The following is a 144,179-nucleotide window of genomic DNA, read 5'->3' as shown; positions in this document are numbered from 1 at the left end:
ATTGCATTTGGCACATGGTGACGATTATCTCGAGAGTGCAAAGTAGCCAAATGAAACTTTTACTGGATGTCCACTTATTTTATCAAATCTCATCTCCACCACACAGGACAAGGTTGCATCTGTTATAGTTTTGGAGAAAATTGTGGTCATTTTAGTTATGCGCGAAATGTTTTCAGATTGGTTTTATATTGCATTTGGCACATGGTGACGATTGTCTCGAGAGTGCAAAGTAGCGAAATGAAACTTTTACTGGATTTCCACTTATTTTATCAAATCTCATCTCCACCACACAGGACAAGTTAGTATCTTTTATAGTTTTGGAGAAAATTGTGGTCATTTCATTTATGCGCGAAATGTGTTCAGATTGGTTTTATATTGCATTTTTAACATGGTGACGATTATCTCGAGAGTGTAAAGGAGCCAAATGAAACTTTTACTGGATTTCCACTTATTTTATCAAATCTCATCTCCACCACACAGGACAAGTTTGCATCTGTTATAGTTTTGGAGAAAATTGTAGTCATTTCATTTTTGCGCGAAATGTGTTCAGATTGGTTTTATATTGCATTTGGCACATGGTGACGATTATCTCGAGAGTGAAAAGTAGCCAAATGAAACTTATGCTGGATTTCCACTTATTTTATCAAATCTCATCTCCACCACACAGGACAAGTTTGCATCTGTTATAGTTTTGGAGAAAATTGTGGTCATTTCATTTATGCACGAAATGTGTTCAGATTGGTTTTATATTGCATTTGGCACATGGTGACGATTATCTCAAGAGTGCAAAGTAGCCAAATGAAACTTTTACTGGATTTCCACTTATTTTATCAAATCTCATCTCCACCACACAGGACAAGTTTGCATCTGTTATAGTTTTGGAGAAAATTGTGGTCATTTCATTTATGCGCGAAATGTGTTCAGATTGGTTTTATATTGCATTTGGCACATGGTGACGAATTTCTCGAGAGTGCAAAGTAGCCAAATGAAACTTTTACTGGATTTTCACTTATTTTATCAAATCTCAACTCCACCACACAGGACAAGTTTGCATCTGTTATAGTTTTGGAGAACATTGTGGTCATTTCATTTATGCGCGAAATGTGTTCAGATTGGTTTTATATTGCATTTTTAACATGGTGACGATTATCTCGAGAGTGTAAAGGAGCCAAATGAAACTTTTACTGGATTTCCACTTATTTTATCAAATCTCATCTCCACCACACAGGACAAGTTTGCATCTGTTATAGTTTTGGAGAAAATTGTAGTTATTTGATTTATGCGCGAAATGTGTTCAGATTGGTTTTATATTGCATTTGGCACATGGTGACGATTATCTCGAGAGTGCAAAGTAGCCAAATGAAACTTTTACTGGATTTCCACTTATTTTATCAAATCTCATCTCCACCACACAGGACAAGTTTGCATCTGTTATAGTTTTGGAGAAAATTGTGGTCAATTCATTTATGCGCGAAATGTGTTCAGATTGGTTTTATATTGCATTTGGCACATGGTGACTATTATCTCGAGAGTGCAAAGTAGTGAAATGAAACTTTTACTGGATTTCCACTTATTTTATCAAATATCATCTCCACCACACAGGACAAGTTAGTATCTTTTATAGTTTTGGAGAAAATTGTGGTCTATTCATTTATACGCAAAATGTGTTCAGATTGGTTTTATATTGCATTTGGCACATGGTGACGATTATCTCGAGAGTGTAAAGGAGCCAAATGAAACTTTTACTGGATTTCCACTTATTTTATCAAATCTCATCTCCACCACACAGGACAAGTTTGCATCTGTTATAGTTTTGGAGAAAATTGTTGTCAATTCATTTATGCGCGAAATGTGTTCAGATTGGTTTTATATTGCATTTGGCACATGGTGAGGATTATCTCGAGAGTGCAAAGTAGAAAAATGAAACTTTTACTGGATTTCCACTTATTTTATGAAATCTCATCTCCACCACACAGGACAAGTTTGCATCTGTCATAGTTTTGGAGAAAATTGTTGCATTTCATTTATGCGCGAAATGTGTTCAGATTGGTTTTTTATTGCATTTGGCACATGGTGACGATTATCTCGAGAGTGCAAAGTAGCGAAATGAAACTTTTACTGGATTTCCACTTATTTTATCAAATCTCATCTCCACCACACAGGACAAGTTTGCATCTTTTATAGTTTTGGAGAAAATTGTGGTCATTTCATTTATGCGCGAAATGTGTTCAGATTGGTTTTATATTGCATTTGGCACATGGTGACGATTATCTCGAGAGTGCAAAGTAGCCAAATGAAACTTTTACTAGATTTCCACTTATTTTATCAAATCTCATCTCCACCACACAGGACAAGTTTGCATGTTATAGTTTTGGAGAAAATTGTGGTCAATTCATTTATGCGCGAAATGTGTTCAGATTGGTTTTATATTGCATTTGGCACATGGTGACGATTATCTCGAGAGTGCAAAGTAGTGAAATGAAACTTTTACTGCATTTCCACTTATTTTATCAAATATCATCTCCACCACACAGGACAAGTTAGTATCTTTTATAGTTTTGGAGAAAATTGTGGTCATTTCATTTATGCGCGAAATGTGTTCAGATTGGTTTTATATTGCATTTTTAACATGGTGACGATTATCTCGAGAGTGCAAAGTAGCCAAATGAAACTTTTACTGGATTTCCACTTTTTCTTATCAAATCCCATCTCCACCACACAGGACAAGTTTGCATCTGTTATAGTTTTGGAGAAAATTGTGGTCTATTCATTTATACGCAAAATGTGTTCAGATTGGTTTTATATTGCATTTGGCACATGGTGACGATTATCTCGAGAGTGTAAAGGAGCCAAATGAAACTTTTACTGGATTTTCACTTATTTTATCAAATATCATCTCCACCACACAGGACAAGTTTGCATCTGTTATAGTTTTGGAGAAAATTGTAGTTAATTGATTTATGCGCGAAATGTGTTCAGATTGGTTTTATATTGCATTTGGCACATGGTGACGATTATCTCGAGAGTGCAAAGTAGCTAAATGAAACTTTTACTGGATTTCCACTTATTTTATCAAATCTCATCTCCACCACACAGGACAAGTTTGCATCTGTTATAGTTTTGGAGAAAATTGTGGTCATTTTAGTTATGCGCGAAATGTTTTCAGATTGGTTTTATATTGCATTTGGCACATGGTGACGATTATCTCGAGAGTGCAAAGTAGCGAAATGAAACTTTTACTGGATTTCCACTTATTTTATCAAATCTCATCTCCACCACACAGGACAAGTTTGCATCTGTTATAGTTTTGGAGAAAATTGTGGTCATTTTAGTTATGCGCGAAATGTTTTCAGATTGGTTTTATATTGCATTTGGCACATGGTGACAATTATCTCGAGAGTGCAAAGTAGCCAAAGGAAACTTTTACTGGATTTCCACTTATTTTATCAAATTTCATCTCCGCCACACAGGACAAGTTTGCATCTGTTATAGTTTTTGGAGAAAATTGTGGTCATTTTATTTATGCGCGAAATGTGTTCAGATTGGTTTTATATTGCATTTGGCACATGGTGAGGATTATCTCGAGAGTGCAAAGTAGCCAAATGAAACTTTTACTGGATTTCCACTTATTTTATCAAATCTCATCTCCGCCACACAGGACAAGTTTGCATCTGTTATAGTTTTGGAGAAAATTGTGGTCATTTCATTTATGCGCGAAATGTGTTCAGATTGGTTTTATATTGCATTTGGCACATGGTGACGATTATCTCGAGAGTGCAAAGTAGCCAAAGGAAACTTTTACTGGATTTCCACTTATTTTATCAAATTTCATCTCCGCCACACAGGACAAGTTTGCATCTGTTATAGTTTTGGAGAAAATTGTGGTCATTTCATTTATGCGCGAAATGTGTTCAGATTGGTTTTATATTGCATTTGGCACATGGTGACGATTATCTCGAGAGTGCAAAGTAGCCAAATGAAACTTTTACTGGATTTCCACTTATTTTATCAAATCTCATCTCCGCCACACAGGACAAGTTTACATCTGTTATAGGTTTGGAGAAAATTGTGGTCATTTCATTTATGCGCGAAATGTGTTCAGATTGGTTTTATATTGCATTTGGCACATGGTGACGATTATCTCGAGAGTGAAAGGTAGCCAAATGAAACTTTTACGGGATTTCCACTTATTTTATCAAATCTCATCTCCACCACACAGGACAAGTTTGCATCTGTTATAGTTTTGGAGAAAATTGTTGTCATTTCATTTATGCGCGAAATGTGTTCAGATTGGTTTTATATTGCATTTGGCACATGGTGACGATTATCTCGAGAGTGCAAAGTAGCGAAATGAAACTTTTACTGGATTTCCACTTATTTTATCAAATCTCATCTCCACCACACAGGACAAGTTTGCATCTTTTATAGTTTTGGAGAAAATTGTGGTCATTTCATTTATGCGCGAAATGTGTTCAGATTGGTTTTATATTGCATTTGGCACATGGTGACGATTATCTCGAGAGTGCAAAGTAGCCAAATGAAACTTTTACTGGATTTCCACTTATTTTATCAAATCTCATCTCCACCACACAGGACAAGTTTGCATCTGTTATAGTTTTGGAGAAAATTGTGATCAATTCATTTATGCGCGAAATGTGTTCAGATTGGTTTTATATTGCATTTGGCACATGGTGACTATTATCTCGAGAGTGCAAAGTAGTGAAATGAAACTTTTACTGGATTTCCACTTATTTTATCAAATATCATCTCCACCACACAGGACAAGTTAGTATCTTTTATAGTTTTGGAGAAAATTGTGGTCATTTCATTTATGCGCGAAATGTGTTCAGATTGGTTTTATATTGCATTTTTAACATGGTGACGATTATCTCGAGAGTGCAAAGTAGCCAAATGAAACTTTTACTGGATTTCCACTTTTTCTTATCAAATCCCATCTCCACCACACAGGACAAGTTTGCATCTGTTATAGTTTTGGAGAAAATTGTGGTCTATTCATTTATACGCAAAATGTGTTCAGATTGGTTTTATATTGCATTTGGCACATGGTGACGATTATCTCGAGAGTGTAAAGGAGCCAAATGAAACTTTTACTGGATTTCCACTTATTTTATCAAATCTCATCTCCACCACACAGGACAAGTTTGCATCTGTTATAGTTTTGGAGAAAATTGTAGTTAATTTATTTATGCGCGAAATGTAATCAGATTGGTTTTATATTGCATTTGGCACATGGTGACGATTATCTCGAGAGTGCAAAGTAGCGAAATGAAACTTTTACTGGATTTCCACTTATTTTATCAAATCTCATCTCCACCACACAGGACAAGTTTGCATCTTTTATAGTTTTGGAGAAAATTGTGGTCATTTCATTTATGCGCGAAATGTGTTCAGATTGGTTTTATATTGCATTTGGCACATGGTGACGATTATCTCGAGAGTGCAAAGTAGCGAAATGAAACTTTTACTGGATTTCCACTTATTTTATCAAATCTCATCTCCACCACACAGGACAAGTTTGCATCTGTTATAGTTTTGGAGAAAATTGTGATCAATTCATTTATGCGCGAAATGTGTTCAGATTGGTTTTATATTGCATTTGGCACATGGTGACTATTATCTCGAGAGTGCAAAGTAGTGAAATGAAACTTTTACTGGATTTCCACTTATTTTATCAAATATCATCTCCACCACACAGGACAAGTTAGTATCTTTTATAGTTTTGGAGAAAATTGTGGTCATTTCATTTATGCGCGAAATGTGTTCAGATTGGTTTTATATTGCATTTTTAACATGGTGACGATTATCTCGAGAGTGCAAAGTAGCCAAATGAAACTTTTACTGGATTTCCACTTTTTCTTATCAAATCCCATCTCCACCACACAGGACAAGTTTGCATCTGTTATAGTTTTGGAGAAAATTGTGGTCTATTCATTTATACGCAAAATGTGTTCAGATTGGTTTTATATTGCATTTGGCACATGGTGACGATTATCTCGAGAGTGTAAAGGAGCCAAATGAAACTTTTACTGGATTTCCACTTATTTTATCAAATCTCATCTCCACCACACAGGACAAGTTTGCATCTGTTATAGTTTTGGAGAAAATTGTAGTTAATTTATTTATGCGCGAAATGTGTTCAGATTGGTTTTATATTGCATTTGGCACATGGTGACGATTATCTCGAGAGTGCAAAGTAGCCAAATGAAACTTTTACTGGATTTCGACTTATTTTATCAAATCTCATCTCCACCACACAGGACAAGTTTGCATCTGTTATAGTTTTGGAGAAAATTGTGGTCATTTTAGTTATGCGCGAAATGTTTTCAGATTGGTTTTATATTGCATTTGGCACATGGTGACGATTATCTCGAGAGTGCAAAGTAGCGAAATGAAACTTTTACTGGATTTCGACTTATTTTATCAAATCTCATCTCCACCACACAGGACAAGTTTGCATCTGTTATAGTTTTGGAGAAAATTGTGGTCATTTTAGTTATGCGCGAAATGTTTTCAGATTGGTTTTATATTGCATTTGGCACATGGTGACGATTATCTCGAGAGTGCAAAGTAGCGAAATGAAACTTTTACTGGATTTCCACTTATTTTATCAAATCTCATCTCCACCACACAGGACAAGTTTAAATCTGTTATAGTTTTGGAGAAAATTGTGGTCATTTCATTTATGCGCGAAATGTGTTCAGATTTGTTTTATATTGCATTTGGCACATGGTGACGAATATGTCGAGAGTGCAAAGTAGCCAAATGAAACTTTTTTTGGATTTCCATTTATTTTATCAAATTTTATCTCCACCACACAGGACAAGTTTGCATCTGTTATAGTTTTGGAGAAAATTGTGGTCATTTCATTTATGCGCGAAATGTGTTCAGATTGGTTTTATATTGCATTTGGCACATGGTGACAATTATCTCGAGAGTGCAAAGTAGCCAAAGGAAACTTTTACTAGATTTCCACTTATTTTATCAAATTTCATCTCCGCCACACAGGACAAGTTTGCATCTGTTATAGTTTTTGGAGAAAATTGTGGTCATTTCATTTATGCGCGAAATGTGTTCAGATTGGTTTTATATTGCATTTGGCACATGGTGAGGATTATCTCGAGAGTGCAAAGTAGCCAAATGAAACTTTTACTGGATTTCCACTTATTTTATCAAATCTCATCTCCGCCACACAGGACAAGTTTACATCTGTTATAGGTTTAGAGAAAATTGTGGTCATTTCATTTATGCGCGAAATGTGTTCAGATTGGTTTTATATTGCATTTGGCACATGGTGACGATTATCTCGAGAGTGAAAGGTAGCCAAATGAAACTTTTACGGAATTTCCACTTATTTTATCAAATCTCATCTCCGCCACACAGGACAAGTTTGCATCTGTTATAGGTTTGGAGAAAATTGTGGTCATTTCATTTATGCGCGAAATGTGTTCAGATTGGTTTTATATTGCATTTGGCACATGGTGACGATTATCTCGAGAGTGCAAAGTAGCCAAATGAAACTTTTACTGGATTTCCACTTATTTTATCAAATCTCATCTCCACCACACAGGACAAGTTTGCATCTGTTATAGTTTTGGAGAAAATTGTGGTCATTTAATTTATGCGCGAAATGTGTTCAGATTGGTTTTATATTGCATTTGGCACATGGTGACGAATATCTCGAGAGTGCAAAGTAGCCAAATGAAACTTTTACTGGATTTTCACTTATTTTATCAAATCTCAACTCCACCACACAGGACAAGTTTGCATCTGTTATAGTTTTGGAGAAAATTGTGGTCATTTCATTTATGCACGAAATGTTTTCAGATTGGTTTTATATTGCATTTGGCACATGGTGACGATTATCTCGAGAGTGCAAAGGAGCCAAATGAAACTTTTACTGGATTTTCACTTATTTTATCAAATCTCATCTTCACCACACAGGACAAGTTTGCATCTGTTATAGTTTTGGAGAAAATTGTGGTCATTTCATTTATGCACGAAATGTGTTCAGATTGGTTTTATATTGCATTTGGCACATAGTGACGATTATCTCGAGAGTGCAAAGTAGCCAAATGAAACTTTTACTGGATTTCCACTTATTTTATCAAATCTCATCTCCACCACACAGGACAAGTTTGCATCTGTTATAGTTTTGGAGAAAATTGTGGTCATTTCATTTATGCGCGAAATGTGTTCAGATTGGTTTTATATTGCATTTGGCACATGGTGACGATTATCTCGATAGTGCAAAGTAGCGAAATGAAACTTTTACTGGATTTCCACTTATTTTATCAAATCTCATCTCCACCACACAGGACAAGTTTGCATCTTTTATAGTTTTGGAGAAAATTGTGGTCATTTCATTTATGCGCGAAATGTGTTCAGATTGGTTTTATATTGCATTTGGCACATGGTGACGATTATCTCAAGAGTGCAAAGTAGCCAAATGAAACTTTTACTGGATTTCCACTTATTTTATCAAATCTCATCTCCACCACACAGGACAAGTTTGCATCTGTTATAGTTTTGGAGAAAATTGTGGTCAATTCATTTATGCGCGAAATGTGTTCAGATTGGTTTTATATTGCATTTGGCACATGGTGACTATTATCTCGAGAGTGCAAAGTAGTGAAATGAAACTTTTACTGGATTTCCACTTATTTTATCAAATATCATCTCCACCACACAGGACAAGTTAGTATCTTTTATAGTTTTGGAGAAAATTGTGGTCATTTCATTTATGCGCGAAATGTGTTCAGATTGGTTTTATATTGCATTTTTAACATGGTGACGATTATCTCGAGAGTGCAAAGTAGCCAAATGAAACTTTTACTGGATTTCCACTTTTTTTTATCAAATCCCATCTCCACCACACAGGACAAGTTTGCATCTGTTATAGTTTTGGAGAAAATTGTGGTCTATTCATTTATACGCAAAATGTGTTCAGATTGGTTTTATATTGCATTTGGCACATGGTGACGATTATCTCGAGAGTGTAAAGGAGCCAAATGAAACTTTTACTGGATTTCCACTTATTTTATCAAATCTCATCTCCACCACACAGGACAAGTTTGCATCTGTTATAGTTTTGGAGAAAATTGTAGTTATTTCATTTATGCGCGAAATGTGTTCAGATTGGTTTTATATTGCATTTGGCACATGGTGACGATTATCTCGAGAGTGCAAAGTAGCCAAATGAAACTTTTACTGGATTTCCACTTATTTTATCAAATCTCATCTCCACCACACAGGACAAGTTTGCATCTGTTATAGTTTTGGAAAAAATTGTGGTCATTTCATTTATGCGTGAAATGTTTTCAGATTGGTTTTATATTGCATTTGGCACATGGTGACGATTATCTCGAGAGTGCAAAGTAGCCAAATAAAACTTTTACTGGATTTACACTTATTTTATCAAATTTCATCTCTGCCACACAGGACAAGTTTGCATCTGTTATAGTTTTGGAGAAAATTGTGGTCATTTCATTTATGCGCGAACTGTTTTCAGATTGGTTTTATATTGCATTTGACACATGGTGACGATTATCTCGAGAGTGCAAAGTAGCCAAATGAAACTTTTACTGGATTTCCACTTATTTTATCAAATCTCATCTCCACCACACATGACAAGTTTGCATCTGTTATAGTTTTGGAGAAAATTGTGGTCATTTCATTTATGCGCGAAATGTGTTCAGATTGGTTTTATATTGCAATTGGCACATGGTGAGGATTATCTCGAGAGTGCAAAGTAGAAAAATGAAACTTTTGAAAATTCCACCTCAGTAACTCCACCTCGACGCGTTTCCCCACACAGAGAGTGTGGTTCATCAGGAGGCCAGAATGATATGAAAATCAGGTGTGCAGGTCCATGGTTAATACTGTGCAGATGACCACCACAGTCCAAGTGATCGCCATGGCGATCACTTGGACTGTGGTGGTCATCTGCACAGTATTAACTGCACCACGCTGATCCTGCTTCTGACGCCATGGACCTGCACACCTGATTTTCATATCGTTCTGGCCTCCTGATGAACCACACTCTCTGTGTGGGGAAACGCGTCGAGGTGGAGTTACTGAGGTGGAATTTTATGAAGGCTGATGGTTTACTCCTATTATAAGGACACCTGAAGAGCAATAGCATATTATTACCTGGACTGTATGGACTGCCATGACTCAAATCTGTGGTGAACAAAGAACCAATCACAGCCCACAAGTTAAGTCCTATGCTCTAAAGTGATAACTGTGAACCACTGCCGCTTTTCTATGTGTATTTGTCACTGACATTTTATTTGTATATGACCCCAAGGTCATAGTTTTGATTTACACTGTGGTGTGGATTTTATTGTAATAAAAATTGTTTAATATTGGGAATATTTTGTTTATCTTGTCAAACTACAATATTCCCGGGACTGTTTTGATCCAATTTCTGTATACTAATATATTCCAGAGTATGGCAGGATTTTTATCAGGGCCTGTTAATACGGCACCTTGGGCTGAGGAAGCAAACCAAGTATTCTCAACTAGTGAATTTTCTGTGGGGAATACAGGTTCAAATCTTAAAGATTCTTTTAAAGAATTATTAGCTAATTATAAAAATAATATACGATCTTGGTGGGAAATAAAGGGTTTGGAGAATGACCTTAAGCACCAGATTGTCCCTAGGGGATTAAGGATTAACATCCATCCTTCCCCGAGGACTGCTTCTGAAAATTTCTTAACCCTGTGGCGAAAGGAATCTATAGCCTCCTCCCTAAGATTAATGAACCTCCTTTTAGAGGAGGAGAAAAAATTATTTGCTGAATCTACTATTATTCTCAATACAGGCATTGATAACATCTTACGCCTTAAAAACGATCCTGACTTCATTAGAAGGGAAGGACTACTACAAACTTCTATAGAAAGATTCCAAAATAATTTGAAAGAGAGGAAACACTCTCAATTTATTAGGGATTTAGCGGAATTTAGGGAAGACAAGGTGTTTCAACCTCCCACTAGACAACCATCGTCAGTATCATCCTCTGACCTTGAGGCGTCTGACTCGGAAAGATCAAGGACGAGTACTAACCCCCCGGAGACAGTGAGTCGACCCTTAAATCTATGGCCAGTTCCAAGAAAATCAAAAAAGAGCAGGGATGGACATTTTGGTTACCATGGGTCATCTCATGGGCCTTCTGGTTCATCTGGCTCTTTTTTGGAGCAGAGACATCTGGGAGGTTACTACCCACGTACAAGAGCGCATCAGGCCAGGGGAGGATTATAAATCTTTCAGACGTCCCCCTCTCCAATAATGATTATGCGGTTCTTTCTAAGGGTTTGGGATTTATTCCCTCAAACCGTTATGACTGCTTCAGCTGGGTTAAAGACCTGGAGTTATTTGGGAGAAAGCTGAAGTGGAAGCTTTTCTTTGAACATAACACTCCCCTAAGAGGTAAGGATACGGACAGCAGCCGAAGCTGTAAGGTATAAGAACGCTACCCTGCCGGTAGCGCTCACCTAGCATAGACAGAGGAATGCCTAGAGGAACGCGCACAGAGCGTCTACTCTTATGCATGAACCAAGAGGACTGAGCGCCATGCGGCGTCTGTCAGGGTCTTATATAGACTCTGTGCCTCATCCAAGATGGAGGACACCAGAGCCAATCCGCTGCCAGAACGACAGGAGTGACGTCATGCTGGCCTATCATCGAGCAAGGCATCAGAAGCACATGACCAGCGACCAATCGGCATAGAAGGTGTCAGAGACATGTGACCTCGTGTCAGCGATGATGTCACCCGCACATGTGCAATGGCTCCAAGATAGGACTTAGTCTCCAGCGCTCGCAAATGTGCAGTAGCAAAAATCTGGACTTAGTCTCCAGCGCTCGCACATGTGCAGTAGCAAGAAATCTGGACATAGTCTCCAGTGCTCGCAGCAACCGTAACAGTTTGCATCTGTTACAGTTTTAAAGAAAATTGTGGTCATTTCATTTATGCGCGAAATGTGTTCAGATTGGTTTTATATTGCATTTGGCACATGGTGACGATTATCTCGAGAGTGCAAAGTAGCCAAATGAAACTTTTACTGGATTTCCACTTATTTTATCAAATCTCATCTCCACCACACAGGACAAGTTTGCATCTGTTATAGTTTTGGAGAAAATTGTGGTCATTTAATTTATGCGCGAAATGTGTTCAGATTGGTTTTATATTGCATTTGGCACATGGTGACGAATATCTCGAGAGTGCAAAGTAGCCAAATGAAACTTTTACTGGATTTTCACTTATTTTATCAAATCTCAACTCCACCACACAGGACAAGTTTGCATCTGTTATAGTTTTGGAGAAAATTGTGGTCATTTCATTTATGCGCGAAATGTTTTCAGATTGGTTTTATATTGCATTTGGCACATGGTGACGATTATCTCGAGAGTGCAAAGGAGCCAAATGAAACTTTTACTGGATTTTCACTTATTTTATCAAATCTCATCTTCACCACACAGGACAAGTTTGCATCTGTTATAGTTTTGGAGAAAATTGTGGTCATTTCATTTATGCACGAAATGTGTTCAGATTGGTTTTATATTGCATTTGGCACATAGTGACGATTATCTCGAGAGTGCAAAGTAGCCAAATGAAACTTTTACTGGATTTCCACTTATTTTATCAAATCTCATCTCCACCACACAGGACAAGTTTGCATCTGTTATAGTTTTGGAGAAAATTGTGGTCATTTCATTTATGCGCGAAATGTGTTCAGATTGGTTTTATATTGCATTTGGCACATGGTGACGATTATCTCGAGAGTGCAAAGTAGCGAAATGAAACTTTTACTGGATTTCCACTTATTTTATCAAATCTCATCTCCACCACACAGGACAAGTTTGCATCTTTTATAGTTTTGGAGAAAATTGTGGTCATTTCATTTATGCGCGAAATGTGTTCAGATTGGTTTTATATTGCATTTGGCACATGGTGACGATTATCTCAAGAGTGCAAAGTAGCCAAATCAAACTTTTACTGGATTTCCACTTATTTTATCAAATCTCATCTCCACCACACAGGACAAGTTTGCATCTGTTATAGTTTTGGAGAAAATTGTGGTCAATTCATTTATGCGCGAAATGTGTTCAGATTGGTTTTATATTGCATTTGGCACATGGTGACTATTATCTCGAGAGTGCAAAGTAGTGAAATGAAACTTTTACTGGATTTCCACTTATTTTATCAAATATCATCTCCACCACACAGGACAAGTTAGTATCTTTTATAGTTTTGGAGAAAATTGTGGTCATTTCATTTATGCGCGAAATGTGTTCAGATTGGTTTTATATTGCATTTTTAACATGGTGACGATTATCTCGAGAGTGCAAAGTAGCCAAATGAAACTTTTACTGGATTTCCACTTATTTTATCAAATCTCATCTCCACCACACAGGACAAGTTTGCATCTGTTATAGTTTTGGAAAAAATTGTGGTCATTTCATTTATGCGTGAAATGTTTTCAGATTGGTTTTATATTGCATTTGGCACATGGTGACGATTATCTCGAGAGTGCAAAGTAGCCAAATAAAACTTTTACTGGATTTACACTTATTTTATCAAATTTCATCTCTGCCACACAGGACAAGTTTGCATCTGTTATAGTTTTGGAGAAAATTGTGGTCATTTCATTTATGCGCGAAATGTGTTCAGATTGATTTTATATTGCATTTGGCACATGGTGACGATTATCTCGAGAGTGCAAAGTAGCCAAATGAAACTTTTACTGGATTTCCACTTATTTTATCAAATCTCATCTCCACCACACAGGACAAGTTTGCATCTGTTATAGTTTTGGAGAAAATTGTGGTCATTTCATTTATGCGCGAACTGTTTTCAGATTGGTTTTATATTGCATTTGGCACATGGTGACGATTATCTCGAGAGTGCAAAGTAGCCAAATGAAACTTTTACTGGATTTCCACTTATTTTATCAAATCTCATCTCCACCACACATGACAAGTTTGCATCTGTTATAGTTTTGGAGAAAATTGTGGTCATTTCATTTATGCGCGAAATGTGTTCAGATTGGTTTTATATTGCAATTGGCACATGGTGAGGATTATCTCGAGAGTGCAAAGTAGAAAAATGAAACTTTTGAAAATTCCACCTCAGTAACTCCACCTCGACGCGTTTCCCCACACAGAGAGTGTGGTTCATCAGGAGGCCAGAATGATATGAAAATCAGGTGTGCAGGTCCATGGTTAATACTGTGCAGATGACCACCACAGTCCAAGTGATCGCCATGGCGATCACTTGGACTGTGGTGGTCATCTGCACAGTATTAACTGCACCACGCTGATCCTGCTTCTGACGCCATGGACCTGCACACCTGATTTTCATATCGTTCTGGCCTCCTGATGAACCACACTCTCTGTGTGGGGAAACGCGTCGAGGTGGAGTTACTGAGGTGGAATTTTATGAAGGCTGATGGTTTACTCCTATTATAAGGACACCTGAAGAGCAATAGCATATTATTACCTGGACTGTATGGACTGCCATGACTCAAATCTGTGGTGAACAAAGAACCAATCACAGCCCACAAGTTAAGTCCTATGCTCTAAAGTGATGACTGTGAACCACTGCCGCTTTTCTATGTGTATTTGTCACTGACATTTTATTTGTATATGACCCCAAGGTCATAGTTTTGATTTACACTGTGGTGTGGATTTTATTGTAATAAAAATTGTTTAATATTGGGAATATTTTGTTTATCTTGTCAAACTACAATATTCCCGGGACTGTTTTGATCCAATTTCTGTATACTAATATATTCCAGAGTATGGCAGGATTTTTATCAGGGCCTGTTAATACGGCACCTTGGGCTGAGGAAGCAAACCAAGTATTCTCAACTAGTGAATTTTCTGTGGGGAATACAGGTTCAAATCTTAAAGATTCTTTTAAAGAATTATTAGCTAATTATAAAAATAATATACGATCTTGGTGGGAAATAAAGGGTTTGGAGAATGACCTTAAGCACCAGATTGTCCCTAGGGGATTAAGGATTAACATCCATCCTTCCCCGAGGACTGCTTCTGAAAATTTCTTAACCCTGTGGCGAAAGGAATCTATAGCCTCCTCCCTAAGATTAATGAACCTCCTTTTAGAGGAGGAGAAAAAATTATTTGCTGAATCTACTATTATTCTCAATACAGGCATTGATAACATCTTACGCCTTAAAAACGATCCTGACTTCATTAGAAGGGAAGGACTACTACAAACTTCTATAGAAAGATTCCAAAATAATTTGAAAGAGAGGAAACACTCTCAATTTATTAGGGATTTAGCGGAATTTAGGGAAGACAAGGTGTTTCAACCTCCCACTAGACAACCATCGTCAGTATCATCCTCTGACCTTGAGGCGTCTGACTCGGAAAGATCAAGGACGAGTACTAACCCCCCGGAGACAGTGAGTCGACCCTTAAATCTATGGCCAGTTCCAAGAAAATCAAAAAAGAGCAGGGATGGACATTTTGGTTACCATGGGTCATCTCATGGGCCTTCTGGTTCATCTGGCTCTTTTTTGGAGCAGAGACATCTGGGAGGTTACTACCCACGTACAAGAGCGCATCAGGCCAGGGGAGGATTATAAATCTTTCAGACGTCCCCCTCTCCAATAATGATTATGCGGTTCTTTCTAAGGGTTTGGGATTTATTCCCTCAAACCGTTATGACTGCTTCAGCTGGGTTAAAGACCTGGAGTTATTTGGGAGAAAGCTGAAGTGGAAGCTTTTCTTTGAACATAACACACGGGATCAGTGTAGGACTTTGGGCATTCAAGAGGAGGACTTTGAGTGTTTTCAGTCCCTCACTGATCTCCTCAAGGATAACGCTAAGGGAACGGGAGACGGTCCCTTCACCTGTTTGAAGTGGCCGAGCAAGAAATCTCCACCGGTCAATAACTGCACTAGTGTTGACATTTTTCTTAAACTTGTGCAGGATGACTTGTTGAAAATCCCTCAATCATCCCCTGGTCTCCATTCTAATCTTACAGAAGGGGAATCTTTGGCACTTGATCGGCTATCAAAGAATGATGGTTTGATTATAAAAAAGTCCGACAAGGGTGGGAATCTTGTTGTCTTAAGTCATTCTAAATATCTTGACATGTGTTACTCTCTGTTGAAGGATAGGGGGACATATGAGAGGTTACCCAGTGACCCAACAAGGACCTATGTTGATATCCTCCTTCCAATCCTGGAAAAAGCTAGGGTTTCTGGCTTGATTTCAGATAACGAATATGAGTTTCTAGTACCACAGTGTCCAGTGATCCCTGTATTTTACGCACTCCCTAAGGTGCATAAGGGCCTAGAGCCACTTAGGGGCAGGCCTATTGTGGCAGGGATAAGTTCCTTATCCCAAAATGTTGGCATCTATGTGGACAAAGTCTTACGTCCATTTGTTACCTCCCTCCCGTCCTATGTTCGGGATACCCCCCATCTACTACAAATCCTGGAGGATGTGAGTGTTAGCCCAGATACCATCTTGGCCTCCATCGATGTTGAGGCACTTTATAGCTCGATCCCCCATGGATTAGGTATACAGGCAGTGAATTTTTTTCTAAGGACCAGAGCCGTTGAATGAGTAAGGCACAGTGATTTCATTGAAGAATTACTGTCCTTCACATTACATCATAATTATTTTTTATTTGACACCAAGTACTTCCACCAACTCAGGGGTACAGCTATGGGGAGCCCTTGTGCCCCCAGTTATGCTAATCTATTCCTGGGTTGGTGAGAGGAAACGGTAGTTTTTGGGGGGGAGGATGGGGCATCTCATCAATGTATCGGACTCTGGGTCCGATACATTGATGACATCCTCATCCTCTGGTCAGGGTCCACCTTTGAGTTTGAGCAATTTGTTCGGGATCTTAATAACAACTCCCTAGGGCTTAGATTCACCTACACGTGTGATCTTAATTCTATTACCTTTCTGGATTTAGTAATAGTAAAAGATGGGAAGGGCAAGATCCAGACCCTTACACATCGCAAGCCCACGGCAACTAATTCTCTCTTAAAATGGGACAGCCATCATCCTCTTCCTCTTAGAAGAGGGATCCCGAAGGGGCAATTCCTGCGAATTCGCAGGAATTGCTCCAGAGAGGATGATTTTGAAAAACAGGCAGCAGATCTTTTTGATCGGTTTTTAGAGCGTGGTTACCCTAGACGCATCCTACAGCAGTCTTATGCATATGCCCAAAGTACCAATAGACACTCGCTTATGACACCGAGGATACGTGATAACAACCCGAATATCACACGTATTATTGGCACTTTTGACACCCAATCAGAGTATTTTCGGTAATTAAAAAACATTGGGGGATTCTGAGGGCTGACCCCGACCTGTCTAAACATATTTCTAAATCACCATGTATTACATATAGGCGGGGACATTCCTTGGGTGATAGACTGTCTCACAGCATGTACCAGGCACCGAGACCAGAAGGAACTTGGTTGGATAGAAAAATTATTGGCATGTTCTAATGTGGTAACTGTAAGTATTGTGGGTCAATGGAACAATGCAAAGGGTTTAAGAGTGCGGCCACCGGTAAAACCTTTTATCTGCGCGATTTCAGTAATTGTAAGACCTCCGGAGTTGTCTATAGGGCGTCTTGCACGTGTCCTATGGACTACGTTGGCAAGACGCTGAGAGAACTCCGGAGGAGGGTGGGGGAACATCTTTCTGATATTCGGAACAAACGCGATACACCAATTTCTCGCCATATTAATACGATCCACTGTGGCGATGTTGCTCATATTCGTTTTTCTGTGATAGAGCTGGTAAAGCCTAGCCCTAGGGGTGGAGATTTTGACAGGCTTCTTCTGCAGAAGGAGTCAGCATGGATATTCAGATTGGGCTCCCTTACACCAAGGGGGCTTAATGAACAGCTTTCTTTCAACTGCTTCCTCCCTACTTAGCATAGACAGGGTTCATACTGTTTTAAAAATTCCACTATGCCCTACTCTGGAAGAATACCCCCTTATTTTTAGGGGGATGTATCTATATTGATGGATATGATTATCACTAAAATTATTTTTGTAATGTACTTGCCCTTGGGATTCCTGTGGTGAATATGGAATGTATATAGTGGGTATTTATGCTGCGCTTTCTGTCTTAATACTGTATGATATCTAACCTAATCAAAAACTGCACTATCTATATTGTATCATGCGCTATAAGTTACATAATAAGCCATGGCGATCACTTGGACTGTGGTGGTCATCTGCACAGTATTACCTGCACCACGCTGATCCTGCTTCTGACGCCATGGACCTGCACACCTGATTTTCATATCATTCTGGCCTCCTGATGAACCACACTCTCTGTGTGGGGAAACGCGTCGAGGTGGAGTTACTGAGGTGGAATTTTATGAAGGCTGATGGTTTACTCCTATTATAAGGACACCTGAAGAGCAATAGCATCATATTACCTGGACTGTATGGACTGTCATGACTCAAATCTGTGGTGAACAAATAACCAATCACAGCCCACAAGTTAAGTCCAATGCTCTAAAGTGATGACTGTGAACCACTGCCGCTTTTCTATGTGTATTTGTCACTGACATTTTATTTGTATATGACCCCAAGGTCATAGTTTTGATTTACACTGTGGTGTGGATTTTATTGTAATAAAAATTGTTTAATATTGGGAATATTTTGTTTATCTTGTCAGATTGGTTTTATATTGCATTTGGCACATGGTGACGATTATCTCGAGAGTGCAAAGTAGCCAAATGAAACTTTTACTGGATTTCCACTTATTTTATCAAATCTCATCTCCACCACACAGGACAAGTTTGCATCTGTTATAGTTTTGGAGAAAATTGTGGTCATTTCATTTATGCGCGAAATGTGTTCAGATTGGTTTTATATTGCATTTGGCACATGGTGACGATTATCTCGAGAGTGCAAAGTAGCCAAATGAAACTTTTACTGGATTTCCACTTATTTTATCAAATCTCATCTCCGCCACACAGGACAAGTTTACATCTGTTATAGGTTTGGAGAAAATTGTGGTCATTTCATTTATGCGCGAAATGTGTTCAGATTGGTTTTATATTGCATTTGGCACATGGTGACGATTATCTCGAGAGTGAAAGGTAGCCAAATGAAACTTTTACTGGATTTCCACTTATTTTATCAAATCTCATCTCCGCCACACAGGACAAGTTTGCATCTGTTATAGGTTTGGAGAAAATTGTGGTCATTTCATTTATGCGCGAAATGTGTTCAGATTGGTTTTATATTGCATTTGGCACATGGTGACGATTATCTCGAGAGTGCAAAGTAGCCAAATGAAACTTTTACTGGATTTCCACTTATTTTATCAAATCTCATTTCCACCACACAGGACAAGTTTGCATCTGTTATAGTTTTGGAGAAAATTGTGGTCATTTAATTTATGCGCGAAATGTGTTCAGATTGGTTTTATATTGCATTTGGCACATGGTGACGAATATCTCGAGAGTGCAAAGTAGCCAAATGAAACTTTTACTGGATTTTCACTTATTTTATCAAATCTCAACTCCACCACACAGGACAAGTTTGCATCTGTTATAGTTTTGGAGAAAATTGTGGTCATTTCATTTATGCGCGAAATGTTTTCAGATTGGTTTTATATTGCATTTGGCACATGGTGACGATTATCTCGAGAGTGCAAAGGAGCCAAATGAAACTTTTACTGGATTTTCACTTATTTTATCAAATCTCATCTTCACCACACAGGACAAGTTTGCATCTGTTATAGTTTTGGAGAAAATTGTGGTCATTTCATTTATGCACGAAATGTGTTCAGATTGGTTTTATATTGCATTTGGCACATAGTGACGATTATCTCGAGAGTGCAAAGTAGCCAAATGAAACTTTTACTGGATTTCCACTTATTTTATCAAATCTCATCTCCACCACACAGGACAAGTTTGCATCTGTTATAGTTTTGGAGAAAATTGTGGTCATTTCATTTATGCGCGAAATGTGTTCAGATTGGTTTTATATTGCATTTGGCACATGGTGACGATTATCTCGAGAGTGCAAAGTAGCGAAATGAAACTTTTACTGAATTTCCACTTATTTTATCAAATCTCATCTCCACCACACAGGACAAGTTTGCATCTTTTATAGTTTTGGAGAAAATTGTGGTCATTTCATTTATGCGCGAAATGTGTTCAGATTGGTTTTATATTGCATTTGGCACATGGTGACGATTATCTCAAGAGTGCAAAGTAGCCAAATGAAACTTTTACTGGATTTCCACTTATTTTATCAAATCTCATCTCCACCACACAGGACAAGTTTTCATCTGTTATAGTTTTGGAGAAAATTGTGGTCAATTCATTTATGCGCGAAATGTGTTCAGATTGGTTTTATATTGCATTTGGCACATGGTGACTATTATTTCGAGAGTGCAAAGTAGTGAAATGAAACTTTTACTGGATTTCCACTTATTTTATCAAATATCATCTCCACCACACAGGACAAGTTAGTATCTTTTATAGTTTTGGAGAAAATTGTGGTCATTTCATTGATGCGCGAAATGTGTTCAGATTGGTTTTATATTGCATTTTTAACATGGTGACGATTATCTCGAGAGTGCAAAGTAGCCAAATGAAACTTTTACTGGATTTCCACTTTTTTTTATCAAATCCCATCTCCACCACACAGGACAAGTTTGCATCTGTTATAGTTTTGGAGAAAATTGTGCTCTATTCATTTATACGCAAAATGTGTTCAGATTGGTTTTATATTGCATTTGGCACATGGTGACAATTATCTCGAGAGTGTAAAGGAGCCAAATGAAACTTTTACTGGATTTCCACTTATTTTATCAAATCTCATCTCCACCACACAGGACAAGTTTGCATCTGTTATAGTTTTGGAGAAAATTGTAGTTATTTCATTTATGCGCGAAATGTGTTCAGATTGGTTTTATATTGCATTTGGCACATGGTGACGATTATCTCGAGAGTGCAAAGTAGCCAAATGAAACTTTTACTGGATTTCCACTTATTTTATCAAATCTCATCTCCACCACACAGGACAAGTTTGCATCTGTTATAGTTTTGGAAAAAATTGTGGTCATTTCATTTATGCGTGAAATGTTTTCAGATTGGTTTTATATTGCATTTGGCACATGGTGACGATTATCTCGAGAGTGCAAAGTAGCCAAATGAAACTTTTACTGGATTTACACTTATTTTATCAAATTTCATCTCTGCCACACAGGACAAGTTTGCATCTGTTATAGTTTTGGAGAAAATTGTGGTCATTTCATTTATGCGCGAAATGTGTTCAGATTGATTTTATATTGCATTTGGCACATGGTGACGATTATCTCGAGAGTGCAAAGTAGCCAAATGAAACTTTTACTGGATTTCCACTTATTTTATCAAATCTCATCTCCACCACACAGGACAAGTTTGCATCTGTTATAGTTTTGGAGAAAATTGTGGTCATTTCATTTATGCGCGAAATGTGTTCAGATTGGTTTTATATTGCATTTGGCACATGGTGACGAATTTCTCGAGAGTGCAAAGTAGCCAAATGACACTTTTACTGGATTTCCACTTATTTTATCAAATCTCATCTCCACCACACAGGACAAGTTTGCATCTGTTATAGTTTTGGAGAAAATTGTGGTCATTTCATTTATGCGCGAAATGTTTTCAGATTGGTTTTATATTGCATTTGGCACATGGTGACTATTATTTCGAGAGTGCAAAGTAGTGAAATGAAACTTTTACTGGATTTCCACTTATTTTATCAAATATCATCTCCACCACACAGGACAAGTTAGTATCTTTTATAGTTTTGGAGAAAATTGTGGTCATTTCATTTATGCGCGAAATGTGTTCAGATTGGTTTTATATTGCATTTTTAACATGGTGACGATTATCTCGAGAGTGCAAAGTAGCCAAATGAAACTTTTACTGGATTTCCACTTTTTTTATCAAATCCCATCTCCACCACACAGGACAAGTTTGCATCTGTTATAGTTTTGGAGAAAATTGTGCTCTATTCATTTATACGCAAAATGTGTTCAGATTGGTTTTATATTGCATTTGGCACATGGTGACAATTATCTCGAGAGTGTAAAGGAGCCAAATGAAACTTTTACTGGATTTCCACTTATTTTATCAAATCTCATCTCCACCACACAGGACAAGTTTGCATCTGTTATAGTTTTGGAGAAAATTGTAGTTATTTCATTTATGCGCGAAATGTGTTCAGATTGGTTTTATATTGCATTTGGCACATGGTGACGATTATCTCGAGAGTGCAAAGTAGCCAAATGAAACTTTTACTGGATTTACACTTATTTTATCAAATTTCATCTCTGCCACACAGGACAAGTTTGCATCTGTTATAGTTTTGGAGAAAATTGAGGTCATTTCATTTATGCGCGAAATGTGTTCAGATTGATTTTATATTGCATTTGGCACATGGTGACGATTATCTCGAGAGTGCAAAGTAGCCAAATGAAACTTTTACTGGATTTCCACTTATTTTATCAAATCTCATCTCCACCACACAGGACAAGTTTGCATCTGTTATAGTTTTGGAAAAAATTGTGGTCATTTCATTTATGCGTGAAATGTTTTCAGATTGGTTTTATATTGCATTTGGCACATGGTGACGATTATCTCGAGAGTGCAAAGTAGCCAAATGAAACTTTTACTGGATTTACACTTATTTTATCAAATTTCATCTCTGCCACACAGGACAAGTTTGCATCTGTTATAGTTTTGGAGAAAATTGTGGTCATTTCATTTATGCGCGAAATGTGTTCAGATTGATTTTATATTGCATTTGGCACATGGTGACGATTATCTCGAGAATGCAAAGTAGCCAAATGAAACTTTTACTGGATTTCCACTTATTTTATCAAATCTCATCTCCACCACACAGGACAAGTTTGCATCTGTTATAGTTTTGGAGAAAATTGTGGTCATTTCATTTATGCGCGAAATGTGTTCAGATTGGTTTTATATTGCATTTGGCACATGGTGACGAATTTCTCGAGAGTGCAAAGTAGCCAAATGACACTTTTACTGGATTTCCACTTATTTTATCAAATCTCATCTCCACCACACAGGACAAGTTTGCATCTGTTATAGTTTTGGAGAAAATTGTGGTCATTTCATTTATGCGCGAAATGTTTTCAGATTGGTTTTATATTGCATTTGGCACATGGTGACTATTATTTCGAGAGTGCAAAGTAGTGAAATGAAACTTTTACTGGATTTCCACTTATTTTATCAAATATCATCTCCACCACACAGGACAAGTTAGTATCTTTTATAGTTTTGGAGAAAATTGTGGTCATTTCATTTATGCGCGAAATGTGTTCAGATTGGTTTTATATTGCATTTTTAACATGGTGACGATTATCTCGAGAGTGCAAAGTAGCCAAATGAAACTTTTACTGGATTTCCACTTTTTTTTATCAAATCCCATCTCCACCACACAGGACAAGTTTGCATCTGTTATAGTTTTGGAGAAAATTGTGCTCTATTCATTTATACGCAAAATGTGTTCAGATTGGTTTTATATTGCATTTGGCACATGGTGACAATTATCTCGAGAGTGTAAAGGAGCCAAATGAAACTTTTACTGGATTTCCACTTATTTTATCAAATCTCATCTCCACCACACAGGACAAGTTTGCATCTGTTATAGTTTTGGAGAAAATTGTAGTTATTTCATTTATGCGCGAAATGTGTTCAGATTGGTTTTATATTGCATTTGGCACATGGTGACGATTATCTCGAGAGTGCAAAGTAGCCAAATGAAACTTTTACTGGATTTACACTTATTTTATCAAATTTCATCTCTGCCACACAGGACAAGTTTGCATCTGTTATAGTTTTGGAGAAAATTGTGGTCATTTCATTTATGCGCGAAATGTGTTCAGATTGATTTTATATTGCATTTGGCACATGGTGACGATTATCTCGAGAGTGCAAAGTAGCCAAATGAAACTTTTACTGGATTTCCACTTATTTTATCAAATCTCATCTCCACCACACAGGACAAGTTTGCATCTGTTATAGTTTTGGAGAAAATTGTGGTCTATTCATTTATACGCAAAATGTGTTCAGATTGGTTTTATATTGCATTTGGCACATGGTGACGATTATCTCGAGAGTGTAAAGGAGCCAAATGAAACTTTTACTGGATTTCCACTTATTTTATCAAATCTCATCTCCACCACACAGGACAAGTTTGCATCTGTTATAGTTTTGGAGAAAATTGTAGTTATTTCATTTATGCGCGAAATGTGTTCAGATTGGTTTTATATTGCATTTGGCACATGGTGACGATTATCTCGAGAGTGCAAAGTAGCCAAATGAAACTTTTACTGGATTTCCACTTATTTTATCAAATCTCATCTCCACCACACAGGACAAGTTTGCATCTGTTATAGTTTTGGAAAAAATTGTGGTCATTTCATTTATGCGTGAAATGTTTTCAGATTGGTTTTATATTGCATTTGGCAAATGGTGACGATTATCTCGAGAGTGCAAAGTAGCCAAATGAAACTTTTACTGGATTTACACTTATTTTATCAAATTTCATCTCTGCCACACAGGACAAGTTTGCATCTGTTATAGTTTTGGAGAAAATTGTGGTCATTTCATTTATGCGCGAAATGTGTTCAGATTGATTTTATATTGCATTTGGCACATGGTGACGATTATCTCGAGAGTGCAAAGTAGCCAAATGACACTTTTACTGGATTTCCACTTATTTTATCAAATCTCATCTCCACCACACAGGACAAGTTTGCATCTGTTATAGTTTTGGAGAAAATTGTGGTCATTTCATTTATGCGCGAAATGTTTTCAGATTGGTTTTATATTGCATTTGGCACATGGTGACGATTATCTCGAGAGTGCAAAGTAGCCAAATGAAACTTTTACTGGATTTCCACTTATTTTATCAAATCTCATCTCCACCACACATGACAAGTTTGCATCTGTTATAGTTTTGGAGAAAATTGTGGTCATTTCATTTATGCGCGAAATGTGTTCAGATTGGTTTTATATTGCAATTGGCACATGGTGAGGATTATCTCGAGAGTGCAAAGTAGAAAAATGAAACTTTTGAAAATTCCACCTCAGTAACTCCACCTCGACGCGTTTCCCCACACAGAGAGTGTGGTTCATCAGGAGGCCAGAATGATATGAAAATCAGGTGTGCAGGTCCATGGTTAATACTGTGCAGATGACCACCACAGTCCAAGTGATCGCCATGGCGATCACTTGGACTGTGGTGGTCATCTGCACAGTATTAACTGCACCACGCTGATCCTGCTTCTGACGCCATGGACCTGCACACCTGATTTTCATATCATTCTGGCCTCCTGATGAACCACACTCTCTGTGTGGGGAAACGCGTCGAGGTGGAGTTACTGAGGTGGAATTTTATGAAGGCTGATGGTTTACTCCTATTATAAGGACACCTGAAGAGCAATAGCATATTATTACCAGGTCTGTATGGACTGTCATGACTCAAATCTGTGGTGAACAAATAACCAATCACAGCCCACAAGTTAAGTCCTATGCTCTAAAGTGATGACTGTGAACCACTGCCGCTTTTCTATGTGTATTTGTCACTGACATTTTATTTGTATATGACCCCAAGGTCATAGTTTTGATTTACACTGTGGTGTGGATTTTATTGTAATAAAAATTGTTTAATATTGGGAATATTTTATCTTGTCAAACTACAATATTCCCGGGACTGTTTTGATCCAATTTCTGTATACTAATATATTCCAGAGTATGGCAGGATTTTTATCAGGGCCTGTTAATACGGCACCTTGGGCTGAGGAAGCAAACCAAGTATTCTCAACTAGTGAATTTTCTGTGGGGAATACAGGTTCAAATCTTAAAGATTCTTTTAAAGAATTATTAGCTAATTATAAAAATAATATACGATCTTGGTGGGAAATAAAGGGTTTGGAGAATTACCTTAAGCACCAGATTGTCCCTAGGGGATTAAGGATTAACATCCATCCTTCCCCGAGGACTGCTTCTGAAAATTTCTTAACCCTGTGGCGAAAGGAATCTATAGCCTCCTCCCTAAGATTAATGAACCTCCTTTTAGAGAAGGAGAAAAAATTATTTGCTGAATCTACTATTATTCTCAATACAGGCATTGATAACATCTTATGCCTTAAAAACGATCCCGACTTCATTAGAAGGGAAGGACTACTACAAACTTCTATAGAAATATTCCAAAATAATTTGAAAGAGAGGAAACACTCTCAATTTATTAGGGATTTAGCGGAATTTAGGGAAGACAAGGTGTTTCAACCTCCCACTAGACAACCATCGTCAGTATCATCCTCTGACCTTGAGGCGTCTGACTCGGAAAGATCAAGGACGAGTACTAACCCCCGGAGACAGTGAGTCGACCCTTAAATCTATGGCCAGTTCCAAGAAAATCAAAAAAGAGCAGGGATGGACATTTTGGTTACCATGGGTCATCTCATGGGCCTTCTGGTTCATCTGGCTCTTTTTTGGAGCAGAGACATCTGGGAGGTTACTACCCACGTACAAGAGCGCATCAGGCCAGGGGAGGATTATAAATCTTTCAGACGTCCCCCTCTCCAATAATGATTATGCGGTTCTTTCTAAGGGTTTGGGATTTATTCCCTCAAACCGTTATGACTGCTTCAGCTGGGTTAAAGACCTGGAGTTATTTGGGAGAAAGCTGAAGTGGAAGCTTTTCTTTGAACATAACACACGGGATCAGTGTAGGACTTTGGGCATTCAAGAGGAGGACTTTGAGTGTTTTCAGTCCCTCACTGATCTCCTCAAGGATAACGCTAAGTTGTTTGAAGTGGCCGAGCAAGAAATCTCCACCGGTCAATAACTGCACTAGTGTTGACATTTTTCTTAAACTTGTGCAGGATGACTTGTTGAAAATCCCTCAATCATCCCCTGGTCTCCATTCTAATCTTACAGAAGGGGAATCTTTGGCACTTGATCGGCTATCAAAGAATGATGGTTTGATTATAAAAAAGTCCGACAAGTGTGGGAATCTTGTTGTCTTAAGTCATTCTAAATATCTTGACATGTGTTACTCTCTGTTGAAGGATAGGGGGACATATGAGAGGTTACCCAGTGACCCAACAAGGACCTATGTTGATATCCTCCTTCCAATCCTGGAAAAAGCTAGGGTTTCTGGCTTGATTTCAGATAACGAATATGAGTTTCTAGTACCACAGTGTCCAGTGATCCCTGTATTTTACGCACTCCCTAAGGTGCATAAGGGCCTAGAGCCACTTAGGGGCAGGCCTATTGTGGCAGGGATAAGTTCCTTATCCCAAAATGTTGGCATCTATGTGGACAAAGTCTTACGTCCATTTGTTACCTCCCTCCCGTCCTATGTTCGGGATACCCCCCATCTACTACAAATCCTGGAGGATGTGAGTGTTAGCCCAGATACCATCTTGGCCTCCATCGATGTTGAGGCACTTTATAGCTCGATCCCCCATGGATTAGGTATACAGGCAGTGAATTTTTTTCTAAGGACCAGAGCCGTTGAATGAGTAAGGCACAGTGATTTCATTGAAGAATTACTGTCCTTCACATTACATCATAATTATTTTTTATTTGACACCAAGTACTTCCACCAACTCAGGGGTACAGCTATGGGGAGCCCTTGTGCCCCCAGTTATGCTAATCTATTCCTGGGTTGGTGAGAGGAAACGGTAGTTTTTGGGGGGGAGGATGGGGCATCTCATCAATGTATCGGACTCTGGGTCCGATACATTGATGACATCCTCATCCTCTGGTCAGGGTCCACCTTTGAGTTTGAGCAATTTGTTCGGGATCTTAATAACAACTCCCTAGGGCTTAGATTCACCTACACGTGTGATCTTAATTCTATTACCTTTCTGGATTTAGTAATAGTAAAAGATGGGAAGGGCAAGATCCAGACCCTTACACATCGCAAGCCCACGGCAACTAATTCTCTCTTAAAATGGGACAGCCATCATCCTCTTCCTCTTAGAAGAGGGATCCCGAAGGGGCAATTCCTGCGAATTCGCAGGAATTGCTCCAGAGAGGATGATTTTGAAAAACAGGCAGCAGATCTTTTTGATCGGTTTTTAGAGCGTGGTTACCCTAGACGCATCCTACAGCAGTCTTATGCATATGCCCAAAGTACCAATAGACACTCGCTTATGACACCGAGGATACGTGATAACAACCCGAATATCACACGTATTATTGGCACTTTTGACACCCAATCAGATAGAGTATTTTCGGTAATTAAAAAACATTGGGGGATTCTGAGGGCTGACCCCGACCTGTCTAAACATATTTCTAAATCACCATGTATTACATATAGGCGGGGACATTCCTTGGGTGATAGACTGTCTCACAGCATGTACCAGGCACCGAGACCAGAAGGAACTTGGTTGGATAGAAAAATTATTGGCATGTTCTGCTGTGGTAACTGTAAGTATTGTGGGTCAATGGAACAATGCAAAGGGTTTAAGAGTGCGGCCACCGGTAAAACCTTTTATCTGCGCGATTTCAGTAATTGTAAGACCTCCGGAGTTGTCTATAGGGCGTCTTGCACGTGTCATATGGACTACGTTGGCAAGACGCTGAGAGAACTCCGGAGGAGGGTGGGGGAACATCTTTCTGATATTCGGAACAAACGCGATACACCAATTTCTCGCCATATTAATACGATCCACTGTGGCGATGTTGCTCATATTCGTTTTTCTGTGATAGAGCTGGTAAAGCCTAGCCCTAGGGGTGGAGATTTTGACAGGCTTCTTCTGCAGAAGGAGTCAGCATGGATATTCAGATTGGGCTCCCTTACACCAAGGGGGCTTAATGAACAGCTTTCTTTCAACTGCTTCCTCCCCACTTAGCATAGACAGGGTTCATACTGTTTTAAAAATTCCACTATGCCCTACTCTGGAAGAATACCCCCTTATTTTTAGGGGGATGTATCTATATTGATGGATATGATTATCACTAAAATTATTTTTGTAATGTACTTGCCCTTGGGATTCCTGTGGTGAATATGGAATGTATATAGTGGGTATTTATGCTGCGCTTTCTGTCTTAATACTGTATGATATCTAACCTAATCAAAAACTGCACTATCTATATTGTATCATGCGCTATAAGTTACATAATAAGCCATGGCGATCCCTTGGACTGTGGTGGTCATCTGCACAGTATTACCTGCACCACGCTGATCCTGCTTCTGACGCCATGGACCTGCACACCTGATTTTCATATCATTCTGGCCTCCTGATGAACCACACTCTCTGTGTGGGGAAACGCGTCGAGGTGGAGTTACTGAGGTGGAATTTTATGAAGGCTGATGGTTTACTCCTATTATAAGGACACCTGAAGAGCAATAGCATCATATTACCTGGACTGTATGGACTGTCATGACTCAAATCTGTGGTGAACAAATAACCAATCACAGCCCACAAGTTAAGTCCTATGCTCTAAAGTGATGACTGTGAACCACTGCCGCTTTTCTATGTGTATTTGTCACTGACATTTTATTTGTATATGACCCCAAGGTCATAGTTTTGATTTACACTGTGGTGTGGATTTTATTGTAATAAAAATTGTTTAATATTGGGAATATTTTGTTTATCTTGTCAGATTGGTTTTATATTGCATTTGGCACATGGTGACGATTATCTCGAGAGTGCAAAGTAGCCAAATGAAACTTTTACTGGATTTCCACTTATTTTATCAAATCTCATCTCCACCACACAGGACAAGTTTGCATCTGTTATAGTTTTGGAGAAAATTGTGGTCATTTCATTTATGCGCGAAATGTGTTCAGATTGCTTTTATATTGCATTTGGCACATGGTGACGATTATCTCGAGAGTGCAAAGTAGCCAAATTAAACTTTTACTGGATTTCCACTTATTTTATCAAATCTCATCTCCACCACACAGGACAAGTTTGCATCTGTTATAGTTTTGGAGAAAATTGTGGTCATTTCATTTATGCGCGAAATGTGTTCAGATTGGTTTTATATTGCATTTGGCACATGGTGACGATTATCTCGAGAGTGCAAAGTAGCCAAATGAAACTTTTACTGGATTTCTACTTATTTTATCAAATCTCATCTCCACCACACAGGACAAGTTTGCATCTGTTATAGTTTTGGAGAAAATTGTGGTCATTTCATTTATGCGTGAAATGTGTTCAGATTGGTTTTATATTGCATTTGGCACATGGTGACGATTATCTCGAGAGTGCAAAGTAGCCAAATGAAACTTTTACTATATTTCCACTTATTTTATCAAATCTCATCTCCACCACACAGGACAAGTTTAAATCTGTTATAGTTTTGGAGAAAATTGTGGTCATTTCATTTATGCGCGAAATGTGTTCAGATTGGTTTTATATTGCATTTGGCACATGGTGACGATTATCTCGAGAGTGCAAAGTAGCCAAATAAAAATTTTACTGGATTTGCACTTATTTTATCAAATCTCATCTCCACCACACAGGACAAGTTTGCATCTGTTATAGTTTTAGAGAAAATTGTGGTCATTTCATTTATGCGCGAAATGTGTTCAGATTGGTTTTATATTGAATTTGGCACATGGTGACGATTATCTTGAGAGTGCAAAGTAGCCAAATGAAACTTTTACTGGATTTCGACTTATTTTATCAAATCTCATCTCCACCACACAGGACAAGTTTGCATCTGTTATAGTTTTTGGAGAAAATTGTGGTCATTTTATTTATGCGCGAAATATGTTCAGATTGGTTTTATATTGCATTTGGCACATGGTGATGATTATCTCGAGAGTGCAAAGTAGCCAAATTAAACTTTTACTGGATTTCAACTTATTTTATCAAATCTCATCTCCACTACACAGGACAAGTTTGCATCTGTTATAGTTTTGGAGAAAATTGTGGTCATTTCATTTATGCGCGAAATGTGTTCAGATTGGTTTTATATTGCATTTGGCCCATGGTGACGATTATCTCGAGAGTGTAAAGTAGCCAAATGAAACTTTTACAGGATTTCCACTTATTTTATCAAATCTCATCTCCACCACACAGGACAAGTTTGCATCTGTTATAGTTTTGGAGAAAATTGTGGTCATTTCATTTATGCGCGAAATGTGTTCAGATTGGTTTTATATTGCATTTGGCACATGGTGACGATTATCTCGAGAGTGCAAAGTAGCCAAATGAAACTTTTACTGGATTTCTACTTATTTTATCAAATCTCATCTCCACCACACAGGACAAGTTTGCATCTGTTATAGTTTTGGAGAAAATTGTGGTCATTTCATTTATGCGCGAAATGTGTTCAGATTGGTTTTATATTGCATTTGACACATGGTGACGAATATCTTGAGAGTGCAAAGTAGCCAAATGAAACTTTTACTGGATTTCCACTTATTTTATCAAATCTCATCTCCACCACACAGGACAAGTTTGCATCTGTTATAGTTTTGGAGAAAATTGTGGTCATTTCATTTATGCGCGAAATGTGTTCAGATTGGTTGTATATTGCATTTGGCACATGGTGACGATTATCTCGAGAGTGCAAAGTAGCCAAATGAAACTTTTACTGGATTTCCACTTATTTTATCAAATCTCATCTCCACCACAGAGGACAAGTTTGCATCTGTTATAGTTTTGGAGAAAATTGTGGGCTATTCATTTATACGCGAAATGTGTTCAGATTGGTTTTATATTGCATTTGGCGCATGGTGACGATTATCTCGAGAGTGCAAAGGAGCCAATGAAACTTTTACTGGATTTCCACTTATTTTATCAAATCTCATCACCACACAGGACAAGTTTGCATCTGTTATAGTTTTGGAGAAAATTGTGGTCTTTTCATTTATGCGCGAAATGTGTTCAGATTGGTTTTATATTGCATTTGGCACATGGAGAGGAATATCTCGAGAGTGCAAAGTAGCGAAATGAAACTTTTACTGGATTTCCACTTATTTTATCAAATCTCATCTCCACCACACAGGACAAGTTTGCATCTGTTATAGTTTTGGAGAAAATTGTGGTCATTTCATTTATGCGCGAAATGTGTTCAGATTGGTTTTATATTGCATTTGGCACATGGTGACGATTATCTCGAGAGTGCAAAGTAGCCAAATGAAACTTTTACTGGATTTCCACTTATTTTATCAAATCTCATCTCCACCACACAGGACTGGTTTGCATCTGTTATAGTTTTGGAGAAAATTGTTGTCATTTCATTTATGCACGAAATGTGTTCAGATTGGTTTTATATTGCTTTTGGCACATGGTGACGAATATGTCAAGAGTGCAAAGTAGCCAAATTAAACTTTTACTGGCTTTCCACTTATTTTATCAAATCTCACCTCCACCACACAGGACAAGTTTGCATCTGTTATAGTTTTGGAGAAAATTGTGGTCATTTCATTTATGCGCGAAATGTGTTCAGATTGGTTGTATATTGCATTTGGCACATGGTGACGATTATCTTGAGATTGCAAAGTAGCCAAATGAAACTTTTACTGGATTTTAATTTATTTTGTCAAATCTCACCTCCACCACACAGGACAAGTTTGCATCTGTTATAGTTTTGGAGAAAATTGTGGTCATTTCATTTATGCGCGAAATGTGTTCAGATTGGTTGTATATTGCATTTGGCACATAGTGACGATTATCTCGAGAGTGCAAAGTAGCCAAATTAAACTTTTACTGGATTTCCACTTATTTTATCAAATCTCACCTCCACCACACAGGACAAGTTTGCATCTGTTATAGTTTTGGAGAAAATTGTGGTCATTTCATTTATGCACGAAATGTGTTCAGATTGGTTTTATATTGCATTTGGCACATGGTGACGATTATCTCGAGAGTGCAAAGTAGCCAAATGAAACTTTTACTGGATTTCCACTTAATTTATCAAATCTCATCTCCACCACACAGGACAAGTTTGCATCTGTTATAGTTTTGGAGAAAATTGTGGTCATTTCATTTATGCGCGAAATGTGTTCAGATTGGTTTTATATTGCATTTGGCACATGGTGACGATTATCTCGAGAGTGCAAAATAGCCAAGTGAAACTTTTACTGGATTTCCACTTATTTTATCAAATTTCATCTCTGCCACACAGGACAAGTTTGCATCTGTTATAGTTTTGGAGAAAATTGTGGGCTATTCATTTATACGCGAAATGTGTTCAGATTGGTTTTATATTGCATTTGGCACATGGTGAGGAATATCTCGAGAGTGCAAAGTAGCGAAATGAAACTTTTACTGGATTTCCACTTATTTTATCAAATCTCATCTCCACCACACAGGACTGGTTTGCATCTGTTATAGTTTATGAGAAAATTGTTGTCATTTCATTTATGCACGAAATGTGTTCAGATTGGTTTTATATTGCTTTTGGCACATGGTGACTAATATGTCAAGAGTGCAAAGTAGCCAAATTAAACTTTTACTGGATTTCCACTTATTTTATCAAATCTCATCTCCACCACACAGGACAAGTTTGCATCTGTTATAGTTTTGGAGAAAATTGTGGTCATTTCATTTATGAACGAAATGTGTTCAGATTGGTTTTATATTGCATTTGGCACATGGTGACGATTATCTTGAGAGTGCAAAGTAGCCAAATGAAACTTTTACTGGATTTCTACTTATTTTATCAAATCTCATCTCCACCACACAGGACAAGTTTGCATCTGTTATAGTTTTGGAGAAAATTGTGGTCATTTCATTTATGAACGAAATGTGTTCAGATTGGTTTTATATTGCATTTGGCACATGGTGACGAATATCTTGAGAGTGCAAAGTAGCCAAATGAAACTTTTACTGGATTTCCACTTATTTTATCAAATCTCATCTCCACCACACAGGACAAGTTTGCATCTGTTATAGTTTTGGAGAAAATTGTGGTCATTTCATTTATGCGCGAAATGTGTTCACATTGGTTGTATATTGCATTTGGCACTTAGTGACGATTATCTCGAGAGTGCAAAGTAGCCAAATGAAACTTTTACTGGATTTCCACTTATTTTATCAAATCTCACCTCCACCACACAGGACAAGTTTGCATCTGTTATAGTTTTGGAGAAAATTGTGGTCATTTCATTTATGCGCGAAATGTGTTCAGATTGGTTTTATATTGCATTTGGCACATGGTGAGGATTATCTCGAGAGTGCAAAGTAGAAAAATGAAACTTTTACTGGATTTCCACTTATTTTATCAAATCTCATCTCCACCACACAGGACAAGTTTGCATCTGTTATAGTTTTGGAGAAAATTGTGGTCATTTCATTTATGCGCGAAATGTGTTCAGATTGCTTTTATATTGCATTTGGCACATAGTGACGATTATCTCGAGAGTGCAAAGTAGCCAAATGAAACTTTTACTGGATTTCCACTTATTTTATCAAATCTCATCTCCACCACACAGGACAAGTTTGCATCTGTTATAGTTTTGGAGAAAATTGTGGTCATTTCATTTATGCGCGAAATGTGTTCAGATTGGTTTTATATTGCATTTGGCACATGGTGACGATTATCTCGAGAGTGCAAAGTAGCCAAATGAAACATTTACGGGATTTCCACTTATTTTATCAAATCCAACTCCGCCACACAGTACAAGTTTGCATCTGTTATAGTTTTGGAGAAAATTTTGGTCATTTCATTTATGCGCGAAATGTGTTCAGATTGGTTTTATATTGCAATTGGCACACGGTGACAATTATCTCGAGAGTGCAAAGTAGCCACATGAAACTTTTACTGGATTTCCACTTATTTTATCAAATTTCATCTCCACCAAATAGGATAAGTTTGCATCTGTTATAGTTTTGGAGAAAATTGTGGTCATTTCATTTATGCGCGAAATGTGTTCAGGTTGGTTTTATATTGCATTTGGCACATGGTGACGATTATCTCGAGAGTGCAAAGTTGCCAAATGAAACTTTTACTGGATTTCCACTTATTTTATCAAATCTCATCTCCACCACACAGGACAAGTTTGCATCTGTTATAGTTTTGGAGAAAATTGTGGTCATTTCATTTATGAACGAAATGTGTTCAGATTGGTTTTATATTGCATTTGGCACATGGTGACGAATATCTTGAGAGTGCAAAGTAGCCAAATGAAACTTTTACTGGATTTCCACTTATTTTATCAAATCTCATCTCCACCACACAGGACAAGTTTGCATCTGTTATAGTTTTGGAGAAAATTGTGGTCATTTCATTTATGCGCGAAATGTGTTCACATTGGTTGTATATTGCATTTGGCACTTAGTGACGATTATCTCGAGAGTGCAAAGTAGCCAAATGAAACTTTTACTGGATTTCCACTTATTTTATCAAATCTCACCTCCACCACACAGGACAAGTTTGCATCTGTTATAGTTTTGGAGAAAATTGTGGTCATTTCATTTATGCGCGAAATGTGTTCAGATTGGTTTTATATTGCATTTGGCACATGGTGAGGATTATCTCGAGAGTGCAAAGTAGAAAAATGAAACTTTTACTGGATTTCCACTTATTTTATCAAATCTCATCTCCACCACACAGGACAAGTTTGCATCTGTTATAGTTTTGGAGAAAATTGTGGTCATTTCATTTATGCGCGAAATGTGTTCAGATTGCTTTTATATTGCATTTGGCACATAGTGACGATTATCTCGAGAGTGCAAAGTAGCCAAATGAAACTTTTACTGGATTTCCACTTATTTTATCAAATCTCATCTCCACCACACAGGACAAGTTTGCATCTGTTATAGTTTTGGAGAAAATTGTGGTCATTTCATTTATGCACGAAATGTGTTCAGATTGGTTTTATATTGCATTTGGCACATGGTGACGATTATCTCGAGAGTGCAAAGTAGCCAAATGAAACTTTTACTGGATTTCCACTTAATTTATCAAATCTCATCTCCACCACACAGGACAAGTTTGCATCTGTTATAGTTTTGGAGAAAATTGTGGTCATTTCATTTATGCGCGAAATGTGTTCAGATTGGTTTTATATTGCATTTGGCACATGGTGACGATTATCTCGAGAGTGCAAAATAGCCAAGTGAAACTTTTACTGGATTTCCACTTATTTTATCAAATTTCATCTCTGCCACACAGGACAAGTTTGCATCTGTTATAGTTTTGGAGAAAATTGTGGGCTATTCATTTATACGCGAAATGTGTTCAGATTGGTTTTATATTGCATTTGGCACATGGTGAGGAATATCTCGAGAGTGCAAAGTAGCGAAATGAAACTTTTACTGGATTTCCACTTATTTTATCAAATCTCATCTCCACCACACAGGACTGGTTTGCATCTGTTATATTTTTGGAGAAAATTGTTGTCATTTCATTTATGCACGAAATGTGTTCAGATTGGTTTTATATTGCTTTTGGCACATGGTGACTAATATGTCAAGAGTGCAAAGTAGCCAAATTAAACTTTTACTGGATTTCCACTTATTTTATCAAATCTCATCTCCACCACACAGGACAAGTTTGCATCTGTTATAGTTTTGGAGAAAATTGTGGTCATTTCATTTATGAACGAAATGTGTTCAGATTGGTTTTATATTGCATTTGGCACATGGTGACGATTATCTTGAGAGTGCAAAGTAGCCAAATGAAACTTTTACTGGATTTCTACTTATTTTATCAAATCTCATCTCCACCACACAGGACAAGTTTGCATCTGTTATAGTTTTGGAGAAAATTGTGGTCATTTCATTTATGAACGAAATGTGTTCAGATTGGTTTTATATTGCATTTGGCACATGGTGACGAATATCTTGAGAGTGCAAAGTAGCCAAATGAAACTTTTACTGGATTTCCACTTATTTTATCAAATCTCATCTCCACCACACAGGACAAGTTTGCATCTGTTATAGTTTTGGAGAAAATTGTGGTCATTTCATTTATGCGCGAAATGTGTTCACATTGGTTGTATATTGCATTTGGCACTTAGTGACGATTATCTCGAGAGTGCAAAGTAGCCAAATGAAACTTTTACTGGATTTCCACTTATTTTATCAAATCTCACCTCCACCACACAGGACAAGTTTGCATCTGTTATAGTTTTGGAGAAAATTGTGGTCATTTCATTTATGCGCGAAATGTGTTCAGATTGGTTTTATATTGCATTTGGCACATGGTGAGGATTATCTCGAGAGTGCAAAGTAGAAAAATGAAACTTTTACTGGATTTCCACTTATTTTATCAAATCTCATCTCCACCACACAGGACAAGTTTGCATCTGTTATAGTTTTGGAGAAAATTGTGGTCATTTCATTTATGCGCGAAATGTGTTCAGATTGCTTTTATATTGCATTTGGCACATAGTGACGATTATCTCGAGAGTGCAAAGTAGCCAAATGAAACTTTTACTGGATTTCCACTTATTTTATCAAATCTCATCTCCACCACACAGGACAAGTTTGCATCTGTTATAGTTTTGGAGAAAATTGTGGTCATTTCATTTATGCGCGAAATGTGTTCAGATTGGTTTTATATTGCATTTGGCACATGGTGACGATTATCTCGAGAGTGCAAAGTAGCCAAATGAAACATTTACGGGATTTCCACTTATTTTATCAAATCCAACTCCGCCACACAGTACAAGTTTGCATCTGTTATAGTTTTGGAGAAAATTTTGGTCATTTCATTTATGCGCGAAATGTGTTCAGATTGGTTTTATATTGCAATTGGCACACGGTGACAATTATCTCGAGAGTGCAAAGTAGCCACATGAAACTTTTACTGGATTTCCACTTATTTTATCAAATTTCATCTCCACCAAATAGGATAAGTTTGCATCTGTTATAGTTTTGGAGAAAATTGTGGTCATTTCATTTATGCGCGAAATGTGTTCAGGTTGGTTTTATATTGCATTTGGCACATGGTGACGATTATCTCGAGAGTGCAAAGTTGCCAAATGAAACTTTTACTGGATTTCCACTTATTTTATCAAATCTCATCTCCACCACACAGGACAAGTTTGCATCTGTTATAGTTTTGGAGAAAATTGTGGTCATTTCATTTATGAACGAAATGTGTTCAGATTGGTTTTATATTGCATTTGGCACATGGTGACGAATATCTTGAGAGTGCAAAGTAGCCAAATGAAACTTTTACTGGATTTCCACTTATTTTATCAAATCTCATCTCCACCACACAGGACAAGTTTGCATCTGTTATAGTTTTGGAGAAAATTGTGGTCATTTCATTTATGCGCGAAATGTGTTCACATTGGTTGTATATTGCATTTGGCACTTAGTGACGATTATCTCGAGAGTGCAAAGTAGCCAAATGAAACTTTTACTGGATTTCCACTTATTTTATCAAATCTCACCTCCACCACACAGGACAAGTTTGCATCTGTTATAGTTTTGGAGAAAATTGTGGTCATTTCATTTATGCGCGAAATGTGTTCAGATTGGTTTTATATTGCATTTGGCACATGGTGAGGATTATCTCGAGAGTGCAAAGTAGAAAAATGAAACTTTTACTGGATTTCCACTTATTTTATCAAATCTCATCTCCACCACACAGGACAAGTTTGCATCTGTTATAGTTTTGGAGAAAATTGTGGTCATTTCATTTATGCGCGAAATGTGTTCAGATTGCTTTTATATTGCATTTGGCACATAGTGACGATTATCTCGAGAGTGCAAAGTAGCCAAATGAAACTTTTACTGGATTTCCACTTATTTTATCAAATCTCATCTCCACCACACAGGACAAGTTTGCATCTGTTATAGTTTTGGAGAAAATTGTGGTCATTTCATTTATGCACGAAATGTGTTCAGATTGGTTTTATATTGCATTTGGCACATGGTGACGATTATCTCGAGAGTGCAAAGTAGCCAAATGAAACATTTACGGGATTTCCACTTATTTTATCAAATCCAACTCCGCCACACAGTACAAGTTTGCATCTGTTATAGTTTTGGAGAAAATTTTGGTCATTTCATTTATGCGCGAAATGTGTTCAGATTGGTTTTATATTGCAATTGGCACACGGTGACAATTATCTCGAGAGTGCAAAGTAGCCACATGAAACTTTTACTGGATTTTTACTTATTTTATCAAATTTCATCTCAGCCACAATGACAAGTTTGCATCTGCTATAGTTTTGGAGAAAATTGTGGTCATTTCATTTTTGCGCGAAATGTGTTCAGATTTATTTTATATTGCATTTGGCACATGGTGACGATTATCTCGAGCGTGCAAAGTAGCCAAATGAAACTTTACTGGATTTCCACTTATTTTATCAAATCTCATCTCCACCACACAGGAAAAGTTTGCATCTGTTATAGTTTTGGAGAAAATTGTGGTCATTTCATTTATGCGCGAAATGTGTTCAGATTGGTTTTATATTGCATTTGGCACATGGTGACGATTATCTCGAGAGTGCAAAGTAGCCAAATGAAACTTTACTGGATTTCCACTTATTTTATCAAATCTCATCTCCACCACACAGGACAAGTTTGCATCTGTTATAGTTTTGGAGAAAATTGTGGTCATTTCATTTATGCGCGAAATGTGTTCAGATTGGTTTTATATTGCATTTGGCACATAGTGACGATTATCTCGAGAGTGCAAAGTAGCCAAATGAAACTTTTACTGGATTTCCACTTATTTTATCAAATCTCATCTCCACCACACAGGACAGGTTTGCATCTGTTATAGTTTTGGAGAAAATTGTGGTCATTTCATTTATGCACGAAATGTGTTCAGATTGGTTTTATATTGCATTTGGCACATGGTGACGAATATGTCAAGAGTGCAAAGTAGCCAAATGAAACTTTTACTGGATTTCCACTTATTTTATCAAGTCTCATCTCCACCACACAGGACAAGTTTGCATCTGTTATAGTTTTGGAGAAAATTGTGGTCATTTCATTTATGAACGAAATGTGTTCAGATTGGTTTTATATTGCATTTGGTACATGGTGACGATTATCTCGAGAGTGCAAAGTAGCCAAATGAAACTTTTACTGGATTTCCACTTATTTTATCAAATCTCATCTCCACCACACAGGACAAGTTTGCATCTGTTATAGTTTTGGAGAAAATTGTGGTCATTTCATTTATGCGCGAAATGTGTTCACATTGGTTGTATATTGCATTTGGCACTTAGTGACGATTATCTCGAGAGTGCAAAGTAGCAAAATGAAACTTTTACTGGATTTCCACTTATTTTATCAAATCTCATCTCCACCACACAGGACAAGTTTGCATCTGTCATAGTTTTGGAGAAAATTGTTGTCATTTCATTTATGCGCGAAATGTGTTCAGATTGATTTTATATTGCATTTGGCACATGGTGACGATTATCTCGAGAGTGCAAAGTAGCCAAATGAAACTTTACTGGATTTCCACTTATTTTATCAAATCTCATCTCCACCACACAGGACAAGTTTGCATCTGTTATAGTTTTGGAGAAAATTGTGGTCATTTCATATATGCGCGAAATGTGTTCAGATTGGTTTTATATTGCATTTGGCACATGGTGACGATTATCTCGAGAGTGCAAAGTAGCCAAATGAAACTTTTACTGGATTTCCACTTATTTTATCAAATCTCATCTCCACCACACAGGACAAGTTTGCATCTGTTATAGTTTTGGAGAAAATTGTGGTCATTTCATTTATGCGCGAAATGTGTTCAGATTGGTTTTATATTGCATTTGGCACATGGTGACGATTATCTCGAGAGTGCAAAGTAGCCAAATGAAACTTTTACTGGATTTCCACTTATTTTCTCAAATCTCATCTCCACCACACAGGACAGGTTTGCATCTGTTATAGTTTTGGAGAAAATTGTGGTCATTTCATTTATGCACGAAATGTGTTCAGATTGGTTTTATATTGCATTTGGCACATGGTGACGAATATGTCAAGAGTGCAAAGTAGCCAAATGAAACTTTTACTGGATTTCCACTTATTTTATCAAATCTCATCTCCACCACACAGGACAAGTTTGCATCTGTTATAGTTTTGGAGAAAATTGTGGTCATTTAATTTATGAACGAAATGTGTTCAGATTGGTTTTATATTGCATTTGGCACATGGTGACGATTATCTCGAGAGTGCAAAGTAGCCAAATGAAACTTTTACTGGATTTCTACTTATTTTTTCAAATTTCATCTCCACCACACAGGACAAGTTTGCATCTGTTATAGTTTTGGAGAAAATTGTGGTCATTTCATTTATGCGCGAAATGTGTTCAGATTGGTTTTATATTGCATTTGGCACATGGTGACGAATATCTTGAGAGTGCAAAGTAGCCAAATGAAACTTTTACTGGATTTCCACTTATTTTATCAAATCTCATCTCCACCACACAGGACAAGTTTGCATCTGTTATAGTTTTGGAGAAAATTGTGGTCATTTCATTTATGCGCGAAATGTGTTCACATTGGTTGTATATTGCATTTGGCACTTAGTGACGATTATCTCGAGAGTGCAAAGTAGCCAAATGAAACTTTTACTGGATTTCCACTTATTTTATCAAATCTCACCTCCACCATACAGGACAAGTTTGCATCTGTTATAGTTTTGGAGAAAATTGTGGTCATTTCATTTATGCACGAAATGTGTTCAGATTGGTTTTATATTGCATTTGGCACATGGTGACGAATATGTCAAGAGTGCAAAGTAGCCAAATGAAACTTTTACTGGATTTCCACTTATTTTATCAAATCTCATCTCCACCACACAGGACAAGTTTGCATCTGTTATAGTTTTGGAGAAAATTGTGGTCATTTCATTTATGAACGAAATGTGTTCAGATTGGTTTTATATTGCATTTGGCACATGGTGACGATTATCTGGAGAGTGCAAAGTAGCCAAATGAAACTTTTACTGGATTTCTACTTATTTTTTCAAATTTCATCTCCACCACACAGGACAAGTTTGCATCTGTTATAGTTTTGGAGAAAATTGTGGTCATTTCATTTATGCGCGAAATGTGTTCAGATTGGTTTTATATTGCATTTGGCACATGGTGACGAATATCTTGAGAGTGCAAAGTAGCCAAATGAAACTTTTACTGGATTTCCACTTATTTTATCAAATCTCATCTCCACCACACAGGACAAGTTTGCATCTGTTATAGTTTTGGAGAAAATTGTGGTCATTTCATTTATGCGCGAAATGTGTTCACATTGGTTGTATATTGCATTTGGCACTTAGTGACGATTATCTCGAGAGTGCAAAGTAGCCAAATGAAACTTTTACTGGATTTCCACTTAATTTATCAAATCTCACCTCCACCACACAGGACAAGTTTGCATCTGTTATAGTTTTGGAGAAAATTGTGGTCATTTCATTTATGCGCGAAATGTGTTCAGATTGCTTTTATATTGCATTTGGCACATGGTGACGATTATCTCAAGAGTGCAAAGTAGCCAAATGAAACTTTTACTGGATTTCCACTTATTTTATCAAATCTCATCTCCACCACACAGGACAAGTTTGCATCTGTTATAGATTTGGAGAAAATTGTGGTCATTTCATTTATGCGCGAAATGTGTTCAGATTGGTTTTATATTGCATTTGGCACATGGTGACGATTATCTCGAGAGTGCAAAGTAGCCAAATGAAACTTTTACTGGATTTTTACTTATTTTATCAAATTTCATCTCAGCCACAATGACAAGTTTGCATCTGCTATAGTTTTGGAGAAAATTGTGGTCATTTCATTTATGCGCGAAATGTGTTCAGATTGGTTTTATATTGCTTTTGGCACATGGTGACGATTATCTCGAGAGTGCAAAGTAGCCAATGAAACTTTTACTGGATTTCCACTTATTTTATCAAATCTCATCTCCGCCACACAGGACAAGTTTGCATCTGTTATAGGTTTGGAGAAAATTGTGGTCATTTCATTTATGCGCGAAATGTGTTCAGATTGGTTTTATATTGCATTTGGCACATGGTGACGATTATCTCGAGAGTGCAAAGTAGCCAAATGAAACTTTTACTGGATTTTCACTTATTTTATCAAATCTCAACTCCACCACACAGGACAAGTTTGCATCTGTTATAGTTTTGGAGAAAATTGTGGTCATTTCATTTATGCGCGAAATGTGTTCAGATTGGTTTTATATTGCATTTGGCACATGGTGACGATTATCTCGAAAGTGCAAAGTAGCCAAATGAAACTTTTACTGGATTTCCACTTATTTTATCAAATCTCATCTCCACCACACAGGACAAGTTTGCATCTGTTATAGTTTTGGAGAAAATTGTGGTCATTTCATTTCTGCGCGAAATGTGTTCAGATTGGTTTTATATTGCATTTGGCACATGGTGACGATTATCTCGAGAGTGCAAAGTAGCCAAATGAAACTTTTACTGGATTTTTACTTATTTTATCAAATTTCATCTCAGCCACAATGACAAGTTTGCATCTGCTATAGTTTTGGAGAAAATTGTGGTCATTTCATTTATGCGCGAAATGTGTTCAGATTGGTTTTATATTGCTTTTGGCACATGGTGACGATTATCTCGAGAGTGCAAAGTAGCCAATGAAACTTTTACTGGATTTCCACTTATTTTATCAAATCTCATCTCCGCCACACAGGACAAGTTTGAATCTGTTATAGGTTTGGAGAAAATTGTGGTCATTTCATTTATGCGCGAAATGTGTTCAGATTGGTTTTATATTGCATTTGGCACATGGTGACGATTATCTCGAGAGTGCAAAGTAGCCAAATGAAACTTTTACTGGATTTTCACTTATTTTATCAAATCTCAACTCCACCACACAGGACAAGTTTGCATCTGTTATAGTTTTGGAGAAAATTGTGGTCATTTCATTTATGCGCGAAATGTGTTCAGATTGGTTTTATATTGCATTTGGCACATGGTGACGATTATCTCGAGAGTGCAAAGTAGCCAAATGAAACTTTTACTGGATTTCCACTTATTTTATCAAATCTCATCTCCACCACACAGGACAAGTTTGCATCTGTTATAGTTTTGGAGAAAATTGTGGTCATTTCATTTCTGCGCGAAATGTGTTCAGATTGGTTTTATATTGCATTTGGCACATGGTGACGATTATCTCGAGAGTGCAAAGTAGCCAAATGAAACTTTTACGGGATTTCCACTTATTTTATCAAATCTCATCTCCGCCATACAGGACAAGTTAGCATCTGTTATAGGTTTGGAGAAAATTGTGGTCATTTCATTTATGCGCGAAATGTATTCAGATTGGTTTTATATTGCATTTGGCACATGGTGACGATTATCTCGAGAGTGCAAAGTAGCAAAATGAAACTTTTACTGGATTTCCACTTATTTTATCAAATCTCATCTCCACCACACAGGACAAGTTTGCATCTGTCATAGTTTTGGAGAAAATTGTTGTCATTTCATTTATGCGCGAAATGTGTTCAGATTGATTTTATATTGCATTTGGCACATGGTGACGATTATCTCGAGAGTGCAAAGTAGCCAAATGAAACTTTACTGGATTTCCACTTATTTTATCAAATCTCATCTCCACCACACAGGACAAGTTTGCATCTGTTATAGTTTTGGAGAAAATTGTGGTCATTTCATTTATGCGCGAAATGTGTTCAGATTGGTTTTATATTGCATTTGGCACATGGTGACGATTATCTCGAGAGTGCAAAGTAGCCAAATGAAACTTTTACTGGATTTCCACTTATTTTATCAAATCTCATCTCCACCACACAGGACAAGTTTGCATCTGTTATAGTTTTGGAGAAAATTGTGGTCATTTCATTTATGCGCGAAATGTGTTCAGATTGCTTTTATATTGCATTTGGCACATGGTGACGATTATCTCAAGAGTGCAAAGTAGCCAAATGAAACTTTTACTGGATTTCCACTTATTTTTTCAAATCTCATCTCCACCACACAGGACAAGTTTGCATCTGTTATAGTTTTGGAGAAAATTGTGGTCATTTCATTTATGCGCGAAATGTGTTCAGATTGGTTTTATATTGCATTTGGCACATGGTGACGAATATCTTGAGAGTGCAAAGTAGCCAAATGAAACTTTTACTGGATTTCCACTTATTTTATCAAATCTCATCTCCACCACACAGGACAAGTTTGCATCTGTTATAGTTTTGGAGAAAATTGTGGTCATTTCATTTATGCGCGAAATGTGTTCACATTGGTTTTATATTGCATTTGGCACATGGTGAGGATTATCTCGAGAGTGCAAAGTAGAAAAATGAAACTTTTACTGGATTTCCACTTATTTTATCAAATCTCATCTCCACCACACAGGACAAGTTTGCATCTGTTATAGATTTGGAGAAAATTGTGGTCATTTCATTTATGCTCGAAATGTGTTCAGATTGGTTTTATATTGCATTTGGCACATGGTGACGATTATCTCGAGAGTGCAAAGTGGCCAAATGAAACTTTTACTGCATTTTTACTTATTTTATCAAATTTCATCTCAGCCACAATGACAAGTTTGCATCTGCTATAGTTTTGGAGAAAATTGTGGTCATTTCATTTATGCGCGAAATGTGTTCAGATTGGTTTTATATTGCTTTTGGCACATGGTGACGATTATCTCGAGAGTGCAAAGTAGCCAATGAAACTTTTACTGGATTTCCACTTATTTTATGAAATCTCATCTCCGCCACACAGGACAAGTTTGCATCTGTTATAGGTTTGGAGAAAATTGTGGTCATTTCATTTATGCGCGAAATGTGTTCAGATTGGTTTTATATTGCATTTGGCACATGGTGACGATTATCTCGAGAGTGCAAAGTAGCCAAATGAAACTTTTACTGGATTTCCACTTATTTTATCAAATCTCAACTCCACCACACAGGACAAGTTTGCATCTGTTATAGTTTTGGAGAAAATTGTGGTCATTTCATTTTTGCGCGAAATGTGTTCAGATTGATTTTATATTGCATTTGGCACATGGTGACGATTATCTCGAGCGTGCAAAGTAGCCAAATGAAACTTTACTGGATTTCCACTTATTTTATCAAATCTCATCTCCACCACACAGGACAGGTTTGCATCTGTTATAGTTTTGGAGAAAATTGTGGTCATTTCATTTATGCACGAAATGTGTTCAGATTGGTTTTATATTGCATTTGGCACATGGTGACGAATATGTCAAGAGTGCAAAGTAGCCAAATGAAACTTTTACTGGATTTCCACTTATTTTATCAAATCTCATCTCCACCACACAGGACAAGTTTGCATCTGTTATAGTTTTGGAGAAAATTGTGGTCATTTCATTTATGAACGAAATGTGTTCAGATTGGTTTTATATTGCATTTGGTACATGGTGACGATTATCTCGAGAGTGCAAAGTAGCCAAATGAAACTTTTACTGGATTTCCACTTATTTTATCAAATCTCATCTCCACCAAACAGGACAAGTTTGCATCTGTTATAGTTTTGGAGAAAATTGTGGTCATTTCATTTATGCGCGAAATGTGTTCACATTGGTTGTATATTGCATTTGGCACTTAGTGACGATTATCTCGAGAGTGCAAAGTAGCAAAATGAAACTTTTACTGGATTTCCACTTATTTTATCAAATCTCATCTCCACCACACAGGACAAGTTTGCATCTGTCATAGTTTTGGAGAAAATTGTTGTCATTTCATTTATGCGCGAAATGTGTTCAGATTGATTTTATATTGCATTTGGCACATGGTGACGATTATCTCGAGAGTGCAAAGTAGCCAAATGAAACTTTACTGGATTTCCACTTATTTTATCAAATCTCATCTCCACCACACAGGACAAGTTTGCATCTGTTATAGTTTTGGAGAAAATTGTGGTCATTTCATATATGCGCGAAATGTGTTCAGATTGGTTTTATATTGCATTTGGCACATGGTGACGATTATCTCGAGAGTGCAAAGTAGCCAAATGAAACTTTTACTGGATTTCCACTTATTTTATCAAATCTCATCTCCACCACACAGGACAAGTTTGCATCTGTTATAGTTTTGGAGAAAATTGTGGTCATTTCATTTATGCGCGAAATGTGTTCAGATTGGTTTTATATTGCATTTGGCACATGGTGACGATTATCTCGAGAGTGCAAAGTAGCCAAATGAAACTTTTACTGGATTTCCACTTATTTTATCAAATCTCATCTCCACCACACAGGACAGGTTTGCATCTGTTATAGTTTTGGAGAAAATTGTGGTCATTTCATTTATGCACGAAATGTGTTCAGATTGGTTTTATATTGCATTTGGCACATGGTGACGAATATGTCAAGAGTGCAAAGTAGCCAAATGAAACTTTTACTGGATTTCTACTTATTTTTTCAAATTTCATCTCCACCACACAGAACAAGTTTGCATCTGTTATAGTTTTGGAGAAAATTGTGGTCATTTCATTTATGCGCGAAATGTGTTCAGATTGGTTTTATATTGCATTTGGCACATGGTGACGAATATCTTGAGAGTGCAAAGTAGCCAAATGACACTTTTACTGGATTTCCACTTATTTTATCAAATCTCATCTCCACCACACAGGACAAGTTTGCATCTGTTATAGTTTTGGAGAAAATTGTGGTCATTTCATTTATGCGCGAAATGTGTTCACATTGGTTGTATATTGCATTTGGCACATGGTGACGATTATCTCGAGAGTGCAAAGTAGCCAAATGAAACTTTTACTGGATTTCCACTTATTTTATCAAATCTCATCTCCACCACACAGGACAGGTTTGCATCTGTTATAGTTTTGGAGAAAATTGTGGTCATTTCATTTATGCACGAAATGTGTTCAGATTGGTTTTATATTGCATTTGGCACATGGTGACGAATATGTCAAGAGTGCAAAGTAGCCAAATGAAACTTTTACTGGATTTCTACTTATTTTATCAAATCTCATCTCCACCACACAGGACAAGTTTGCATCTGTTATAGTTTTGGAGAAAATTGTGGTCATTTCATTTATGAACGAAATGTGTTCAGATTGGTTTTATATTGCATTTGGCACATGGTGACGATTATCTAGAGAGTGCAAAGTAGCCAAATGAAACTTTTACTGGATTTCTACTTATTTTTTCAAATTTCATCTCCACCACACAGGACAAGTTTGCATCTGTTATAGTTTTGGAGAAAATTGTGGTCATTTCATTTATGCGCGAAATGTGTTCAGATTGGTTTTATATTGCATTTGGCACATGGTGACGAATATCTTGAGAGTGCAAAGTAGCCAAATGAAACTTTTACTGGATTTCCACTTATTTTATCAAATCTCATCTCCACCACACAGGACAAGTTTGCATCTGTTATAGTTTTGGAGAAAATTGTGGTCATTTCATTTATGCGCGAAATGTGTTCACATTGGTTGTATATTGCATTTGGCACTTAGTGACGATTATCTCGAGAGTGCAAAGTAGCCAAATGAAACTTTTACTGGATTTCCACTTATTTTATCAAATCTCACCTCCACCACACAGGACAAGTTTGCATCTGTTATAGTTTTGGAGAAAATTGTGGTCATTTCATTTATGCGCGAAATGTGTTCAGATTGGTTTTATATTGCATTTGGCACATGGTGAGGATTATCTCGAGAGTGCAAAGTAGAAAAATGAAACTTTTACTGGATTTCCACTTATTTTATCAAATCTCATCTCCACCACACAGGACAAGTTTGCATCTGTTATAGTTTTGGAGAAAATTGTGGTCATTTCATTTATGCGCGAAATGTGTTCAGATTGCTTTTGTATTGCATTTGGCACATGGTGAGGATTATCTCAAGAGTGCAAAGTAGCCAAATGAAACTTTTACTGGATTTCCACTTATTTTATCAAATCTCATCTCCACCACACAGGACAAGTTTGCATCTGTTATAGATTTGGAGAAAATTGTGGTCATTTCATTTATGCGCGAAATGTGTTCAGATTGGTTTTATATTGCATTTGGCACATAGTGACGATTATCTCGAGAGTGCAAAGTAGCCAAATGAAAATTTTAATGGATTTTTACTTATTTTATCAAATTTCATCTCAGCCACAATGACAAGTTTGCATCTGCTATAGTTTTGGAGAAAATTGTGGTCATTTCATTTATGCGCGAAATGTGTTCAGATTGGTTTTATATTGCTTTTGGCACATGGTGACGATTATCTCGAGAGTGCAAAGTAGCCAATGAAACTTTTACTGGATTTCCACTTATTTTATCAAATCTCATCTCCGCCACACAGGACAAGTTTGCATCTGTTATAGGTTTGGAGAAAATTGTGGTAATTTCATTTATGCGCGAAATGTGTCCAGATTGGTTTTATATTGCATTTGGCACATGGTGACGATTATCTCGAGAGTGCAAAGTAGCCAAATGAAACTTTTACTGGATTTCCACTTATTTTATCAAATCTCATCTCCACCACACAGGACAAGTTTGCATCTGTTATGGTTTTGGAGAAAATTGTGGTCATTTCATTTCTGCGCGAAATGTGTTCAGATTGGTTTTATATTGCATTTGGCACATGGTGACGATTATCTCGAGAGTGCAAAGTAGCAAAATGAAACTTTTACTGGATTTCCACTTATTTTATCAAATCTCATCTCCACCACACAGGACAAGTTTGCATCTGTCATAGTTTTGGAGAAAATTGTTGTCATTTCATTTATGCGCGAAATGTGTTCAGATTGATTTTATATTGCATTTGGCACATGGTGACGATTATCTCGAGAGTGCAAAGTAGCCAAATGAAACTTTACTGGATTTCCACTTATTTTATCAAATCTCATCTCCACCACACAGGACAAGTTTGCATCTGTTATAGTTTTGGAGAAAATTGTGGTCATTTCATTTATGCGCGAAATGTGTTCAGATTGGTTTTATATTGCATTTGGCACATGGTAACGATTATCTCGAGAGTGCAAAGTAGCCAAATGAAACTTTTACTTGATTTCAACTTATTTTTTCAAATCTCATCTCCACCACACAGGACAAGTTTGCATCTGTTATAGTTTTGGAGAAAATTGTGGTCATTTCATTTATGCGCGAAATGTGTTCAGATTGGTTTTACATTGCATTTGGCACATGGTGACGATTATCTCGAGAGTGCAAAGTAGCCAAATGAAACTTTTACTGAATTTCCACTTACTTTATCAAATCTCATCTCCACCACACAGGACAAGTTTGCATCTGTTATAGTTTTGGAGAAAATTGTGGTCATTTCATTTATGCGCGAAATGTGTTCAGATTGCTTTTATATTGCATTTGGCACATGGTGACGATTATCTCAAGAGTGCAAAGTAGCCAAATGAAACTTTTACTGGATTTCCACTTATTTTATCAAATCTCATCTCCACCACACAGGACAAGTTTGCATCTGTCATAGTTTTGGAGAAAATTGTGGTCATTTCATTTATGCGCGAAATGTGTTCAGATTGGTTTTATATTGCATTTGGCACATGGTGACGAATATCTTGAGAGTGCAAAGTAGCCAAATTAAACTTTTACTGGATTTCCACTTATTTTATCAAATCTCATCTCCACCACACAGGACAAGTTTGCATCTGTTATAGTTTTGGAGAAAATTGTGGTCATTTCATTTATGCGCGAAATGTGTTCACATTGGTTGTATATTGCATTTGGCACTTAGTGACGATTATCTCGAGAGTGCAAAGTAGCCAAATGAAACTTTTACTGGATTTCCACTTATTTTATCAAATCTCACCTCCACCACACAGGACAAGTTTGCATCTGTTATAGTTTTGGAGAAAATTGTGGTCATTTCATTTATGCGCGAAATGTGTTCAGATTGGTTTTATATTGCATTTGGCACATGGTGAGGATTATCTCGAGAGTGCAAAGTAGAAAAATGAAACTTTTACTGGATTTCCACTTATTTTATCAAATCTCATCTCCACCACACAGGACAAGTTTGCATCTGTTATAGTTTTGGAGAAAATTGTGGTCATTTCATTTATGCGCGAAATGTGTTCAGATTGCTTTTATATTGCATTTGGCACATGGTGACGATTATCTCAAGAGTGCAAAGTAGCCAAATGAAACTTTTACTGGATTTCCACTTATTTTATCAAATCTCATCTCCACCACACAGGACAAGTTTGCATCTGTTATAGATTTGGAGAAAATTGTGGTCATTTCATTTATGCGCGAAATGTGTTCAGATTGGTTTTATATTGCTTTTGGCACATGGTGACGATTATCTCGAGAGTGCAAAGTAGCCAATGAAACTTTTACTGGATTTCCACCTATTTTATCAAATCTCATCTCCGCCACACAGGACAAGTTTGCATCTGTTATAGGTTTGGAGAAAATTGTGGTCATTTCATTTATGCGCGAAATGTGTTCAGATTGCTTTTATATTGCATTTGGCACATGGTGACGATTATCTCAAGAGTGCAAAGTAGCCAAATGAAACTTTTACTGGATTTCCACTTATTTTATCAAATCTCATCTCAGCCACAATGACAAGTTTGCATCTGCTATAGTTTTGGAGAAAATTGTGGTCATTTCATTTATGCGCGAAATGTGTTCAGATTGGTTTTATATTGCTTTTGGCACATGGTGACGATTATCTCGAGAGTGCAAAGTAGCCAATGAAACTTTTACTGGATTTCCACCTATTTTATCAAATCTCATCTCCGCCACACAGGACAAGTTTGCATTTGTTATAGGTTTGGAGAAAATTGTGGTCATTTCATTTATGCGCGAAATGTGTTCAGATTGGTTTTATATTGCATTTGGCACATGGTGACGATTATCTCGAGAGTGCAAAGTAGCCAAATGAAACTTTTACTGGATTTCCACTTATTTTATCAAATCTCAACTCCACCACACAGGACAAGTTTGCATCTGTTATAGTTTTGGAGAAAATTGTGGTCATTTCATTTATGCGCGAAATGTGTTCAGATTGGTTTTATATTGCATTTGGCACATGGTGACGATTATCTCGAGAGTGCAAAGTAGCCAAATGAAACTTTTACTGGATTTCCACCTATTTTATCAAATCTCATCTCCACCACACAGGACAAGTTTGCATCTGTTATAGTTTTGGAGAAAATTGTGGTCATTTCATTTATGCGCGAAATGTGTTCAGACTGCTTTTATATTGCATTTGGCACATGGTGACGATTATCTCAAGAGTGCAAAGTAGCCAAATGAAACTTTTACTGGATTTCCACTTATTTTATCAAATCTCATCTCCACCACACAGGACAAGTTTGCATCTGTCATAGTTTTGGAGAAAATTGTTGTCATTTCACTTATGCGCGAAATGTGTTCAGATTGGTTTTATATTGCATTTGGCACATGGTGACGATTATCTCGAGAGTGCAAAGTAGCCAAATGAAACTTTTACTGGATTTCCACTTATTTTTTCAAATCTCATCTCCACCACACAGGACAAGTTTGCATCTGTTATAGTTTTGGAGAAAATTGTGGTCATTTCATTTATGCGCGAAATGTGTTCACATTGGTTGTATATTGCATTTGGCACTTAGTGACGATTATATCGAGAGTGCAAAGTAGCCAAATGACACTTTTACTGGATTTCCACTTATTTTATCAAATCTCACCTCCACCACACAGGACAAGTTTGCATCTGTTATAGTTTTGGAGAAAATTGTGGTCATTTCATTTATGCGTGAAATGTGTTCAGATTGGTTTTAAATTGCATTTGGCACATGGTGAGGATTATCTCGAGAGTGCAAAGTAGAAAAATGAAACTTTTACTGGATTTCCACTTATTTTATCAAATCTCATCTCCACCACACAGGACAAGTTTGCATCTGTTATAGATTTGGAGAAAATTGTGGTCATTTCATTTATGCGCGAAATGTGTTCAGATTGGTTTTATATTGCATTTGGCACATGGTGACGATTATCTCGAGAGTGCAAAGTGGCCAAATGAAACTTTTACTGGATTTTTACTTATTTTATCAAATTTCATCTCAGCCACAATGACAAGTTTGCATCTGCTATAGTTTTGGAGAAAATTGTGGTCATTTCATTTTTGCGCGAAATGTGTTCAGATTTATTTTATATTGCATTTGGCACATGGTGACGATTATCTCGAGCGTGCAAAGTAGCCAAATGAAACTTTACTGGATTTCCACTTATTTTATCAAATCTCATCTCCACCACACAGGAAAAGTTTGCATCTGTTATAGTTTTGGAGAAAATTGTGGTCATTTCATTTATGCGCGAAATGTGTTCAGATTGGTTTTATATTGCATTTGGCACATGGTGACGATTATCTCGAGAGTGCAAAGTAGCCAAATGAAACTTTACTGGATTTCCACTTATTTTATCAAATCTCATCTCCACCACACAGGACAAGTTTGCATCTGTTATAGTTTTGGAGAAAATTGTGGTCATTTCATTTATGCGCGAAATGTGTTCAGATTGGTTTTATATTGCATTTGGCACATGGTGACGATTATCTCGAGAGTGCAAAGTAGCCAAATGAAACTTTTACTGGATTTCCACTTATTTTATCAAATCTCATCTCCACCACACAGGACAGGTTTGCATCTGTTATAGTTTTGGAGAAAATTGTGGTCATTTCATTTATGCACGAAATGTGTTCAGATTGGTTTTATATTGCATTTGGCACATGGTGACGAATATGTCAAGAGTGCAAAGTAGCCAAATGAAACTTTTACTGGATTTCCACTTATTTTATCAAGTCTCATCTCCACCACACAGGACAAGTTTGCATCTGTTTTAGTTTTGGAGAAAATTGTGGTCATTTCATTTATGAACGAAATGTGTTCAGATTGGTTTTATATTGCATTTGGTACATGGTGACGATTATCTCGAGAGTGCAAAGTAGCCAAATGAAACTTTTACTGGATTTCCACTTATTTTATCAAATCTCATCTCCACCAAACAGGACAAGTTTGCATCTGTTATAGTTTTGGAGAAAATTGTGGTCATTTCATTTATGCGCGAAATGTGTTCACATTGGTTGTATATTGCATTTGGCACTTAGTGACGATTATCTCGAGAGTGCAAAGTAGCAAAATGAAACTTTTACTGGATTTCCACTTATTTTATCAAATCTCATCTCCACCACACAGGACAAGTTTGCATCTGTTATAGTTTTGGAGAAAATTGTTGTCATTTCATTTATGCGCGAAATGTGTTCAGATTGGTTTTATATTGCATTTGGCACATGGTGACGATTATCTCGAGAGTGCAAAGTAGCCAAATGAAACTTTTACTGGATTTCCACTTATTTTATCAAATCTCATCTCCACCACACAGGACAAGTTTGCATCTGTTATAGTTTTGGAGAAAATTGTGGTCATTTCATTTATGCGCGAAATGTGTTCAGATTGGTTTTATATTGCATTTGGCACATGGTGACGATTATCTCGAGAGTGCAAAGTAGCCAAATTAAACTTTTACTGGATTTCCACTTATTTTCTCAAATCTCATCTCCACCACACAGGACAGGTTTGCATCTGTTATAGTTTTGGAGAAAATTGTGGTCATTTCATTTATGCACGAAATGTGTTCAGATTGGTTTTATATTGCATTTGGCACATGGTGACGAATATGTCAAGAGTGCAAAGTAGCCAAATGAAACTTTTACTGGATTTCCACTTATTTTATCAAATCTCATCTCCACCACACAGGACAAGTTTGCATCTGTTATAGTTTTGGAGAAAATTGTGGTCATTTAATTTATGAACGAAATGTGTTCAGATTGGTTTTATATTGCATTTGGCACATGGTGACGATTATCTCGAGAGTGCAAAGTAGCCAAATGAAACTTTTACTGGATTTCTACTTATTTTTTCAAATTTCATCTCCACCACACAGGACAAGTTTGCATCTGTTATAGTTTTGGAGAAAATTGTGGTCATTTCATTTATGCGCGAAATGTGTTCAGATTGGTTTTATATTGCATTTGGCACATGGTGACGAATATCTTGAGAGTGCAAAGTAGCCAAATGAAACTTTTACTGGATTTCCACTTATTTTATCAAATCTCATCTCCACCACACAGGACAAGTTTGCATCTGTTATAGTTTTGGAGAAAATTGTGGTCATTTCATTTATGCGCGAAATGTGTTCACATTGGTTGTATATTGCATTTGGCACTTAGTGACGATTATCTCGAGAGTGCAAAGTAGCCAAATGAAACTTTTACTGGATTTCCACTTATTTTATCAAATCTCACCTCCACCATACAGGACAAGTTTGCATCTGTTATAGTTTTGGAGAAAATTGTGGTCATTTCATTTATGCACGAAATGTGTTCAGATTGGTTTTATATTGCATTTGGCACATGGTGACGAATATGTCAAGAGTGCAAAGTAGCCAAATGAAACTTTTACTGGATTTCCACTTATTTTATCAAATCTCATCTCCACCACACAGGACAAGTTTGCATCTGTTATAGATTTGGAGAAAATTGTGGTCATTTCATTTATGCGCGAAATGTGTTCAGATTGGTTTTATATTGCATTTGGCACATAGTGACGATTATCTCGAGAGTGCAAAGTAGCCAAATGAAAATTTTAATGGATTTTTACTTATTTTATCAAATTTCATCTCAGCCACAATGACAAGTTTGCATCTGCTATAGTTTTGGAGAAAATTGTGGTCATTTCATTTATGCGCGAAATGTGTTCAGATTGGTTTTATATTGCTTTTGGCACATGGTGACGATTATCTCGAGAGTGCAAAGTAGCCAATGAAACTTTACTGGATTTCCACTTATTTTATCAAATCTCATCTCCGCCACACAGGACAAGTTTGCATCTGTTATAGGTTTGGAGAAAATTGTGGTAATTTCATTTATGCGCGAAATGTGTCCAGATTGGTTTTATATTGCATTTGGCACATGGTGACGATTATCTCGAGAGTGCAAAGTAGCCAAATGAAACTTTTACTGGATTTCCACTTATTTTATCAAATCTCATCTCCACCACACAGGACAAGTTTGCATCTGTTATGGTTTTGGAGAAAATTGTGGTCATTTCATTTCTGCGCGAAATGTGTTCAGATTGGTTTTATATTGCATTTGGCACATGGTGACGATTATCTCGAGAGTGCAAAGTAGCAAAATGAAACTTTTACTGGATTTCCACTTATTTTATCAAATCTCATCTCCACCACACAGGACAAGTTTGCATCTGTCATAGTTTTGGAGAAAATTGTTGTCATTTCATTTATGCGCGAAATGTGTTCAGATTGATTTTATATTGCATTTGGCACATGGTGACGATTATCTCGAGAGTGCAAAGTAGCCAAATGAAACTTTACTGGATTTCCACTTATTTTATCAAATCTCATCTCCACCACACAGGACAAGTTTGCATCTGTTATAGTTTTGGAGAAAATTGTGGTCATTTCATTTATGCGCGAAATGTGTTCAGATTGGTTTTATATTGCATTTGGCACATGGTAACGATTATCTCGAGAGTGCAAAGTAGCCAAATGAAACTTTTACTGGATTTCCACTTATTTTTTCAAATCTCATCTCCACCACACAGGACAAGTTTGCATCTGTTATAGTTTTGGAGAAAATTGTGGTCATTTCATTTATGCGCGAAATGTGTTCAGATTGGTTTTACATTGCATTTGGCACATGGTGACGATTATCTCGAGAGTGCAAAGTAGCCAAATGAAACTTTTACTGAATTTCCACTTACTTTATCAAATCTCATCTCCACCACACAGGACAAGTTTGCATCTGTTATAGTTTTGGAGAAAATTGTGGTCATTTCATTTATGCGCGAAATGTGTTCAGATTGCTTTTATATTGCATTTGGCACATGGTGACGATTATCTCAAGAGTGCAAAGTAGCCAAATGAAACTTTTACTGGATTTCCACTTATTTTATCAAATCTCATCTCCACCACACAGGACAAGTTTGCATCTGTCATAGTTTTGGAGAAAATTGTCATTTCATTTATGCGCGAAATGTGTTCAGATTGGTTTTATATTGCATTTGGCACATGGTGACGATTATCTCGAGAGTGGAAAGTAGCCAAATGAAACTTTTACTGGATTTCCACTTATTTTTTCAAATCTCATCTCCACCACACAGGACAAGTTTGCATCTGTTATAGTTTTGGAGAAAATTGTGGTCATTTCATTTATGCGCGAAATGTGTTCACATTGGTTGTATATTGCATTTGGCACTTAGTGACGATTATCTCGAGAGTGCAAAGTAGCCAAATGAAACTTTTACTGGATTTCCACTTATTTTATCAAATCTCACCTCCACCACACAGGACAAGTTTGCATCTGTTATAGTTTTGGAGAAAATTGTTGTCATTTCATTTATGCGCGAAATGTGTTCAGATTGGTTTTATATTGCATTTGGCACATGGTGACGAATATCTTGAGAGTGCAAAGTAGCCAAATTAAACTTTTACTGGATTTCCACTTATTTTATCAAATCTCATCTCCACCACACAGGACAAGTTTGCATCTGTTATAGTTTTGGAGAAAATTGTGGTCATTTCATTTATGCGCGAAATGTGTTCACATTGGTTGTATATTGCATTTGGCACTTAGTGACGATTATCTCGAGAGTGCAAAGTAGCCAAATGAAACTTTTACTGGATTTCCACTTATTTTATCAAATCTCACCTCCACCACACAGGACAAGTTTGCATCTGTTATAGTTTTGGAGAAAATTGTGGTCATTTCATTTATGCGCGAAATGTGTTCAGATTGGTTTTATATTGCATTTGGCACATGGTGAGGATTATCTCGAGAGTGCAAAGTAGAAAAATGAAACTTTTACTGGATTTCCACTTATTTTATCAAATCTCATCTCCACCACACAGGACAAGTTTGCATCTGTTATAGTTTTGGAGAAAATTGTGGTCATTTCATTTATGCGCGAAATGTGTTCAGATTGCTTTTATATTGCATTTGGCACATGGTGACGATTATCTCAAGAGTGCAAAGTAGCCAAATGAAACTTTTACTGGATTTCCACTTATTTTATCAAATCTCATCTCCACCACACAGGACAAGTTTGCATCTGTTATAGATTTGGAGAAAATTGTGGTCATTTCATTTATGCGCGAAATGTGTTCAGATTGGTTTTATATTGCTTTTGGCACATGGTGACGATTATCTCGAGAGTGCAAAGTAGCCAATGAAACTTTTACTGGATTTCCACCTATTTTATCAAATCTCATCTCCGCCACACAGGACAAGTTTGCATCTGTTATAGGTTTGGAGAAAATTGTGGTCATTTCATTTATGCGCGAAATGTGTTCAGATTGCTTTTATATTGCATTTGGCACATGGTGACGATTATCTCAAGAGTGCAAAGTAGCCAAATGAAACTTTTACTGGATTTCCACTTATTTTATCAAATCTCATCTCAGCCACAATGACAAGTTTGCATCTGCTATAGTTTTGGAGAAAATTGTGGTCATTTCATTTATGCGCGAAATGTGTTCAGATTGGTTTTATATTGCTTTTGGCACATGGTGACGATTATCTCGAGAGTGCAAAGTAGCCAATGAAACTTTTACTGGATTTCCACCTATTTTATCAAATCTCATCTCCGCCACACAGGACAAGTTTGCATTTGTTATAGGTTTGGAGAAAATTGTGGTCATTTCATTTATGCGCGAAATGTGTTCAGATTGGTTTTATATTGCATTTGGCACATGGTGACGATTATCTCGAGAGTGCAAAGTAGCCAAATGAAACTTTTACTGGATTTCCACTTATTTTATCAAATCTCAACTCTACCACACAGGACAAGTTTGCATCTGTTATAGTTTTGGAGAAAATTGTGGTCATTTCATTTATGCGCGAAATGTGTTCAGATTGGTTTTATATTGCATTTGGCACATGGTGACGATTATCTCGAGAGTGCAAAGTAGCCAAATGAAACTTTTACTGGATTTCCACCTATTTTATCAAATCTCATCTCCACCACACAGGACAAGTTTGCATCTGTTATAGTTTTGGAGAAAATTGTGGTCATTTCATTTATGCGCGAAATGTGTTCAGACTGCTTTTATATTGCATTTGGCACATGGTGACGATTATCTCAAGAGTGCAAAGTAGCCAAATGAAACTTTTACTGGATTTCCACTTATTTTATCAAATCTCATCTCCACCACACAGGACAAGTTTGCATCTGTCATAGTTTTGGAGAAAATTGTTGTCATTTCACTTATGCGCGAAATGTGTTCAGATTGGTTTTATATTGCATTTGGCACATGGTGACGATTATCTCGAGAGTGCAAAGTAGCCAAATGAAACTTTTACTGGATTTCCACTTATTTTTTCAAATCTCATCTCCACCACACAGGACAAGTTTGCATCTGTTATAGTTTTGGAGAAAATTGTGGTCATTTTATTTATGCGCGAAATGTGTTCACATTGGTTGTATATTGCATTTGGCACTTAGTGACGATTATATCGAGAGTGCAAAGTAGCCAAATGACACTTTTACTGGATTTCCACTTATTTTATCAAATCTCACCTCCACCACACAGGACAAGTTTGCATCTGTTATAGTTTTGGAGAAAATTGTGGTCATTTCATTTATGCGTGAAATGTGTTCAGATTGGTTTTAAATTGCATTTGGCACATGGTGAGGATTATCTCGAGAGTGCAAAGTAGAAAAATGAAACTTTTACTGGATTTCCACTTATTTTATCAAATCTCATCTCCACCACACAGGACAAGTTTGCATCTGTTATAGATTTGGAGAAAATTGTGGTCATTTCATTTATGCGCGAAATGTGTTCAGATTGGTTTTATATTGCATTTGGCACATGGTGACGATTATCTCGAGAGTGCAAAGTGGCCAAATGAAACTTTTACTGGATTTTTACTTATTTTATCAAATTTCATCTCAGCCACAATGACAAGTTTGCATCTGCTATAGTTTTGGAGAAAATTGTGGTCATTTCATTTTTGCGCGAAATGTGTTCAGATTTATTTTATATTGCATTTGGCACATGGTGACGATTATCTCGAGCGTGCAAAGTAGCCAAATGAAACTTTACTGGATTTCCACTTATTTTATCAAATCTCATCTCCACCACACAGGAAAAGTTTGCATCTGTTATAGTTTTGGAGAAAATTGTGGTCATTTCATTTATGCGCGAAATGTGTTCAGATTGGTTTTATATTGCATTTGGCACATGGTGACGATTATCTCGAGAGTGCAAAGTAGCCAAATGAAACTTTACTGGATTTCCACTTATTTTATCAAATCTCATCTCCACCACACAGGACAAGTTTGCATCTGTTATAGTTTTGGAGAAAATTGTGGTCATTTCATTTATGCGCGAAATGTGTTCAGATTGGTTTTATATTGCATTTGGCACATGGTGACGATTATCTCGAGAGTGCAAAGTAGCCAAATGAAACTTTTACTGGATTTCCACTTATTTTATCAAATCTCATCTCCACCACACAGGACAGGTTTGCATCTGTTATAGTTTTGGAGAAAATTGTGGTCATTTCATTTATGCACGAAATGTGTTCAGATTGGTTTTATATTGCATTTGGCACATGGTGACGAATATGTCAAGAGTGCAAAGTAGCCAAATGAAACTTTTACTGGATTTCCACTTATTTTATCAAGTCTCATCTCCACCACACAGGACAAGTTTGCATCTGTTTTAGTTTTGGAGAAAATTGTGGTCATTTCATTTATGAACGAAATGTGTTCAGATTGGTTTTATATTGCATTTGGTACATGGTGACGATTATCTCGAGAGTGCAAAGTAGCCAAATGAAACTTTTACTGGATTTCCACTTATTTTATCAAATCTCATCTCCACCAAACAGGACAAGTTTGCATCTGTTATAGTTTTGGAGAAAATTGTGGTCATTTCATTTATGCGCGAAATGTGTTCACATTGGTTGTATATTGCATTTGGCACTTAGTGACGATTATCTCGAGAGTGCAAAGTAGCAAAATGAAACTTTTACTGGATTTCCACTTATTTTATCAAATCTCATCTCCACCACACAGGACAAGTTTGCATCTGTCATAGTTTTGGAGAAAATTGTTGTCATTTCATTTATGCGCGAAATGTGTTCAGATTGATTTTATATTGCATTTGGCACATGGTGACGATTATCTCGAGAGTGCAAAGTAGCCAAATGAAACTTTACTGGATTTCCACTTATTTTATCAAATCTCATCTCCACCACACAGGACAAGTTTGCATCTGTTATAGTTTTGGAGAAAATTGTGGTCATTTCATATATGCGCGAAATGTGTTCAGATTGGTTTTATATTGCATTTGGCACATGGTGACGATTATCTCGAGAGTGCAAAGTAGCCAAATGAAACTTTTACTGGATTTCCACTTATTTTATCAAATCTCATCTCCACCACACAGGACAAGTTTGCATCTGTTATAGTTTTGGAGAAAATTGTGGTCATTTCATTTATGCGCGAAATGTGTTCAGATTGGTTTTATATTGCATTTGGCACATGGTGACGATTATCTCGAGAGTGCAAAGTAGCCAAATGAAACTTTTACTGGATTTCCACTTATTTTCTCAAATCTCATCTCCACCACACAGGACAGGTTTGCATCTGTTATAGTTTTGGAGAAAATTGTGGTCATTTCATTTATGCACGAAATGTGTTCAGATTGGTTTTATATTGCATTTGGCACATGGTGACGAATATGTCAAGAGTGCAAAGTAGCCAAATGAAACTTTTACTGGATTTCCACTTATTTTATCAAATCTCATCTCCACCACACAGGACAAGTTTGCATCTGTTATAGTTTTGGAGAAAATTGTGGTCATTTAATTTATGAACGAAATGTGTTCAGATTGGTTTTATATTGCATTTGGCACATGGTGACGATTATCTCGAGAGTGCAAAGTAGCCAAATGAAACTTTTACTGGATTTCTACTTATTTTTTCAAATTTCATCTCCACCACACAGGACAAGTTTGCATCTGTTATAGTTTTGGAGAAAATTGTGGTCATTTCATTTATGCGCGAAATGTGTTCAGATTGGTTTTATATTGCATTTGGCACATGGTGACGAATATCTTGAGAGTGCAAAGTAGCCAAATGAAACTTTTACTGGATTTCCACTTATTTTATCAAATCTCATCTCCACCACACAGGACAAGTTTGCATCTGTTATAGTTTTGGAGAAAATTGTGGTCATTTCATTTATGCGCGAAATGTGTTCACATTGGTTGTATATTGCATTTGGCACTTAGTGACGATTATCTCGAGAGTGCAAAGTAGCCAAATGAAACTTTTACTGGATTTCCACTTATTTTATCAAATCTCACCTCCACCATACAGGACAAGTTTGCATCTGTTATAGTTTTGGAGAAAATTGTGGTCATTTCATTTATGCACGAAATGTGTTCAGATTGGTTTTATATTGCATTTGGCACATGGTGACGAATATGTCAAGAGTGCAAAGTAGCCAAATGAAACTTTTACTGGATTTCCACTTATTTTATCAAATCTCATCTCCACCACACAGGACAAGTTTGCATCTGTTATAGTTTTGGAGAAAATTGTGGTCATTTCATTTATGAACGAAATGTGTTCAGATTGGTTTTATATTGCATTTGGCACATGGTGACGATTATCTGGAGAGTGCAAAGTAGCCAAATGAAACTTTTACTGGATTTCTACTTATTTTTTCAAATTTCATCTCCACCACACAGGACAGGTTTGCATCTGTTATAGTTTTGGAGAAAATTGTGGTCATTTCATTTATGCACGAAATGTGTTCAGATTGGTTTTATATTGCATTTGGCACATGGTGACGAATATGTCAAGAGTGCAAAGTAGCCAAATGAAACTTTTACTGGATTTCCACTTATTTTATCAAATCTCATCTCCACCACACAGGACAAGTTTGCATCTGTTATAGTTTTGGAGAAAATTGTGGTCATTTAATTTATGAACGAAATGTGTTCAGATTGGTTTTATATTGCATTTGGCACATGGTGACGATTATCTCGAGAGTGCAAAGTAGCCAAATGAAACTTTTACTGGATTTCTACTTATTTTTTCAAATTTCATCTCCACCACACAGGACAAGTTTGCATCTGTTATAGTTTTGGAGAAAATTGTGGTCATTTCATTTATGCGCGAAATGTGTTCAGATTGGTTTTATATTGCATTTGGCACATGGTGACGAATATCTTGAGAGTGCAAAGTAGCCAAATGAAACTTTTACTGGATTTCCACTTATTTTATCAAATCTCATCTCCACCACACAGGACAAGTTTGCATCTGTTATAGTTTTGGAGAAAATTGTGGTCATTTCATTTATGCGCGAAATGTGTTCACATTGGTTGTATATTGCATTTGGCACTTAGTGACGATTATCTCGAGAGTGCAAAGTAGCCAAATGAAACTTTTACTGGATTTCCACTTATTTTATCAAATCTCACCTCCACCATACAGGACAAGTTTGCATCTGTTATAGTTTTGGAGAAAATTGTGGTCATTTCATTTATGCACGAAATGTGTTCAGATTGGTTTTATATTGCATTTGGCACATGGTGACGAATATGTCAAGAGTGCAAAGTAGCCAAATGAAACTTTTACTGGATTTCCACTTATTTTATCAAATCTCATCTCCACCACACAGGACAAGTTTGCATCTGTTATAGTTTTGGAGAAAATTGTGGTCATTTCATTTATGAACGAAATGTGTTCAGATTGGTTTTATATTGCATTTGGCACATGGTGACGATTATCTGGAGAGTGCAAAGTAGCCAAATGAAACTTTTACTGGATTTCTACTTATTTTTTCAAATTTCATCTCCACCACACAGGACAAGTTTGCATCTGTTATAGTTTTGGAGAAAATTCTGGTCATTTCATTTATGCGCGAAATGTGTTCAGATTGGTTTTATATTGCATTTGGCACATGGTGACGAATATCTTGAGAGTGCAAAGTAGCCAAATGAAACTTTTACTGGATTTCCACTTATTTTATCAAATCTCATCTCCACCACACAGGACAAGTTTGCATCTGTTATAGTTTTGGAGAAAATTGTGGTCATTTCATTTATGCGCGAAATGTGTTCACATTGGTTGTATATTGCATTTGGCACTTAGTGACGATTATCTCGAGAGTGCAAAGTAGCCAAATGAAACTTTTACTGGATTTCCACTTAATTTATCAAATCTCACCTCCACCACACAGGACAAGTTTGCATCTGTTATAGTTTTGGAGAAAATTGTGGTCATTTCATTTATGCGCGAAATGTGTTCAGATTGCTTTTATATTGCATTTGGCACATGGTGACGATTATCTCAAGAGTGCAAAGTAGCCAAATGAAACTTTTACTGGATTTCCACTTATTTTATCAAATCTCATCTCCACCACACAGGACAAGTTTGCATCTGTTATAGATTTGGAGAAAATTGTGGTCATTTCATTTATGCGCGAAATGTGTTCAGATTGGTTTTATATTGCATTTGGTACATGGTGACGATTATCTCGAGAGTGCAAAGTAGCCAAATGAAACTTTTACTGGATTTTTACTTATTTTATCAAATTTCATCTCAGCCACAATGACAAGTTTGCATCTGCTATAGTTTTGGAGAAAATTGTGGTCATTTCATTTATGCGCGAAATGTGTTCAGATTGGTTTTATATTGCTTTTGGCACATGGTGACGATTATCTCGAGAGTGCAAAGTAGCCAATGAAACTTTTACTGGATTTCCACTTATTTTATCAAATCTCATCTCCGCCACACAGGACAAGTTTGCATCTGTTATAGGTTTGGAGAAAATTGTGGTCATTTCATTTATGCGCGAAATGTGTTCAGATTGGTTTTATATTGCATTTGGCACATGGTGACGATTATCTCGAGAGTGCAAAGTAGCCAAATGAAACTTTTACTGGATTTTCACTTATTTTATCAAATCTCAACTCCACCACACAGGACAAGTTTGCATCTGTTATAGTTTTGGAGAAAATTGTGGTCATTTCATTTATGCGCGAAATGTGTTCAGATTGGTTTTATATTGCATTTGGCACATGGTGACGATTATCTCGAAAGTGCAAAGTAGCCAAATGAAACTTTTACTGGATTTCCACTTATTTTATCAAATCTCATCTCCACCACACAGGACAAGTTTGCATCTGTTATAGTTTTGGAGAAAATTGTGGTCATTTCATTTCTGCGCGAAATGTGTTCAGATTGGTTTTATATTGCATTTGGCACATGGTGACGATTATCTCGAGAGTGCAAAGTAGCCAAATGAAACTTTTACTGGATTTTTACTTATTTTATCAAATTTCATCTCAGCCACAATGACAAGTTTGCATCTGCTATAGTTTTGGAGAAAATTGTGGTCATTTCATTTATGCGCGAAATGTGTTCAGATTGGTTTTATATTGCTTTTGGCACATGGTGACGATTATCTCGAGAGTGCAAAGTAGCCAATGAAACTTTTACTGGATTTCCACTTATTTTATCAAATCTCATCTCCGCCACACAGGACAAGTTTGAATCTGTTATAGGTTTGGAGAAAATTGTGGTCATTTCATTTATGCGCGAAATGTGTTCAGATTGGTTTTATATTGCATTTGGCACATGGTGACGATTATCTCGAGAGTGCAAAGTAGCCAAATGAAACTTTTACTGGATTTTCACTTATTTTATCAAATCTCAACTCCACCACACAGGACAAGTTTGCATCTGTTATAGTTTTGGAGAAAATTGTGGTCATTTCATTTATGCGCGAAATGTGTTCAGATTGGTTTTATATTGCATTTGGCACATGGTGACGATTATCTCGAGAGTGCAAAGTAGCCAAATGAAACTTTTACTGGATTTCCACTTATTTTATCAAATCTCATCTCCACCACACAGGACAAGTTTGCATCTGTTATAGTTTTGGAGAAAATTGTGGTCATTTCATTTCTGCGCGAAATGTGTTCAGATTGGTTTTATATTGCATTTGGCACATGGTGACGATTATCTCGAGAGTGCAAAGTAGCCAAATGAAACTTTTACGGGATTTCCACTTATTTTATCAAATCTCATCTCCGCCATACAGGACAAGTTAGCATCTGTTATAGGTTTGGAGAAAATTGTGGTCATTTCATTTATGCGCGAAATGTATTCAGATTGGTTTTATATTGCATTTGGCACATGGTGACGATTATCTCGAGAGTGCAAAGTAGCAAAATGAAACTTTTACTGGATTTCCACTTATTTTATCAAATCTCATCTCCACCACACAGGACAAGTTTGCATCTGTCATAGTTTTGGAGAAAATTGTTGTCATTTCATTTATGCGCGAAATGTGTTCAGATTGATTTTATATTGCATTTGGCACATGGTGACGATTATCTCGAGAGTGCAAAGTAGCCAAATGAAACTTTACTGGATTTCCACTTATTTTATCAAATCTCATCTCCACCACACAGGACAAGTTTGCATCTGTTATAGTTTTGGAGAAAATTGTGGTCATTTCATTTATGCGCGAAATGTGTTCAGATTGGTTTTATATTGCATTTGGCACATGGTGACGATTATCTCGAGAGTGCAAAGTAGCCAAATGAAACTTTTACTGGATTTCCACTTATTTTATCAAATCTCATCTCCACCACACAGGACAAGTTTGCATCTGTTATAGTTTTGGAGAAAATTGTGGTCATTTCATTTATGCGCGAAATGTGTTCAGATTGCTTTTATATTGCATTTGGCACATGGTGACGATTATCTCAAGAGTGCAAAGTAGCCAAATGAAACTTTTACTGGATTTCCACTTATTTTTTCAAATCTCATCTCCACCACACAGGACAAGTTTGCATCTGTTATAGTTTTGGAGAAAATTGTGGTCATTTCATTTATGCGCGAAATGTGTTCAGATTGGTTTTATATTGCATTTGGCACATGGTGACGAATATCTTGAGAGTGCAAAGTAGCCAAATGAAACTTTTACTGGATTTCCACTTATTTTATCAAATCTCATCTCCACCACACAGGACAAGTTTGCATCTGTTATAGTTTTGGAGAAAATTGTGGTCATTTCATTTATGCGCGAAATGTGTTCACATTGGTTTTATATTGCATTTGGCACATGGTGAGGATTATCTCGAGAGTGCAAAGTAGAAAAATAAAACTTTTACTGGATTTCCACTTATTTTATCAAATCTCATCTCCACCACACAGGACAAGTTTGCATCTGTTATAGATTTGGAGAAAATTGTGGTCATTTCATTTATGCTCGAAATGTGTTCAGATTGGTTTTATATTGCATTTGGCACATGGTGACGATTATCTCGAGAGTGCAAAGTGGCCAAATGAAACTTTTACTGCATTTTTACTTATTTTATCAAATTTCATCTCAGCCACAATGACAAGTTTGCATCTGCTATAGTTTTGGAGAAAATTGTGGTCATTTCATTTATGCGCGAAATGTGTTCAGATTGGTTTTATATTGCTTTTGGCACATGGTGACGATTATCTCGAGAGTGCAAAGTAGCCAATGAAACTTTTACTGGATTTCCACTTATTTTATGAAATCTCATCTCCGCCACACAGGACAAGTTTGCATCTGTTATAGGTTTGGAGAAAATTGTGGTCATTTCATTTATGCGCGAAATGTGTTCAGATTGGTTTTATATTGCATTTGGCACATGGTGACGATTATCTCGAGAGTGCAAAGTAGCCAAATGAAACTTTTACTGGATTTCCACTTATTTTATCAAATCTCAACTCCACCACACAGGACAAGTTTGCATCTGTTATAGTTTTGGAGAAAATTGTGGTCATTTCATTTTTGCGCGAAATGTGTTCAGATTGATTTTATATTGCATTTGGCACATGGTGACGATTATCTCGAGCGTGCAAAGTAGCCAAATGAAACTTTACTGGATTTCCACTTATTTTATCAAATCTCATCTCCACCACACAGGAAAAGTTTGCATCTGTTATAGTTTTGGAGAAAATTGTGGTCATTTCATTTATTCGCGAAATGTGTTGAGATTGGTTTTATATTGCATTTGGCACATGGTGACGATTATCTCGAGAGTGCAAAGTAGCCAAATGAAACTTTTACTGGATTTCCACTTATTTTATCAAATCTCATCTCCACCACACAGGACAAGTTTGCATCTGTTATAGTTTTGGAGAAAATTGTGGTCATTTCATTTATGCGCGAAATGTGTTCAGATTGGTTTTATATTGCATTTGGCACATGGTGACGATTATCTCGAGAGTGCAAAGTAGCCAAATGAAACTTTTACTGGATTTCCACTTATTTTATCAAATCTCATCTCCACCACACAGGACAGGTTTGCATCTGTTATAGTTTTGGAGAAAATTGTGGTCATTTCATTTATGCGCGAAATGTGTTCAGATTGGTTTTATATTGCATTTGGCACATGGTGACGATTATCTCGAGAGTGCAAAGTAGCCAAATGAAACTTTTACTGGATTTCCACTTATTTTATCAAATCTCATCTCCACCACACAGGACAGGTTTGCATCTGTTATAGTTTTGGAGAAAATTGTGGTCATTTCATTTATGAACGAAATGTGTTCAGATTGGTTTTATATTGCATTTGGCACATGGTGACGATTATCTCGAGAGTGCAAAGTAGCCAAATGAAACTTTTACTGGATTTCTACTTATTTTTTCAAATCTCATCTCCACCACACAGGACAAGTTTGCATCTGTTATAGTTTTGGAGAAAACTGTGGTCATTTCATTTATGCGCGAAATGTGTTCAGATTGGTTTTATATTGCATTTGGCACATGGTGACGAATATCTTGAGAGTGCAAAGTAGCCAAATGAAACTTTTACTGGATTTCCACTTATTTTATCAAATCTCATCTCCACCAAACAGGACAAGTTTGCATCTGTTATAGTTTTGGAGAAAATTGTGGTCATTTCATTTATGCGCGAAATGTGTTCACATTGGTTGTATATTGCATTTGGCACTTAGTGACGATTATCTCGAGAGTGCAAAGTAGCCAAATGAAACTTTTACTGGATTTCCACTTATTTTATCAAATCTCACCACCACACAGGACAAGTTTGCATCTGTTATAGTTTTGGAGAAAATTGTGGTCATTTCATTTATGCGCGAAATGTGTTCAAATTGCTTTTATATTGCATTTGGCACATGGTGACGATTATCTCGAGAGTGCAAAGTAGCCAAATGAAACTTTTACTGGATTTCCACTTATTTTATCAAATCTCATCTCCACCACACAGGACAAGTTTGCATCTGTTATAGATTTGGAGAAAATTGTGGTCATTTCATTTATGCGCGAAATGTGTTCAGATTGGTTTTATATTGCATTTGGCACATGGTGACGATTATCTCGAGAGTGCAAAGTAGCCAAATGAAACTTTTACTGGATTTCCACTTATTTTATCAAATTTCATCTCCGCCACAAGGACAAGTTTGCATCTGCTATAGTTTTGGAGAAAATTGTGGTCATTTCATTTATGCGCGAAATGTGTTCAGATTGGTTTTATATTGCTTTTGGCACATGGTGACGATTATCTCGAGAGTGCAAAGTAGCCAATGAAACTTTTACTGGATTTCCACTTATTTTATCAAATTTCATCTCTGCCACACAGGACAAGTTTGCATCTGTTATAGTTTTGGAGAAAATTGCAGTCATTTTATTTATGCGCCAAATGTGTTCAGATTGGTTTTATATTGCATTTGGCACATGGTGACGATTATCTCGAGAGTGCAAAGTAGCCAAATGAAACTTTTACTGGATTTCCACTTATTTTATCAAATCTCATCTCCACCACACAGGACAAGTTTGCATCTGTTATAGTTTTGGAGAAAATTGTGGTCATTTCATTTATGCGCGAAATGTGTTCAGATTGGTTTTATATTGCATTTGGCACATAGTGACGATTATCTCGAGAGTGCAAAGTAGCCAAATGAAACTTTTACTGGATTTCCACTTATTTTATCAAATCTCATCTCCACCACACAGGACAAGTTTGCATCTGTTATAGTTTTGGAGAAAATTGTGGTCATTTCATTTATGCGTGAAATGTGTTCAGATTGGTTTTATATTGCATTTTTAACATGGTGACGATTATCTCGAGAGTGCAAAGTAGCCAAATGAAACTTTTACTGGATTTCCACTTTTTTTTTTATCAAATCCCATCTCCACCACACAGGACAAGTTTGCATCTGTTATATTTTTGGAGAAAATTGTGGTCTATTCATTTATACGCAAAATGTGTTCAGATTGGTTTTATATTGCATTTGGCACATGGTGACGATTATCTCGAGAGTGTAAAGGAGCAAAATGAAATTTTTACTGGATTTCCACTTATTTTATCAAATCTCATCTCCACCACACAGGACAAGTTTGCATCTGTTATAGTTTTGGAGAAAGTTCTAGTCATTTCATTTATGCGCGAAATGTGTTCAGATTGGTTTTATATTGCATTTGGCACATGGTGACGATTATCTCGAGAGTGCAAAGTAGCCAAATGAAACTTTTACTGGATTTCCACTTATTTTATAAAATCTCATCTCCACCACACAGGAAGAGTTTGCATCTGTTATAATTTTAGAGAAAATTGTGGTCATTTCATTTATGCGCGAAATGTGTTCAGATTGGTTTTATATTGCATTTGGCACATGGTGACGATTATCTCGAGAGTGCAAAGTAGCCAAATGAAACTTTTACTGGATTTCCACTTATTTTATCAAATCTCATCTCCACCACACAGGACAAGTTTGCATCTGTTATAGTTTTGGAGAAAATTGTGGTCATTTCATTTATGCGCGAAATGTGTTCAGATTGGTTTTATATTGCATTTGGCACATAGTGACGATTATCTCGAGAGTGCAAAGTAGCCAAATGAAACTTTTACTGGATTTCCACTTATTTTATCAAATCTCATCTCCACCACACAGGACAAGTTTGCATCTGTTATAGTTTTGGAGAAAATTGTGGTCATTTCATTTATGCGTGAAATGTGTTCAGATTGGTTTTATATTGCATTTTTAACATGGTGACGATTATCTCGAGAGTGCAAAGTAGCCAAATGAAACTTTTACTGGATTTCCTCTTTTTTTTTATCAAATCCCATCTCCACCACACAGGACAAGTTTGCATCTGTTATATTTTTGGAGAAAATTGTGGTCTATTCATTTATACGCAAAATGTGTTCAGATTGGTTTTATATTGCATTTGGCACATGGTGACGATTATCTCGAGAGTGCAAAGTAGCCAAATGAAACTTTTACTGGATTTCCACTTATTTTATCAAATCTCATCTCCACCACACAGGACAAGTTTGCATCTGTTATAGTTTTGGAGAAAATTGTGGTCATTTTATTTATGCGCGAAATGTGTTCAGATTGGTTTTATATTGCATTTGGCACATGGTGACGATTATCTCTAGAGTCCAAAGTAGCCAAATGAAACTTTTACTGGATTTCCATTTATTTTATCAAATCTCATCTCCACCACACAGGACAAGTTTGCATCTGTTATAGTTTTGGAGAAAATTGTGGTCATTTCATTTATGCGCGAAATGTGTTCAGATTGGTTTTATATTGCATTTGGCACATGGTGACGAATTTCTCGAGAGTGCAAAGTAGCCAAATGAAACTTTTACTGGATTTCCACTTATTTTATCAAATCTCATCTCCACCACACAGGACAAGTTTGCATCTGTTATAGTTTTGGAGAAAATTGTGGTCATTTCATTTATGCGCGAAATGTGTTCAGATTGGTTTTATATTGCATTTGGCACATAGTGACGATTATCTCGAGAGTGCAAAGTAGCTAAATGAAACTTTTACTGGATTTCCACTTATTTTATCAAATCTCATCTCCACCACACACAGGACAAGTTTGCATCTGTTATAGTTTTGGAGAAAATTGTGGTCATTTCATTTATGCACGAAATGTGTTCAGATTGGTTTTATATTGAATTTGGCACATGGTGACGAATTTCTCGAGAGTGCAAAGTAGCCAAATGAAACTTTTACTGGATTTCCACTTATTTTATCAAATCTCATCTCCACCACACAGGACAAGTTTGCATCTGTTATAGTTTTGGAGAAAATTGTGGTCTATTCATTTATACGCGAAATGTGTTCAGATTGGTTTTATATTGCAGTTGGCACATGGTGACGATTATCTCTAGAGTGCAAAGTAGCCAAATGAAACTTTTACTGGATTTCCACTTATTTTATCAAATCTCATCTCCACCACACAGGACAAGTTTGCATCTGTTATAGTTTTGGAGAAAATTGTGGTCATTTCATTTATGCACGAAATGTGTTCAGATTGGTTTTATATTGCATTTGGCACATAGTGACGATTATCTCGAGAGTGCAACGTAGCGAAATAAAACTTTTACTGGATTTCCACTTATTTTATCAAATCTCATCTCCACCACACAGGACAAGTTTGCATCTTTTATAGTTTTGGAGAAAAATGTGGTCATTTCATTTATGCGCGAAATGTGTTCAGATTGGTTTTATATTGCATTTGGCATATGGTGACGATTATCTCGAGAGTGCAAAGTAGCCAAATGAAACTTTTACTGGATTTCCACTTATTTTATCAAATCTCATCTCCACCACACAGGACAAGTTTGCATCTGTTATAGTTTTGGAGAAAATTGTTGTCAATTCATTTATGCGCGAAATGTGTTCAGATTGGTTTTATATTGCATTTGGCACATGGTGACGATTATCTCGAGAGTGCAAAGTAGTGAAAGCAAACTTTTACTGGATTTCCACTTATTTTATCAAATATCATCTCCACCACACAGGACAAGTTAGTATCTTTTATAGTTTTGGAGAAAATTGTGGTCATTTCATTTATGCGCGAAATGTGTTCAGATTGGTTTTATATTGCATTTGGCACATGGTGACGATTATCTCGAGAGTGCAAAGTAGCCAAATGAAACTTTTACTGGATTTCCACTTATTTTATCAAATCTCATCTCCACCACACAGGACAAGTTTGCATCTGTTATAGTTTTGGAAAAAATTGTGGTCATTTCATTTATGCGTGAAATGTTTTCAGATTGGTTTTATATTGCATTTGGCACATGGTGACGATTATCTCGAGAGTGCAAAGTAGCCAAATGAAACTTTTACTTGATTTCCACTTATTTTATCAAATTTCATCTCCACCACACAGGACAAGTTTGCATCTGTTATAGTTTTGGAGAAAATTGTGGTCATTTCATTTATGCGCGAAATGTGTTCAGATTGGTTTTATATTGCATTTGGCACATAGTGACGATTATCTCGAGAGTGCAAAGTAGCCAAATGAAACTTTTACTGGATTTCCACTTATTTTATCAAATCTCATCTCCACCACACAGGACAAGTTTGCATCTGTTATAGTTTTGGAGAAAATTGTGGTCATTTCATTTATGCGCGAAATGTGTTCAGATTGGTTTTATATTGCATTTGGCACATGGTGACGATTATCTCGAGAGTGCAAAGTAGCCAAATGAAACTTTTACTGGATTTCCACTTATTTTATCAAATCTCATCTCCACCACACAGGACAAGTTTGCATCTGTTATAGTTTTGGAGAAAATTGTGGTCATTTCATTTATGCACGAAATGTGTTCAGATTGGTTTTATATTGCATTTGGCACATGGTGACGATTATCTCGAGAGTGCAAAGTAGCCAAATGAAACTTTTACTGGATTTCCACTTATTTTATCAAATCTCATCTCAACCACACAGGACAAGTTTGCATCTGTTATAGTTTTTGAGAAAATTGTGGTCATTTCATTTATGCGCGAAATGTGTTCAGATTGGTTTTATATTGCATTTGGCACATGGTGACGATTATCTCGAGAGTGCAAACTAGCCAAATGAAACTTTTACTGGATTTCCACTTATTTTATCAAATTTCATCTCCACCACACAGGACAAGTTTGCATCTGTTATAGTTTTGGAGAAAATTGTGGTCATTTTATTTATGCGCGAAATGTGTTCAGATTGGTTTTATATTGCATTTGGCACATGGTGACGATTATCTCTAGAGTGCAAAGTAGCCAAATGAAACTTTTACTGGATTTCCATTTATTTTATCAAATCTCATCTCCACCACACAGGACAAGTTTGCATCTGTTATAGTTTTGGAGAAAATTGTGGTCATTTCATTTATGCGCGAAATGTGTTCAGATTGGTTTTATATTGCATTTGGCACATGGTGACGAATTTCTCGAGAGTGCAAAGTAGCCAAATGAAACTTTTACTGGATTTCCACTTATTTTATCAAATCTCATCTCCACCACACAGGACAAGTTTGCATCTGTTATAGTTTTGGAGAAAATTGTGGTCATTTCATTTATGCGCGAAATGTGTTCAGATTAGTTTTATATTGCATTTGGCACATAGTGACGATTATCTCGAGAGTGCAAAGTAGCTAAATGAAACTTTTACTGGATTTCCACTTATTTTATCAAATCTCATCTCCACCACACACAGGACAAGTTTGCATCTGTTATAGTTTTGGAGAAAATTGTGGTCATTTCATTTATGCACGAAATGTGTTCAGATTGGTTTTATATTGCATTTGGCACATGGTGACGAATTTCTCGAGAGTGCAAAGTAGCCAAATGAAACTTTTACTGGATTTCCACTTATTTTATCAAATCTCATCTCCACCACACAGGACAAGTTTGCATCTGTTATAGTTTTGGAGAAAATTGTGGACTATTCATTTATACGCGAAATGTGTTCAGATTGGTTTTATATTGCAGTTGGCATATGGTGACGATTATCTCGAGAGTGTAAAGGAGCCAAATGAAACTTTTACTGGATTTCCACTTATTTTATCAAATATCATCTCCACCACACAGGACAAGTTAGTATCTTTTATAGTTTTGGAGAAAATTGTGGTCATTTCATTTATGCGCGAAATGTGTTTAGATTGGTTTTATATTGCATTTTTAACATGGTGACGATTATCTCGAGAGTGCAAAGTAGCCAAATGAAACTTTTACTGGATTTCCACTTTTTTTATCAAATCCCATCTCCACCACACAGGACAAGTTTGCATCTGTTATAGTTTTGGAGAAAATTGTGGTCTATTCAATTATACGCAAAATGTGTTCAGATTGGTTTTATATTGCATTTGGCACATGGTGACGATTATCTCGAGAGTGTAAAGGAGCCAAATGAAACTTTTACTGGATTTCCACTTATTTTATCAAATCTCATCTCCACCACACAGGACAAGTTTGCATCTGTTATAGTTTTGGAGAAAATTGTAGTTATTTCATTTATGCGCGAAATGTGTTCAGATTGGTTTTATATTGCATTTGGCACATGGTGACGATTATCTCGAGAGTGCAAAGTAGCCAAATGAAACTTTTACTGGATTTCCACTTATTTTATCAAATCTCATCTCCACCACACAGGACAAGTTTGCATCTTTTATAGTTTTGGAAAAAATTGTGGTCATTTCATTTATGCGTGAAATGTTTTCAGATTGGTTTTATATTGCATTTGGCACATGGTGACGATTATCTCGAGAGTGCAAAGTAGCCAAATGAAACTTTTTCTTGATTTCCACTTATTTTATCAAATTTCATCTCCACCACACAGGACAAGTTTGCATCTGTTATAGTTTTGGAGAAAATTGTGGTCATTTCATTTATGCGTGAAATGTGTTCAGATTGGTTTTATATTGCATTTGGCACATAGTGACGCTTATCTCGAGAGTGCAAAGTAGCCAAATGAAACTTTTACTGGATTTCCACTTATTTTATCAAATCTCATCTCCACCACACAGGACAAGTTTGCATCTGTTATAGTTTTGGAGAAAATTGTGGTCATTTCATTTATGCGCGAAATGTGTTCAGATTGGTTTTATATTGCATTTGGCACATAGTGACAATTATCTCGAGAGTGCAAAGTAGCCAAATGAAACTTTTACTGGATTTCCACTTTTTTTTATCAAATCCCATCTCCACCACACAGGACAAGTTTGCATCTGTTATATTTTTGGAGAAAATTGTGGTCTATTCATTTATACGCAAAATGTGTTCAGATTGGTTTTATATTGCATTTGGCACATGGTGACGATTATCTCGAGAGTGTAAAGGAGCAAAATGAAACTTTTACTGGATTTCCACTTATTTTATCAAATCTCATCTCCACCACACAGGACAAGTTTGCATCTGTTATAGTTTTGGAGAAAATTGTAGTCATTTCATTTATGCGCGAAATGTGTTCAGATTGGTTTTATATTGCATTTGGCACATGGTGACGATTATCTCGAGAGTGCAAAGTAGCCAAATGAAACTTTTACTGGATTTCCACTTATTTTATCAAATCTCATCTCCACCACACAGGACAAGTTTGCATCTGTTATAGTTTTGGAGAAAATTGTGGTCATTTCATTTATGCACGAAATGTGTTCAGATTGGTTTTATATTGCATTTGGCACATGGTGACGATTATCTCGAGAGTGCAAAGTAGCCAAATGAAACTTTTACTGGATTTCCACTTATTTTATCAAATCTCATCTCCACCACACAGGACAAGTTTGCATCTGTTATAGTTTTGGAGAAAATTGTGGTCATTTCATTTATGCGTGAAATGTGTTCAGATTGGTTTTATATTGCATTTTTAACATGGTGACGATTATCTCGAGAGTGCAAAGTAGCCAAATGAAACTTTTACTGGATTTCCACTTTTTTTTATCAAATCCCATCTCCACCACACAGGACAAGTTTGCATCTGTTATATTTTTGGAGAAAATTGTGGTCTATTCATTTATACGCAAAATGTGTTCAGATTGGTTTTATATTGCATTTGGCACATGGTGACGATTATCTCGAGAGTGTAAAGGAGCAAAATGAAACTTTTACTGGATTTCCACTTATTTTATCAAATCTCATCTCCACCACACAGGACAAGTTTGCATCTGTTATAGTTTTGGAGAAAATTGTAGTCATTTCATTTATGCGCGAAATGTGTTCAGATTGGTTTTATATTGCATTTGGCACATGGTGACGATTATCTCGAGAGTGCAAAGTAGCCAAATGAAACTTTTACTGGATTTCCACTTATTTTATCAAATCTCATCTCCACCACACAGGACAAGTTTGCATCTGTTATAGTTTTGGAGAAAATTGTGGTCATTTCATTTATGCACGAAATGTGTTCAGATTGGTTTTATATTGCATTTGGCACATGGTGACGATTATCTCGAGAGTGCAAAGTAGCCAAATGAAACTTTTACTGGATTTCCACTTATTTTATCAAATCTCATCTCCACCACACAGGACAAGTTTGCATCTGTTATAGTTTTGGAGAAAATTGTGGTCATTTCATTTATGCGCGAAATGTGTTCAGATTGGTTTTATATTGCATTTGGCACATGGTGACGATTATCTCGAGAGTGCAAACTAGTCAAATGAAACTTTTACTGGATTTCCACTTATTTTATCAAATCTCATCTCCACCACACAGGACAAGTTTGCATCTGTTATAGTTTTGGAGAAAATTGTGGTCATTTTATTTATGCGCGAAATGTGTTCAGATTGGTTTTATATTGCATTTGGCACATGGTGACGATTATCTCTAGAGTGCAAAGTAGCCAAATGAAACTTTTACTGGATTTCCATTTATTTTATCAAATCTCATCTCCACCACACAGGACAAGTTTGCATCTGTTATAGTTTTGGAGAAAATTGTGGTCATTTCATTTATGCGCGAAATGTGTTCAGATTGGTTTTATATTGCATTTGGCACATGGTGACGAATTTCTCGAGAGTGCAAAGTAGCCAAATGAAACTTTTACTGGATTTCCACTTATTTTATCAAATCTCATCTCCACCACACAGGACAAGTTTGCATCTGTTATAGTTTTGGAGAAAATTGTGGTCATTTCATTTATGCGCGAAATGTGTTCAGATTGGTTTTATATTGCATTTTGCACATAGTGACGATTATCTCGAGAGTGCAAAGTAGCTAAATGAAACTTTTACTGGATTTCCACTTATTTTATCAAATCTCATCTCCACCACACACAGGACAAGTTTGCATCTGTTACAGTTTTGGAGAAAATTGTGGTCATTTCATTTATGCACGAAATGTGTTCAGATTGGTTTTATATTGCATTTGGCACATGGTGACGAATTTATCGAGAGTGCAAAGTAGCCAAATGAAACTTTTACTGGATTTCCACTTATTTTATCAAATCTCATCTCCACCACACAGGACAAGTTTGCATCTGTTATAGTTTTGGAGAAAATTGTGGTCTATTCATTTATACGCGAAATGTGTTCAGATTGGTTTTATATTGCAGTTGGCACATGGTGACGATTATCTCGAGAGTGCAAAGGAGCCAAATGAAACTTTTACTGGATTTCCACTTATTTTATCAAATCTCATCTCCACCACACAGGACAAGTTTGCATCTGTTATAGTTTTGGAGAAAATTGTGGTCATTTCATTTATGCACGAAATGTGTTCAGATTGGTTTTATATTGCATTTGGCACATAGTGACGATTATCTCGAGAGTGCAAAGTAGCCAAATGAAACTTTTACTGGATTTCCACTTATTTTATCAAATCTCATCTCCACCACACAGGACAAGTTTGCATCTGTTATAGTTTTGGAGAAAATTGTGGTCATTTCATTTATGCACGAAATGTGTTCAGATTGGTTTTATATTGCATTTGGCACATAGTGACGATTATCTCGAGAGTGCAAAGTAGCCAAATGAAACTTTTACTGGATTTCCACTTATTTTATCAAATCTCATCTCCACCACACAGGACAAGTTTACATCTGTTATAGTTTTGGAGAAAATTGTGGTCATTTCATTTATGCGCGAAATGTGTTCAGATTGGTTTTATATTGCATTTGGCACATGGTGACGATTATCTCGAGAGTGCAAAGTAGCGAAATAAAACTTTTACTGGATTTCCACTTATTTTATCAAATCTCATCTCCACCACACAGGACAAGTTTGCATCTTTTATAGTTTTGGAGAAAAATGTGGTCATTTCATTTATGCGCGAAATGTGTTCAGATTGGTTTTATATTGCATTTGGCACATGTTGACGATTATCTCGAGAGTGCAAAGTAGCCAAATGAAACTTTTACTGGAATTCCACTTATTTTATCAAATCTCATCTCCACCACACAGGACAAGTTTGCATCTGTTATAGTTTTGGAGAAAATTGTTGTCAATTCATTTATGCGCGAAATGTGTTCAGATTGGTTTTATATTGCATTTGGCACATGGTGACGATTATCTCGAGAGTGCAAAGTAGTGAAAGCAAACTTTTACTGGATTTCCACTTATTTTATCAAATATCATCTCCACCACATAGGACAAGTTAGTATCTTTTATAGTTTTGGAGAAAATTGTGGTCATTTCATTTATGCGCGAAATGTGTTTAGATTGGTTTTATATTGCATTTTTAACATGGTGACGATTATCTCGAGAGTGCAAAGTAGCCAAATGAAACTTTTACTGGATTTCCACTTTTTTTATCAAATCCCATCTCCACCACACAGGACAAGTTTGCATCTGTTATAGTTTTGGAGAAAATTGTGGTCTATTCATTTATACGCAAAATGTGTTCAGATTGGTTTTATATTGCATTTGGCACATGGTGACGATTATCTCGAGAGTGCAAAGTAGCCAAATGAAACTTTTACTGGATTTCCACTTATTTTATCAAATCTCATCTCCACCACACAGGACAAGTTTGCATCTGTTATAGTTTTGGAGAAAATTGTGGTCATTTCATTTATGCGCGAAATGTGTTCAGATTGGTTTTATATTGCATTTGGCACATGGTGACGAATTTCTCGAGAGTGCAAAGTAGCCAAATGACACTTTTACTGGATTTCTACTTATTTTATCAAATCTCATCTCCACCACACAGGACAAGTTTGCATCTGTTATAGTTTTGGAGAAAATTGTGGTCATTTCATTTATACGCGAAATGTGTTCAGATTGGTTTTATATTGCATTTGGCACATGGTGACGATTATCTCGAGAGTGCAAAGGAGCCAAATGAAACTTTTACTGGATTTCCACTTATTTTATCAAATCTCATCTTCACCACACAGGACAAGTTTGCATCTGTTATAGTTTGGGAGAAAATTGTGGTAATTTCATTTATGCGCGAAATGTGTTCAGATTGGTTTTATATTGCATTTGGCACATGGTGACGATTATCTCGAGAGTGCAAAGTAGCGAAATGAAACTTTTACTGGATTTCCACTTATTTTATCAAATCTCATCTCCACCACACAGGACAAGTTTGCATCTTTTATAGTTTTGGAGAAAATTGTGGTCATTTCATTTATGCGCGAAATGTGTTCAGATTGGTTTTATATTGCATTTGGCACATGGTGACGATTATCTCGAGAGTGCAAAGTAGTGAAATGAAACTTTTACTGGATTTCCACTTATTTTATCAAATATCATCTCCACCACACAGGACAAGTTAGTATCTTTTATAGTTTTGGAGAAAATTGTGGTCATTTCATTTATGCGCGAAATGTGTTCAGATTGGTTTTATATTGCATTTTTAACATGGTGACGACTATCTCGAGAGTGCTAAGTAGCCAAATGAAACTTTTACTGGATTTCCACTTTTTTTTATCAAATCCCATCTCCACCACACAGGACAAGTTTGCATCTGTTATAGTTTTGGAGAAAATTGTGGTCTATTCATTTATACGCAAAATGTGTTCAGATTGGTTTTATATTGCATTTGGCACATGGTGACGATTATCTCGAGAGTGTAAAGGAGCCAAATGAAACTTTTACTGGATTTCCACTTATTTTATCAAATCTCATCTCCACCACACAGGACAAGTTTGCATCTGTTATAGTTTTGGAGAAAATTGTTGTCAATTCATTTATGCGCGAAATGTGTTCAGATTGGTTTTATATTGCATTTGGCACATGGTGACGATTATCTCGAGAGTGCAAAGTAGTGAAAGCAAACTTTTACTGGATTTCCACTTATTTTATCAAATATCATCTCCACCACACAGGACAAGTTTGCATCTGTTATAGTTTTGGAAAAAATTGTGGTCATTTTATTTATGCGTGAAATGTTTTCAGATTGGTTTTATATTGCATTTGGCACATGGTGATGATTATCTCGAGAGTGCAAAGTAGCCAAATGAAACTTTTACTTGATTTCCACTTATTTTATCAAATTTCATCTCTGCCACACAGGACAAGTTTGCATCTGTTATAGTTTTGGAGAAAATTGTGGTCATTTAATTTATGCGTGAAATGTGTTCAGATTGATTTTATATTGCATTTGGCACATGGTGACGATTATCTCGAGAGTGCAAAGGAGCCAAATGAAACTTTTATTGGATTTCCACTTATTTTATCAAATCTCATCTCCACCACACAGGACAAGTTTGCATCTGTTATAGTTTTGGAGAAAATTGTGGTCATTTCATTTATGCGCCAAATGTGTTCAGATTGGTTTTATATTGCATTTGGCACATGGTGACGAATTTCTCGAGAGTGCAAAGTAGCCAAATGACACTTTTACTGGATTTCCACTTATTTTATCAAATCTCATCTCCACCACACAGGACAAGTTTGCATCTGTTATAGTTTTGGAGAAAATTGTGGTCATTTCATTTATGCGCGAAATGTGTTCAGATTGGTTTTATATTGCATTTGGCACATAGTGACGATTATCTCGAGAGTGCAAAGTAGCTAAATGAAACTTTTACTGGATTTCCACTTATTTTATAAAATCTCATCTCCACCACACAGGACAAGTTTGCATCTGTTATAGTTTTGGAGAAAATTGTGGTCTATTCATTTATACGCAAAATGTGTTCAGATTGGTTTTATATTGCATTTGGCACATGGTGACGATTATCTCGAGAGTGCAAAGGAGCCAAATGAAACTTTTACTGGATTTCCACTTATTTTATCAAATCTCATCTTCACCACACAGGACAAGTTTGCATCTGTTATAGTTTTGGAGAAAATTGTGGTCATTTCATTTATGCACGAAATGTGTTCAGATTGGTTTTATATTGCATTTGGCACATAGTGACGATTATCTCGAGAGTGCAAAGTAGCCAAATGAAACTTTTACTGGATTTCCACTTATTTTATCAAATCTCATCTCCACCACACAGGACAAGTTTGCATCTGTTATAGTTTTGGAGAAAATTGTGGTCATTTAATTTATGCGCGAAATGTGTTCAGATTGGTTTTATATTGCATTTGGCACATGGTGACGATTATCTCGAGAGTGCAAAGTAGCGAAATAAAACTTTTACTGGATTTCCACTTATTTTATCAAATCTCATCTCCACCACACAGGACAAGTTTGCATCTTTTATAGTTTTGGAGAAAATTGTGGTCATTTCATTTATGCGCGAAATGTGTTCAGATTGGTTTTATATTGCATTTGGCACATGGTGACGATTATCTCGAGAGTGCAAAGTAGTGAAATGAAACTTTTACTGGATTTCCACTTATTTTATCAAATATCATCTCCACCACACAGGACAAGTTAGTATCTTTTATAGTTTTGGAGAAAATTGTGGTCATTTCACTTATGCGCGAAATTTGTTCAGATTGGTTTTATATTGCATTTGGCACATGGTGACGAATTTCTCGAGAGTGCAAAGTAGCCAAATGACACTTTTACTGGATTTCCACTTATTTTATCAAATCTCATCTCCACCACACAGGACAAGTTTGCATCTGTTATAGTTTTGGAGAAAATTGTGGTCATTTCATTTATGCGCGAAATGTGTTCAGATTGGTTTTATATTGCATTTGGCACATAGTGACGATTATCTCGAGAGTGCAAAGTAGCTAAATGAAACTTTTACTGGATTTCCACTTATTTTATAAAATCTCATCTCCACCACACAGGACAAGTTTGCATCTGTTATAGTTTTGGAGAAAATTGTGGTCTATTCATTTATACGCGAAATGTGTTCAGATTGGTTTTATATTGCATTTGGCACATGGTGACGGTTATCTCGAGAGTGCAAAGGAGCCAAATGAAACTTTTACTGGATTTGCACTTATTTTATCAAATCTCATCTCCACCACACAGGACAAGTTTGCATCTGTTATAGTTTTGGAGAAAATTGTGGTCATTTCATTTATACACGAAATGTGTTCAGATTGGTTTTATATTGCATTTGGCACATAGTGACGATTATCTCGAGAGTGCAAAGTAGCCAAATGAAACTTTTACTGGATTTCCACTTATTTTATCAAATCTCATCTCCACAACACAGGACAAGTTTGCATCTGTTATAGTTTTGGAGAAAATTGTGGTCATTTCATTTATGCGCGAAATGTGTTCAGATTGGTTTTATATTGCATTTGGCACATGGTGACGATAATCTCGAGAGTGCAAAATAGCGAAATGAAACTTTTACTGGATTTCCACTTATTTTATCAAATCTCATCTCCACCAGACAGGACAAGTTAGTATCTTTTATAGTTTTGGAGAAAATTGTGGTCATTTCATTTATGCGCGAAATGTGTTCAGATTGGTTTTATATTGCATTTGGCACATGGTGACGATTATCTCGAGAGTGCAAAGTAGCCAAATGAAACTTTTACTGGATTTCCACTTTTTTTTATCAAATCCCATCTTCACCACACAGGACAAGTTTGCATCTGTTATAGTTTTGGAGAAAATTGTGGTCTATTCATTTATACGCAAAATGTGTTCAGATTGGTTTTATATTGCATTTGGCACATGGTGACGATTATCTCGAGAGTGCAAAGTAGCCAAATGAAACTTTTACTGGATTTCCAGTTATTTTTATCAAATCTCATCTCCACCACACAGGACAAGTTTAAATCTGTTATAGTTTTGGAGAAAATTGTGGTCATTTCATTTATGCGCGAAATGTGTTCAGATTGGTTTTATATTGCATTTGGCACATGGTGACGAATATGTCGAGAGTGCAAAGTAGCCAAATGAAACTTTTATTGGATTTCCACTTATTTTATCAAATTTTATCTCCACCACACAGGACAAGTTTGCATCTGTTATAGTTTTGGAGAAAATTGTGGTCATTTCATTTATGCGCGAAATGTGTTCAGATTGGTTTTATATTGCATTTGGCACATGGTGACGATTATCTCGAGAGTGCAAAGTAGCCAAATGAAACTTTTACTGGATTTCCACTTATTTTATCAAATCTCATCTCCACCACACAGGACAAGTTTGCATCTGTTATAGTTTTGGAGAAAATTGTGGTCATTTTAGTTATGCGCGAAATGTTTTCAGATTGGTTTTATATTGCACTTGGCACATGGTGATGATTATCTCGAGAGTGCAAAGTAGCGAAATGAAACTTTTACTGGATTTCCACTTATTTTATAAAATCTCATCTCCACCACACAGGACAAGTTTGCATCTGTTATAGTTTTGGAGAAAATTGTGGTCTATTCATTTATACGCGAAATGTGTTCAGATTGGTTTTATATTGCATTTGGCACATGGTGACGATTATCTCGAGAGTGCAAAGGAGCCAAATGAAACTTTTACTGGATTTCCACTTATTTTATCAAATCTCATCTTCACCACACAGGACAAGTTTGCATCTGTTATAGTTTTGGAGAAAATTGTGGTCATTTCATTTATGCACGAAATGTGTTCAGATTGGTTTTATATTGCATTTGGCACATAGTGACGATTATCTCGAGAGTGCAAAGTAGCCAAATGAAACTTTTACTGGATTTCCACTTATTTTATCAAATCTCATCTCCACCACACAGGACAAGTTTGCATCTGTTATAGTTTTGGAGAAAATTGTGGTCATTTCATTTATGCGCGAAATGTGTTCAGATTGGTTTTATATTGCATTTGGCACATGGTGACGATTATCTCGAGAGTGCAAAGTAGCGAAATAAAACTTTTACTGGATTTCCACTTATTTTATCAAATCTCATCTCCACCACACAGGACAAGTTTGCATCTTTTATAGTTTTGGAGAAAATTGTGGTCATTTCATTTATGCGCGAAATGTGTTCAGATTGGTTTTATATTGCATTTGGCACATGGTGACGATTATCTCGAGAGTGCAAAGTAGTGAAATGAAACTTTTACTGGATTTCCACTTATTTTATCAAATATCATCTCCACCACACAGGACAAGTTAGTATCTTTTATAGTTTTGGAGAAAATTGTGGTCATTTCACTTATGCGCGAAATTTGTTCAGATTGGTTTTATATTGCATTTGGCACATGGTGACGAATTTCTCGAGAGTGCAAAGTAGCCAAATGACACTTTTACTGGATTTCCACTTATTTTATCAAATCTCATCTCCACCACACAGGACAAGTTTGCATCTGTTATAGTTTTGGAGAAAATTGTGGTCATTTAATTTATGCGCGAAATGTGTTCAGATTGGTTTTATATTGCATTTGGCACATAGTGACGATTATCTCGAGAGTGCAAAGTAGCTAAATGAAACTTTTACTGGATTTCCACTTATTTTATAAAATCTCATCTCCACCACACAGGACAAGTTTGCATCTGTTATAGTTTTGGAGAAAATTGTGGTCTATTCATTTATACGCGAAATGTGTTCAGATTGGTTTTATATTGCATTTGGCACATGGTGACGGTTATCTCGAGAGTGCAAAGGAGCCAAATGAAACTTTTACTGGATTTGCACTTATTTTATCAAATCTCATCTCCACCACACAGGACAAGTTTGCATCTGTTATAGTTTTGGAGAAAATTGTGGTCATTTCATTTATGCACGAAATGTGTTCAGATTGGTTTTATATTGCATTTGGCACATAGTGACGATTATCTCGAGAGTGCAAAGTAGCCAAATGAAACTTTTACTGGATTTCCACTTATTTTATCAAATCTCATCTCCACAACACAGGACAAGTTTGCATCTGTTATAGTTTTGGAGAAAATTGTGGTCATTTCATTTATGCGCGAAATGTGTTCAGATTGGTTTTATATTGCATTTGGCACATGGTGACGATTATCTCGAGAGTGCAAAATAGCGAAATGAAACTTTTACTGGATTTCCACTTATTTTATCAAATCTCATCTCCACCAGACAGGACAAGTTAGTATCTTTTATAGATTTGTAGAAAATTGTGGTCATTTCATTTATGCGCGAAATGTGTTCAGATTGGTTTTATATTGCATTTGGCACATGGTGACGATTATCTCGAGAGTGCAAAGTAGCCAAATGAAACTTTTACTGGATTTCCACTTTTTTTTATCAAATCCCATCTTCACCACACAGGACAAGTTTGCATCTGTTATAGTTTTGGAGAAAATTGTGGTCTATTCATTTATACGCAAAATGTGTTCAGATTGGTTTTATATTGCATTTGGCACATGGTGACGATTATCTCGAGAGTGCAAAGTAGCCAAATGAAACTTTTACTGGATTTCCAGTTATTTTTATCAAATCTCATCTCCACCACACAGGACAAGTTTAAATCTGTTATAGTTTTGGAGAAAATTGTGGTCATTTCATTTATGCGCGAAATGTGTTCAGATTGGTTTTATATTGCATTTGGCACATGGTGACGAATATGTCGAGAGTGCAAAGTAGCCAAATGAAACTTTTATTGGATTTCCACTTATTTTATCAAATTTTATCTCCACCACACAGGACAAGTTTGCATCTGTTATAGTTTTGGAGAAAATTGTGGTCATTTCATTTATGCGCGAAATGTGTTCAGATTGGTTTTATATTGCATTTGGCACATGGTGACGATTATCTCGAGAGTGCAAAGTAGCCAAATGAAACTTTTACTGGATTTCCACTTATTTTATCAAATCTCATCTCCACCACACAGGACAAGTTTGCATCTGTTATAGTTTTGGAGAAAATTGTGGTCATTTCATTTATGCACGAAATGTGTTCAGATTGGTTTTATATTGCATTTGGCACATAGTGACGATTATCTCGAGAGTGCAAAGTAGCCAAATGAAACTTTTACTGGATTTCCACTTATTTTATCAAATCTCATCTCCACCACACAGGACAAGTTTACATCTGTTATAGTTTTGGAGAAAATTGTGGTCATTTCATTTATGCGCGAAATGTGTTCAGATTGGTTTTATATTGCATTTGGCACATGGTGACGATTATCTCGAGAGTGCAAAGTAGCGAAATAAAACTTTTACTGGATTTCCACTTATTTTATCAAATCTCATCTCCACCACACAGGACAAGTTTGCATCTTTTATAGTTTTGGAGAAAAATGTGGTCATTTCATTTATGCGCGAAATGTGTTCAGATTGGTTTTATATTGCATTTGGCACATGGTGACGATTATCTCGAGAGTGCAAAGTAGCCAAATGAAACTTTTACTGGAATTCCACTTATTTTATCAAATCTCATCTCCACCACACAGGACAAGTTTGCATCTGTTATAGTTTTGGAGAAAATTGTTGTCAATTCATTTATGCGCGAAATGTGTTCAGATTGGTTTTATATTGCATTTGGCACATGGTGACGATTATCTCGAGAGTGCAAAGTAGTGAAAGCAAACTTTTACTGGATTTCCACTTATTTTATCAAATATCATCTCCACCACATAGGACAAGTTAGTATCTTTTATAGTTTTGGAGAAAATTGTGGTCATTTCATTTATGCGCGAAATGTGTTTAGATTGGTTTTATATTGCATTTTTAACATGGTGACGATTATCTCGAGAGTGCAAAGTAGCCAAATGAAACTTTTACTGGATTTCCACTTTTTTTTATCAAATCCCATCTCCACCACACAGGACATTTTTGCATCTGTTATAGTTTTGGAGAAAATTGTGGTCTATTCATTTATACGCAAAATGTGTTCAGATTGGTTTTATATTGCATTTGGCACATGGTGACGATTATCTCGAGAGTGTAAAGGAGCCAAATGAAACTTTTACTGGATTTCCACTTATTTTATCAAATCTCATCTCCACCACACAGGACAAGTTTGCATCTGTTATAGTTTTGGAGAAAATTGTGGTCATTTCATTTATGCGTGAAATGTGTTCAGATTGGTTTTATATTGCATTTGGCACATGGTGACGAATTTCTCGAGAGTGCAAAGTAGCCAAATGACACTTTTACTGGATTTCCACTTATTTTATCAAATCTCATCTCCACCACACAGGACAAGTTTGCATCTGTTATAGTTTTGGAGAAAATTGTGGTCATTTCATTTATGCGCGAAATGTGTTCAGATTGGTTTTATATTGCATTTGGCACATAGTGACGATTATCTCGAGAGTGCAAAGTAGCTAAATGAAACTTTTACTGGATTTCCACTTATTTTATAAAATCTCATCTCCACCACACAGGACAAGTTTGCATCTGTTATAGTTTTGGAGAAAATTGTGGTCTATTCATTTATACGCGAAATGTGTTCAGATTGGTTTTATATTGCATTTGGCACATGGTGACGATTATCTCGAGAGTGCAAAGGAGCCAAATGAAACTTTTACTGGATTTCCACTTATTTTATCAAATCTCATCTTCACCACACAGGACAAGTTTGCATCTGTTATAGTTTGGGAGAAAATTGTGGTAATTTCATTTATGCGCGAAATGTGTTCAGATTGGTTTTATATTGCATTTGGCACATGGTGACGATTATCTCGAGAGTGCAAAGTAGCGAAATGAAACTTTTACTGGATTTCCACTTATTTTATCAAATCTCATCTCCACCACACAGGACAAGTTTGCATCTTTTATAGTTTTGGAGAAAATTGTGGTCATTTCATTTATGCGCGAAATGTGTTCAGATTGGTTTTATATTGCATTTGGCATATGGTGACGATTATCTCGAGAGTGCAAAGTAGCCAAATGAAACTTTTACTGGATTTCCACTTATTTTATCAAATCTCATCTCCACCACACAGGACAAGTTTGCATCTGTTATAGTTTTGGAGAAAATTGTGGTCATTTCATTTATGCACGAAATGTGTTCAGATTGGTTTTATATTGCATTTGGCATATGGTGACGATTATCTCGAGAGTGCAAAGTAGCCAAATGAAACTTTTACTGGATTTCCACTTATTTTATCAAATCTCATCTCCACCACACAGGACAAGTTTGCATCTGTTATAGTTTTGGAGAAAATTGTGGTCAATTCATTTATGCGTGAAATGTGTTCAGATTGGTTTTATATTGCATTTGGCACATGGTGACGATTATCTCGAGAGTGCAAAGTAGTGAAATGAAACTTTTACTGGATTTCCACTTATTTTATCAAATATCATCTCCACCACACAGGACAAGTTAGTATCTTTTATAGTTTTGGAGAAAATTGTGGTCATTTCATTTATGCGCGAAATGTGTTCAGATTGGTTTTATATTGCATTTTTAACATGGTGACGACTATCTCGAGAGTGCAAAGTAGCCAAATGAAACTTTTACTGGATTTCCACTTTTTTTATCAAATCCCATCTCCACCACACAGGACAAGTTTGCATCTGTTATAGTTTTGGAGAAAATTGTGGTCTATTCATTTATACGCAAAATGTGTTCAGATTGGTTTTATATTGCATTTGGCACATGGTGACGATTATCTCGAGAGTGTAAAGGAGCCAAATGAAACTTTTACTGGATTTCCACTTATTTTATCAAATCTCATCTCCACCACACAGGACAAGTTTGCATCTGTTATAGTTTTGGAGAAAATTGTTGTCAATTCATTTATGCGCGAAATGTGTTCAGATTGGTTTTATATTGCATTTGGCACATGGTGACGATTATCTCGAGAGTGCAAAGTAGTGAAAGCAAACTTTTACTGGATTTCCACTTATTTTATCAAATATCATCTCCACCACACAGGACAAGTTTGCATCTGTTATAGTTTTGGAAAAAATTGTGGTCATTTTATTTATGCGTGAAATGTTTTCAGATTGGTTTTATATTGCATTTGGCACATGGTGATGATTATCTCGAGAGTGCAAAGTAGCCAAATGAAACTTTTACTTGATTTCCACTTATTTTATCAAATTTCATCTCTGCCACACAGGACAAGTTTGCATCTGTTATAGTTTTGGAGAAAATTGTGGTCATTTCATTTATGCGTGAAATGTGTTCAGATTGATTTTATATTGCATTTGGCACATGGTGACGATTATCTCGAGAGTGCAAAGGAGCCAAATGAAACTTTTATTGGATTTCCACTTATTTTATCAAATCTCATCTCCACCACACAGGACAAGTTTGCATCTGTTATAGTTTTGGAGAAAATTGTGGTCATTTCATTTATGCGCGAAATGTGTTCAGATTGGTTTTATATTGCATTTGGCACATGGTGACGAATTTCTCGAGAGTGCAAAGTAGCCAAATGACACTTTTACTGGATTTCCACTTATTTTATCAAATCTCATCTCCACCACACAGGACAAGTTTGCATCTGTTATAGTTTTGGAGAAAATTGTGGTCATTTCATTTATGCGCGAAATGTGTTCAGATTGGTTTTATATTGCATTTGGCACATAGTGACGATTATCTCGAGAGTGCAAAGTAGCTAAATGAAACTTTTACTGGATTTCCACTTATTTTATAAAATCTCATCTCCACCACACAGGACAAGTTTGCATCTGTTATAGTTTTGGAGAAAATTGTGGTCTATTCATTTATACGCAAAATGTGTTCAGATTGGTTTTATATTGCATTTGGCACATGGTGACGATTATCTCGAGAGTGCAAAGGAGCCAAATGAAACTTTTACTGGATTTCCACTTATTTTATCAAATCTCATCTTCACCACACAGGACAAGTTTGCATCTGTTATAGTTTTGGAGAAAATTGTGGTCATTTCATTTATGCACGAAATGTGTTCAGATTGGTTTTATATTGCATTTGGCACATAGTGACGATTATCTCGAGAGTGCAAAGTAGCCAAATGAAACTTTTACTGGATTTCCACTTATTTTATCAAATCTCATCTCCACCACACAGGACAAGTTTGCATCTGTTATAGTTTTGGTGACAATTGTGGTCATTTCATTTATGCGCGAAATGTGTTCAGATTGGTTTTATATTGCATTTGGCACATGGTGACGATTATCTCGAGAGTGCAAAGTAGCGAAATAAAACTTTTACTGGATTTCCACTTATTTTATCAAATCTCATCTCCACCACACAGGACAAGTTTGCATCTTTTATAGTTTTGGAGAAAATTGTGGTCATTTCATTTATGCGCGAAATGTGTTCAGATTGGTTTTATATTGCATTTGGCACATGGTGACGATTATCTCGAGAGTGCAAAGTAGTGAAATGAAACTTTTACTGGATTTCCACTTATTTTATCAAATATCATCTCCACCACACAGGACAAGTTAGTATCTTTTATAGTTTTGGAGAAAATTGTGGTCATTTCACTTATGCGCGAAATTTGTTCAGATTGGTTTTATATTGCATTTGGCACATGGTGACGAATTTCTCGAGAGTGCAAAGTAGCCAAATGACACTTTTACTGGATTTCCACTTATTTTATCAAATCTCATCTCCACCACACAGGACAAGTTTGCATCTGTTATAGTTTTGGAGAAAATTGTGGTCATTTCATTTATGCGCGAAATGTGTTCAGATTGGTTTTATATTGCATTTGGCACATAGTGACGATTATCTCGAGAGTGCAAAGTAGCTAAATGAAACTTTTACTGGATTTCCACTTATTTTATAAAATCTCATCTCCACCACACAGGACAAGTTTGCATCTGTTATAGTTTTGGAGAAAATTGTGGTCTATTCATTTATACGCGAAATGTGTTCAGATTGGTTTTATATTGCATTTGGCACATGGTGACGGTTATCTCGAGAGTGCAAAGGAGCCAAATGAAACTTTTACTGGATTTGCACTTATTTTATCAAATCTCATCTCCACCACACAGGACAAGTTTGCATCTGTTATAGTTTTGGAGAAAATTGTGGTCATTTCATTTATGCACGAAATGTGTTCAGATTGGTTTTATATTGCATTTGGCACATAGTGACGATTATCTCGAGAGTGCAAAGTAGCCAAATGAAACTTTTACTGGATTTCCACTTATTTTATCAAATCTCATCTCCACAACACAGGACAAGTTTGCATCTGTTATAGTTTTGGAGAAAATTGTGGTCATTTCATTTATGCGCGAAATGTGTTCAGATTGGTTTTATATTGCATTTGGCACATGGTGACGATTATCTCGAGAGTGCAAAATAGCGAAATGAAACTTTTACTGGATTTCCACTTATTTTATCAAATCTCATCTCCACCAGACAGGACAAGTTAGTATCTTTTATAGTTTTGGAGAAAATTGTGGTCATTTCATTTATGCGCGAAATGTGTTCAGATTGGTTTTATATTGCATTTGGCACATGGTGACGATTATCTCGAGATTGCAAAGTATCCAAATGAAACTTTTACTGGATTTCCACTTTTTTTTATCAAATCCCATCTTCACCACACAGGACAAGTTTGCATCTGTTATAGTTTTGGAGAAAATTGTGGTCTATTCATTTATACGCAAAATGTGTTCAGATTGGTTTTATATTGCATTTGGCACATGGTGACGATTATCTCGAGAGTGCAAAGTAGCCAAATGAAACTTTTACTGGATTTCCAGTTATTTTTATCAAATCTCATCTCCACCACACAGGACAAGTTTAAATCTGTTATAGTTTTGGAGAAAATTGTGGTCATTTCATTTATGCGCGAAATGTGTTCAGATTGGTTTTATATTGCATTTGGCACATGGTGACGAATATGTCGAGAGTGCAAAGTAGCCAAATGAAACTTTTATTGGATTTCCACTTATTTTATCAAATTTTATCTCCACCACACAGGACAAGTTTGCATCTGTTATAGTTTTGGAGAAAATTGTGGTCATTTCATTTATGCGCGAAATGTGTTCAGATTGGTTTTATATTGCATTTGGCACATGGTGACGATTATCTCGAGAGTGCAAAGTAGCCAAATGAAACTTTTACTGGATTTCCACTTATTTTATCAAATCTCATCTCCACCACACAGGACAAGTTTGCATCTGTTATAGTTTTGGAGAAAATTGTGGTCATTTTAGTTATGCGCGAAATGTTTTCAGATTGGTTTTATATTGCACTTGGCACATGGTGACGATTATCTCGAGAGTGCAAAGTAGCGAAATGAAACTTTTACTGGATTTCCACTTATTTTATAAAATCTCATCTCCACCACACAGGACAAGTTTGCATCTGTTATAGTTTTGGAGAAAATTGTGGTCTATTCATTTATACGCGAAATGTGTTCAGATTGGTTTTATATTGCATTTGGCACATGGTGACGATTATCTCGAGAGTGCAAAGGAGCCAAATGAAACTTTTACTGGATTTCCACTTATTTTATCAAATCTCATCTCCACCACACAGGACAAGTTTGCATCTGTTATAGTTTTGGAGAAAATTGTGGTAATTTCATTTATGCGCGAAATGTGTTCAGATTGGTTTTATATTGCATTTGGCACATGGTGACGATTATCTCGAGAGTGCAAAGTAGCGAAATGAAACTTTTACTGGATTTCCACTTATTTTATCAAATCTCATCTCCACCACACAGGACAAGTTTGCATCTTTTATAGTTTTGGAGAAAATTGTGGTCATTTCATTTATGCGCGAAATGTGTTCAGATTGGTTTTATATTGCATTTGGCATATGGTGACGATTATCTCGAGAGTGCAAAGTAGCCAAATGAAACTTTTACTGGAATTCCACTTATTTTATCAAATCTCATCTCCACCACACAGGACAAGTTAGTATCTTTTATAGTTTTGGAGAAAATTGTGGTCATTTCATTTATGCGCGAAATGTGTTCAGATTGGTTTTATATTGCATTTTTAACATGGTGACGACTATCTCGAGAGTGCAAAGTAGCCAAATGAAACTTTTACTGGATTTCCACTTTTTTTTATCAAATCCCATCTCCACCACACAGGACAAGTTTGCATCTGTTATAGTTTTGGAGAAAATTGTGGTCTATTCATTTATACGCAAAATGTGTTCAGATTGGTTTTATATTGCATTTGGCACATGGTGACGATTATCTCGAGAGTGTAAAGGAGCCAAATGAAACTTTTACTGGATTTCCACTTATTTTATCAAATCTCATCTCCACCACACAGGACAAGTTTGCATCTGTTATAGTTTTGGAGAAAATTGTTGAAAATTCATTTATGCGCGAAATGTGTTCAGATTGGTTTTATATTGCATTTGGCACATGGTGACGATTATCTCGAGAGTGCAAAGTAGTGAAAGCAAACTTTTACTGGATTTCCACTTATTTTATCAAATATCATCTCCACCACACAGGACAAGTTTGCATCTGTTATAGTTTTGGAAAAAATTTTGGTCATTTTATTTATGCGTGAAATGTTTTCAGATTGGTTTTATATTGCATTTGGCACATGGTGACGATTATCTCGAGAGTGCAAAGTAGCCAAATGAAACTTTTACTTGATTTCCACTTATTTTATCAAATTTCATCTCTGCCACACATGACAAGTTTGCATCTGTTATAGTTTTGGAGAAAATTGTGGTCATTTCATTTATGCGTGAAATGTGTTCAGATTGATTTTATATTGCATTTGGCACATGGTGACGATTATCTCGAGAGTGCAAAGTAGCCAAATAAAACTTTTACTGGATTTCCACTTATTTTATCAAATTTCATCTCCACCACACAGGACAAGTTTGCATCTGTTATAGTTTTGGAGAAAATTGTGGTCATTTCATTTATGCGCGAAATGTGTTCAGATTGGTTTTATATTGCATTTGGCACATAGTGACGATTATCTCGAGAGTGCAAAGTAGCTAAATGAAACTTTTACTGGATTTCCACTTATTTTATAAAATCTCATCTCCACCACACAGGACAAGTTTGCATCTGTTATAGTTTTGGAGAAAATTGTGGTCTATTCATTTATACGCGAAATGTGTTCAGATTGGTTTTATATTGCATTTGGCACATGGTGACGGTTATCTCGAGAGTGCAAAGGAGCCAAATGAAACTTTTACTGGATTTGCACTTATTTTATCAAATCTCATCTCCACCACACAGGACAAGTTTGCATCTGTTATAGTTTTGGAGAAAATTGTGGTCATTTCATTTATGCACGAAATGTGTTCAGATTGGTTTTATATTGCATTTGGCACATAGTGACGATTATCTCGAGAGTGCAAAGTAGCCAAATGAAACTTTTACTGGATTTCCACTTATTTTATCAAATCTCATCTCCACAACACAGGACAAGTTTGCATCTGTTATAGTTTTGGAGAAAATTGTGGTCATTTCATTTATGCGCGAAATGTGTTCAGATTGGTTTTATATTGCATTTGGCACATGGTGACGATTATCTCGAGAGTGCAAAATAGCGAAATGAAACTTTTACTGGATTTCCACTTATTTTATCAAATCTCATCTCCACCAGACAGGACAAGTTAGTATCTTTTATAGTTTTGGAGAAAATTGTGGTCATTTCATTTATGCGCGAAATGTGTTCAGATTGGTTTTATATTGCATTTGGCACATGGTGACGATTATCTCGAGAGTGCAAAGTAGCCAAATGAAACTTTTACTGGATTTCCACTTTTTTTTATCAAATCCCATCTTCACCACACAGGACAAGTTTGCATCTGTTATAGTTTTGGAGAAAATTGTGGTCTATTCATTTATACGCAAAATGTGTTCAGATTGGATTTATATTGCATTTGGCACATGGTGACGGTTATCTCGAGAGTGCAAAGTAGCCAAATGAAACTTTTACTGGATTTCCAGTTATTTTTATCAAATCTCATCTCCACCACACAGGACAAGTTTAAATCTGTTATAGTTTTGGAGAAAATTGTGGTCATTTCATTTATGCGCGAAATGTGTTCAGATTGGTTTTATATTGCATTTGGCACATGGTGACGAATATGTCGAGAGTGCAAAGTAGCCAAATGAAACTTTTATTGGATTTCCACTTATTTTATCAAATTTTATCTCCACCACACAGGACAAGTTTGCATCTGTTATAGTTTTGGAGAAAATTGTGGTCATTTCATTTATGCGCGAAATGTGTTCAGATTGGTTTCATATTGCATTTGGCACATGGTGACGATTATCTCGAGAGTGCAAAGTAGCCAAATGAAACTTTTACTGGATTTCCACTTATTTTATCAAATCTCATCTCCACCACACAGGACAAGTTTGCATCTGTTATAGTTTTGGAGAAAATTGTGGTCATTTTAGTTATGCGCGAAATGTTTTCAGATTGGTTTTTTATTGCACTTGGCACATGGTGACGATTATCTCGAGAGTGCAAAGTAGCGAAATGAAACTTTTACTGGATTTCCACTTATTTTATAAAATCTCATCTCCACCACACAGGACAAGTTTGCATCTGTTATAGTTTTGGAGAAAATTGTGGTCTATTCATTTATACGCGAAATGTGTTCAGATTGGTTTTATATTGCATTTGGCACATGGTGACGATTATCTCGAGAGTGCAAAGGAGCCAAATGAAACTTTTACTGGATTTCCACTTATTTTATCAAATCTCATCTTCACCACACAGGACAAGTTTGCATCTGTTATAGTTTTGGAGAAAATTGTGGTCATTTCATTTATGCACGAAATGTGTTCAGATTGGTTTTATATTGCATTTGGCACATAGTGACGATTATCTCGAGAGTGCAAAGCAGCCAAATGAAACTTTTACTGGATTTCCACTTATTTTATCAAATCTCATCTCCACCACACAGGACAAGTTTGCATCTGTTATAGTTTTGGAGAAAATTGTGGTAATTTCATTTATGCGCGAAATGTGTTCAGATTGGTTTTATATTGGATTTGGCACATGGTGACGATTATCTCGAGAGTGCAAAGTAGCGAAATGAAACTTTTACTGGATTTCCACTTATTTTATCAAATCTCATCTCCACCACACAGGACAAGTTTGCATCTTTTATAGTTTTGGAGAAAATTGTGGTCATTTCATTTATGCGCGAAATGTGTTCAGATTGGTTTTATATTGCATTTGGCATATGGTGACGATTATCTCGAGAGTGCAAAGTAGCCAAATGACACTTTTACTGGATTTCCACTTATTTTATCAAATCTCATCTCCACCACACAGGACAAGTTTGCATCTGTTATAGTTTTGGAGAAAATTGTGGTCAATTCATTTATGCGCGAAATGTGTTCAGATTGGTTTTATATTGCATTTGGCACATGGTGACGATTATCTCGAGAGTGCAAAGTAGTGAAATGAAACTTTTACTGGATTTCCACTTATTTTATCAAATATCATCTCCACCACACAGGACAAGTTAGTATCTTTTATAGTTTTGGAGAAAATTGTGGTCATTTCATTTATGCGCGAAATGTGTTCAGATTGGTTTTATATTGCATTTTTAACATGGTGACGACTATCTCGAGAGTGCAAAGTAGCCAAATGAAACTTTTACTGGATTTCCACTTTTTTTTATCAAATCCCATCTCCACCACACAGGACAAGTTTGCATCTGTTATAGTTTTGGAGAAAATTGTGGTCTATTCATTTATACGAAAAAAGGGGTTCAGATTGGTTTTATATTGCATTTGGCACATGGTGACGATTATCTCGAGAGTGTAAAGGAGCCAAATGAAACTTTTACTGGATTTCCACTTATTTTATCAAATCTCATCTCCACCACACAGGACAAGTTTGCATCTGTTATAGTTTTGGAGAAAATTGTGGTCATTTCATTTATGCGCGAAATGTGTTCAGATTGGTTTTATATTGCATTTGGCACATGGTGACGATTATCTCGAGAGTGCAAAATAGCGAAATGAAACTTTTACTGGATTTCCACTTATTTTATCAAATCTCATCTCCACCAGACAGGACAAGTTAGTATCTTTTATAGTTTTGGAGAAAATTGTGGTCATTTCATTTATGCGCGAAATGTGTTCAGATTGGTTTTATATTGCATTTGGCACATGGTGACGATTATCTCGAGAGTGCAAAGTAGCCAAATGAAACTTTTACTGGATTTCCACTTTTTTTTATCAAATCCCATCTTCACCACACAGGACAAGTTTGCATCTGTTATAGTTTTGGAGAAAATTGTGGTCTATTCATTTATACGCAAAATGTGTTCAGATTGGTTTTATATTGCATTTGGCACATGGTGACGATTATCTCGAGAGTGCAAAGTAGCCAAATGAAACTTTTACTGGATTTCCAGTTATTTTTATCAAATCTCATCTCCACCACACAGGACAAGTTTAAATCTGTTATAGTTTTGGAGAAAATTGTGGTCATTTCATTTATGCGCGAAATGTGTTCAGATTGGTTTTATATTGCATTTGGCACATGGTGACGAATATGTCGAGAGTGCAAAGTAGCCAAATGAAACTTTTATTGGATTTCCACTTATTTTATCAAATTTTATCTCCACCACACAGGACAAGTTTGCATCTGTTATAGTTTTGGAGAAAATTGTGGTCATTTCATTTATGCGCGAAATGTGTTCAGATTGGTTTTATATTGCATTTGGCACATGGTGACGATTATCTCGAGAGTGCAAAGTAGCCAAATGAAACTTTTACTGGATTTCCACTTATTTTATCAAATCTCATCTCCACCACACAGGACAAGTTTGCATCTGTTATAGTTTTGGAGAAAATTGTGGTCATTTTAGTTATGCGCGAAATGTTTTCAGATTGGTTTTTTATTGCACTTGGCACATGGTGACGATTATCTCGAGAGTGCAAAGTAGCCAAATGAAACTTTTACTGGATTTCCAGTTATTTTTATCAAATCTCATCTCCACCACACAGGACAAGTTTAAATCTGTTATAGTTTTGGAGAAAATTGTGGTCTATTCATTTATACGCAAAATGTGTTCAGATTGGATTTATATTGCATTTGGCACATGGTGACGGTTATCTCGAGAGTGCAAAGTAGCCAAATGAAACTTTTACTGGATTTCCAGTTATTTTTATCAAATCTCATCTCCACCACACAGGACAAGTTTAAATCTGTTATAGTTTTGGAGAAAATTGTGGTAATTTCATTTATGCGCGAAATGTGTTCAGATTGGTTTTATATTGGATTTGGCACATGGTGACGATTATCTCGAGAGTGCAAAGTAGCGAAATGAAACTTTTACTGGATTTCCACTTATTTTATCAAATCTCATCTCCACCACACAGGACAAGTTTGCATCTTTTATAGTTTTGGAGAAAATTGTGGTCATTTCATTTATGCGCGAAATGTGTTCAGATTGGTTTTATATTGCATTTGGCATATGGTGACGATTATCTCGAGAGTGCAAAGTAGCCAAATGACACTTTTACTGGATTTCCACTTATTTTATCAAATCTCATCTCCACCACACAGGACAAGTTTGCATCTGTTATAGTTTTGGAGAAAATTGTGGTCAATTCATTTATGCGCGAAATGTGTTCAGATTGGTTTTATATTGCATTTGGCACATGGTGACGATTATCTCGAGAGTGCAAAGTAGTGAAATGAAACTTTTACTGGATTTCCACTTATTTTATCAAATATCATCTCCACCACACAGGACAAGTTAGTATCTTTTATAGTTTTGGAGAAAATTGTGGTCATTTCATTTATGCGCGAAATGTGTTCAGATTGGTTTTATATTGCATTTTTAACATGGTGACGACTATCTCGAGAGTGCAAAGTAGCCAAATGAAACTTTTACTGGATTTCCACTTTTTTTTATCAAATCCCATCTCCACCACACAGGACAAGTTTGCATCTGTTATAGTTTTGGAGAAAATTGTGGTCTATTCATTTATACGAAAAAAGGGGTTCAGATTGGTTTTATATTGCATTTGGCACATGGTGACGATTATCTCGAGAGTGTAAAGGAGCCAAATGAAACTTTTACTGGATTTCCACTTATTTTATCAAATCTCATCTCCACCACACAGGACAAGTTTGCATCTGTTATAGTTTTGGAGAAAATTGTGGTCATTTCATTTATGCGCGAAATGTGTTCAGATTGGTTTTATATTGCATTTGGCACATGGTGACGATTATCTCGAGAGTGCAAAATAGCGAAATGAAACTTTTACTGGATTTCCACTTATTTTATCAAATCTCATCTCCACCAGACAGGACAAGTTAGTATCTTTTATAGTTTTGGAGAAAATTGTGGTCATTTCATTTATGCGCGAAATGTGTTCAGATTGGTTTTATATTGCATTTGGCACATGGTGACGATTATCTCGAGAGTGCAAAGTAGCCAAATGAAACTTTTACTGGATTTCCACTTTTTTTTATCAAATCCCATCTTCACCACACAGGACAAGTTTGCATCTGTTATAGTTTTGGAGAAAATTGTGGTCTATTCATTTATACGCAAAATGTGTTCAGATTGGTTTTATATTGCATTTGGCACATGGTGACGATTATCTCGAGAGTGCAAAGTAGCCAAATGAAACTTTTACTGGATTTCCAGTTATTTTTATCAAATCTCATCTCCACCACACAGGACAAGTTTAAATCTGTTATAGTTTTGGAGAAAATTGTGGTCATTTCATTTATGCGCGAAATGTGTTCAGATTGGTTTTATATTGCATTTGGCACATGGTGACGAATATGTCGAGAGTGCAAAGTAGCCAAATGAAACTTTTATTGGATTTCCACTTATTTTATCAAATTTTATCTCCACCACACAGGACAAGTTTGCATCTGTTATAGTTTTGGAGAAAATTGTGGTCATTTCATTTATGCGCGAAATGTGTTCAGATTGGTTTTATATTGCATTTGGCACATGGTGACGATTATCTCGAGAGTGCAAAGTAGCCAAATGAAACTTTTACTGGATTTCCACTTATTTTATCAAATCTCATCTCCACCACACAGGACAAGTTTGCATCTGTTATAGTTTTGGAGAAAATTGTGGTCATTTTAGTTATGCGCGAAATGTTTTCAGATTGGTTTTTTATTGCACTTGGCACATGGTGACGATTATCTCGAGAGTGCAAAGTAGCGAAATGAAACTTTTACTGGATTTCCACTTATTTTATAAAATCTCATCTCCACCACACAGGACAAGTTTGCATCTGTTATAGTTTTGGAGAAAATTGTGGTCTATTCATTTATACGCGAAATGTGTTCAGATTGTCTTTATATTGCATTTGGCACATGGTGACGATTATCTCGAGAGTGCAAAGGAGCCAAATGAAACTTTTACTGGATTTCCACTTATTTTATCAAATCTCATCTTCACCACACAGGACAAGTTTGCATCTGTTATAGTTTTGGAGAAAATTGTGGTCATTTCATTTATGCACGAAATGTGTTCAGATTGGTTTTATATTGCATTTGGCACATAGTGACGATTATCTCGAGAGTGCAAAGCAGCCAAATGAAACTTTTACTGGATTTCCACTTATTTTATCAAATCTCATCTCCACCACACAGGACAAGTTTGCATCTGTTATAGTTTTGGAGAAAATTGTGGTAATTTCATTTATGCGCGAAATGTGTTCAGATTGGTTTTATATTGGATTTGGCACATGGTGACGATTATCTCGAGAGTGCAAAGTAGTGAAATGAAATTTTTACTGGATTTCCACTTATTTTATCAAATCTCATCTCCACCACACAGGACAAGTTTGCATCTTTTATAGTTTTGGAGAAAATTGTGGTCATTTCATTTATGCGCGAAATGTGTTCAGATTGGTTTTATATTGCATTTGGCATATGGTGACGATTATCTCGAGAGTGCAAAGTAGCCAAATGACACTTTTACTGGATTTCCACTTATTTTATCAAATCTCATCTCCACCACACAGGACAAGTTTGCATCTGTTATAGTTTTGGAGAAAATTGTGGTCAATTCATTTATGCGCGAAATGTGTTCAGATTGGTTTTATATTGCATTTGGCACATGGTGACGATTATCTCGAGAGTGCAAAGTAGTGAAATGAAACTTTTACTGGATTTCCACTTATTTTATCAAATATCATCTCCACCACACAGGACAAGTTAGTATCTTTTATAGTTTTGGAGAAAATTGTGGTCATTTCATTTATGCGCGAAATGTGTTCAGATTGGTTTTATATTGCATTTTTAACATGGTGACGACTATCTCGAGAGTGCAAAGTAGCCAAATGAAACTTTTACTGGATTTCCACTTTTTTTTATCAAATCCCATCTCCACCACACAGGACAAGTTTGCATCTGTTATAGTTTTGGAGAAAATTGTGGTCTATTCATTTATACGAAAAAAGGGGTTCAGATTGGTTTTATATTGCATTTGGCACATGGTGACGATTATCTCGAGAGTGCAAAGTAGTGAAAGCAAACTTTTACTGGATTTCCACTTATTTTATGAAATATCATCTCCACCACACAGGACAAGTTTGCATCTGTTATAGTTTTGGAAAAAATTGTGGTCATTTTATTTATGCGTGAAATGTTTTCAGATTGGTTTTATATTGCATTTGGCACATGGTGACGATTATCTCGAGAGTGCAAAGTAGCCAAATGAAACTTTTACTTGATTTCCACTTATTTTATCAAATTTCATCTCTGCCACAGAGGACAAGTTTGCATCTGTTATAGTTTTGGAGAAAATTGTGGTCATTTCATTTATGCGTGAAATGTGTTCAGATTGATTTTATATTGCATTTGGCACATGGTGACGATTATCTCGAGAGTGCAAAGTAGCCAAATGAAACTTTTACTGGATTTCCACTTATTTTATCAAATCTCATCTTTACCACACAGGACAAGTTTGCATCTGTTATAGTTTTGGAGAAAATTGTGGTCATTTCATTTATGCGCGAAATGTGTTCAGATTGGTTTTATATTGCATTTGGCACATGGTGACGAATTTCTCGAGAGTGCAAAGTAGCCAAATGACACTTTTACTGGATTTCCACTTATTTTATCAAATCTCATCTCCACCACACAGGACAAGTTTGCATCTGTTAAAGTTTTGGAGAAAATTGTGGTCATTTCATTTATGCGCGAAATGTGTTCAGATTGGTTTTATATTGCATTTAGCACATAGTGACGATTATCTCGAGAGTGCAAAGTAGCTAAATGAAACTTTTACTGGATTTCCACTTATTTTATAAAATCTCATCTCCACCACACAGGACAAGTTTGCATCTGTTATAGTTTTGGAGAAAATTGTGGTCTATTCATTTATACGCAAAATGTGTTAAGATTGGTTTTATATTGCATTTGGCACATGGTGACGATTATCTCGAGAGTGCAAAGGAGCCAAATGAAACTTTTACTGGATTTCCACTTATTTTATCAAATCTCATCTTCACCACACAGGACAAGTTTGCATCTGTTATAGTTTTGGAGAAAATTGTGGTCATTTCATTTATGCACGAAATGTGTTCAGATTGGTTTTATATTGCATTTGGCACATAGTGACGATTATCTCGAGAGTGCAAAGTAGCCAAATGAAACTTTTACTGGATTTCCACTTATTTTATCAAATCTCATCTCCACCACACAGGACAAGTTTGCATCTGTTATAGTTTTGGAGAAAATTGTGGTCATTTCATTTATGCGCGAAATGTGTTCAGATTGGTTTTATATTGCATTTGGCACATGGTGACGATTATCTCGAGAGTGCAAAGTAGCGAAATAAAACTTTTACTGGATTTCCACTTATTTTATCAAATCTCATCTCCACCACACAGGACAAGTTTGCATCTTTTATAGTTTTGGAGAAAATTGTGGTCATTTCATTTATGCGCGAAATGTGTTCAGATTGGTTTTATATTGCATTTGGCACATGGTGACGATTATCTCGAGAGTGCAAAGTAGTGAAATGAAACTTTTACTGGATTTCCACTTATTTTATCAAATATCATCTCCACCACACAGGACAAGTTAGTATCTTTTATAGTTTTGGAGAAAATTGTGGTCATTTCACTTATGCGCGAAATTTGTTCAGATTGGTTTTATATTGCATTTGGCACATGGTGACGAATTTCTCGAGAGTGCAAAGTAGCCAAATGACACTTTTACTGGATTTCCACTTATTTTATCAAATCTCATCTCCACCACACAGGACAAGTTTGCATCTTTTATAGTTTTGGAGAAAATTGTGGTCTATTCATTTATACGCGAAATGTGTTCAGATTGGTTTTATATTGCATTTGGCACATGGTGACGGTTATCTCGAGAGTGCAAAGGAGCCAAATGAAACTTTTACTGGATTTGCACTTATTTTATCAAATCTCATCTCCACCACACAGGACAAGTTTGCATCTGTTATAGTTTTGGAGAAAATTGTGGTCATTTCATTTATGCACGAAATGTGTTCAGATTGGTTTTATATTGCATTTGGCACATAGTGACGATTATCTCGAGAGTGCAAAGTAGCCAAATGAAACTTTTACTGGATTTCCACTTATTTTATCAAATCTCATCTCCACAACACAGGACAAGTTTGCATCTGTTATAGTTTTGGAGAAAATTGTGGTCATTTCATTTATGCGCGAAATGTGTTCAGATTGGTTTTATATTGCATTTGGCACATGGTGACGATTATCTCGAGAGTGCAAAATAGCGAAATGAAACTTTTACTGGATTTCCACTTATTTTATCAAATCTCATCTCCACCAGACAGGACAAGTTAGTATCTTTTATAGTTTTTGAGAAAATTGTGGTCATTTCATTTATGCGCGAAATGTGTTCAGATTGGTTTTATATTGCATTTGGCACATGGTGACGATTATCTCGAGAGTGCAAAGTAGCCAAATGAAACTTTTACTGGATTTCCAGTTATTTTTATCAAATCTCATCTCCACCACACAGGACAAGTTTAAATCTGTTATAGTTTTGGAGAAAATTGTGGTCATTTCATTTATGCGCGAAATGTGTTCAGATTGGTTTTATATTGCATTTGGCACATGGTGACGAATATGTCGAGAGTGCAAAGTAGCCAAATGAAACTTTTATTGGATTTCCACTTATTTTATCAAATTTTATCTCCACCACACAGGACAAGTTTGCATCTGTTATAGTTTTGGAGAAAATTGTGGTCATTTCATTTATGCGCGAAATGTGTTCAGATTGGTTTTATATTGCATTTGGCACATGGTGACGATTATCTCGAGAGTGCAAAGTAGCCAAATGAAACTTTTACTGGATTTCCACTTATTTTATCAAATCTCATCTCCACCACACAGGACAAGTTTGCATCTGTTATAGTTTTGGAGAAAATTGTGGTCATTTTAGTTATGCGCGAAATGTTTTCAGATTGGTTTTATATTGCACTTGGCACATGGTGACGATTATCTCGAGAGTGCAAAGTAGCGAAATGAAACTTTTACTGGATTTCCACTTATTTTATCAAATATCATCACCACACAGGACAAGTTAGTATCTTTTATAGTTTTGGAGAAAATTGTGGTCATTTCATTTATGCGCGAAATGTGTTCAGATTGGTTTTATATTGCATTTTTAACATGGTGATGATTATCTCGAGAGTGTAAAGGAGCCAAATGAAACTTTTACTGGATTTCCACTTATTTTATCAAATCTCATCTCCACCACACAGGACAAGTTTGCATCTGTTATAGTTTTGGAGAAAATTGTAGTCATTTCATTTATGCGCGAAATGTGTTCAGATTTGTTTTATATTGCATTTGGCACATGGTGACGATTATCTCGAGAGTGCAAAGTAGCCAAATGAAACTTATACTGGATTTCCACTTATTTTATCAAATCTCATCTCCACCACACAGGACAAGTTTGCATCTGTTATAGTTTTGGAGAAAATTGTGGTCTACTCATTTATACGCGAAATGTGTTCAGATTGGTTTTATATTGCATTTGGCACATGGTGACGATTATCTCGAGAGTGCAAAGGAGCCAAATGAAACTTTTACTGGATTTGCACTTATTTTATCAAATCTCATCTCCACCACACAGGACAAGTTTGCATCTGTTATAGTTTTGGAGAAAATTGTGGTCATTTCATTTATGCGCGAAATGTGTTCAGATTGGTTTTATATTGCATTTGGCACATAGTGACGATTATCTCGAGAGTGCAAAGTAGCCAAATGAAACTTTTACTGGATTTCCACTTATTTTATCAAATCTCATCTCTACCACACAGGACAAGTTTGCATCTGTTATAGTTTTGGAGAAAATTGTGGTCATTTCATTTATGCGCGAAATGTGTTCAGATTGGTTTTATATTGCATTTGGCACATGGTGACGATTATCTCGAGAGTGCAAAGTAGCGAAATGAAACTTTTACTGGATTTCCACTTATTTTATCAAATCTCATCTCCACCACACAGGACAAGTTTGCATCTTTTATAGTTTTGGAGAAAATTGTGGTCATTTCATTTATGCGCGAAATGTGTTCAGATTGGTTTTATATTGCATTTGGCACATGGTGACGATTATCTCGAGAGTGCAAAGTAGCCAAATGAAACTTTTACTGGATTTCCACTTATTTTATCAAATCTCATCTCCACCACACAGGACAAGTTTGCATCTGTTATAGTTTTGGAGAAAATTGTGGTCAATTCATTTATGCGCGAAATGTGTTCAGATTGGTTTTATATTGCATTTGGCACATGGTGACGATTATCTCGAGAGTGCAAAGTAGTGAAATGAAACTTTTACTGGATTTCCACTTATTTTATCAAATATCATCTCCACCACACAGGACAAGTTAGTATCTTTTATAGTTTTGGAGAAAATTGTGGTCATTTCATTTATGCGCGAAATGTGTTCAGATTGGTTTTATATTGCATTTTTAACATGGTGACGATTGTCTCGAGAGTGCAAAGTAGCCAAATGAAACTTTTACTGGATTTCCACTTTTTTTTATCAAATCCCATCTCCACCACACAGGACAAGTTTGCATCTGTTATAGTTTTGGAGAAAATTGTGGTCTATTCATTTATACGCAAAATGTGTTCAGATTGGTTTTATATTGCATTTGGCACATGGTGACGATTATCTCGAGAGTGTAAAGGAGCCAAATGAAACTTTTACTGGATTTCCACTTATTTTATCAAATCTCATCTCCACCACACAGGACAAGTTTGCATCTGTTATAGTTTTGGAGAAAATTGTAGTTATTTCATTTATGCGCGAAATGTGTTCAGATTGGTTTTATATTGCATTTGGCACATGGTGACGATTATCTCGAGAGTGCAAAGTAGCCAAATGAAACTTTTACTGGATGTCCACTTATTTTATCAAATCTCATCTCCACCACACAGGAGAAGGTTGCATCTGTTATAGTTTTGGAGAAAATTGTGGTCATTTTAGTTATGCGCGAAATGTTTTCAGATTGGTTTTATATTGCATTTGGCACATGGTGACGATTGTCTCGAGAGTGCAAAGTAGCGAAATGAAACTTTTACTGGATTTCCACTTATTTTATCAAATATCATCTCCACCACACAGGACAAGTTAGTATCTTTTATAGTTTTGGAGAAAATTGTGGTCATTTCATTTATGCGCAAAATGTGTTCAGATTGGTTTTATATTGCATTTTAACATGGTGACGATTATCTCGAGAGTGTAAAGGAGCCAAATGAAACTTTTACTGGATTTCCACTTATTTTATCAAATCTCATCTCCACCACACAGGACAAGTTTGCATCTGTTATAGTTTTGGAGAAAATTGTAGTCATTTCATTTATGCGCGAAATGTGTTCAGATTGGTTTTATATTGCATTTGGCACATGGTGACGATTATCTCGAGAGTGAAAAGTAGCCAAATGAAACTTATACTGGATTTCCACTTATTTTATCAAATCTCATCTCCACCACACAGGACAAGTTTGCATCTGTTATAGTTTTGGAGAAAATTGTGGTCATTTCATTTATGCGCGAAATGTGTTCAGATTGGTTTTATATTGCATTTGGCACATGGTGACGATTATCTCGACAGTGCAAAGTAGCCAAATGAAACTTTTACTGGATTTCCACTTATTTTTATCAAATCTCATCTCCACCACACAGGACAAGTTTAAATCTGTTATAGTTTTGGAGAAAATTGTGGTCATTTCATTTATGCGCGAAATGTGTTCAGATTGGTTTTATATTGCATTTGGCACATGGTGACGAATATGTCGAGAGTGCAAAGTAGCCAAATGAAACTTTTATTGGATTTCCACTTATTTTATCAAATTTTATCTCCACCACACAGGACAAGTTTGCATCTGGTATAGTTTTGGAGAAAATTGTGGTCATTTCATTTATGCGCGAAATGTGTTCAGATTGGTTTTATTTTGCATTTGGCACATGGTGACGATTATCTCGAGAGTGCAAAGTAGCCAAAGGAAACTTTTACTGGATTTCCACTTATTTTATCAAATTTCATCTCCGCCACACAGGACAAGTTTGCATCTGTTATAGTTTTGGAGAAAATTGTGGTCATTTCATTTATGCGCGAAATGTGTTCAGATTGGTTTTATATTGCATTTGGCACATGGTGACGATTATCTCGAGAGTGCAAAGTAGCCAAATGAAACTTTTACTGGATTTCCACTTATTTTATCAAATCTCATCTCCGCCACACAGGACAAGTTTACATCTGTTATAGGTTTGGAGAAAATTGTGGTCATTTCATTTATGCGCGAAATGTGTTCAGATTGGTTTTATATTGCATTTGGCACATAGTGACGATTATCTCAAGAGTGAAAGGTAGCCAAATGAAACTTTTACGGGATTTCCACTTATTTTATCAAATCTCATCTCCGCCACACAGGACAAGTTTGCATCTGTTATAGGTTTGGAGAAAATTGTGGTCATTTCATTTATGCGCGAAATGTGTTCAGATTGGTTTTATATTGAATTTGGCACATGGTGACGAATATCTCGAGAGTGCAAAGTAGCCAAATGAAACTTTTACTGGATTTTCACTTATTTTATCAAATCTCAACTCCACCACACAGGACAAGTTTGCATCTGTTATAGTTTTGGAGAAAATTGTGGTCATTTCATTTATGCGCGAAATGTGTTCAGATTGGTTTTATATTGCAATTGGCACATGGTGAGGATTATCTCGAGAGTGCAAAGTAGAAAAATGAAACTTTTGAAAATTCCACCTCAGTAACTCCACCTCGACGCGTTTCCCCACACAGAGAGTGTGGTTCATCAGGAGGCCAGAATGATATGAAAATCAGGTGTGCAGGTCCATGGTTAATACTGTGCAGATGACCACCACAGTCCAAGTGATCGCCATGGCGATCACTTGGACTGTGGTGGTCATCTGCACAGTATTAACTGCACCACGCTGATCCTGCTTCTGACGCCATGGACCTGCACACCTGATTTTCATATCATTCTGGCCTCCTGATGAACCACACTCTCTGTGTGGGGAAATGCGTCGAGGTGGAGTTACTGAGGTGGAATTTTATGAAGGCTGATGGTTTACTCCTATTATAAGGACACCTGAAGAGCAATAGCATATTATTACCTGGACTGTATGGACTGTCATGACTCAAATCTGTGGTGAACAAATAACCAATCACAGCCCACAAGTTAAGTCCTATGCTCTAAAGTGATGACTGTGAACCACTGCCACTTTTCTATGTGTATTTGTCACTGACATTTTATTTGTATATGACCCCAAGGTCATAGTTTTGATTTACACTGTGGTGTGGATTTTATTGTAATAAAAATTGTTTAATATTGGGAGTATTTTGTTTATCTTGTCAAACTACAATATTCCCGGGACTGTTTTGATCCAATTTCTGTATACTAATATATTCCAGAGTATGGCAGGATTTTTATCAGGGCTTGTTAATACGGCACCTTAGGCTGAGGAAGCAAACCAAGTATTCTCAACTAGTGAATTTTCTGTGGGGAATACAGGTTCAAATCTTAAAGATTCTTTTAAAGAATTATTAGCTAATTATAAAAATAATATACGATCTTGGTGGGAAATAAAGGGTTTGGAGAATTACCTTAAGCACCAGATTGTCCCTAGGGGATTAAGGATTAACATCCATCCTTCCCCGAGGACTGCTTCTGAAAATTTCTTAACCCTGTGGCGAAAGGAATCTATAGCCTCCTCCCTAAGATTAATGAACCTCCGTTTAGAGGAGGAGAAAAAATTATTTGCTGAATCTACTATTATTCTCAATACAGGCATTGATAACATCTTACGCCTTAAAAACGATCCTGACTTCATTAGAAGGGAAGGACTACTACAAACTTCTATAGAAAGATTCCAAAATAATTTGAAAGAGAGGAAACACTCTCAATTTATTAGGGATTTAGCGGAATTTAGGGAAGACAAGGTGTTTCAACCTCCCACTAGACAACCATCGTCAGTATCATCCTCTGACCTTGAGGCGTCTGACTCGGAAAGATCAAGGACGAGTACTAACCCCCCGGAGACAGTGAGTCGACCCTTAAATCTATGGCCAGTTCCAAGAAAATCAAAAAAGAGGAGGGATGGACATTTTGGTTACCATGGGTCATCTCATGGGCCTTCTGGTTCATCTGGCTCTTTTTTGGAGCAGAGACATCTGGGAGGTTACTACCCACATACAAGAGCGCATCAGGCCAGGGGAGGATTATAAATCTTTCAGACGTCCCCCTCTCCAATAATGATTATGCGGTTCTTTCTAAGGGTTTGGGATTTATTCCCTCGAACCGTTATGACTGCTTCAGCTGGGTTAAAGATCTGGAGTTATTTGGGAGAAAGCTGAAGTGGAAGCTTTTCTTTGAACATAACACATGGGATCAGTGTAGGACTTTGGGCATTCAAGAGGAGGACTTTGAGTGTTTTCAGTCCCTCACTGATCTCCTCAAGGATAACGCTAAGGGAAGGGGAGACGGTCCCTTCACCTGTTTGAAGTGGCCGAGCAAGAAATCTCCACCGGTCAATAACTGCACTAGTGTTGACATTTTTCTTAAACTTGTGCAGGATGACTTGTTGAAAATCCCTCAATCATCCCCTGGTCTCCATTCTAATCTTACAGAAGGGGAATCTTTGGCACTTGATCAGCTATCAAAGAATGATGGTTTGATTATAAAAAAGTCCGACAAGGGTGGGAATCTTGTGGTCTTAAGTCATTCTAAATATCTTGACATGTGTTACTCTCTGTTGAAGGATAGGGGGACATATGAGAGGTTACCCAGTGACCCAACAAGGACCTATGTTGATATCCTCCTTCCAATCCTGGAAAAAGCTAGGGTTTCTGGCTTGATTTCAGATAACGAATATGAGTTTCTAGTACCACAGTGTCCAGTGATCCCTGTATTTTACGCACTCCCTAAGGTGCATAAGGGCCTAGAGCCACTTAGGGGCAGGCCTATTGTGGCAGGGATAAGTTCCTTATCCCAAAATGTTGGCATCTATGTGGACAAAGTCTTACGTCCATTTGTTACCTCCCTCCCGTCCTATGTTCGGGATACCCCCCATCTACTACAAATCCTGGAGGATGTGAGTGTTAGCCCAGATACCATCTTGGCCTCCATCGATGTTGAGGCACTTTATAGCTCGATCCCCCATGGATTAGGTATACAGGCAGTGAATTTTTTTCTAAGGACCAGAGCCGTTGAATGAGTAAGGCACAGTGATTTCATTGAAGAATTACTGTCCTTCACATTACATCATAATTATTTTTTATTTGACACCAAGTACTTCCACCAACTCAGGGGTACAGCTATGGGGTGCCCTTGTGCCCCCAGTTATGCTAATCTATTCCTGGGTTGGTGGGAGGAAACGGTAGTTTTTGGGGGGGAGGATGGGGCATCTCATCAATGTATCGGACTCTGGGTCCGATACATTGATGACATCCTCATCCTCTGGTCAGGGTCCACCTTTGAGTTTGAGCAATTTGTTCGGGATCTTAATAACAACTCCCTAGGGCTTAGATTCACCTACACGTGTGATCTTAATTCTATTACCTTTCTGGATTTAGTAATAGTAAAAGATGGGAAGGGCAAGATCCAGACCCTTACACATCGCAAGCCCACGGCAACTAATTCTCTCTTAAAATGGGACAGCCATCATCCTCTTCCTCTTAGAAGAGGGATCCCGAAGGGGCAATTCCTGCGAATTCGCAGGAATTGCTCCAGAGAGGATGATTTTGAAAAACAGGCAGCAGATCTTTTTGATCGGTTTTTAGAGCGTGGTTACCCTAGACGCATCCTACAGAAGTCTTATGCATATGCCCAAAGTACCAATAGACACTCGCTTATGACACCGAGGATACGTGATAACAACCCGAATATCACACGTATTATTGGCACTTTTGACACCCAATCAGATAGAGTATTTTCGGTAATTAAAAAACATTGGGGGATTCTGAGGGCTGACCCCGACCTGTCTAAACATATTTCTAAATCACCATGTATTACATATAGGCGGGGACATTCCTTGGGTGATAGACTGTCTCACAGCATGTACCAGGCACCGAGACCAGAAGGAACTTGGTTGGATAGAAAAATTATTGGCATGTTCTGCTGTGGTAACTGTAAGTATTGTGGGTCAATGGAACAATGCAAAGGGTTTAAGAGTGCGGCCACCGGTAAAACCTTTTATCTGCGCGATTTCAGTAATTGTAAGACCTCCGGAGTTGTCTATAGGGCGTCTTGCACGTGTCCTATGGACTACGTTGGCAAGACGCTGAGAGAACTCCGGAGGAGGGTGGGGGAACATCTTTCTGATATTCGGAATAAACGCGATACACCAATTTCTCGCCATATTAATACGATCCACTGTGGCGATGTTGCTCATATTCTTTTTTCTGTGATAGAGCTGGTAAAGCCTAGCCCTAGGGGTGGAGATTTTGACAGGCTTCTTCTGCAGAAGGAGTCAGCATGGATATTCAGATTGGGCTCCCTTACACCAAGGGGGCTTAATGAACAGCTTTCTTTCAACTGCTTCCTCCCCACTTAGCATAGACAGGGTTCATACTGTTTTAAAAATTCCACTATGCCCTACTCTGGAAGAATACCCCCTTATTTTTAGGGGGATGTATCTATATTGATGGATATGATTATCACTAAAATTATTTTTGTAATGTACTTGCCCTTGGGATTCCTGTGGTGAATATGGAATGTATATAGTGGGTATTTATGCTGCGCTTTCTGTCTTAATACTGTATGATATCTAACCTAATCAAAAACTGCACTATCTATATTGTATCATGCGCTATAAGTTACATAATAAGCCATGGCGATCACTTGGACTGTGGTGGTCATCTGCACAGTATTAACTGCACCACGCTGATCCTGCTTCTGACGCCATGGACCTGCACACCTGATTTTCATATCATTCTGGCCTCCTGATGAACCACACTCTCTGTGTGGGGAAACGCGTTGAGGTGGAGTTACTGAGGTGGAATTTTATGAAGGCTGATGGTTTACTCCTATTATAAGGACACCTGAAGAGCAATAGCATCATATTACCTGGACTGTATGGACTGTCATGACTCAAATCTGTGGTGAACAAATAACCAATCACAGCCCACAAGTTAAGTCCTATGCTCTAAAGTGATGACTGTGAACCACTGCCGCTTTTCTATGTGTATTTGTAATTGACATTTTATTTGTATATGACCCCAAGGTCATAGTTTTGATTTACACTGTGGTGTGGATTTTATTGTAATAAAAATTGTTTAATATTGGGAATATTTTGTTTATCTTGTCAGATTGGTTTTATATTGCATTTGGCACATGGTGACGATTATCTCGAGAGTGCAAAGTAGCCAAATGAAACTTTTACTGGATTTCCACTTATTTTATCAAATCTCATCTCCGCCACACAGGACAAGTTTACATCTGTTTTAGGTTTGGAGAAAATTGTGGTCATTTCATTTATGCGCGAAATGTGTTCAGATTGGTTTTATATTGCATTTGGCACATGGTGACGATTATCTCGAGAGTGAAAGGTAGCCAAATGAAACTTTTACGGGATTTCCACTTATTTTATCAAATCTCATCTCCGCCACACATGACAAGTTTGCATCTGTTATAGGTTTGGAGAAAATTGTGGTCATTTCATTTATGCGCGAAATGTGTTCAGATTGGTTTTATATTGCATTTGGCACATGGTGACGATTATCTCGAGAGTGCAAAGTAGCCAAATGAAACTTTTACTGGATTTCCAATTATTTTATCAAATCTCATCTCCACCACACAGGACAAGTTTGCATCTGTTATAGTTTTGGAGAAAATTGTGGTCATTTCATTTATGCGCGAAATGTGTTCAGATTGGTTTTATATTGCATTTGGCACATAGTGACGATTATCTCAAGAGTGCAAAGTAGCTAAATGAAACTTTTACTGGATTTCCACTTATTTTATAAAATCTCATCTCCACCACACAGGACAAGTTTGCATCTGTTATAGTTTTGGAGAAAATTGTGGTCTATTCATTTATACGCGAAATGTGTTCAGATTGGTTTTATATTGCATTTGGCACATGGTGACGATTATCTCAAGAGTGCAAAGGAGCCAAATGAAACTTTTACTGGATTTCCACTTATTTTATCAAATCTCATCTTCACCACACAGGACAAGTTTGCATCTGTTATAGTTTTGGAGAAAATTGTGGTCATTTCATTTATGCACGAAATATGTTCAGATTGGTTTTATATTGCATTTGGCACATAGTGACGATTATCTCGAGAGTGCAAAGTAGCCAAATGAAACTTTTACTGGATTTCCACTTATTTTATCAAATCTCATCTCCACCACACAGGACAAGTTTGCATCTTTTATAGTTTTGGAGAAAATTGTGGTCATTTCATTTATGCGCGAAATGTGTTCAGATTGGTTTTATATTGCATTTGGCACATGGTGACGATTATCTCGAGAGTGCAAAGTAGCCAAATGAAACTTTTACTGGATTTCCACTTATTTTATCAAATCTCATCTCCACCACACAGGACAAGTTTGCATCTGTTATAGTTTTGGAGAAAATTGTGGTCAATTCATTTATGCGCGAAATGTGTTCAGATTGGTTTTATATTGCATTTGGCACATGGTGACGATTATCTCGAGAGTGCAAAGTAGTGAAATGAAACTTTTACTGGATTTCCACTTATTTTATCAAATATCATCTCCACCACACAGGACAAGTTAGTATCTTTTATAGTTTTGGAGAAAATTGTGGTCATTTCATTTATGCGCGAAATGTGTTCAGATTGGTTTTATATTGCATTTTTAACATGGTGACGATTATCTCGAGAGTGCAAAGTAGCCAAATGACACTTTTACTGGATTTCCACTTTTTTTTTATCAAATCCCATCTCCACCACACAGGACAAGTTTGCATCTGTTATAGTTTTGGAAAAAATTGTGGTCATTTCATTTATGCGTGAAATGTTTTCAGATTGGTTTTATATTGCATTTGGCACATGGTGACGATTATCTCGAGAGTGCAAAGTAGCCAAATGAAACTTTTACTGGATTTCCACTTATTTTATCAAATCTCATCTCCACCACACAGGACAAGTTTGCATCTGTTATAGTTTTGAAGAAAATTGTTGTCAATTCATTTATGCGCGAAATGTGTTCAGATTGGTTTTATATTGCATTTGGCACATGGTGACGATTATCTCGAGAGTGCAAAGTAGTGAAAGCAAACTTTTACTGGATTTCCACTTATTTTATGAAATATCATCTCCACCACACAGGACAAGTTAGTATCTTTTATAGTTTTGGAGAAAATTGTGGTCATTTCATTTATGCGCGAAATGTGTTTAGATTGGTTTTATATTGCATTTTTAACATGGTGACGATTATCTCGAGAGTGCAAAGTAGCCAAATGAAACTTTTACTGGATTTCCACTTTTTTTTATAAAATCCCATCTCCACCACACAGGACAAGTTTGCATCTGTTATAGTTTTGGAGAAAATTGTGGTCTATTCATTTATACGCAAAATGTGTTCAGATTGGTTTTATATTGCATTTGGCACATGGTGACGATTATCTCGAGAGTGTAAAGGAGCCAAATGAAACTTTTACTGGATTTCCACTTATTTTATCAAATCTCATCTCCACCACACAGGACAAGTTTGCATCTGTTATAGTTTTGGAGAAAATTGTAGTTATTTCATTTATGCGCGAAATGTGTTCAGATTGGTTTTATATTGCATTTGGCACATGGTGACGATTATCTCGAGAGTGCAAAGTAGCCAAATGAAACTTTTACTGGATTTCCACTTATTTTATCAAATCTCATCTCCACCACACAGGACAAGTTTGCATCTGTTATAGTTTTGGAGAAAATTGTGGTCTATTCATTTATACGCGAAATGTGTTCAGATTGGTTTTATATTGCATTTGGCACATGGTGACGATTATCTCGAGAGTGCAAAGGAGCCAAATGAAACTTTTACTGGATTTCCACTTATTTTATCAAATCTCATCTTCACCACACAGGACAAGTTTGCATCTGTTATAGTTTTGGAGAAAATTGTGGTCATTTCATTTATGCACGAAATATGTTCAGATTGGTTTTATATTGCATTTGGCACATAGTGACGATTATCTCGAGAGTGCAAAGTAGCCAAATGAAACTTTTACTGGATTTTTACTTATTTTATCAAATCTCATCTCCACCACACAGGACAAGTTTGCATCTTTTATAGTTTTGGAGAAAATTGTGGTCATTTCATTTATGCGCGAAATGTGTTCAGATTGGTTTTATATTGCATTTGGCACATGGTGACGATTATCTCGAGAGTGCAAAGTAGCCAAATGAAACTTTTACTGGATTTCCACTTATTTTATCAAATCTCATCTCCACCACACAGGACAAGTTTGCATCTGTTATAGTTTTGGAGAAAATTGTGGTCAATTCATTTATGCGCGAAATGTGTTCAGATTGGTTTTATATTGCATTTGGCACATGGTGACGATTATCTCGAGAGTGCAAAGTAGTGAAATGAAACTTTTACTGGATTTCCACTTATTTTATCAAATATCATCTCCACCACACAGGACAAGTTAGTATCTTTTATAGTTTTGGAGAAAATTGTGGTCATTTCATTTATGCGCGAAATGTGTTCAGATTGGTTTTATATTGCATTTTTAACATGGTGACGATTATCTCGAGAGTGCAAAGTAGCCAAATGACACTTTTACTGGATTTCCACTTTTTTTTTATCAAATCCCATCTCCACCACACAGGACAAGTTTGCATCTGTTATAGTTTTGGAAAAAATTGTGGTCATTTCATTTATGCGTGAAATGTTTTCAGATTGGTTTTATATTGCATTTGGCACATGGTGACGATTATCTCGAGAGTGCAAAGTAGCCAAATGAAACTTTTACTGGATTTCCACTTATTTTATCAAATCTCATCTCCACCACACAGGACAAGTTTGCATCTGTTATAGTTTTGAAGAAAATTGTTGTCAATTCATTTATGCGCGAAATGTGTTCAGATTGGTTTTATATTGCATTTGGCACATGGTGACGATTATCTCGAGAGTGCAAAGTAGTGAAAGCAAACTTTTACTGGATTTCCACTTATTTTATGAAATATCATCTCCACCACACAGGACAAGTTAGTATCTTTTATAGTTTTGGAGAAAATTGTGGTCATTTCATTTATGCGCGAAATGTGTTTAGATTGGTTTTATATTGCATTTTTAACATGGTGACGATTATCTCGAGAGTGCAAAGTAGCCAAATGAAACTTTTACTGGATTTCCACTTTTTTTTATAAAATCCCATCTCCACCACACAGGACAAGTTTGCATCTGTTATAGTTTTGGAGAAAATTGTGGTCTATTCATTTATACGCAAAATGTGTTCAGATTGGTTTTATATTGCATTTGGCACATGGTGACGATTATCTCGAGAGTGTAAAGGAGCCAAATGAAACTTTTACTGGATTTCCACTTATTTTATCAAATCTCATCTCCACCACACAGGACAAGTTTGCATCTGTTATAGTTTTGGAGAAAATTGTAGTTATTTCATTTATGCGCGAAATGTGTTCAGATTGGTTTTATATTGCATTTGGCACATGGTGACGATTATCTCGAGAGTGCAAAGTAGCCAAATGAAACTTTTACTGGATTTCCACTTATTTTATCAAATCTCATCTCCACCACACAGGACAAGTTTGCATCTGTTATAGTTTTGGAGAAAATTGTGGTCTATTCATTTATACGCGAAATGTGTTCAGATTGGTTTTATATTGCATTTGGCACATGGTTACGATTATCTCGAGAGTGCAAAGGAGCCAAATGAAACTTTTACTGGATTTCCACTTATTTTATCAAATCTCATCTTCACCACACAGGACAAGTTTGCATCTGTTATAGTTTTGGAGAAAATTGTGGTCATTTCATTTATGCACGAAATATGTTCAGATTGGTTTTATATTGCATTTGGCACATAGTGACGATTATCTCGAGAGTGCAAAGTAGCCAAATGAAACTTTTACTGGATTTCCACTTATTTTATCAAATCTCATCTCCACCACACAGGAGAAGTTTGCATCTGTTATAGTTTTGGAGAAAATTGTGGTCATTTCATTTATGCGCGAAATGTGTTCAGATTGGTTTTATATTGCATTTGGCACATGGTGACGATTATCTCGAGAGTGCAAAGTAGCGAAATGAAACTTTTACTGGATTTCCACTTATTTTATCAAATCTCATCTCCACCACACAGGACAAGTTTGCATCTTTTATAGTTTTGGAGAAAATTGTGGTCATTTCATTTATGCGCGAAATGTGTTCAGATTGGTTTTATATTGCATTTGGCACATGGTGACGATTATCTCGAGAGTGCAAAGTAGCCAAATGAAACTTTTACTGGATTTCCACTTATTTTATCAAATCTCATCTCCACCACACAGGACAAGTTTGCATCTGTTATAGTTTTGGAGAAAATTGTGGTCAATTCATTTATGCGCGAAATGTGTTCAGATTGGTTTTATATTGCATTTGGCACATGGTGACGATTATCTCGAGAGTGCAAAGTAGTGAAATGAAACTTTTACTGGATTTCCACTTATTTTATCAAATCCCATCTCCACCACACAGGACAAGTTTGCATCTGTTATAGTTTTGGAGAAAATTGTGGTCTATTCATTTATACGCAAAATGTGTTAAGATTGGTTTTATATTGCATTTGGCACATGGTGACGATTATCTCGAGAGTGTAAAGGAGCCAAATGAAACTTTTACTGGATTTCCACTTATTTTATCAAATCTCATCTCCACCACACAGGACAAGTTAGCATCTGTTATAGTTTTGGAGAAAATTGTAGTTATTTCATTTATGCGCGAAATGTGTTCAGATTGGTTTTATATTGCATTTGGCACATGGTGACGATTATCTCGAGAGTGCAAAGTAGCCAAATGAAACTTTTACTGGATTTCCACTTATTTTATCAAATCTCATCTCCACCACACAGGACAAGTTTGCATCTGTTATAGTTTTGGAGAAAATTGTGGTCTATTCATTTATACGCGAAATGTGTTCAGATTGGTTTTATATTGCATTTGGCACATGGTGACGATTATCTCGAGAGTGCAAAGGAGCCAAATGAAACTTTTACTGGATTTCCACTTATTTTATCAAATCTCATCTTCACCACACAGGACAAGTTTGCATCTGTTATAGTTTTGGAGAAAATTGTGGTCATTTCATTTATGCACGAAATATGTTCAGATTGGTTTTATATTGCATTTGGCACATAGTGACGATTATCTCGAGAGTGCAAAGTAGCCAAATGAAACTTTTACTGGATTTCCACTTATTTTATCAAATCTCATCTCCACCACACAGGACAAGTTTGCATCTGTTATAGTTTTGGAGAAAATTGTGGTCATTTCATTTATGCGCGAAATGTGTTCAGATTGGTTTTATATTGCATTTGGCACATGGTGACGATTATCTCGAGAGTGCAAAGTAGCGAAATGAAACTTTTACTGGATTTCCACTTATTTTATCAAATCTCATCTCCACCACACAGGACAAGTTTGCATCTTTTATAGTTTTGGAGAAAATTGTGGTCATTTCATTTATGCGCGAAATGTGTTCAGATTGGTTTTATATTGCATTTGGCACATGGTGACGATTATCTCGAGAGTGCAAAGTAGCCAAATGAAACTTTTACTGGATTTCCACTTATTTTATCAAATCTCATCTCCACCACACAGGACAAGTTTGCATCTGTTATAGTTTTGGAGAAAATTGTGGTCAATTCATTTATGCGCGAAATGTGTTCAGATTGGTTTTATATTGCATTTGGCACATGGTGACGATTATCTCGAGAGTGCAAAGTAGTGAAATGAAACTTTTACTGGATTTCCACTTATTTTATCAAATATCATCTCCACCACACAGGACAAGTTAGTATCTTTTATAGTTTTGGAGAAAATTGTGGTCATTTCATTTATGCGCGAAATGTGTTCAGATTGGTTTTATATTGCATTTTTAACATGGTGACGATTATCTCGAGAGTGCAAAGTAGCCAAATGACACTTTTACTGGATTTCCACTTTTTTTTTATCAAATCCCATCTCCACCACACAGGACAAGTTTGCATCTGTTATAGTTTTGGAAAAAATTGTGGTCATTTCATTTATGCGTGAAATGTTTTCAGATTGGTTTTATATTGCATTTGGCACATGGTGACGATTATCTCGAGAGTGTAAAGGAGCCAAATGAAACTTTTACTGGATTTCCACTTATTTTATCAAATCCCATCTCCACCACACAGGACAAGTTTGCATCTGTTATAGTTTTGGAGAAAATTGTGGTCTATTCATTTATACGCAAAATGTGTTCAGATTGGTTTTATATTGCATTTGGCACATGGTGACGATTATCTCGAGAGTGTAAAGGAGCCAAATGAAACTTTTACTGGATTTCCACTTATTTTATCAAATCTCATCTCCACCACACAGGACAAGTTTGCATCTGTTATAGTTTTGGAGAAAATTGTAGTTATTTCATTTATGCGCGAAATGTGTTCAGATTGGTTTTATATTGCATTTGGCACATGGTGACGATTATCTCGAGAGTGCAAAGTAGCCAAATGAAACTTTTACTGGATTTCCACTTATTTTATCAAATCTCATCTCCACCACACAGGACAAGTTTGCATCTGTTATAGTTTTGGAGAAAATTGTGGTCTATTCATTTATACGCGAAATGTGTTCAGATTGGTTTTATATTGCATTTGGCACATGGTGACGATTATCTCGAGAGTGCAAAGGAGCCAAATGAAACTTTTACTGGATTTCCACTTATTTTATCAAATCTCATCTTCACCACACAGGACAAGTTTGCATCTGTTATAGTTTTGGAGAAAATTGTGGTCATTTCATTTATGCACGAAATATGTTCAGATTGGTTTTATATTGCATTTGGCACATAGTGACGATTATCTCGAGAGTGCAAAGTAGCCAAATGAAACTTTTACTGGATTTCCACTTATTTTATCAAATCTCATCTCCACCACACAGGACAAGTTTGCATCTGTTATAGTTTTGGAGAAAATTGTGGTCATTTCATTTATGCGCGAAATGTGTTCAGATTGGTTTTATATTGCATTTGGCACATGGTGACGATTATCTCGAAAGTGCAAAGTAGCGAAATGAAACTTCTTCTGGATTTCCACTTATTTTATCAAATCTCATCTCCACCACACAGGACAAGTTTGCATCTTTTATAGTTTTGGAGAAAATTGTGGTCATTTCATTTATGCGCGAAATGTGTTCAGATTGGTTTTATATTGCATTTGGCACATGGTGACGATTATCTCGAGAGTGCAAAGTAGTGAAATGAAACTTTTACTGGATTTCCACTTATTTTATCAAATATCATCTCCACCACACAGGACAAGTTAGTATCTTTTATAGTTTTGGAGAAAATTGTGGTCATTTCATTTATGCGCGAAATGTGTTCAGATTGGTTTTATATTGCATTTTTAACATGGTGACGATTATCTCGAGAGTGCAAAGTAGCCAAATGACACTTTTACTGGATTTCCACTTTTTTTTAACAAATCCCATCTCCACCACACAGGACAAGTTTGCATCTGTTATAGTTTTGGAAAAAATTGTGGTCATTTCATTTATGCGTGAAATGTTTTCAGATTGGTTTTATATTGCATTTGGCACATGGTGACGATTATCTCGAGAGTGCAAAGTAGCCAAATGAAACTTTTACTGGATTTCCACTTATTTTATCAAATCTCATCTCCACCACACAGGACAAGTTTGCATCTGTTATAGTTTTGAAGAAAATTGTTGTCAATTAATTTATGCGCGAAATGTGTTCAGATTGGTTTTATATTGCATTTGGCACATGGTGACGATTATCTCGAGAGTGCAAAGTAGTGAAAGCAAACTTTTACTGGATTTCCACTTATTTTATGAAATATCATCTCCACCACACAGGACAAGTTAGTATCTTTTATAGTTTTGGAGAAAATTGTGGTCATTTCATTTATGCGCGAAATGTGTTTAGATTGGTTTTATATTGCATTTTTAACATGGTGACGATTATCTCGAGAGTGCAAAGTAGCCAAATGAAACTTTTACTGGATTTCCACTTTTGTTTATCAAATCCCATCTCCACCACACAGGACAAGTTTGCATCTGTTATAGTTTTGGAGAAAATTGTGGTCTATTCATTTATACGCAAAATGTGTTCAGATTGGTTTTATATTGCATTTGGCACATGGTGACGATTATCTCGAGAGTGTAAAGGAGCCAAATGAAACTTTTACTGGATTTCCACTTATTTTATCAAATCTCATCTCCACCACACAGGACAAGTTTGCATCTGTTATAGTTTTGGAGAAAATTGTAGTTATTTCATTTATGCGCGAAATGTGTTCAGATTGGTTTTATATTGCATTTGGCACATGGTGACGATTATCTCGAGAGTGCAAAGTAGCCAAATGAAACTTTTACTGGATTTCCACTTATTTTATCAAATCTCATCTCCACCACACAGGACAAGTTTGCATCTGTTATAGTTTTGGAAAAAATTGTGGTCATTTCATTTATGCGTGAAATGTTTTCAGATTGGTTTTATATTGCATTTGGCACATGGTGACGATTATCTCGAGAGTGCAAAGTAGCCAAATGAAACTTTTACTGGATTTCCACTTATTTTATCAAATTTCATTTCTGCCACACAGGACAAGTTTGCATCTGTTATAGTTTTGGAGAAAATTGTGGTCATTTCATTTATGCGCGAAATGTGTTCAGATTGGTTTTATATTGCATTTGGCACATGGTGACGAATTTCTCGAGCGTGCAAAGTAGCCAAATGACACTTTTACTGGATTTCCACTTATTTTATCAAATCTCATCTCCACCACACAGGACAAGTTTGCATCTGTTATAGTTTTGGAGAAAATTGTAGTTATTTCATTTATGCGCGAAATGTGTTCAGATTGGTTTTATATTGCATTTGGCACATGGTGACGATTATCTCGAGAGTGCAAAGTAGCCAAATGAAACTTTTACTGGATTTCCACTTATTTTATCAAATCTCATCTCCACCACACAGGACAAGTTTGCATCTTTTATAGTTTTGGAGAAAATTGTGGTCATTTCATTTATGCGCGAAATGTGTTCAGATTGGTTTTATATTGCATTTGGCACATGGTGACGATTATCTCGAGAGTGCAAAGTAGCCAAATGAAACTTTTACTGGATTTCCACTTATTTTATCAAATCTCATCTCCACCACACAGGACAAGTTTGCATCTGTTATAGTTTTGGAGAAAATTGTGGTCAATTCATTTATGCGCGAAATGTGTTCAGATTGGTTTTATATTGCATTTGGCACATGGTGACGATTATCTCGAGAGTGCAAAGTAGTGAAATGAAACTTTTACTGGATTTCCACTTATTTTATCAAATATCATCTCCACCACACAGGACAAGTTAGTATCTTTTATAGTTTTGGAGAAAATTGTGGTCATTTCATTTATGCGCGAAATGTGTTCAGATTGGTTTTATATTGCATTTTTAACATGGTGACGATTATCTCGAGAGTGTAAAGGAGCCAAATGAAACTTTTACTGGATTTCCACTTATTTTATCAAATCTCATCTCCACCACACAGGACAAGTTTGCATCTGTTATAGTTTTGGAGAAAATTGTAGTTATTTGATTTATGCGCGAAATGTGTTCAGATTGGTTTTATATTGCATTTGGCACATGGTGACGATTATCTTGAGAGTGCAAAGGAGCCAAATGAAACTTTTACTGGATTTCCACTTATTTTATCAAGTCTCATCTCCACCACACAGGACAAGTTTGCATCTGTTATAGTTTTGGAGAAAATTGTGGTCATTTTAGTTATGCGCGAAATGTTTTCAGATTGGTTTTATATTGCATTTGGCACATGGTGACGATTATCTCGAGAGTGCAAAGTAGCGAAATGAAACTTTTACTGGATTTCCACTTATTTTATCAAATCTCATCTCCACCACACAGGACAAGTTTAAATTTGTTATAGTTTTGGAGAAAATTGTGGTCATTTCATTTATGCGCGAAATGTGTTCAGATTGGTTTTATATTGCATTTGGCACATGGTGACGAATATGTCGAGAGTGCAAAGTAGCCAAATGAAACTTTTATTGGATTTCCATTTATTTTATCAAATTTTATCTCCACCACACAGGACAAGTTTGCATCTGTTATAGTTTTGGAGAAAATTGTGGTCATTTCATTTATGCGCGAAATGTGTTCAGATTGGTTTTATATTGCATTTGGCACATGGTGACGATTATCTCGAGAGTGCAAAGTAGCCAAAGGAAACTTTTACTGGATTTCCACTTATTTTATCAAATTTCATCTCCGCCACACAGGACAAGTTTGCATCTGTTATAGTTTTGGAGAAAATTGTGGTCATTTCATTTATGCGCGAAATGTGTTCAGATTGGTTTTATATTGCATTTGGCACATGGTGACGATTATCTCGAGAGTGCAAAGTAGCCAAATGAAACTTTTACTGGATTTCCACTTATTTTATCAAATCTCATCTCCGCCACACAGGACAAGTTTGCATCTGTTATAGGTTTGGAGAAAATTGTGGTCATTTCATTTATGCGCGAAATGTGTTCAGATTGGTTTTATATTGCATTTGGCACATGGTGACGATTATCTCGAGAGTGCAAAGTAGCCAAATGAAACTTTTACTGGATTTTCACTTATTTTAGCAAATCTCATCTCCACCACACAGGACAAGTTTGCATCTGTTATAGTTTTGGAGAAAATTGTGGTCATTTAATTTATGCGCGAAATGTGTTCAGATTGGTTTTATATTGCATTTGGCACACGGTGACGAATATCTCGAGAGTGCAAAGTAGCCAAATGAAACTTTTACTGGATTTTCACTTATTTTATCAAATCTCAACTCCACCACACAGGATAAGTTTGCATCTGTTATAGTTTTGGAGAAAATTGTGGTCATTTCATTTATGAGCGAAATGTTTTCAGATTGGTTTTATATTGCATTTGGCACATGGTGACGATTATCTCGAGAGTGCAAAGGAGCCAAATGAAACTTTTACTGGATTTTCACTTATTTTATCAAATCGCATCTTCACCACACAGGACAAGTTTGCATCTGTTATAGTTTTGGAGAAAATTGTGGTCATTTCATTTATGCACGAAATGTGTTCAGATTGGTTTTATATTGCATTTGGCACATAGTGACGATTATCTCGAGAATGCAAAGTAGCCAAATGAAACTTTTACTGGATTTCCACTTATTTTATCAAATCTCATCTCCACCACACAGGACAAGTTTGCATCTGTTATAGTTTTGGAGAAAATTGTGGTCATTTCATTTATGCGCGAAATGTGTTCAGATTGGTTTTATATTGCATTTGGCACATGGTGACGATTATCTCGAGAGTGCAAAGTAGCGAAATGAAACTTTTACTGGATTTCCACTTATTTTATCAAATCTCATCTCCACCACACAGGACAAGTTTGCATCTTTTATAGTTTTGGAGAAAATTGTGGTCATTTCATTTATGCGCGAAATGTGTTCAGATTGGTTTTATATTGCATTTGGCACATGGTGACGATTATCTCGAGAGTGCAAAGTAGCCAAATGAAACTTTTACTGGATTTCCACTTATTTTATCAAATCTCATCTCCACCACACAGGACAAGTTTGCATCTGTTATAGTTTTGGAGAAAATTGTGGTCAATTCATTTATGCGCGAAATGTGTTCAGATTGGTTTTATATTGCATTTGGCACATGGTGACTATTATCTCGAGAGTGCAAAGTAGTGAAATGAAACTTTTACTGGATTTCCACTTATTTTATCAAATATCATCTCCACCACACAGGACAAGTTAGTATCTTTTATAGTTTTGGAGAAAATTGTGGTCATTTCATTTATGCGCGAAATGTGTTCAGATTGGTTTTATATTGCATTTTTTAACATGGTGACGATTATCTCGAGAGTGCAAAATAGCCAAATGAAACTTTTACTGGATTTCCACTTTTTTTTATCAAATCCCATCTCCACCACACAGGACAAGTTTGCATCTGTTATAGTTTTGGAGAAAATTGTGGTCTATTCATTTATACGCAAAATGTGTTCAGATTGGTTTTATATTGTATTTGGCACATGGTGACGATTATCTCGAGAGTGTAAAGGAGCCAAATGAAACTTTTACTGGATTTCCACTTATTTTATCAAATCTCATCTCCACCACACAGGACAAGTTTGCATCTGTTATAGTTTTGGAGAAAATTGTAGTTATTTCATTTATGCGCGAAATGTGTTCAGATTGGTTTTATATTGCATATGGCACATGGTGACGATTATCTCGAGAGTGCAAAGTAGCCAAATGAAACTTTTACTGGATTTACACTTATTTTATCAAATTTCATCTCTGCCACACAGGACAAGTTTGCATCTGTTATAGTTTTGGAGAAAATTGTGGTCATTTCATTTATGCGCAAAATGTGTTCAGATTGATTTTATATTGCATTTGGCACATGGTGACGATTATCTCGAGAGTGCAAAGTAGCCAAATGAAACTTTTACTGGATTTCCACTTATTTTATCAAATCTCATCTCCACCACACAGGACAAGTTTGCATCTGTTATAGTTTTGGAGAAAATTGTGGTCATTTCATTTATGCGCGAAATGTGTTCAGATTGGTTTTATATTGCATTTTTAACATGGTGACGATTATCTCGAGAGTGTAAAGGAGCCAAATGAAACTTTTACTGGATTTCCACTTATTTTATCAAATCTCATCTCCACCACACAGGACAAGTTTGCATCTGTTATAGTTTTGGAGAAAATTGTAGTTATTTGATTTATGCGCGAAATGTGTTCAGATTGGTTTTATATTGCATTTGGCACATGGTGACGATTATCTCGAGAGTGCAAAGTAGCCAAATGAAACTTTTACTGGATTTCCACTTATTTTATCAAGTCTCATCTCCACCACACAGGACAAGTTTGCATCTGTTATAGTTTTGGAGAAAATTGTGGTCATTTTAGTTATGCGCGAAATGTTTTCAGATTGGTTTTATATTGCATTTGGCACATGGTGACGATTATCTCGAGAGTGCAAAGTAGCGAAATGAAACTTTTACTGGATTTCCACTTATTTTATCAAATCTCATCTCCACCACACAGGACAAGTTTAAATTTGTTATAGTTTTGGAGAAAATTGTGGTCATTTCATTTATGCGCGAAATGTGTTCAGATTGGTTTTATATTGCATTTGGCACATGGTGACGAATATGTCGAGAGTGCAAAGTAGCCAAATGAAACTTTTATTGGATTTCCATTTATTTTATCAAATTTTATCTCCACCACACAGGACAAGTTTGCATCTGTTATAGTTTTGGAGAAAATTGTGGTCATTTCATTTATGCGCGAAATGTGTTCAGATTGGTTTTATATTGCATTTGGCACATGGTGACGATTATCTCGAGAGTGCAAAGTAGCCAAATGAAACTTTTACTGGATTTCCACTTATTTTATCAAATCTCATCTCCGCCACACAGGACAAGTTTGCATCTGTTATAGGTTTGGAGAAAATTGTGGTCATTTCATTTATGCGCGAAATGTGCTCAGATTGGTTTTATATTGCATTTGGCACATGGTGACGATTATCTCGAGAGTGAAAGGTAGCCAAATGAAACTTTTACGGGATTTCCACTTATTTTATCAAATCTCATCTCCGCCACACAGGACAAGTTTGCATCTGTTATAGGTTTGGAGAAAATTGTGGTCATTTCATTTATGCGCGAAATGTGTTCAGATTGGTTTTATATTGCATTTGGCACATGGTGACGATTATCTCGAGAGTGCAAAGTAGCCAAATGAAACTTTTACTGGATTTCCACTTATTTTATCAAATCTCATCTCCACCACACAGGACAAGTTTGCATCTGTTATAGTTTTGGAGAAAATTGTGGTCATTTAATTTATGCGCGAAATGTGTTCAGATTGGTTTTATATTGCATTTGGCACATGGTGACGAATATCTCGAGAGTGCAAAGTAGCCAAATGAAACTTTTACTGGATTTTCACTTATTTTATCAAATCTCAAATCCACCACACAGGATAAGTTTGCATCTGTTATAGTTTTGGAGAAAATTGTGGTCATTTCATTTATGCGCGAAATGTTTTCAGATTGGTTTTATATTGCATTTGGCACATGGTGACGATTATTTCGAGAGTGCAAAGGAGCCAAATGAAACTTTTTCTGGATTTTCACTTATTTTATCAAATCTCATCTTCACCACACAGGACAAGTTTGCATCTGTTATAGTTTTGGAGAAAATTGTGGTCATTTCATTTATGCACGAAATGTGTTCAGATTGGTTTTATATTGCATTTGGCACATAGTGACGATTATCTCGAGAATGCAAAGTAGCCAAATGAAACTTTTACTGGATTTCCACTTATTTTATCAAATCTCATCTCCACCACACAGGACAAGTTTGCATCTGTTATAGTTTTGGAGAAAATTGTGGTCATTTCATTTATGCGCGAAATGTGTTCAGATTGGTTTTATATTGCATTTGGCACATGGTGACGATTATCTCGAGAGTGCAAAGTAGCGAAATGAAACTTTTACTGGATTTCCACTTATTTTATCAAATCTCATCTCCACCACACAGGACAAGTTTGCATCTTTTATAGTTTTGGAGAAAATTGTGGTCATTTCATTTATGCGCGAAATGTGTTCAGATTGGTTTTATATTGCATTTGGCACATGGTGACGATTATCTCGAGAGTGCAAAGTAGCCAAATGAAACTTTTACTGGATTTCCACTTATTTTATCAAATCTCATCTCCACCACACAGGACAAGTTTGCATCTGTTATAGTTTTGGAGAAAATTGTGGTCATTTCATTTATGCGCAAAATGTGTTCAGATTGATTTTATATTGCATTTGGCACATGGTGACGATTATCTCGAGAGTGCAAAGTAGCCAAATGAAACTTTTACTGGATTTCCACTTATTTTATCAAATCTCATCTCCACCACACAGGACAAGTTTGCATCTGTTATAGTTTTGGAGAAAATTGTGGTCATTTCATTTATGCGCGAAATGTGTTCAGATTGGTTTTATATTGCATTTGGCACATGGTGACGAATTTCTCGAGAGTGCAAAGTAGCCAAATGACACTTTTACTGGATTTCCACTTATTTTATCAAATCTCATCTCCACCACACAGGACTGGTTTGCATCTGTTATAGTTTTGGAGAAAATTGTGGTCATTTCATTTATGCGCGAAATGTTTTCAGATTGGTTTTAATTTGCATTTGGCACATGGTGACGATTATCTCGAGAGTGCAAAGTAGCCAAATGAAACTTTTACTGGATTTCCACTTATTTTATCAAATCTCATCTCCACCACACATGACAAGTTTGCATCTGTTATAGTTTTGGAGAAAATTGTGGTCAATTCATTTATGCGCAAAATGTGTTCAGATTGATTTTATATTGCATTTGGCACATGGTGACGATTATCTCAAGAGTGCAAAGTAGCCAAATGAAACTTTTACTGGATTTCCACTTATTTTATCAAGTCTCATCTCCACCACACAGGACAAGTTTGCATCTGTTATAGTTTTGGAGAAAATTGTGGTCATTTTAGTTATGCGCGAAATGTTTTCAGATTGGTTTTATATTGCATTTGGCACATGGTGACGATTATCTCGAGAGTGCAAAGTAGCGAAATGAAACTTTTACTGGATTTCCACTTATTTTATCAAATCTCATCTCCACCACACAGGACAAGTTTAAATTTGTTATAGTTTTGGAGAAAATTGTGGTCATTTCATTTATGCGCGAAATGTGTTCAGATTGGTTTTATATTGCATTTGGCACATGGTGACGAATATGTCGAGAGTGCAAAGTAGCCAAATGAAACTTTTATTGGATTTCCATTTATTTTATCAAATTTTATCTCCACCACACAGGACAAGTTTGCATCTGTTATAGTTTTGGAGAAAATTGTGGTCATTTCATTTATGCGCGAAATGTGTTCAGATTGGTTTTATATTGCATTTGGCACATGGTGACGATTATCTCGAGAGTGCAAAGTAGCCAAATGAAACTTTTACTGGATTTCCACTTATTTTATCAAATCTCATCTCCGCCACACAGGACAAGTTTGCATCTGTTATAGGTTTGGAGAAAATTGTGGTCATTTCATTTATGCGCGAAATGTGCTCAGATTGGTTTTATATTGCATTTGGCACATGGTGACGATTATCTCGAGAGTGAAAGGTAGCCAAATGAAACTTTTACGGGATTTCCACTTATTTTATCAAATCTCATCTCCGCCACACAGGACAAGTTTGCATCTGTTATAGGTTTGGAGAAAATTGTGGTCATTTCATTTATGCGCGAAATGTGTTCAGATTGGTTTTATATTGCATTTGGCACATGGTGACGATTATCTCGAGAGTGCAAAGTAGCCAAATGAAACTTTTACTGGATTTCCACTTATTTTATCAAATCTCATCTCCACCACACAGGACAAGTTTGCATCTGTTATAGTTTTGGAGAAAATTGTGGTCATTTAATTTATGCGCGAAATGTGTTCAGATTGGTTTTATATTGCATTTGGCACATGGTGACGAATATCTCGAGAGTGCAAAGTAGCCAAATGAAACTTTTACTGGATTTTCACTTATTTTATCAAATCTCAACTCCACCACACAGGATAAGTTTGCATCTGTTATAGTTTTGGAGAAAATTGTGGTCATTTCATTTATGCGCGAAATGTTTTCAGATTGGTTTTATATTGCATTTGGCACATGGTGACGATTATCTCGAGAGTGCAAAGGAGCCAAATGAAACTTTTTCTGGATTTTCACTTATTTTATCAAATCTCATCTTCACCACACAGGACAAGTTTGCATCTGTTATAGTTTTGGAGAAAATTGTGGTCATTTCATTTATGCACGAAATGTGTTCAGATTGGTTTTATATTGCATTTGGCACATAGTGACGATTATCTCGAGAATGCAAAGTAGCCAAATGAAACTTTTACTGGATTTCCACTTATTTTATCAAATCTCATCTCCACCACACAGGACAAGTTTGCATCTGTTATAGTTTTGGAGAAAATTGTGGTCATTTCATTTATGCGCGAAATGTGTTCAGATTGGTTTTATATTGCATTTGGCACATGGTGACGATTATCTCGAGAGTGCAAAGTAGCGAAATGAAACTTTTACTGGATTTCCACTTATTTTATCAAATCTCATCTCCACCACACAGGACAAGTTTGCATCTTTTATAGTTTTGGAGAAAATTGTGGTCATTTCATTTATGCGCGAAATGTGTTCAGATTGGTTTTATATTGCATTTGGCACATGGTGACGATTATCTCGAGAGTGCAAAGTAGCCAAATGAAACTTTTACTGGATTTCCACTTATTTTATCAAATCTCATCTCCACCACACAGGACAAGTTTGCATCTGTTATAGTTTTGGAGAAAATTGTGGTCAATTCATTTATGCGCGAAATGTGTTCAGATTGGTTTTATATTGCATTTGGCACATGGTGACTATTATCTCGAGAGTGCAAAGTAGTGAAATGAAACTTTTACTGGATTTCCACTTATTTTATCAAATCTCATCTCCACCACATAGGACAAGTTTGCTATCTGTTATAGTTTTGGAGAAAATTGTGGTCTATTCATTTATACGCAAAATGTGTTCAGATTGGTTTTATATTGCATTTGGCACATGGTGACGATTATCTCGAGAGTGTAAAGGAGCCAAATGAAACTTTTACTGGATTTCCACTTATTTTATCAAATCTCATCTCCACCACACAGGACAAGTTTGCATCTGTTATAGTTTTGGAGAAAATTGTGGTCATTTCATTTATGCGCAAAATGTGTTCAGATTGATTTTATATTGCATTTGGCACATGGTGACGATTATCTCGAGAGTGCAAAGTAGCCAAATGAAACTTTTACTGGATTTCCACTTATTTTATCAAATCTCATCTCCACCACACAGGACAAGTTTGCATCTGTTATAGTTTTGGAGAAAATTGTGGTCATTTCATTTATGCGCGAAATGTGTTCAGATTGGTTTTATATTGCATTTGGCACATGGTGACGAATTTCTCGAGAGTGCAAAGTAGCCAAATGACACTTTTACTGGATTTCCACTTATTTTATCAAATCTCATCTCCACCACACAGGACAAGTTTGCATCTGTTATAGTTTTGGAGAAAATTGTGGTCATTTCATTTATGCGCGAAATGTTTTCAGATTGGTTTTAATTTGCATTTGGCACATGGTGACGATTATCTCGAGAGTGCAAAGTAGCCAAATGAAACTTTTACTGGATTTCCACTTATTTTATCAAATCTCATCTCCACCACACATGACAAGTTTGCATGTTATAGTTTTGGAGAAAATTGTGGTCAATTCATTTATGCGCAAAATGTGTTCAGATTGATTTTATATTGCATTTGGCACATGGTGACGATTATCTCAAGAGTGCAAAGTAGCCAAATGAAACTTTTACTGGATTTCCACTTATTTTATCAAATCTCATCTCCACCACACAGGACAAGTTTGCATCTGTTATAGTTTTGGAGAAAATTGTGGTCTATTCATTTATACGCAAAATGTGTTCAGATTGGTTTTATATTGCATTTGGCACATGGTGACGATTATCTCGAGAGTGTAAAGGAGCCAAATGAAACTTTTACTGGATTTCCACTTATTTTATCAAATCTCATCTCCACCACACAGGACAAGTTTGCATCTGTTATAGTTTTGGAGAAAATTGTAGTTATTTCATTTATGCGCGAAATGTGTTCAGATTGGTTTTATATTGCATTTGGCACATGGTGACGATTATCTCGAGAGTGCAAAGTAGCCAAATGACACTTTTACTGGATTTCCACTTATTTTATCAAATCTCATCTCCACCACACAGGACAAGTTTGCATCTGTTATAGTTTTGGAGAAAATTGTGGTCATTTCATTTATGCGCGAAATGTTTTCAGATTGGTTTTAATTTGCATTTGGCACATGGTGACGATTATCTCGAGAGTGCAAAGTAGCCAAATGAAACTTTTACTGGATTTCCACTTATTTTATCAAATCTCATCTCCACCACACATGACAAGTTTGCATCTGTTATAGTTTTGGAGAAAATTGTGGTCAATTCATTTATGCGCAAAATGTGTTCAGATTGATTTTATATTGCATTTGGCACATGGTGACGATTATCTCAAGAGTGCAAAGTAGCCAAATGAAACTTTTACTGGATTTCCACTTATTTTATCAAATCTCATCTCCACCACACAGGACAAGTTTGCATCTGTTATAGTTTTGGAGAAAATTGTGGTCTATTCATTTATACGCAAAATGTGTTCAGATTGGTTTTATATTGCATTTGGCACATGGTGACGATTATCTCGAGAGTGTAAAGGAGCCAAATGAAACTTTTACTGGATTTCCACTTATTTTATCAAATCTCATCTCCACCACACAGGACAAGTTTGCATCTGTTATAGTTTTGGAGAAAATTGTAGTTATTTCATTTATGCGCGAAATGTGTTCAGATTGGTTTTATATTGCATTTGGCACATGGTGACGATTATCTCGAGAGTGCAAAGTAGCCAAATGAAACTTTTACTGGATTTCCACTTATTTTATCAAATCTCATCTCCGCCACACAGGACAAGTTTGCATCTGTTATAGGTTTGGAGAAAATTGTGGTCATTTCATTTATGCGCGAAATGTGTTCAGATTGGTTTTATATTGCATTTGGCACATGGTGACGATTATCTCGAGAGTGAAAGGTAGCCAAATGAAACTTTTACGGGATTTCCACTTATTTTATCAAATCTCATCTCCGCCACACAGGACAAGTTTGCATCTGTTATAGGTTTGGAGAAAATTGTGGTCATTTCATTTATGCGCGAAATGTGTTCAGATTGGTTTTATATTGCATTTGGCACATGGTGACGATTATCTCGAGAGTGCAAAGTAGCCAAATGAAACTTTTACTGGATTTCCACTTATTTTATCAAATCTCATCTCCACCACACAGGACAAGTTTGCATCTGTTATAGTTTTGGAGAAAATTGTGGTCATTTAATTTATGCGCGAAATGTGTTCAGATTGGTTTTATATTGCATTTGGCACATGGTGACGAATATCTCGAGAGTGCAAAGTAGCCAAATGAAACTTTTACTGGATTTTCACTTATTTTATCAAATCTCAACTCCACCACACAGGATAAGTTTGCATCTGTTATAGTTTTGGAGAAAATTGTGGTCATTTCATTTATGCGCGAAATGTTTTCAGATTGGTTTTATATTGCATTTGGCACATGGTGACGATTATCTCGAGAGTGCAAAGGAGCCAAATGAAACTTTTACTGGATTTTCACTTATTTTATCAAATCTCATCTTCACCACACAGGACAAGTTTGCATCTGTTATAGTTTTGGAGAAAATTGTGGTCATTTCATTTATGCACGAAATGTGTTCAGATTGGTTTTATATTGCATTTGGCACATAGTGACGATTATCTCGAGAATGCAAAGTAGCCAAATGAAACTTTTACTGGATTTCCACTTATTTTATCAAATCTCATCTCCACCACACAGGACAAGTTTGCATCTGTTATAGTTTTGGAGAAAATTGTGGTCATTTCATTTATGCGCGAAATGTGTTCAGATTGGTTTTATATTGCATTTGGCACATGGTGACGATTATCTCGAGAGTGCAAAGTAGCGAAATGAAACTTTTACTGGATTTCCACTTATTTTATCAAATCTCATCTCCACCACACAGGACAAGTTTGCATCTTTTATAGTTTTGGAGAAAATTGTGGTCATTTCATTTATGCGCGAAATGTGTTCAGATTGGTTTTATATTGCATTTGGCACATGGTGACGATTATCTCGAGAGTGCAAAGTAGCCAAATGAAACTTTTACTGGATTTCCACTTATTTTATCAAATCTCATCTCCACCACACAGGACAAGTTTGCATCTGTTATAGTTTTGGAGAAAATTGTGGTCAATTCATTTATGCGCGAAATGTGTTCAGATTGGTTTTATATTGCATTTGGCACATGGTGACTATTATCTCGAGAGTGCAAAGTAGTGAAATGAAACTTTTACTGGATTTCCACTTATTTTATCAAATCTCATCTCCACCACACAGGACAAGTTTGCATCTGTTATAGTTTTGGAGAAAATTGTGGTCTATTCATTTATACGCAAAATGTGTTCAGATTGGTTTTATATTGCATTTGGCACATGGTGACGATTATCTCGAGAGTGTAAAGGAGCCAAATGAAACTTTTACTGGATTTCCACTTATTTTATCAAATCTCATCTCCACCACACAGGACAAGTTTGCATCTGTTATAGTTTTGGAGAAAATTGTAGTTATTTCATTTATGCGCGAAATGTGTTCAGATTGGTTTTATATTGCATTTGGCACATGGTGACGATTATCTCGAGAGTGCAAAGTAGCCAAATGAAACTTTTACTGGATTTACACTTATTTTATCAAATTTCATCTCTGCCACACAGGACAAGTTTGCATCTGTTATAGTTTTGGAGAAAATTGTGGTCATTTCATTTATGCGCAAAATGTGTTCAGATTGATTTTATATTGCATTTGGCACATGGTGACGATTATCTCGAGAGTGCAAAGTAGCCAAATGAAACTTTTACTGGATTTCCACTTATTTTATCAAATCTCATCTCCACCACACAGGACAAGTTTGCATCTGTTATAGTTTTGGAGAAAATTGTGGTCATTTCATTTATGCGCGAAATGTGTTCAGATTGGTTTTATATTGCATTTGGCACATGGTGACGAATTTCTCGAGAGTGCAAAGTAGCCAAATGACACTTTTACTGGATTTCCACTTATTTTATCAAATCTCATCTCCACCACACAGGACAAGTTTGCATCTGTTATAGTTTTGGAGAAAATTGTGGTCATTTCATTTATGCGCGAAATGTTTTCAGATTGGTTTTATATTGCATTTGGCACATGGTGACGATTATCTCGAGAGTGCAAAGTAGCCAAATGAAACTTTTACTGGATTTCCACTTATTTTATCAAATCTCATCTCCACCACACATGACAAGTTTGCATCTGTTATAGTTTTGGAGAAAATTGTGGTCAATTCATTTATGCGCAAAATGTGTTCAGATTGATTTTATATTGCATTTGGCACATGGTGACGATTATCTCAAGAGTGCAAAGTAGCCAAATGAAACTTTTACTGGATTTCCACTTATTTTATCAAATCTCATCTCCACCACACAGGACAAGTTTGCATCTGTTATAGTTTTGGAGAAAATTGTGGTCTATTCATTTATACGCAAAATGTGTTCAGATTGGTTTTATATTGCATTTGGCACATGGTGACGATTATCTCGAGAGTGTAAAGGAGCCAAATGAAACTTTTACTGGATTTCCACTTATTTTATCAAATCTCATCTCCACCACACAGGACAAGTTTGCATCTGTTATAGTTTTGGAGAAAATTGTAGTTATTTCATTTATGCGCGAAATGTGTTCAGATTGGTTTTATATTGCATTTGGCACATGGTGACGATTATCTCGAGAGTGCAAAGTAGCCAAATGAAACTTTTACTGGATTTCCACTTATTTTATCAAATCTCCATCTCCACCACACAGGACAAGTTTGCATCTTTTATAGTTTTGGAGAAAATTGTGGTCATTTCATTTATGCGCGAAATGTGTTCAGATTGGTTTTATATTGCATTTGGCACATGGTGACGATTATCTCGAGAGTGCAAAGTAGCCAAATGAAACTTTTACTGGATTTCCACTTATTTTATCAAATCTCATCTCCACCACACAGGACAAGTTTGCATCTGTTATAGTTTTGGAGAAAATTGTGGTCAATTCATTTATGCGCGAAATGTGTTCAGATTGGTTTTATATTGCATTTGGCACATGGTGACGATTATTTTGAGAGTGCAAAGTAGTGAAATGAAACTTTTACTGGATTTCCACTTATTTTATCAAATATCATCTCCACCACACAGGACAAGTTAGTATCTTTTATAGTTTTGGAGAAAATTGTGGTCATTTCATTTATGCGCGAAATGTGTTCAGATTGGTTTTATATTGCATTTTTAACATGGTGACGATTATCTCGAGAGTGTAAAGGAGTCAAATGAAACTTTTACTGGATTTCCACTTATTTTATCAAATCTCATCTCCACCACACAGGACAAGTTTGCATCTGTTATAGTTTTGGAGAAAATTGTAGTTATTTGATTTATGCGCGAAATGTGTTCAGATTGGTTTTATATTGCATTTGGCACATGGTGACGATTATCTCGAGAGTGCAAAGTAGCCAAATGAAACTTTTACTGGATTTCCACTTATTTTTATCAAGTCTCATCTCCACCACACAGGACAAGTTTGCATCTGTTATAGTTTTGGAGAAAATTGTGGTCATTTTAGTTATGCGCGAAATGTTTTCAGATTGGTTTTATATTGCATTTGGCACATGGTGACGATTATCTCGAGAGTGCAAAGTAGCGAAATGAAACTTTTACTGGATTTCCACTTATTTTATCAAATCTCATCTCCACCACACAGGACAAGTTTAAATTTGTTATAGTTTTGGAGAAAATTGTGGTCATTTCATTTATGCGCGAAATGTGTTCAGATTGGTTTTTTATTGCATTTGGCACATGGTGACGAATATGTCGAGAGTGCAAAGTAGCCAAATGAAACTTTTATTGGATTTCCATTTATTTTATCAAATTTTATCTCCACCACACAGGACAAGTTTGCATCTGTTATAGTTTTGGAGAAAATTGTGGTCATTTCATTTATGCGCGAAATGTGTTCAGATTGGTTTTATATTGCATTTGGCACATGGTGACGATTATCTCGAGAGTGCAAAGTAGCCAAAGGAAACTTTTACTGGATTTCCACTTATTTTATCAAATTTCATCTCCGCCACACAGGACAAGTTTGCATCTGTTATAGTTTTGGAGAAAATTGTGGTCATTTCATTTATGCGCGAAATGTGTTCAGATTGGTTTTATATTGCATTTGGCACATGGTGACGATTATCTCGAGAGTGCAAAGTAGCCAAATGAAACTTTTACTGGATTTCCACTTATTTTATCAAATCTCATCTCCGCCACACAGGACAAGTTTACATCTGTTATAGGTTTGGAGAAAATTGTGGTCATTTCATTTATGCGCGAAATGTGTTCAGATTGGTTTTATATTGCATTTGGCACATGGTGACGATTATCTCGAGAGTGAAAGGTAGCCAAATGAAACTTTTACGGGATTTCCACTTATTTTATCAAATCTCATCTCCGTCACACAGGACAAGTTTGCATCTGTTATAGGTTTGGAGAAAATTGTGGTCATTTCATTTATGCGCGAAATGTGTTCAGATTGGTTTTATATTGCATTTGGCACATGGTGACGATTATCTCGAGAGTGCAAAGTAGCCAAATGAAACTTTTACTGGATTTCCACTTATTTTATCAAATCTCATCTCTACCACACAGGACAAGTTTGCATCTGTTATAGTTTTGGAGAAAATTGTGGTCATTTAATTTATGCGCGAAATGTGTTCAGATTGGTTTTATATTGCATTTGGCACATGGTGACGAATATCTCGAGAGTGCAAAGTAGCCAAATGAAACTTTTACTGGATTTTCACTTATTTTATCAAATCTCAACTCCACCACACAGGATAAGTTTGCATCTGTTATAGTTTTGGAGAAAATTGTGGTCATTTCATTTATGAGCGAAATGTTTTCAGATTGGTTTTATATTGCATTTGGCACATGGTGATGATTATCTCGAGAGTGCAAAGGAGCCAAATGAAACTTTTACTGGATTTTCACTTATTTTATCAAATCTCATCTTCACCACACAACACAAGTTTGCATCTGTTATAGTTTTGGAGAAAATTGTGGTCATTTCATTTATGCACGAAATGTGTTCAGATTGGTTTTATATTGCATTTGGCACATAGTGACGATTATCTCGAGAGTGCAAAGTAGCCAAATGAAACTTTTACTGGATTTCCACTTATTTTATCAAATCTCATCTCCACCACACAGGACAAGTTTGCATCTGTTATAGTTTTGGAGAAAATTGTGGTCATTTCATTTATGCGCGAAATGTGTTCAGATTGGTTTTATATTGCATTTGGCACATGGTGACGATTATCTCGAGAGTGCAAAGTAGCGAAATGAAACTTTTACTGGATTTCCACTTATTTTATCAAATCTCATCTCCACCACACAGGACAAGTTTGCATCTTTTATAGTTTTGGAGAAAATTGTGGTCATTTCATTTATGCGCGAAATGTGTTCAGATTGGTTTTATATTGGATTTGGCACATGGTGACGATTATCTCGAGAGTGCAAAGTAGCCAAATGAAACTTTTACTGGATTTCCACTTATTTTATCAAATCTCATCTCCACCACACAGGACAAGTTTGCATCTGTTATAGTTTTGGAGAAAATTGTGGTCAATTCATTTATGCGCGAAATGTGTTCAGATTGGTTTTATATTGCATTTGGCACATGGTGACTATTATCTCGAGAGTGCAAAGTAGTGAAATGAAACTTTTACTGGATTTCCACTTATTTTATCAAATATCATCTCCACCACACAGGACAAGTTAGTATGTTTTATAGTTTTGGAGAAAATTGTGGTCATTTCATTTATGCGCGAAATGTGTTCAGATTGGTTTTATATTGCATTTTTAACATGGTGACGATTATCTCGAGAGTGCAAAGTAGCCAAATGAAACTTTTACTGGATTTCCACTTTTTTTTATCAAATCCCATCTCCACCACACAGGACAAGTTTGCATCTGTTATAGTTTTGGAGAAAATTGTGGTCTATTCATTTATACGCAAAATGTGTTCAGATTGGTTTTATATTGCATTTGGCACATGGTGACGATTATCCCGAGAGTGTAAAGGAGCCAAATGAAACTTTTACTGGATTTCCACTTATTTTATCAAATCTTATCTCCACCACACAGGACAAGTTTGCATCTGTTATAGTTTTGGAGAAAATTGTAGTTATTTCATTTATGCGCGAAATGTGTTCAGATTGGTTTTATATTGCATTTGGCACATGGTGACGATTATCTGGAGAGTGCAAAGTAGCCAAATGAAACTTTTACTGGATTTCCACTTATTTTATCAAATCTCATCTCCACCACACAGGACAAGTTTGCATCTGTTATAGTTTTGGAAAAAATTGTGGTCATTTCATTTATGCGTGAAATGTTTTCAGATTGGTTTTATATTGCATTTGGCACATGGTGACGATTTTCTCGAGAGTGCAAGGTAGCCAAATGAAACTTTTACTGGATTTACACTTATTTTATCAAATTTCATCTCTGCCACACAGGACAAGTTTGCATCTGTTATAGTTTTGGAGAAAATTGTGGTCATTTCATTTATGCGCAAAATGTGTTCAGATTGATTTTATATTGCATTTGGCACATGGTGACGATTATCTCGAGAGTGCAAAGTAGCCAAATGAAACTTTTACTGGATTTCCACTTATTTTATCAAATCTCATCTCCACCACACAGGACAAGTTTGCATCTGTTATAGTTTTGGAGAAAATTGTGGTCATTTCATTTATGCGCGAAATGTGTTCAGATGGGTTTTATATTGCATTTGGCACATGGTGACGAATTTCTCGAGAGTGCAAAGTAGCCAAATGACACTTTTACTGGATTTCCACTTATTTTATCAAATCTCATCTCCACCACACAGGACAAGTTTGCATCTGTTATAGTTTTGGAGAAAATTGTGGTCATTTCATTTATGCGCGAAATGTTTTCAGATTGGTTTTATATTGCATTTGGCACATGGTGACGATTATCTCGAGAGTGCAAAGTAGCCAAATGAAACTTTTACTGGATTTCCACTTATTTTATCAAATCTCATCTCCACCACACATGACAAGTTTGCATCTGTTATAGTTTTGGAGAAAATTGTGGTCATTTCATTTATGCGCGAAATGTGTTCAGATTGGTTTTATATTGCAATTGGCACATGGTGAGGATTATCTCGAGAGTGCAAAGTAGAAAAATGAAACTTTTGAAAATTCCACCTCAGTAACTCCACCTCGACGCGTTTCCCCACACAGAGAGTGTGGTTCATCAGGAGGCCAGAATGATATGAAAATCAGGTGTGCAGGTCCATGGTTAATACTGTGCAGATGACCACCACAGTCCAAGTGATCGCCATGGCGATCACTTGGACTGTGGTGGTCATCTGCACAGTATGAACTGCACCACGCTGATCCTGCTTCTGACGCCATGGACCTGCACACCTGATTTTCATATCATTCTGGCCTCCTGATGAACCACACTCTCTGTGTGGGGAAACGCGTCGAGGTGGAGTTACTGAGGTGGAATTTTATGAAGGCTGATGGTTTACTCCTATTATAAGGACACCTGAAGAGCAATAGCATATTATTACCTGGACTGTATGGACTGTCATGACTCAAATCTGTGGTGAACAAATAACCAATCACAGCCCACAAGTTAAGTCCTATGCTCTAAAGTGATGACTGTGAACCACTGCCGCTTTTCTATGTGTATTTGTCACTGACATTTTATTTGTATATGACCCCAAGGTCATAGTTTTGATTTACACTGTGGTGTGGATTTTATTGTAATAAAAATTGTTTAATATTGGGAATATTTTGTTTATCTTGTCAAACTACAATATTCCCGGGACTGTTTTGATCCAATTTCTGTATACTAATATATTCCAGAGTATGGCAGGATTTTTATCAGGGCCTGTTAATACGGCACCTTGGGCTGAGGAAGCAAACCAAGTATTCTCAACTAGTGAATTTTCTGTGGGGAATACAGGTTCAAATCATAGTATCATAGTATCATAGTATCATAGTTTTTAAGGTTTAAGGGAGACTCTAAGTCCATCTAGTTCAACCCGTAGCCTAACATGTTGATCCAGAGGAAGGCAAAAAACCCCAATGTGGCAAACAAGTTCCAATGGGGAAAAAATTTCCTTCCTGACTCCACATCCGGCAATCAGACTAGTTCCCTGGATCAATACCCTGTCATAAAATCTAATATACATAACTGGTTATATTAAATTTTTCAAGAAAGGCATCCAGGCTCTGCTTAAATGTTAGTAGTGAATCACTCATTACAACATCATGCGGCAGAGAGTTCCATAGTCTCACTGCTCGTACAGTAAAGAATCCTCGTCTGTGATTATGATTAAACCTTCTTTCCTCAAGACGTAGCGGATGCCCCCGTGTTCCAGTCACAGGCCTAGGTGTAAATAGATCTTTGGAAAGGTCTCTGTACTGTCCCCTCATATATTTATACATTGTGATTAGATCTCCCCTAAGCCTTCATTTTTCCAGACTAAATAACCCCAAGTTTAATAACCTGTCTTCGTATTGCAGCCCCCCCATTCCTCTAATAATCTTGGTCGCTCTTCTTTGCACCCTCTCCAGTTCAGCTATGTCCTTCTTATATATCGGTGACCAGAATTGTACACAGTATTCTAAGTGCGGTCGCACTAGTGACTTGTACAGAGGTAGAACTATATTTTTTTCATGAACACTTATACCTCTTTTAATACATCCCATTATTTTATTAGCCCTGGCAGCAGCTGCCTGACACTGTCCACTAAAGTGAAGTTTACCATCCACCCATACACCCAAGTCTTTTTCTGTGTCTGTTTTACCCAGTGTTCTACAATTAAGTACATAATCATAAATGTTATTTCCTCTACCCAAGTGCATGACCTTACATTTATCTACATTAAACTTCAATTGCCACTTCTCAGCCCAATCCTCCAATTTACATAAATCTCCCTGTAATATAAAATTATCCTCCTCTGTATTGATTACCCTGCAGAGTTTAGTATCATCTGCAAATATTGAAATTCTACTCCGCATGCCCCCAACAAGGTCATTTATAAATATGTTGAAAAGAAGCGGGCCCAATACTGACCCCTGTGGTACCACACTATGAACTGAGACCCAGTCCGAGTACGTACCATTAATAACCACCCTTTGTTTCCTATCACTGAGCCAGTTTTTAACCCAGTTACACATATTTTCCCCTATCCCCATTATTCTCATTTTATGTACCAACCTTTTGTGTGGCACCGTATCAAAAGCTTTTGAAAAGTCCACATACACAACATCCACTGCATTTCCCTGGTCCAGGCTTGAACTTACCTCTTCATAGAAGCTGATCAAATTAGTTTGACAGGATCGATCCCTCATAAACCCATGTTGATACTCTGTCATAAGGTTATTTTTCTTGAGATACTCCAGTATAGCATCTCTCAAGAAACCCTCAAGGATTTTACCAACCGTAGAGGTTAAACTTACCGGCCTATAATTTCCCGGCTCAGTTTTTGTCCCCTTTTTGAATATTGGCACCACATTTGCTATGCGCCAGTCCTGCGGTACCGACCCTGTTATTAAGGAATCTGAGAAGATTAAAAATAATGGTCTATCTATCACAGAACTCAATTCCTGTAGTACTCTGGGGTGTATGCCATCCGGGCCCGGAGATTTGTCAACCTTAGTGATTTCGAGGCGGCGGCGTACTTCCTGCTGGGTTAAGCAGGTAATATTCAAGGGTGAATTTATGGCATCACTGGTCATGTCATCTGCCATGGCATTTTCTTGTATAAAAACCGTAGAAAAAAAGTCATTCAGCAGGTTGGCTTTACCC

Source organism: Anomaloglossus baeobatrachus, chromosome 7, assembly GCF_048569485.1.
Source record: "Anomaloglossus baeobatrachus isolate aAnoBae1 chromosome 7, aAnoBae1.hap1, whole genome shotgun sequence".
Classification (NCBI taxonomy): domain Eukaryota; kingdom Metazoa; phylum Chordata; class Amphibia; order Anura; family Aromobatidae; genus Anomaloglossus; species Anomaloglossus baeobatrachus.
The sequence above is the reverse complement of the archived record's forward strand: the minus strand, read 5'-3'. Positions refer to the sequence as shown.